The 121,896-nt window shown below is 39.9% G+C and overlaps 4 protein-coding genes and 1 pseudogene across 5 annotated transcripts in view; 3 read left to right on the plus strand and 2 right to left on the minus strand.

Annotated features, from left to right (window-relative positions):
* The window catches only part of qsox1 (quiescin Q6 sulfhydryl oxidase 1), a 24,409-nt gene extending 23,886 nt beyond the window's left edge, over positions 1-523 (plus strand). Inside the window, exon 13 of the mRNA XM_067513749.1 lies at positions 1-523. This exon is cut by the window's left edge and continues 1,105 nt beyond it. The gene's annotated coding sequence lies outside the window, so the exon portion shown is untranslated.
* Positions 524-7,677: 7,154 nt separating this feature from the next.
* On the plus strand, positions 7,678-18,430 carry lhx4 (LIM homeobox 4). Its single transcript, XM_067514587.1, has 6 exons — positions 7,678-7,992; positions 11,547-11,718; positions 13,302-13,504; positions 13,983-14,137; positions 14,551-14,722; positions 15,511-18,430. Exons 1-6 carry the CDS (start codon positions 7,914-7,916, stop codon positions 15,897-15,899), a joined length of 1,170 nt encoding a protein of 389 aa, XP_067370688.1. The 5' UTR covers positions 7,678-7,913; the 3' UTR covers positions 15,900-18,430.
* A 5,443-nt stretch (positions 18,431-23,873) lies between these two features.
* On the minus strand, positions 23,874-53,085 carry acbd6 (acyl-CoA binding domain containing 6). 2 transcript variants are annotated; one of them, XM_067513419.1, is made up of 9 exons: positions 52,926-53,085; positions 52,515-52,825; positions 52,235-52,299; positions 51,841-51,937; positions 48,863-48,939; positions 44,326-44,431; positions 41,468-41,557; positions 26,793-26,823; positions 23,874-24,928 (listed from the first exon to the last, which is right to left on the minus strand). In XM_067513419.1, the coding sequence occupies exons 1-9, from the start codon at positions 53,053-53,055 to the stop codon at positions 24,774-24,776; spliced, it is 1,062 nt and encodes a 353-aa protein (XP_067369520.1). In that variant the 5' UTR covers positions 53,056-53,085; the 3' UTR covers positions 23,874-24,773. The 2 variants fall into 2 exon arrangements, with proteins under 2 accessions (XP_067369520.1, XP_067369521.1); XM_067513420.1 differs by lacking the exons at positions 23,874-24,928; positions 26,793-26,823 and adding an exon at positions 39,073-39,216 and having other exon boundaries at positions 52,926-53,055.
* On the plus strand, positions 52,945-121,681 carry xpr1a (xenotropic and polytropic retrovirus receptor 1a). Its single transcript, XM_067513408.1, has 16 exons — positions 52,945-53,085; positions 54,324-54,895; positions 60,779-60,830; positions 98,108-98,203; positions 106,151-106,371; positions 106,522-106,671; positions 106,785-106,868; positions 107,723-107,804; positions 107,969-108,156; positions 108,615-108,794; positions 110,734-110,902; positions 111,358-111,558; positions 116,362-116,528; positions 116,607-116,746; positions 117,278-117,502; positions 117,935-121,681. The coding sequence occupies exons 2-16, from the start codon at positions 54,827-54,829 to the stop codon at positions 117,990-117,992; spliced, it is 2,082 nt and encodes a 693-aa protein (XP_067369509.1). The 5' UTR covers positions 52,945-53,085; positions 54,324-54,826; the 3' UTR covers positions 117,993-121,681.
* On the minus strand, positions 100,432-106,121 carry LOC137131828 (uncharacterized; annotated as a pseudogene).
* Positions 121,682-121,896: the final 215 nt, after the last annotated feature.

The raw sequence follows: 121,896 nt of genomic DNA on the forward strand, positions 1-121,896 counted from the left end.
GTTTGACCACTTAAGAATGAAAATCTTTATGAGATTAATTTTTTCAACTTGTTTAAAATGAATACATTTTACAAATTAATTTTTGGGGGCTATTATATTAATTTTAGTTACTTTACTTAAGTTATGGTCATTTATATAGCAGTGTGATTGCTTTTATTCAGTATCCTGAAAACACAAAGTCACCTTTGATTTGCTCATTTTTCCCTCTAACTTCTGATCGAGCCACAAATTTCTCTCCTCTCCAAGAGGAGAGGATTGCATTGTGGGATATTTAGCAGATTGTCTCCTCCGAATTGATTTGAACTATACTGAATGTTAAATCATGTCTTCTTCTACATCACAGTCCACATAACAGCTCATCTGGTTGTTTATGAAGGGTTGTAGAGTGACACATATGTTGACACTGGATGAGGTTTTGGAATAAACAGGATTTGCTTTTGGCTGTTGTCTACAATGTAAAGGAGAGAAAAGTTTTTCTTATTTTCTTCTGTCTGCTTCAATAAAATTATTTTTATAAAGACTCTTTCAATGCTTTGGTCTAGTGTTTAATCTTTGCTTTGGAAATGTAGGCCACATTAAACATATCTGTGTTGTCTCAGATTACAGAACTACACGTTTTTGATTGCACGTTTGGGAATAACACATTTTATGTTGTTTTTTTTGTTTTGACCAAGACTAACAGGACATGAGGTAAGTAGGAGCAGGGTGTTGCTCGTAGAAGTGGGAGTTTAAAGCATCCAAGGTTGAAGGAAAAAGCCTGTTGCCATCTGCTGTGCAGCGCAAGCTAAATCCTAACAATTTCATTGGGATTATAGCAAGTGAGTAATCCAGCTTTCCTTTAGTACTAGAGAGGGGAGATTACCCTTGAGGATTAGCTCCCTGCAGATAATAAACTTTATTAAAACGCAATCGGCTTTCATGGGGCGACTTCCCTCCTCACACAGTTGGAGGTGGACTCCACTGGGGAACTGCAGCAGGGGCAATATCATAGGAGAGAGGGTAGATGAAAGAGGAAGCAGAGGGTGCAATGCTTGAGAACAAGGGTTCACTGATGTCTGGGTTACAAGAAGCCCATCTGAACCGATGCTTGATCTTGAGCTTTGTGATTCCTGGAATATTGGCTTGAATTCCCTTGACTCTGTTCATTTCCACCCTCCAAGTCTCACCCTCACTCACATATATACACACTCTGATCTCATCCCAAATCCCACTGTGTCTTTATTCTAAAACACACTTTTAGCATCAGCAGTTTTGCCTCTTTTGATTGTGAAATAGTTGAGTTAAGGTAGTTTATTCCTTACACACACGCACAGACACACAAAACAGGACAACGGGCGGATTAATAGGCCAAACAGAGGAGCATCACAGCTGAGCAGCTGTGAATGTAGGTGTATGCCTTAAAGTCTCAGAAACTTTGAATGAGACCCTCAGTGAAACCATATGATTGCCAGTATGGACTGAGAACAGCACAGTGTCATGGGGAAGATTCAGAAGGTTATTTATTTCTTTAAAGATATTATCCAACATATTGTCTAACGGGCTTTATTATTAGGGTGGGCTGGTTTTTGTAGTTGTGAAAGTGTCCAACTAAAGAAGGCCTGTGTGTCTATAAACTTTTGGATTTAACTGTAGTTTTTGTATCTGGCATGTGATGTGCTGCAGATTCTTTCTGAATCTGAGTCAGGCAGCGTAGTGATAATGGGGAATACCTACTGGCGTTTATATATTTTTTTCTTAAATCAATAACGGCCTTTCAGTTGAAGTACTTTTCTCCCACACATCAGATCTTTTAATCTGTTTAAATGTTTACCTGTGTTTGTTATTGGATTGGAGTCAGTGATGATTCGTGCTGCTTACTCTACAGAAACCCTTTATCGGGTGCCTTGAGCCTTCGTGAGCTGTGTGTGTTATGGCTGGTTAGGACTAATGATGGTTAATGAGGAAGTTGGCAGCAATCTAATATCTGCCTGCAGCCTTGCCAAGGGTGAGGTGAGTGGTTCATACTGAGTACAGAGGCTTCACATCTAAATCTAGATGTGTCCAGAGCTGTTTATGTTCTTTATCTGTCAGAATGCAGAAGCCAAGGATCTTAGTGTGAGGGTTTTTCCGGCAGCTCAGAGGAATTGAACAACAGGACACTGGTCAGAATGTGAAACATTAGTTATTATGTATGACAACTTGTATTGTTTAATTAAAAGAAAACCAAAGGATCTCAGTAAAGCACTGGGTAATTCACAGTATGTGCATGCAAACTGACAACGGTTTTTAGTGGAAGCAATGACAAACCTATGAAAACAGTGAAGAAAGAGACAAGACATCGATTTACAGAAGTTTTCAGGAGACTAAAATACATAAACATATGATGGACAGTAGCAATGCATAGGTTTGAGAAAGCTGGCTTCATTAGTGTTAACGTACACATTTTGTTTGAAAGAATAAGATAAATAGAAAATCAAATTTCATGACCAAGTAAAGAAAAAAACAGGTAAATGGTTCACATACATTTCACTGCCACTGCACTGTCCACTTAATCTCCTGGAAAGTTTTCTGGGAAAACTCCAAAAGGGCTCATTAATTTTTTCTAAACTTGTGTGTGTGTGTGTGTGTGTGTGTGTGTGTGTGTGTGTGTGTGTGTGTGTGTGTGTGTGTGTGTGTGTGTGTGTGTGTGAAAATGTTACACTGAGGGACTGTTGTGTTATTAAAGCAAAGACTGAAGGGTAAAACCCTCACCTTGCTGCCCTGTTGTTGTCTTCCATAAATTAGACAATGTAGGGTTTTATAGTCACTCTTCTGCTGTGTGCTCTCTGCCTCCATGTTTATTACCTCTCCGGTATTGATATTAAAATGCAGGAGGGGCCTGATGCATTTTTCTGTCATCTCTCTTTGTGACTTTAATAATACTATAAACCTTCCCACTGTGGACAGAGGGAAAATGTGGGGGGAGGGGGACTAATTTATGAAAAATATGTAAATATATGATATTGGTATATCACATCCAAACTAAGTCAGATCTCCCTTTGGTTTTAAACGTTCAGCATTTTAAAGGCAGGAGTCAAGTAGGGTCACATCCACCTCGTTTTACAGCTGTGGTTCCTCCCTCTTTCATGTGGCTGCTCATCTACTGATCTCCCAAACATTTCCCCTCGCCATCAGTGCGTTTGTCTGCTCTTTGTATTGAGGAGAACAGGAGGATAATTCACTTTACTGAACTGCCAATTAGCAAGTGCCCAACTAAAAACCCAAGGAAGCCATGAGATAGTCTCTGTTGCACCAGTGGGAATAGTGTGAGTCGGATTGATTCTGTACAATCACTCTCTGTCTAGTATTGTAATTGCTTGCCCTCCCATGTTGGTTTGTGGTTACTCTGTAGTCCAAAGAGAAGTATCTTTGATTTTAGCCAATTGGAAGTCCTTGCAGTTCATCTGTGCCCAGCAGAGAGTGCAGAAGTGTGGACAGGAGGGAGGGGAAACTCAGAGAATCAATAACCTCCTACTATCAACTGCATTTAGGCCTTGATAATATGCTCAACTGCACTATTTTAATTTCAGCACAAACCTGACCTTTACTTTTTCTCTTTCTGATCTGCTTCAGGTCTCAACCCCTCCCCCATGCAGAATTTGAGTATATGGTTTACAGGAAGTGTTCAGGTAATGAAGCTGGACAGGACCCAACACTTGTCATTCACATTGCTGTAATTCACTGAGATGACATTGCTCCCAGCATTGAACTGAGAAGATTCACTCCTTGCTGTTTATAGAAATCCTGAGGTTATCCAAAGGGTTTTAGTAAGTTTTTATTTAATGCAGTTTGTTAATAATTAAATGGGTTTTGAGTTATTTACTAAAACACTCATCTCAAGGGCCCAGACACAAATAATAGTTGTGTTTAAGAGCAAATTACTCTCCAGAGTTTGGGTGTTGTGAATTTGGTCTCACATAAATATAAATGTAAACTGACAACTACCACCATGAGTGAATCATTATTATCACTTTTTAATAACGTTTTTGGTTCTAGACCTTTTCCGTGATTCATCTGCTTTTCCAAGGTCGTGAGGGTCTGCACTGAGCCCCAGCATGCACCCGTCATGCAGACTTGGCAACACCTCGAACAGGTGCCAGTGAATTATAAGACGTTAGATTAAACTGGATAATATGCCTGGATGGTATGATGATGATGTGTCTGGATTTTAGCACAAATATAGTCACATGGGTTTTGAATTGTGAAGCACTTTACACCTCACATGAGTATAGATGTGAAAATGTAAACGTCTAAATAATAATAATAATAATAATAATAATAATAATAATAATAATAATAATAATAATAATAATAATAATAATAATAACGTGTTTCTTCGGGGGCTCTTGCCTGACCTGCGTAATAGTTATTCGAGTGAAACGAGCCTATTACCGCCTCGTCTTAGTACGAACGGGTCAGGTTCACTCAGGGAATTGAAAAATATCATTTCTGACGGTAATAGATTTCGTTTGTTCAACCAATCTCTTCTACTAATTACCCAAATGGACAGGGGCTGTCAGGAGACAATAACTATTCCCTAATAGAATTTGCCCCACAAGTGCAATTTAATTTTCTCCTCCGTGCTCTCTCCTCAGGTTTCCCCCTGGCTTTCTGCCTCTCTCCCTTTCTCTCTTCCTCTCCCGGTTTCGGACCAAATGGTCACGGACACGGTGCCACTCTTACCCCGTGTTGTTTTGACGGTGGATGCCGAAGAAACTGTGGACTGACTGCTGCTGAGCTTCGCTTCCTCCTGGTGAGACAAACCTCCTGAAGAAGAAGAGGAGACCGCCGGTGATGAGGTGAGTCTGCACGGTGCTCATTTAGCATTGACAGAGGAGATGTGCAGTTCTTTGACACATGCATTTTCCCACAAGTTAAGTTGCTGATAGGCATTTTGTTTTTGTCACAAAGTGCAATACTTTCAGTCATTTGCATATAAACTGAATTAATTAAAGGTAGTTGTTTTTTTAACCATTAAATGCATTGTATGCACTTGACACACAGTTCTGTGTGGGTGTTATTGGCCTCTGTAAGCTTGCGCGAAAATGAAGGCGTAACGCAGAAACTTAGTATTGAAACACACAAATCATAAATCCATGCTTGACGTTTTGGCTTAGTAAAACCGGGCCTGCTGTCTGCACTGCAGTGTTTTGGTGTGTGTGTGTGTGTGTGTGTGTGTATATGTATGTATGTATGTATGTACATTGTGTTATAACTCAGCCCGTATCAGCCCGTTCAACCTGTGCAGATGGATGTGTTTCTGCATTCTGACTTCCTACTCAATAAGATGGATCTGGAAATCGCAGATGTCAATGAACTCGTCCACTGAAATATTAGATCTAATTAGAGGTTGCTGGGTCAACGGCGGTGGCAGCGGAGTCGCCCCCTGTTTGAGTTATAGCCAGAGAGCTGCTTCCTCTCTTGCTTTTTTTTGAAAAACTGTGGCATCTTAAAGATCAGTCATATCACATCTAGCAGAATATGCATTATTATTATTATTCACGCTGCCGTTTTGTTTTTCTTTCCCCGTTTACGTGTCTTGTGATGAATCAATAATAACGTGGAGTTATTAGTGCAATTTTTATTTTCTCATCCTGTGCAGTAAATTCCTTTCTTTTAAAGATATTTGGTTAAATCCAGATGTGAATTATTTTCCAAATTATCCTGACATTCCCACGCTTCTTTGTCTCCCATTTAATGATGAAAAAATGTGGTGTCCCACTAAACCACATGTGCGCGCTCACATCTTTTCCCCTTTTTGCATTTTGCATCCATCAATTATTCTAATTGTGCTGCACTTTGCTGACAGGTTAAGAGCATTTTTATCTGCATTGTTTTGTTTTTTTTCCGGGGCAGCTAAAGGGTCTCGATGCCAACAATCAGAGTAATTGCATAGTTGAGTAAATTGAATGATCTTGGGGGGAAAAGTGTATAATAAAAATAAAGTAAGACCAGAGGATTCCCATGCCACACATGCACGGCATGGATGGACGGATGGATGGATGAATGGATGGAGGGGACACATGGCCTGGAGACTGCAGCTTTGAGTCGGTTGGATAATATTCCTGTAATATCCCAGCCTGTTTTTTAATCAGCTTGATGTGCGTTTTCATTTTGCTAAATTACATTTGAAACAATAACCACACATGCCAGGGGTTTATAGGATTTTGGGTCCTCACCGTGAAGGGTGCGATACAATAAAAAACAGACCCTTGGTTAAAACAGGCAACATGGGGAAGATAAAATGAGAAATCCGCATAATAAAGCAGAAAAAACGTTGGCTTTGCCTCTTTTGAATTGGTAACACGTAAAATGTCGTTTAGAATCTCACCACGTTTATTTGTATAAATTCTGTCCACATTATCTGATTAAATTACACATTTGCTATGAATTGTGAACACATAATCTAGTGAAAATGTTTTGCTAAAACAAAAAAAAAAGTAATTTCCCAGTAAATCCACAGTCCTAATAATCTTAATAATAGTAACAATAATAATAATCTACTGGGTAATATTCGGAACATTTACCTGCTGAAAAACACTTGAATTATATTATGGTTGGGGGAAATGAAATTAAAGTGTGCCTTTAATTAGGCCCAGTGGTTTTCCTGTAGTCAAGGTGTTTCCAGATGTGTTTGAGCAGATGTGGTGTGTGTGCTGTAAAAGCTCCAGACATTCACCTGCAGCCGGACTCTGCTGATGGAATCAACCTGTGCTGGTTTGGAGGCGGACCGGCGGGAAAGCGCCACTGTGTGCTTCTCTTTCCACGCTTGAGGTAAATTGGAAGCGAAGATTGAGTTCATCTAGCTTGAACTAGCAGGCCCTCGGGGGGAATATCTTATCCGGGAGAGCAGTCTCAGACGACGGGCTTTGAAATGAACAGTGTCAGGAGGACTGCGCCCAGACTTCTAATCCTACCTGTCACTGACAGAGATGCGGCTGCATGGGCCGCAGCACGCGCAGCTCGTACAGGTAAAGGTGCTGTCAGTTTGCTAAGATATGACACCTCTTCTGTGGCTTCACGTGCGCTGTTTGTGACATCAAATTGATATGTGAGAATTTTAATTCAAAAGAAATGTAACCTTTTTGGCAACATATTGCATTTCTTCTCCGTGGATATCTTCCCCATACGTGCACCTTTTAAATTTTACTGCCAAATATTCTTCTAGCTCAGTGGTGGAAAAGTAGAAAAATACACTTGATGCAGTGAAACAGTTCAACATCCCAGCCGTTGATGATCCATAAAAAAATTCAGGCACACACATACACAGACACACAGAGTACAAATCAAACAGCACAACTCTTAGGTGCCTTATTGTGATATTTTAAAGAAGATAAACAAAACTGAAAGTTTATCTTGCTGGCTGGATTGGACGAGCAGGGGAGTCCCTGGCCCGGGGCCCCTCAGGGAGCCACTGCAGTGAGATATTTATGGTCTCCACAGGAACAAGGTCCCGCCTCTCCGGAGACATTTTCATATACCATGTTACAGACCCCTCTCCTCCTCTCCTTTCTCCTCCTCGCTTGTACACCTATGGAAGACGCCTTCCGCCCAGGGGGCCTCCTCTTCCTGCGCTCCTATTGGCCCCCAATGAGCCTCTGCCGCGGTGACGTCAGACCCCGCCGCCCCTGCAGCGCTGAATGGACAGAGCAGCTTGTCTGATTCACTCCAAAACACCTCAGCTCAGCACGGACATCATCTCGGGAATAGAGATATAACAGGGATAGATACTTGACGGGACAACGAGGGAGACCCCCTCCCCACACAAATACTGAGCGGAGAAAGGCCTCAGCATCAGCAGCATCATACTTTTTTCTCCATAAACCAGGACGGGGGAGTGCGCCCACCGTGTTGCGGGTGTATGTGTGTGCGTTTGTCTCCCGGTGTGGATCACAATGATGCAAAGTGCGGCGGTCCTCCCGACAGAGAGTCCTGTAAAGAGTTTACCGGAGATTCTCGGAGTGCCCCTGCAACGTAAGGCATTTCTTTACCTCTCTGCTTTTGTCCGTTATTACTCTGGAAACGATTGGCGAGCAAGCGGTACTGCAGGGTTTGGCTGTGGGGAGAAGGGTTTAATTACAGGAACTAGACGGAGGATGAGGATGAGGAAAAGCTCCCCGTCTTAGATTATCACGTACAGGCCATTGATGTATCATATTGCTTATTCCTCTACGTGCAAACAGACGCTTTAGATAACAGAGTTTCACAAAAGGAAAGCAAGAAATATCTCGCACAATCACTTCAACTTTGCAGCCTCGCGGGACAGGCTGGATTCTGCAATAGGATGCAACACCTTTCCACTGCAAAAACGGACACTTTGGTTTATTTACTCCACCTTTTGAGGTCATCGCTGTTTTTAAAGCAGCCGTATTTATTTCTCCAGCTTGGCCTCAAAGTTTGCTGCATCCTCCGCTGGGTTGCTGGCTCTGGGTCTGGAGCCCCCCCAGGCAGCTGTTAATTTGTAAACGAGCCTGGATGGTCAAGAGATCAGACGCAGTTGTCATCACCCATCAGACAAATACGCACGGACTTTGACTGACACACATAGAAGGGGTCAACAGTCTGATACACTTCCTATTTTCTGAAACCAGGCCCACATATTAGTTAATGTTTTATTTTACAACTAGAGGATATTTAAAGAAAAATTCGTTTAGGCCACTCGTTGTGTGGAGGAGACCAACTATTTATTTCTCACAATCTCGTCGCGTTTTCTATCTCCCAGCATCAAAGGAGAGAATTACCTTACATCTGTTCATCTCGGCGTGTTAATCTGAGCCAGGCCTTTTATAATCTGCTCCTGGAGTCAAAATAGAAGTGCAATGGGATATTTTTTTCTGCTCTGACCTAATTATTTGCAAGGCGAGTTAGTAAAATGTACAGATGGGACAATCTTACCTCACCCAAAAATAATCCACCAAAGAATTGCATGATACTATTAGGTAATTGCAAGACTGCACCTTTTTTAGAGGCTGAAAATGAAACATTTGGTCGTAATTGTTCGTTTCTGTTGCTCCAAATATTCAGGGTTACAGGTTTCTGACAATAAGTGTCCAAATAACCAAAACTATTCAATAATATTTGACGCATTTTCTTTGAACCCCATTATTGTCGCCTTTTTAATGTAATAAGATAAGTATATTATCTTGTGTTTTAACGCCCCTCGAGCGTCTCAGCTGTAAGAATTCAAAGTTGACTAAAGGAAACCAGCCTATGTGTGGTCGGCTTATGCTCTTTAATTTTATAAATCGGAGCAGATTAAAAGATTGGATAAAGATCCTGCCACTCAGCCTCAGTATGCAGTGCCAGCAGTCATTCTGTATTTAAACCCGGATTATTCCAGGAATAAAAGCAACAGAGAATTTATTTAAACGTTTTTATTTCACGGACAGAGAGCTCTGCTGACTCAGGGCAATTACACCAAACCTTGACCTTCAGACCATTAGTCTGAGGATGTAAAGTGTTTACTTCAGGTTTAGTTAACACAAATCATTTGACAATTGAAAATATGAGAGGCTGCCATTTTTTTTCCAAGGGGACAGAATCTTGCTAAGGCGGTTTGACTGTTGGACATCTTAAAAAATGCGTTTCATTACCTTTGTGAACAAATGGAGGTGGTGAGTCTGAATGTAGTGAAGAGTGGTGGAAACAGATACAAAGATATGAAGAAGAGTCCTGAGTACACGAGGTTTACTCCCTCTCTCTCTCTCTCTCTCTCTCTCTCTCTCTCTCTCTCACTCAGACACACACACACACACACACACTCACAAACACACACTCTGGGGCCTGACGCTCTGCCGGTGCCAAGAATCGTGCTGCTTTCCTTTCAGCACCACTCCTCTCTACAAACAGTCCCCCGCTCAGCTCCATCCACCACTTTATATCCAGATACTTAAAATGCTTCATTTTTTAAAAGCCCAGTCACATCCCCTTTAAATAAATCCACTACTTTCTTCTACCTCTGTCTCTGCAGGAATGCTGCACCGCATTTATTGTGTTCATAGCTTTCCTCTAGGAGGTTTTCATGCTGAAAACAGGCCAGATAAATGTTTTCTGCACATATTTGTCCTTCTTTTTCAGTAAACGAAAACGGATTAAAGCATTAATGTTATTTTTAGTAAGATAATTCATGTACACTGTACTAAATTAATAATGCAAAAAATGCAAATGTAATGCAAAAAACAAAAATATAACAAATTCACTTTTTATGCCAGGTTTGTAACCTGCTTGCATTTAAAACAAGGTATAAAATGGACGTGTCCACGTTGAGTGCCGTCTGCTTTGATATCCATTGTCTTGGAGACTGTATATTGTGACCAGACTAAAAAACACGTCGAGATTTTAGAGGTTGTCAAAGTGATTTCAGACAGAGCTGTTTTCTCTCGACAGTAAGCAGCTAAAAAACGGCGTGTGTGTGTGTGTGTGTGTGTGTGTGTGTGTGTGTGTGTGTGTGTTTATGCTGGTGTTTTCTGACGTTTGCTCTGGCCACTTTTCCTCGATATTGATTTTTCATTATCGGATATGATGTGGACGTTTGGCTTAAGAGAAGCCTAGAAAGGTTTTTAGGAGCCTACTGCTGCGGTATTTACAGAAAAAAATGATTAATGTCAAATCCTAATAGTAATAGAAACAATACATTTCATTGTTTATTTTAAAATTAATCTAAAATTTGGTATTTGCTTAAAGATCAAGCTTTGAACATAAAAATATGTCAGTATAATTATCAATAAATACGCGTTTGACGAACCCAGTGATTCATAAATGTAAATTTACTTTGTAAGAATTTGGTAATGTTGGGGGGGCTGAAGTTACAACCGTATGATCACTATTTCTCAGTAGGCACTTGTGAAATGCTACTGCTGCTGCAGACGTGTTTTCACAAGCACAAATACGAAATGTAATCTCGTCTTGACCCTGGTCTATACCCAACATCTGCCTCACCTACTAACACAGATTGCCACCAATAAAGGCATGAAGGCATTCCCCCTGAAATCATTGAGAGATTAATTGAGATCAAGATTCAGGTGAACAGAACTGGTTAATGAAATTAGGACAATTCAATATGATTGTCAAACCAGGTGTCTGTTGGTCCTCGCACATCATAACCTTGGACATCGACGAGCACTCAATTGCAAATTTATTATAGAATTTAAAATGATTTAAATTAGGTCACAAAATACAAAAACAAACCCCTTAAAACAAAGTGGACAAGGTTAAAATCCACACTGTTAGTGTTTGGCAACAAACCGATGAGTTTTTTTAAGAAACAAAACTTCGTACACTCGATCTATAAAGTGTATTACAGAAAATATCATGTAGAGAAAATGTTTTGTAACTTTCATCATGTATATTTGCACGAAACATTTTAGTGTTTGGTTTGTATTCAGCATCTTCAACTCTTTATCAAATTTACTGTCTAAAATAGGTGACAGATAAATGTTTTCCTGAACGTGTGAATATTACGCATTTCATTTCTTCTCTGCATCTCTGCTCGTTGACTGACCTTGTGGCCTCCTGTGCTGTCCCCGCAGAGATCCCTCAATGTGCGGGCTGTAGTCAGCACATCCTGGACAAGTTCATCCTGAAGGTGCTGGACAGACACTGGCACTCCAAGTGCCTAAAGTGCGCCGACTGTCAGACTCCGCTGGCGGACAAATGCTTCTCCCGGGCAGGAAGCGTCTACTGCAAGGAGGATTTCTTCAAGTCAGTACGCTCCTCACTTTGGTTCCTTACTGCCTTTGTGTTAGTGACAATCCTGTGCGCATTTAATATGTTTCCTGGTTGGCCAGGGTTTCTTTAAAAAACTAATTTCCTTTCATGAACTGTGTGGGAGAACACGAACTTATAGGTCATATTTTTCTTAAGAAACAATGCAAGTAACATTTTGGTCAGAAAGTAAAAGTGGCGGAAATATGGCGACGTATTTGAACATTTTCTCTGTATTGGTATGAATTGGTAAACTAACCACTGGTTACTAATTGATTAAAATGCTGTTAATAGTCGTCTAAATAATGCGCCTAGACTATTTATGCCCAGTGTTTGTTTTTCATATTTTATCGTTTTGAAAAATGTAAAGGTGCATTTTCATTTTTGTGAAGTATTGAGTTATTTAAAGACAACACCTGGTTCGAGTTTGATGCAACAAAATGTTTTGTTTTCAAAACATCAACTCCGGGACTGTTGGTGAAGATAATATTTAGATTTTAGAAAGTGAATTGAAGGATTATTTTTGTCTAATTGTTATTATACTTTTTTCATCTCTAGCTTACTCACAAATAGATGTCAATTTTTAGCTCATTTACATGTTTGGTTATGCACATTTGTTCCAAACTTTTAACTATATATTTTTGTGCTGACAGCATTTCTATTATTCATAATTTTACATTCTGGAAGAGAAATTTTCAAAATAAGTGCTCACAAAAAACCCTTACTTTAGCATTTTCTTTCTTTGTCTTTCTGGCTTGTTTCTTTCTGTGTTTTTCTTTCAACAATTGGATATCTGAGGCATTACAGAAGAAAATTGAGTTTGATTTTTATCCAAAACAGAATCATCAGATCCCAGCTTTTTACTAAATCAGGTTGGAAAGGTTTTAATGCTCAAAGCTTGAATGAGACCTAAAGAGCTCTGGAGTCTCATTGAGAGCTAACAGTGTTAGCCGACCCAGGGGACGGGACGGGCAGGGGGGGGGGTGTTTCATTTTCTAACTGTGAAAAACATACGCCTACATGAACAGAGAGTAACAGATGCCGATTCACTGGTGCATGTTTCCAAGTAGTGATTTGGAGGCTACACTTTGCTCTTTTTATTTCTGTGGGATGGTTGTATGATTTAAAGCCTCTCCTGAGTCAGTGTTTTATTGGTTCTCCTTCGGGTGTGTTTACTGTGAGCACCCCTCCTCCTCCTCTGTTCTTCCTCTTCCTCCTCCTCCTCTTTAGCTTACAGTACTTCATCTGCAAACACATAAACATGCAAACACACACACGCTGCACACAATGCATTGATCCTCTCCATCCATCAACCTGTGGACATGTCTATCGTTAACAGAAATACATTCCAGTGCTGATTTTCCCTCCACAACAGCTGGAGCTTCTATTAACACAGACACCATGTCATCATTCTTGGCTGCAGTTGAAGAAATAGCTGTCTAGAATGTAAAAATTTAATCTCAGTAGGTCTCACTGTCTCCATCAGAATGTTATAAATAGAAGAAGGATGTCAGTCTAACCTGCTGGTGTTTTGAATACAGTTTTCTAATTGCAGCTGCCTCCTTCATGTTTTCCGGCAGGCGTTTTGGAACAAAATGTGCATCATGCCAACAGGGGATCCCTCCAACGCAGGTTGTTCGGAAGGCACAGGACTTTGTGTATCACCTGCACTGCTTCGCCTGCATCATGTGCAGCCGACAACTGGCCACCGGGGACGAGTTTTACCTCATGGAGGATGGGAGGCTGGTGTGCAAGGTGGATTATGAGACTGCAAAACAAAACGGTAAGTGTGCAATATCCACGGTACTAACAGATAAAATATTCTCATACAGCGCTTGTGATTCAGTGTTAATCCACTGTAGTTTGACTGTAGTTTGAAATAGGATTTAACAGATAAGTTACAGTATATATGCACTGTGCAATGGAGTGAAAGCACCACCGACCGCAGATCTATGTTGTTTGTCATCTGGGTGAGTATAAGGTCTCTCTCGCCCCCCTCTTCTGAGATATCTATGCATCCCTGATTGATTATGTAAAGCGAAGCTCTTATATGGTAACTCTGTTCCACTGGCACTGAGTAGATTTATGTCCTCTGCTGTGGGAGTGGGACAGATGCACAAGGACAATAATACCCTTCCATACATGTCCATTCACTTTATTTAACACACATAGACTCCACGCAAAGGCCGAGGGGCACTGCCTGTTAAGGTGACATGACAAACGTAGGGAGAAGTCGCTCACATTCGTAATGCTGTTTCCAGATGATTCAGAGGCGGGGACCAAGCGACCAAGAACCACCATCACTGCCAAGCAGCTGGAGACCCTCAAAAGTGCCTACAAAAACTCGCCTAAGCCAGCACGCCACGTCAGAGAGCAGCTTTCCTCAGAGACAGGGCTGGACATGAGAGTAGTGCAGGTAGAGTGTTTGTCTTTGGTCATTGATCATTTTGGTGCAAAATGCAGATTATTAGTATATTTTATTATAAGAACATTAATGATTTTTTAAGCTTTTATGCATTTTGTTTTGCTTTAATATTTTTTTACTATAATTTAGTCATTTTATGTTGTTTTAGTGTTTGATTAAAAACATGATTTATGATCAGAATAAGTAATACTGGACTAAGACCATGACCATGATCATCATGTGAAGGTTCAAACCTTTACAACTATATAATAAGAAAACATATTATTAGTGTTTAAATACATAGTGTTAAAATATTGTCAAACCCAGAATGAAGTCAGTTTAAATGTTTCAGATAATGACTATGGCAATACTTAGTTAGAGCAGTATTTCGTACTGATATTTAATAACATTTTTATCTCTGTCAGGTTTGGTTCCAGAACCGGCGAGCGAAGGAAAAGCGCCTGAAGAAGGATGCAGGTCGCCATCGCTGGACTCAGTTTTATAAAAGTGTGAAACACAGCCGAGGAGGAACTAAAATGGAGAAGGAAAGCTCAGCTGATGACGTGGGACTCAGTGACAGTGAACTCAGCTTCAGAGGTACGCATCAACTGATGTATTGTTTCAAACAAAGATTATTGAAAGGGAATTGTCAGTCGTGCTGTGGCGCAAATGCAATTAAGGGAGACTACAAGTTGCTAAATGACACAAGCGAAGGATCAGTTGAATGCGTCTTTGTGGTAATTTGTTTGTTTCGTTGTGTTGTTCAATGCATGATGTTGTTCTCAGGCAAATTCAAAATGGCACTCTCATTTTACATTCCCATCACACCTTCCCATGGCTGCATCCTGCTGCCTCCATTTGTTGCCATGATGGAGCTTATTGGAAAAGAGAGAGGGTTCTTAGTGTGATGCAAATGACATTTTAGACATCCATATGTTATTTAATGTTCACAAACCCTGTTTTGGGTGGTCATAAAAGTCTTTAAGCCACTTTTAAAAAGAAGGCCATTTTTATGAGAAATGAAAACATGGTGACAGAAACTCTATAAAGCATGTGAGGCTTTTAGTCAATTAGAGAGAAAGCGCTCTAGGGCTTTGTTGTTATTGAAGCCACCCAGGGGGAGGACTGAGATGGAAACAAATATTTTGTACTGCAGTAATTACGCACTTATGGGCCTCCGTTGTAAGAGAAGGACAAAAAGCACATCTTTTCTCTTTCTGTACCTTTATGAAATCCACATAACACACAATCAATTGCACAAAGTAAACCACTTAACTTTAGTAAAATACTAACACTATATAATGTTCACGCACATAACAGCACTGTTTAAATGTGAGAGCCTTCACATTCCTCATGCTAACCAATAGTGTCTCCTCCCTTCACAGACGACCAGGTCCTGTCAGATCTCGGCCACACCAACGGGCTCTATGGGAGCGTCGGGGACGTGACGAACAGCACGGTCCTGAACGGTGGCTTCTCTGTTGACACAGCAGGACAACCCTACCATGATATCCGAGCAGCGAGCCCTTACGGCCTCCCTCAGTCGCCCTCCTCCATCACCTCTCTGCCTGGCCACACTCCTCTCCTCAACAACCTGGGCTTCAACATGGACAGTCTGGTGGCACAGGGGGGGCCAGGTGGGGTGGGACAGGCTCTAAGGGCCATGGCAGGGGGCCCCACCTCAGACCTCTCCACAGGCAGCAGTACGGGATACCCAGACTTCCCCACCAGTCCTGCCTCATGGCTGGACGAGATGGACCATTCCCAGTTTTGAATGTCAGAGACGGTAGAAGATCACTGTGGGGATACAGCAAAACAGACTCACAAGGCTTTTGCATTTTTTCTATCACCCTCCAAGGCTAGTAGGTTTTACGTTGTTGGGTGAAGTGCAGAAGGAAGAGAGGAAGTGTGACTCTCAGCCCCTCAGCAGACATAACAGTGAGGTAACAGCCGGGGGTGAGATGTGTAGTCTGGACGAGAGCAGTTCAAGAAAACCTCCCACCACTGAATATTCAATCAAACACTGTATCATATGATTTTTGTTATCACCTGACTTTATTTTGTTCTTTCAGTCTCTGAAAATTAGGCTGGATTTCTAATATGTCTGTGGATTATGCTCAAAGGGGAGGCAATATTGTCTCACCCCTCAAGATAAACCACCCCTGTCTAACACATTAGGGCTACAATCTAGATCCAAGTCCCTACGAGACCCAGGAGGCACCTGCATGCTTCTGATTCAAAATGAGTAGGACTGCTGTCTGGCCACATCAAAGCCTTTACATTGGCAATGCACTTTACTCTCCTTGTCTTTTTCCACACACACACACACACACACACACACACACACACACACACACACACACACACACACACACACACACACACACACACACACACACACACACACACAGACAAGAATGCTGAGGAAAAAGAAAGAAAAGGGAGAGAGACATATGCACAAGGCAAAAACACAGTGTTTCATTGGGTGAGAAATTTTCAAGAACAGTGGCACAAGTGTGACTTTTGAACCATGCTGATGTTTTTTAATGTATTGCTGAAGCTTAAAAGTAATTAGGAAGTAGATGGCTGTTGGTCTGTCTGTCTGTCCATCCGTCTGTCCGTAGAAGCTGATGTGTCCTCTCTTTGAATGAGGGCGAAACTGTTTGCTGCACAGCAGGTCTCTCTTCTATATTTATAGGTGCTTGACTTGTTCTTGTCTGTGTTAAACCTGTCTGAGAGCAGACGTCTGTCAGTGTTAAATTAACTGTTTGCAGACTTTCCAGAAATCAAAGCTAATGTGTTGGAGGACAGTTGAGATTTCAGGGTTTGGGGAAATTTTAGTAATATATCACGCAACAAAGTTATTAATTTATTATTTTAAATGCACAGGTGTATGACATGGAAATATCAATTTATTTAAGACGTGCAGGTTATTTTGCAGATATCCTTGAGAAATGACATGGTTACACAAATACAACATATTAATTTGATGTTCAAAACAACAACAAGTATTAGCAGGAAGGAGGACGAAAATTCCCTTTGTGTTGGTGCCTCTGTTTCCACGCTCTGATCCAGGCCTCTCTCGGTAATCCACTCATTCTAGCAGAGCTCTAGCTTTGCCTGCTATCCAACCTACTTACTGACCCCAGATGTGTTGTCAGCGCCTTCTCCCACTGCCTGGCCTCCATGTCACAGGGATTACCCCAGAGCCATGGAGCAAATAACAGTTTGATGAGAATGACCAGTAGCGATTGGGAAGGTTTGTTTAAAACACGTCACCAGGATGTGATCTGCCCTCCTATTTCTGTTTGTCTACTGAAGAAAAGAAAGCAAAAGTCTCATCAATATCACCATTTTGTGAAAAATTGCCAAGTAATTTTTTTTACTAGAGAATCGAGTTCAAGAGCCAGAAAGTAAATAAGTTACTAGTAACACAATTAAGAGAATAATGAAATCTCTAGATTACAGCCCACAAATGACTGTGTCGTAATTTACTGAATCAGTGAAATATTTCCTGTGTAACTACAGTGTGATTAATTTAAAAGTACAGGCAAAGAAGACAAGAGTAAAAGGGTAACAACTTCGTGTTTAAGGGGCAGTTGTATTGAAATACATTTCCTTGAAATACTGGGCATGATTTAATTTAATCTCGATATATTAATTTTATCACTGGAACAACTTGAAAAGCATTTTGATATTCCACATATTTGACATGAGGTTTAAGGTAGAGTACAAGTTTGTGTTAGTTTGTCATGAGTAGGCTGTTTTAAAGGGTCATATAGGCATAGCTTGTTGATCTTCTATAAGTGATCATTTAAAAAAACGAGTCTGACAGTATAATATATTTGTACGTCCCACCTAAACACTGATTTGTTACACTCTTATTCCCTGTATTTTCCCCTTGTTCATGCCACTTGATACACAGTACGTGTTTCATTGGTACCTCATATTTGTTGAGTAAATTGCAGGCTGTAATCTGTAGTGTTAAGTGGAAATCACATACAAACACACTACCACTACAGTTTTGTTAAGTCTGTGTTGCCTCAAAAGTTTGCATCTTAATTGTTGTAAATTTTGTACAGTTTGAAAAACGTGTTGTCTTGTTTCATGAGCGCTATTTATTATTGCCATGTGTCTTTGAAAAAGATGTAAAAGAGAGCTCTGAATTTATTCATTTATGCCTTCTGTGTAATGGTATGAACTGTGTACAGTCAAATCTATAAGAGGAAAATAAAGCTGAATTGTCTTTGGGTTAACCTCGCGTGCTTTTCTCTGTAACATACCAGGCCTGCAGTGATGAATGTGAGAGTTAAGATTTCCAGCTGAACTTTGTTTTCAATATATCAAAAGAAAAATATCTGGTGTAGGTGTTTTTATTATTTTGTCTTATCTAAACGCTCTTAGAGAGAGTTAACTCGCAAATTCATTTACCCATTGAGAGCATTTACCACACACTTAGGCCTCTATTCAATTGTGGAGATCCATTTAGTACCACCAACAGACAGTGGTCAGTCAGTTAACAGTGATTGATGCTGCTTTCCTCTCTCGCTCTAGGGTGGGGGTGACAAGAAAGATGCATGAAGAGAGAAAAGAAAAAGAGAAAGAATGAGGAGAGAGAAAAAAACAAGTGGAGAAACAGATGGGTGCTTGCTGTTTCTGTGATCCTCTCAATGCTGAAGAGACACAGCAGCAGATTGAAGTGCTGCACTGTCAAATCTATCCCTAATCCCTGTGCTGTTAACTAATTGTAGAGTGCTTTGTGAAATATGGGCAAATATGCTCTGTGGTCAGGCAAAATGGGAATATGGCCCATATGCAGGCCGTTAGCCTCTATGCCACTATGTCAGGCTGCTAAATAGACTGCATGCAGTGCTGTCAGCCAGGAACTTTGACCAGTGAGGTCATAAGAACCGAAACTCTAACACTCCCAGAAGATCTTTTGACTAGACTAGACTAAAAATTTGAAAATATTACCTTAAATAATGATAATAATGATTTTTAACATCTGCTCAAAGGATACTAAATCCTTTATCAGCTTTATCTGTTTTCAATTTTTAACTGGGAAAACAACACAACATTAAGTTAAACAAGACAAAGTTTGCAACTCTGTCCAGCACAGTGTTCCTATGATTGTAAAGTTCACCATCTAATCATGCTAGCAAACTAACTAGCATGATAATTCAAGCACCAAACCCAAAGTACAGCAGAGACTGATGAAAGTGTTAGTTGAGGCATTTGGTCAAAAGAAGTGCTGACAATGCAGACAAACACTTGTTGAGATATTTCAGTCTGACCAGTGACTGTGCAATCCCTAAAATCACACTGCTTGCAAACTGTATCTGAATCAGCCTTAGAAGACTGACCAATGGCCAGCGGGTGGCATACAAGTTCAGACATTAACCGTGAACCACATATGAGACGGGTTTTGCCTTGGGGAGGAGGCCTTTGTTGCTTATTACTCCAGATCTCTGTTTCCCATCACTTCATGTCATCTCTCTACTCTCAGTTTCCCAATTAGGCCATAAAATATGCAGTACAATTATACAGAAAACACACTATATGCCACACTATATGCCAAACATGTACAGGGTCCTCAGTCTCTCCCTGTGTGTGTGTGTAGTTGCTCAGGTGTTTGTAATTCTTTGATGCTGCCGTGCTAAAGCCTCTCAGGTTACCATGGATTTATTCCCTATGACTAAAGTGTTGGCTAACTATGTATAGGATTATAATGAAATTACATGTGTACATCTGTATGAAACTCATTTGTATGCAGCAATGTGCAGCATTTGTCTGAGAGCAGGCCAACCTAAACCAAATTTAAGTGTTATCGATTCCTTTGTGTTTTAGTTATTCCTGTTGCATTATATAAAGAGAAAGCAAAAAGTCAGCCTGGTTTGAGTTTGCACGTTTGCATAAAACACCACAAATTGAGCTGATTTTTATTTAAGCATTGATTGGCTGGACTATGGGCATTAATGGATAGGCTCTAATAGTAGTGCCTTACAAAGATAAAGAGCCACATAGACAGTTAGGATAATTTACACGCCACTTACAGCACTAGTATACAAATAAATCTGTGGAAACTCCACCACTGTTGCTTTTGCGAAGATGACAAACACAAGCACAAATGCCATTATCATCGATCGCAAGGCTTTTATTACAAACTTCCTGAAGGAAACAGTTTTTTTGTTTGAAGCAAAAGGGAATAAATTAACATGCAAAATAGATAGAATTTGTGTTGCCCAAAAGTCAATCTTGCAGCATTAAGACAGGGCATTTTTCTCCCCAAATGACTCCTTGCTGCCTGCAGTGAACAATGGCCCACAGGATGACGGAGTGGGTCTTGAAGAGGAGCTGGAGTCAAACAGAGGCCTCTCAATGACATCCTCAAGGTTGTGAGCTGAGTGCTGTTTTAGTGTGAAACTGGGCCGACTCAACTCAATAATTATCCTGCTTTAGATATTACATAGATGACAGGTAACCAAAGGAGTGGAGCTCATACGCTGAAGAAATCATGAAAAATGCTGAAGTGATGCAGTATTTGTGGTGCTGTATTCAAGATTTCAGACTCCATTGTAGTTCTCTCAGAGGTTCATACATATATTTAGCACATAAAGTACACGGGAGGCTGCCAACCCGGACTTTTTACTGTTCAAAGCTCAGGCCATCAGTGTTGTTGGATAGCAGAAACGCTTGTTCATCACCATAAACTACACACACACACAGGGTTGGATGCCAGTGAATGGGCTTCTCTGATATTAGTGGCAAGTGTTTGAGTAGAGGGATTTCTGCTTACTGCTGGTTTCCCTGGCCATGCTGTTCAGTGTGATTGTGTGTGGGGGGTGCCGCAGCCTAAAGAGCAGATGGAGGAGGAGAGGTGTGTATGTGGTGGTGGAGGGGGTGAAGGGCTGCATTAAGAGCTGGCCAAAGCAACAACATGGTAATGCTTTTATAGGAGATAGAAAGGGGAGAAGAGGTAAAACAAGAGAAAGTCAGTGCGTAGGACAGTAAGACAAAGATGAAAAGAGTAGTAAGCACACCACAAAGTGCTACACCTCACGGTTGTTGGGCAAAAAACAGGTCAAAATACTCTAAAATTTGTCCTCCAACTCTGCTGCTGGACATGATTTGTGCCATTTCTGATCTTTGAGTGAGTGTCACTATTTTGATCAATCAGAGGCCAATAACTTCTGCTAAATGTGTTAGCTTCTTGTGTATTTCATGCGACTGATACCTAGTCAGAGAGAGCAGAGTGGACTCACTGTGAGTCTCATGGGTGCTACTGCTAACTTTATTAACAAAAGCTGCATACTGAAGCTTTAAAGAAAACAGGAGAGGAAACATTAAATGCAGTTTTCCCATACTAATCATTAATTACATAAAAACTAAGACAATATATACGCAAGGTGGCATCCAGTAAGTTTAGTGTCTTTTTTATTTTTTATACTTTACCTAGTAATATTTTTATGTTTTAGCAAACCTGTTTTGTTACTTTCTAACTATTTCCAGTCTAATATTTAAAAACAAGAAACTGGAAATGTTTCATACTTTTTTTTTTACTTTTAAAAAATTTTAATTGAAGATGAATATTGAACATAACCAACCAATGTGATATTTACAAGGATAGTATTTTAAATCACCATGGTGGGTAGGGGGTCCCACTAAATTTCCATCAAAGTACAGTATAGTGCAGTAAAAATATAAAGTTGCACATTATATAATTACTCAAACAAAGTACTGGTGGCTCAAACTGTAATTAACTTCATTACTTCAGTAAATGTAGTTAATGTAATTACTTTTTACCTTTAAAATTTTTTTAGGGATCTGTTTGCATAGCATGCTTGAACCATATTGGGCATGGGCGGGGGTGTGAGTCTGCGGTTTGGAGAGGGGTAGGGTCTGGGGATGCAGTGTCAAAAGTGAAAAGCTCAGAGGAAAATTGAAGCCCCATAATGGAAGCATAATGGGCTTAGTGTCAGAGTCTTGCAGACGAGTTGGGGGGGAGAGCATGACTGCCGTCACCCTCTCTTACCTCAAGCCAGTGTAACGGGGTTTAAGAAGCAACGAAGAGACAACACCGGGGCCCAAACAGGCTTTAGAGATACACCAACAGCCTAATGGCTGGATGTGGATGGAATTCATAACAATGAGATGGTTGTTGGTTGTCTCTTTGTGGGATTGTAGCACATCATGTCTCAGACTCTGGTTGAATACTCAAAAGGCTCCTCTCAACTCATGTATGGTTCATCTTCAAAATTCATAAGGTGATTCAGAAAATTTCATTGAGAAAGGCCTCTGTGGCTGGAGTTTTTAAAAGTGAATAATCAGGCTTTGGAACAAATATGGCCCTCTTCTCTCGGGATTTGGGATGGAGGAAAGGACACGACATAGAATATACAGTCATGTAAAAGTTAAAACTAAGAATTTGTAAAAAGTTATATGTTTAATGAATTCATCATCATATTTTTTTTAACATATACACTTTTGATGTATACGTTACTTTTGATGATGACAGCAACAACATTTTGTACTAGCTGAATGTATGACATTATTATAATAAGTTTATGTGTCAAGCTTGCATTCCCTTACATCGAAACTGAATGGGGGGATACAACCCTAAATCTAGTACAATAAATATTGTATACAAATATTCTTTCATCTCAAAAGGTAACAAAAATGGTCAATTAGTGCTTAAAAAACAAAAGTGCAAAAGTTTGCATCCCCGTGGACAAATTCATTAAACATTGACTTTACTAACTTTCTGATAAAGAAGCATTTGTACTAGCTGATTGTATATTAAATGTAAAGTTGATATTTTGTTTTACTCTTTCTGCCATTTGAAAAAGGGGTACTAACTTTTGCAGATGTAGACATCATGTGGAAGGATTTTAAATCACTCTATGCATAGTACTGCTCACTTGAATCTAAAGTCACTACTGACACTATACAACAGCTGTTCGAGACAAAAATTGAATTTGAAGTGGTGCGCCCGGTGATGACTACCAATGCTGGGTAAACCATTTAAATGTGGCATAGATCTCTGAGTGACGGACAGGCTGAAACCAGACAAGTTGAAACTGTTATCTAAGGCCTTGTGTCACAGCAGATTTCCAGTTGGGGGGGGAGAAGCACAGGCATGGAGCAAGGCAGTGTAAGAGTCAAGGATTAAGCTTTGTCCTAACTGTTGTGTAGAAAATGTGCATCTTCATGAAACTGCAGCTAAGAAGCAAGATCCAGAATTAGTATATTCTCATTTGGTGTGTGTGTGTGTGTGTCAGAGCAGAGAGAATGGGCTGATCAGGAGGTTAGAGGATGAGTAAAGCAGATTTAGACTCCAACCATGGGTTGGTTATTTTTTTAATATCCAGACCCCTCCTATATATAACATAACAGTAGAGGCCAGAATAACATTGAAATAAGACTCAGTTAAGCACTGTGCACACATTTACATGTTGCATATAGGGAATACATTTACTTTAAAAATAAATAAAGTAACATTTAATATTAATGTTTGAGCTGCAGCCAAATGGTGACTGAAAGAACGAAGCCTGACTGTGTTTATTGAACTTCTACGTATACTGTGTAATGTAAGTGTCAGGTTTATTGTGGTGATCACTAATGAGACGGGCAGGGCAGATGTTATTCTAAAATCACTGCAGCAATATAAATACAAAGTCATAGTGACAGCTATGAATGTTAAAGTATGATGGATATCAATATTTAGAAACAGAAAGTCAGAGGAAACAGATTCATTAAAGACTTTAATGGTGATATGTCAAACGATTAAAGCATTCCTTGGAACGTAACAACTGAATCATGAACAAATCTCCAAAAATGGTCAGAGAGGGATGACCAGAAAAGGCCAGACTGATTGTCAGACCTGGGCAGTAAAAGTGGGCGACATGTATACATTTTATTTAACTGTACGTGTCATGGTATGTCTCTACAGCAATAATACCGTGATATCATGTCTTACTTAGAATTTTACCATTGGCCAATATACTGTTGATGGATAAAAGAAGGGGGGGGATGCTTCTTTTATCCAAAGGGGATAAATGGGGTGCTTGAAGACTTATCAGCCAAATACACACTCGGATGAGTATGTTTTTTCTAATACACTGTACATAGAAGTGGATGTTAATGGTTTAAATACCAAGACCAAATTCTGCATTACACTGATGCAGAAATCCGGTCATTCTATTACTTCCAGTATGTAGTCCTGCACGTTTTGCAATATTGCCAGCAAGGGTCACACTACAAGAGATATTTAAGATACAGCTACTTCAGTATATCAAAGTCCCAACAAGTTGACAGAAATCTATTGTCTCATATCACCCAACCCTACAGGGGAATAAAGTCAATTTATAATTTTAGATGAAATAAAATACATGTGATAAGGTTCATTTTGCATGTCTTATCCAGTGGAAGGGCTAATGTTTAAACCCTTAATGCCAACAAGCTCAGTCACTCTAATCAAACTTGCCTCAAGTATTTAGAAATTAAATCAAATACAACTTCTGCAATCCTGGTTTACTAACTTTTAGGAATGGACAGAGTCTCTTTGGGGATGAAGTAGGAATGGGTGAATGAGCAGTAATGGGATGAGACTAGGACTGGGGTGGCAACCAGGTGGTAGAGGTTGGTTTTTCTAGCCTTTGGGAGCAGTGTACTGACGCAGGAGAGACGAGATGGCACTGGATTCAGTGACCTCCTCAGGGAGAGAGCCTTCCATGTCTTTGATGGACGGGTCAGCCCCAGCGTTCAGCAGAAGCTCCACGATGTCTGCAAACTCACACGCCGATGCTACGGAAAGACAAGGGGAAAAAAAGAGTTTGAGGAAAAGGACTATAGCAAAGGGGAGAAATACGTAAAGGTTTAAGATCAAACAGGAAACATTTGTGCAGATTGTCTGCTAAGCAGTAGCTCTTTTGCTATTTTTTAAATTACTGTGTGGACATTTATTCACTTTAGTTATGCTTTGACTTTTCACCTATGAGACAAATGAGTCAGTATGAAAATTTCACTTATTTGGTAAAACTTCTCAGTATTAAATTAATCCGTACAAATATACAGCTCTGGTTCCTCTTATCTCTGTCATTGTGTTAGCCTTATGTACATCCTCACAGAGCTGCTAACATGTCTGCAAACTCAGTCATACTTTCCTAATAAGTTATAATTGACTGGACTGGAAAATGATCAAATTGGTATTATGGCGTTAAACATGGCTCTTTTTTTCATCTACATACATTACAGTACGTACAGTGCTGCAGTTAATGAAAAGCCCATCTGGAGACCCAGCACTGACACTGTCCTGGACCTGTGGTTCCTTAAAAGACTTCATTTCTGCCCCATTGGCAATTTGTGCCCCACTAAAAGAGTCTTCCCTCTCTGTGTAGGGGGAAGGAGAGGGGAGACTTGCACTTTCTTAACTCAGTTAGCGGGTCCCTCTGGCACCTCATCCTCCCACCGCCTCTCTCTTCCTCTCTCACCCTTAATGCTCCTCTCTGTCTGCGTCAATCGCTCACTGGTTTTAAAGAGCACACCGTGCTGCGCCTTGATCGCAGATGTCAGCAGCTGCAATGACTGACAGCCAGGCATCTTAACCCCTAGCCCAGAGGTGGCTGGTGGGCAGGCTGGCGGGAGCATGTGTGCATTATATATGATGATACATTGAAATGCATATGCGTGTTTAGGTGTGTGTGTGCGGTAAGTCAGTAGGTTGTGTATATGACTAGTATGATTCTAATAAGAATCATTTATCTTTCGGCCAAAGCAGACTAACAAGCCTTGGCTTATTTTTCCAACGATGCTAGCAGTCCACCTCTTGTTGCTCTAAAGTGTTTTATTTAGCCAGGGGTTTTGTGTGTGTGTGTGTGTGCATGTGGCTGGGGTGTCTCGCCTGGGCCTTGAGCTGTAAAAAGTGGCTGGCCCTCAGGGGAGCCGTGGAGGAGTAGAACAATTTATAGTGAGCAGTAAACCCTCAATTAATCATTTGCCAACCACTGTGGCCCTGTGCAAAGAGAGGTGGGAATGAATTTTCATTCTGTGCTATTTGTCTTGTGGAGTTCATTGCTTATGTTTATTAGTCATCTTTTTATGCCCCATCCTCGGGGCTTCTTTCTTACATATGTTTGTGTGTGTGTAGATCTCCGGTGGGTGATGCAACATGCCTACACCAACGCCAGGAAAGCTGGGGGTCAGATGGTGCAGTAACATGCACGTGCACACTCACACACATATATACAGAGGCTGAGAGGACAGGGGAACCGCCCTCATGGGACATGTGTGGTGGGGCATGAGAGGGTCAGGGGAGTCTAAGGACCCCTGCTGATTTCCTCTGGGAGGAGTACATACACACACACAGAAACTAGGTGAAAAACAACTGCAGAAAGTAAAGATGAAGAAGGGTGGGCGGATGAAAAATTCGAAACAAATGTGGGTAAACAGTGACTGTGTGCGTAAAAAAACAAGCTGCTGTGTATGAAGTGCGTGAGCATGCCAGCAACATAATGATTTCAGTGTATTATAAATGTGAGTTTTGTCCAAAATAAAAAACCCAGCAATTAAAAATCCTTTAGAGTAGGAAAAGTAAATTAGTATATTTCCATTTTGAAAATGAATATACAACATTTTAGACTGAAGAGATTAAAATGAGAGGCCTCCTTACCATAATGTAGTGCTGTCTGTCCTTCATTGTCCTGAAAAAAAAATCAAACAGAAGTCATTTTTTCAACAAACCTGTGATTGGAAGAATAAATATATAGTGTGCAATAATATTTGAAATAAAACCATATGCATCACCAGAATTTGAATAAACGTTCCAAGAGTCAACACTAGAACTTTCACCTTTCAGAAATTACCTGTTGTGTGTTAGCAGTGAACAAAGGGTCCCATGTTTTTATTGTACTGAAGGGGGATCATGAAAAGATGAGATATTGATTTGAGAAACATGTGACCTGCAAATGAAACCTTTCGATTTGCAGGTGAAACCTAAAAATCCACCTAAAACAACAAGCTAGTGAATTTGTACACACTGCAGTGGTGATACCCCCACTGTATTGGACTGACTAAAACTAGATGGGCATTAGCAGCAAACTGAAACCTGTTTATGTACTAAGCTGTTTTTACCATCTTATGTACTGTATTTGTAGCAGTTAACAACTGAAAACCGACAAAACATTCTTTTAAAGAGCCCATATTATGCTTTTTGGTTTTTGAATTTATAACTTCATTGTTATGAAGTTCTAAAACAAACAACTCATGTAGGTGAAATTGGTTAAGAAAAAGGAAAAATTCCAACCTGAATTCCAAAAAAGTTGGGAAGATGTGTAAAATTGTAAATACAAACATACATATCAGATGTTGAAACTGAGAAATCTTAACATTTCATTTAAATATGAGCTCATTTTGAGCAACACATCTCAAAAAAGTTGGAATGGGGTGACATTTACCATTGTGTAGCATCCCTTCTTGTCTGTAAACATCTGGGAAGTGAGACCAGTTGCTGGAGTTTAGGAAAGTAATGTTTGCATATAACAGCTTTAACTTAAATTTGTGGACTCCACAGCGAAATGTATTCACAGACAGTGATTTCTGGAAGTGTTCCTGAATCATGCCTGTTTTTAATGCAGTGCTGCCTGAAGATCAGGCACATCCATTTTTGACCTTCAGCCTTTTCCCTTGTACACTGGGATTCCTCCTGATTCTCTGAATCTTTTGATGATTTTATTTAATAATAGATGATTTAATAGATGGTGGGATTTTTAATGTCTTCACAATTTTAGGTTGAGGAACATTTTTGTGAAACTGTTCGACAATTCTTTACATTTGAGATGTGTTGCTGCCATCAAATTCAAAATGAGCTAATATTTTGAAAATGGTAACATTTCTCTGTTTCAACATCTGATATATTGTTTATGTTCTATTGTGAATAAAATATGGGTTGATGAGATTTGCAAATCTTTGTACTCTGTTTTATCTGTTATCATTTTGTTTCCTTGGCAGTTTGACTTACATTTAGTCTGAAAGTTTGTTTATGTCTAAATGTTTACGGATGATATCACAGATAAAAAGGTAACTTTAGGAAGCCTGGTTATCATGGGGTCATTAGCATTTATAGCAACAGACACAAAAGTGCTTATTTTGAGGAAGGCTCCTACAGGCAGAGGTAAAAGGAGGCTGGGATGTACAATCCTTGTGGACATTTTCAAGTATGCCAAGTCTTTGTTTGACTTTATTTTACTTGTTGAAAAGTGGTATATTATGGGACCTTTAAATTTGCGAAACTGTTGGAAAATATTTAGCTAGATTTGCCATCAATGGCAGCATTGGTTTGTTCCTATGTTTATTGCCTGTTCTTTTGCCATGTGAAGCAGCTGGTTGTAATGACAGTCTTAGCAATATGAAATAAATGCAGCACTAGTCTTTCTTTGGGGCTTTTTTTTTTAGAACAGAGGCAAAATCTACATCAGGGGGCAGATACATAGACAACACACTGGATTTTATCACAGTGAAAAGAATAGAAAAATGTCCACTCTCTTGCCCTTTAAATGATTTAACCAGGGAGGCTATGTGACCCTGACAGACAACAGCTCAGGGACAATGGAAAGAAGAATTAGTGTCAGAGGGTGGTCTCTAGCGTGCATGTGTGTGCAGACACATATGTAGATTTGTATCCTTTGAATAGTACAAAGAAATAATTCATATAAGAACTACTGAATTTGGGACAAGGGCAGAAATGTGTCTGTGTGTTGGTATGATAAGACACAATATATGACAGGCATCATTAACAAGAGATTCAATTTTTAATCACTGCTCCAGTCTGCCTTTGCACCTCATAATAATGATAAATGGTCAAACTGTTGCATTCTAGTTTCAGAACAAGAGCAGCCGTTGAGGAGAGTAAAATGGCTTCAAATGTTCTGAAGCAGATTAAAAGCCAGCGGGCACTGTGACATTTCCTCCTTTGCTGTAAAATGTCACTGCAGTAGAAAAACTTCTGAATTACCAAAGCTGTTACGGTAAAATTATTCATTACTCTTTCCACCTTTGCCCTTCTAACAACAGATCCTCTTATGCACTTTCCTGTTTTGGTTACTTCCCTTTCCTTCCTCTACTTTCTTCTAATCCTTCCTCTACTGCCTCTGACCTCTCTTCTTCTGACCACAACTTCCTCTTCTTTTTTCTTTACCTCACCCACCATCATCATCCCACATTTTTTCCCACTGACTCTTCTCTTTTCTCTTCTTTTGCCTTTCATTACCACATCCACCTTTCTTGACCATTTCTGTATAGTCTTTTCTTCAATCTGAATCCCTTTACTGAACCACCTTCTCTTTCCCCTCTCCTCCTGGGTTTCTTTCCTATCTTCCCTCTCTGGCTGGGCTCACAGTGCAGAGAGGTCCTATTGTTCTCGCACTCTCTCTCTCAGGGGCAGCACTTCAGGGACCTGCTGATTGGATTAGAGCTTTCTTTTCCCTCTGGGTGGGTCACAGAGCACAGATGCAAATCACTACCGGCATGGAAAGCGTGTCACAGTTAACCCAAGACAACAATGCTGACTTTTGAATCAATTTGCAACTGTGTTATACTGCAGACTCTTGCAGCGATGCTAAGTCCAGAAAAGTGTGGGAAGAACTGTAATAAAATCAACAAATTACAAACCCCTGCTGGAAGGTAAAATTTTAATAACAGAAAACAATATATAAGAATAATCTGACATATCCTAAATTTTTTGATTCTCAAAAAACTTCTAAATAGAAAGACTCAATGGCACAATGGGACAGTATCAGATGTTTACAACTGTGCCAAGTGACTGATCAACAAGAACTCACAGACAGTAGTTTAAGCCTTTCACTTTTCAGCTCTAAACTTCAACAATATTTTAATCTTTTTTTGTATGAAAGTAACCTCCAATTCCATTGAGTCTTGATTAGCTTTCCTCAGTGTCCTGGGTGTTCATAAATTAGCTATATAGTATTTATACAGGTATAGCATCTGAATTTGACGAAGCGATTGGGGGCAACCGGTTTCTGACTTGACTTGAATTTGTAAATTTGAATGGAACTTTTTTTAAATAGTGAAACTTAAATATAACATGTGAACATTTGTCAAGCAAGTTTGAGAACCACAAAATACATATATACTGAAAATAAAGTTTTTTTTAAATTGCAGTTTGGATTTGACTATTTAGAATTTTACACCATGAAATTCAGACCATATAAATTGAGAAAGATGGTTTAAAGTCAAGTATTTCATGAATAGAGATAAAGATAGAACAAAGAATAGAGAACAAGTTTCAGTGCAGTGGGACTAAAACAGTTAGTGGCTTAATTATTTAGTTTATGATCAAAACAAATCATAAGCAACAATTTGTGATTAATTTCAGTAATTTTTCATTTAAGCATACAAATGATGGTAATTGGTCAACAACTAACTGATAAACTTCATAAAAATACTGGGAGATGGAACCCAACAGTGAAAATAATCATTAGCTGCCAACAAAGCAAAAAAAAACAAAAAACTCTTATACGTTGTTTTGTCTATGAATGTTTGTGCGGAAGTACATCGTGCAGTGTTTAGGCTTCTTGCATGTTCATGTGAGGGGTCATCGGCCTCTCCTCTCAGCGTTCCCTAATGCCCCTAGATCTAGGATGGAGACTTGATGGAATCACAGGAAATTGGATTGTCTTCAATTTGCTTTGGAAGCAGTGAGGTACTCCTCTCTCCTCACCCCTCCCCACTTTCCTCCCCACCCACCTCAATACCTGTAGTTAGCTCCTCTAGTATCCCCCCCACCCCACCCCCCTCTTTCTCTAGTGCACCCCTGTTCCCATCCCATTATGGAAGCATGTCACACAGAACCCTGTGCTTTTACATGTCATCCAAAGTTTCCCCTTGCAGTGCAGAAATGCTGGGTTGGATGTCAGCGGAGTGCTCAATAAAGCTGCTGCTTGCACAATAGCAGCAGTAGAGATCCAGCAGTATCACCCTAATGGGGTGGAGCAATATGCTTAGGAGCAGTATGGCTAGGGATTGGTCTATTAGTACAATTGTAGTTTTGCTGAATTTAAGTCACACCAATCTATCATTTCTACCACACAGATGACCGTGAAGCAAGATGGATGAAAAAGAAACAGATGAATCAAGGATCAAGGAAATACGGCACACACACTATTTCTTTAGCTTTATGCTTTAACAGATAAAGCCAATAATCTAACTAGTCAAAAAATGATCCAAAGAAAGATAGAAATTATACATTTGTGTGCAAAATACTCGGCTGTATCACAAACTGAAAGACTCCCAGAGGCATTTTTAAGTCAGGTTATGCTAAAATAGAGTGCAGGATTATCCAGATGACTCAAAGTAATACTGAGCGCCAACCAGGAATGAATAAATTCCTTGTCTATATCTCTATTTTTCTGGAGTTGAACAAAGAGACAGTCACAGATGTTGTGCTGCTTTTTGGAAAGTGGTTTAACGTGCTTTCTCAATCACTCTGCCTTCACAGATCAGATAGTCCAAATATTCAACCCAAGCTCTTTACACTAGTATTACGTGGAAGGATCAAGGGCATATTAGAGACAGAAACTTCCCTCAGTCAGAGATGCAAATAAGATGCAGAGGTTTCTTGACTCCTCATGAAACTCCTCATTAAAGTCCATCTGTGTTTCATTCTGTGTGTCCGAGCCAAAGGAGAGACTGTGGGTAAGGGTTAAAAGTCTGTCTGGAGTCTGCAGCTGAGGGCACAGTGCATGTAGTTTATGTGTGGTTCTCAGTATATGATGGGTCATCTTGAGGCTACTGTGAGATTTTTTGTTTTTTTCTTATTGCTGCTAAATGTCTTCTAATTTTGACCTGTTTGCTCTTCATGTAATCTTATGCAGTCCTAATATCCATTAATATGAATGGGGCCTTTTTATAGAATAATAATGGTGATGGTGAAAGATGGGCACCTTTTACTGAAAGTAAAAAAGACTACTGGAGGTGCAACGTGCAAAGCCCCTAATAAATCATTACCACACTTATTCTGAAACATTAGTATAATTACTGCATCCAAACAAGACCTTGGCTAGGATGATTGGCATCTAGGCTCTAGCAAAAGAAAGTGAAGGGTTTCAGACTTCTAGTGTCAGCATAGATATTGCTTCAAGATGTAGTCATAAAGAAAAGACAATTAATTATTTAAAAAAGGAAAAAACAACAACAAAAACAAAAAATCAAACTATAAACAAGTGCTGAGGTGTCTTAAAGTACAGTTCCTCCAGTGGCCACTAGAACACTGACTGTAGTGATGTGCTTATGAAGACTTGAAATAATGTTTAACAATGCAGTCTTTTCTTCCTTTGAAAAAAAAATCTTGCTATCAATGCCATGCAAACTCATTTTTAAAAACACAAATGCACTTTTGTTTTACCTTATGCTGCTTCTATTTTGTTCTCATCATCAAATCTTATCTACTGTTCTAATTTCTTATTCCTTTACTTCTTCATTTCTCAGTCATCTCTCTTTTCATTTATCATCTTTCTGTGTCTCAGTAAACTTTCTTTGGGCTTTTATTTCTCTCTTTCTTAACCCGCCTCCCCCTTTCTCCCCCCTAGTGTCCCTGACAGCAACATTAAACAAGTGGGGAAAAATGGACAAGCAATTATGATTTATGATCAATGCATGCAGCAGCTGCTGACTTTTATAATGACAGTGGATGGGGGAGGGAGAGCAGGGGATAGAATGTGTGTGTGACTAGATCAGTCTCAAGGGTGTGTGTTGGGAAGATGAGCGGTGAATCAATAAGTGACTGGGATCATTGGCATGCAGATTCCAGCAGATAGCATTATGATGAGCAGGAGCCATCAATCAGAAAGCAGAACACAGATGTGAGCAAGATGGACGAGAGGAGGACTCCACGTCATTGGGTCCTGTATCTGTATCCAGAACAGCTCCTGTGGCACCAGTAACACCACAGAAATCTTTCAAAACACAAAGTTTTATTATGAATCACACATTTTATTGCTGACCGCTCTCTGAGACATAGTACGTGTTTTTAGAGTTTTCTGCAACCAGTCTTTGCCTTCCAGGCCAAGAAAATCAAATTGAAGAGAATGAAACCTTTGCTATAGGCAACATGTAGCAAGTATTTGTGCATTTCTTTAAAGATAGTTATATTATTGTCACATTGTATTGAAGTTTGAAGACTAATGGAAATTATATTGCAAATTTACATAATCATTGACACAACAGCTGCATCTCAAATCTACCATGTCAGATGTTTATTAGATTCTGATACTGTATGTATTTAGTTTTGATTTGGTAATCAAAACTAAATATATACAGTATCAGACAAAAAGCAAAGCAGAATAAGTGTTCATCAAGTTTTTAATTGATTTGGCAATATTTGAATCAATCTATTAGTCAAATTGCAAACAAATGCAAACTTTCCTACTGGGCTTCACCTAGTCAGTTGAGAAAACATTGGGAATTTGTTTCCTGGAAATCTTTGAAATGAAATACTATGTTGCATTCAAAAGCTGAAGTGTTATAGTACCACAGTACGTGGAACCTACAAAGGAATAGGTCTATAGACCTTAAAATGGAAACAATAAGTTGTAAACCAGCCTACACAATGTTTCATTGTTTGTTTTTAATACATGTGTCACAACAGTACTGAAGAAATAAAGTAATTTACAAACTAAAGTCTATATCATTCTGACATCAGGAGATACAAGTATCACATTTGGAATGCAGGAAATCAAACTTAAAATATGTATTTGGAAAAAAAGACAGAAATCTAAACTAAACACAGAATATATTAAATAAATCATTCGGAGCCATTACTGAAATCTGCATGGTAAGTGTTTGTGTTTTTGATGTTTTTGGAAGATTTTATATAAGCTTGCAGACAAGTTTGTCCTGTGTTTCCAGTGGTTCTATGGTTCTGTGAGTGTTTATCCTCTAATACGTGTGCGTGCATTGGGAAGGTCCCCAAGTTAACAGGATCAAAAGACTGGGGCCAGCCCTAATTAAACCTGGGTCTCTCCACTTCGAGCAGGGAGAGTTAACCTTGCCACTAAGCATGTGAGCACTGCCACACACGATCAAATTAGCCTGACGCCAAACACGCTGCCCTTCACGCCTCCTCCTGAAGTGTCCTTCAGGAGCCTGGGCGATCCCTTTTCTCCCTCACACCTGCCATCAGTAGTTTGGGAGGGAAGCCCTGATTGATTCAGGGGTCAAGAGCTGACAGGGACCTTGGACCATGCCCTGGGTTATAGATATTTATTGTCTTAGTAGAGGCTGAGTTGGAGGAGGCCCAAAATGTCAGCCGAGGAGGTAATGCATCTAAACACAACCCCTGTACAACAAAGATTAAGAATTGTGACAATTTTGCTCAATCTTAGCTCATTTAGGAAAATGTCTTCATCCCCTATGGTCACACCGGACAAAACAGGTCTCTTTTTGTCTCTCCAAGCTTCTCTTTTTCTCTAAATCTCCATTTCTCACCCTGTCCATTTCAGGCCCATTCTCGTCCCCTCCATACTTCCCTCCCTTCCCTATGTTGCCCAGCTTGTTTGTTCCCTTGGGACACCTTAGCCTCCATTAAAGCCATCAGAGAGGAGGATAAGGTTGAGCCTGAGAATTAACATCGCCAGAGGTCCTGTCTGTCCTGCCGTGGCTCATCGATGATGTTTAAAAAGAAATATATGAAATAAATAAATACATAAAAGAGTGTAATATGAAAATCAATGGTCCGGCAGTGAGAGCTGCAGCTGGGGCATTTGGAGTGAGTGACTCATAAAGCTGAGTACTGCGGGAGACTGATGGAAGGCAAAACACTTACTTTGTTTATTCTCTCTCCTCACCCCAGTCCACTCCCCCCCGCTGTCTGTATCCAGCTCTCACTCTCTCACTCTCTTCTACTCCCTCTTCTGTCTGAAGCGGTCGAGGACAGCTTTAATGCTCCTGACAATTTATGTGGACGGTTAAGAACGATGGAAATCAAATAGTTGAGTGTAGGCAAGGCCCAGTGAGTGGCCAATAAGAAAGAAACAACAGCTGATGATGGCAAAGAGGACTGTTACCTGCTGGAATGGCTCTTTAGGCAGCACTATTACTGTCAAGTCGCTGGCTCTATTCTGAGTGCTCATATTATAGATTCATAACTGTATCTGTATCCGATAGGCCCTTTTAACACAGTGACAACAGCTTTCTTTTCATCGAGTCCACCTAATGTGCAGCAAGTACCAAATATGAATCGTACAAGAACAGCTTACATTGTGGTGTATAAAATGTCAAGTGCCTATTATGTGTGTGTATTATAAGGTGCACTCTTACTCCTATTGGCTTGAAAATAGTAAACTTTTCTAACACATTCTCCTCTACCTATCTAACAAGTAATACAAGAGAGTAATACATATAACACCACAATGCTAGGAAAACAGGCAGAACCCTACATGCATACTGCATGCTATAGCATGAGACTCAAAGTCGATCAACTCTCCGATCAGCTCTCCCTTTACCTGCTCTGCCCAGCTCTTCATGTAAACATCATTATGAAATTATAGTTATTAAGAATTCTGCAAAACTTTCATAGCAAATCTTGAAAATCCTCAGAATCCTCAGATAGAAGGGAGATTGAATGTATAGTAATATAATTTCTGGACAAAAGTCAAAAAGTAGAGAAACTATAGGTGGAGAAAATTAACAGTAACACAAATTAATATTGTATTACAGTTTTATTGACACATGGCCCAACCTAAGATTAGTTTGCATCTTTGTTTACTCTACTAAAATATTTTTTTATTTTCCAATGCTATGCTTTGGATTTTTTATATATTTATTTTCTTTACTTAGCCACCTTGCTGCCTTTTCTTTCTTAAAGACCCTATATATTCTGGAGGATAGGTTACACACACACACACACACACACACACACACACACACACACACACACACACACACACACACACACACACACAATTATGACAAATCTTGTTGGATATTTGTTATGACTGGGCTGACTGACCCATTTGTTATAGGAGGCAGTGCTGGGAAAGGGGCGGGATACAAACGTGCAATAATGCCTCCACCATAGAATTTCAATCAGCCACCTTGATGTGTTTGTATTTACCACTTCTATCACACAAGTATTTGACACCACAGTAGAGGACATAGATGAGAGGGTTCAGTGTTTTGTGTTTGCTACTACAGCAGACCAGTCTTTACTGTAAAAGGCTCTAAAACAAGCATACAATAGAACAGCATAATTTCCACAAAAACTGCAATATTTAATTTTCACTGAATGTTGCAAACTTAGTTTCAAATGCAGGTTTTAGTTTTTTTCGTGAAAGACAACATAAAGAGATGCTAAGTACTTGTAATTTGTTCAGTTAGATTAAAGTGCAATATTTTCTCTAATGTGCTACATGATTTGGAGAGGTGGGGGTTGGGTGCTTCTGACTTTAGTATTGGCAGTGGCATACCAACACTTTTTTTAACTGTTTAGGAAAGTAATGTTTTTTGCAAAATGGGTACTCACATCTGTGCATTTCACTAAATACTTAACGCAATTAAAAACATTTTTTAAATCATTTAACGCCACTGATGGAAAACTTAGATGCTGATTAATTGTTGAGGTCATAATTATTTAGTTGTTTGAGTCAAAACATTTTACAGTGGGAACAAGCTGTGAGCAAAAAAGACAAAACATAAAACAAATTTTTGGATATATTTTTAGCATTAATTGACCAAGACAAGTACTGTGTGGTACTGTGGGGGATGCACACACTTAGATATATCAGACCTCGCCTGTGAACTAAATATGTGTTAAAGATACTGTCCCTAAATTACATTAAATATATCTTTGCCATTCTGTCCCACAATGTCTTGCTGACATTTATGCCAATACTGACATATTTGTAATTAGCCCATATCAGCAGATGCAGTAGACATCAGTATAGCTGCCTGGAAACATCTGTAACTTACATGTATATAAAATTTGAGGAAATATCTCTTCATATTAGCACGTATCTGTAATGTCTCACACAATTCACAATTTACTGTTTGGCTTCATCATATTGATAAATCAAAAGCCCAAGTCCACCCACACCACTTCCATCAATATCAAATCAATGGGCCCATACAAGCTGAGAGAGAATGACTGTGCCACTACAAATTAGCCATAAAGACATCTATCTAAAGAGCTTTAATTGACCCAAACACAAAGAGTTGAATAGGTCAAAAGATCAGCCACTCTGCCAGTCTTAAAAGTCATACTCTTCACACACAAAGGCTGCCCAGATTTCTCTGCAGGTTTCACATGCAGTCTATGTGCATGAGACTTGTTGTGTGCTCTCTAGCCACCAATTGTAGGCCGCCCAGTCAGATATTTATTACTATTGATCTAGCGGCTCCTGGCTGGAGACTTTTGTTCAGCCGGCTCGAGGCTCTGACCTCAATTAAGTTATGAATTTCTATCTGATAGACTGGGAGCGCTTGGGGCCTGCCGTGGCTGTGCTACCATGCTGGATTAATTAGAATTAGCGGTGCTACGAGTTGCCCTCCTCTCCTCATGGATCATGTTGTTTTAATACAAAGTAGAGGCTGAGGCGGGGAGGGATGGAGTAAAGGGGACCAGAGCTTGGGGGAAGGGGAGACTAATGAGGAGCGGAGGAATTGAGAGATGTGGAAGCAAAAAAATGCAGGAATTAGTCAAGTAAAAGCATGTGAGACAATAGTTCCTTCCTAGCATTGTGTTGTTGTTGTGTTAACCTACCTCTCACCTGTCCTTCTTTGTTTTCAGCCTAATCCTGCCTCAGTCACCTATACTCTCAGTAATCATGTCTAAGTCAGACATGGCACATCTGCTGTGGACCATTTCTGACCTTTGTTGTACTCTGCAGCACCTTGGCACAAAAGCCCTGCCTTTTTAATTCTAGTTGTCTACGAAAGAACGCATCCTTTCTATTAATGCATATTTCCATGGCAGCTGAAATCTCACTGGGAGGGTTGAGGGGGGATGTTTTGGATTTCTACCTGAAAAACAAAAGTTGTATGTGTGGGATGAGGCTTAGCTGATGGTGTGGGATTACAGTGTCTGCACAAAGAATGACCACAGGGTGCGCTGACACAGAAAACACAAACACCACTCTTTGTATCCTTCAGTTATATAAAAAGTATAATATTTTGAATATTGTTTATTGGCTTAATTTGACGTTTGATGTACAAGCACCAAAATGTCCCAAACCTCATCACTAACTAATCACTACTTACTGTCTTCTTTGCTTTGTGTGTTTTACTTTTATGTTTTTTCAAATTGTTAATGTTGCTGATAAAACCACATGTATTGCAAATGTAGGTATGTTTTGGTTTAACAACATTCTAATGACATGATAAAATACAAATTAACAGACTAAATTATGTATGGAAAAATGTCCTGAACTACTTTTTATTGCAACAATTTAATTCTGATTTATCTCATGTGGACACACATAAAATATGCTTTTCCTGCTTTTTTAATATCTCAAACTAAGAAGAACAAAATCGGCTTCTCAAATGCTTCACTTTTTGAATCTTAATACTGTAGAGTAACTGTGTTAAATCACAGTAGAGAATAAGCAATACTTAGACTGAAATTCATTCTTAAACTGTAAAAAGTTATCAGAAAGGTTTACAGGCCCTACATAATTTGATTAACATATTGTGAGATTATTTAATCAACTGCAAAATAATAATTCTAATCAGGACATATCTTATTATAGAAAAAGTAAACTCAACTAAGAATTTGACCAAGAATTTGATGCATCCTTTTACTAATCTGATCACAAAAAGTAAGTTTCATCCCCTGTCACATTGGTAAAATCTTGAGGTTATACGTCCTCTAATTAAAATAAATAACCAAACACATATTACCAAAAGGTTTTTACTTGTGTTGGTAGAAATTACATTTCTTAAACTTCAAAGTTACATTTCTAACAAGTTCCTCTTTCTCTGCATGTTATTACCAAAGGAAACAGCAAGAACAGGGAGTTGGGGGTGGGCAGGTTAACAGCATCAACACCACGGTCTGATCTACAGTTGCCAGGTGACAGCGCTGTGATCTGTGTATTCAAAACACGCACAGGATTAACTATCAAACGAGCCCCTACTGCAGGTTACCAGGGTTTGGGAACAATTTGCTAAAACAATCAGTTGATTAATTTCGATTTTCCTCCTCTTTCAAGCAAATAATAATACTTTTTGTTTTAACTCTCAATGCCCCCTCCCCTTTTAATCAACAAATTAAGCATAAATCATGTTTGATCTTTATTTACTGGTTGCTCAGCAGTTGGTAGAGGTCATGAGAGATTACTGGTCGCTCTAATAGGCTGCAAACCCAAACATTCCTCTGTTTCTCCTATGACCACACACACGCATGCACGCACACAAGAACACGCACACTCCCATTTTTTTGGTTTCATTTGACACAGGCTTTGGGCAAAAGCAACAGAAACATAAAACTATCCATCAGTTCTTTTATAGTTCTCCAAAGGAACAAAATTGCTATATTTCTCTCCTTTTGCTTCCCATCACAGAACTGCCCCCAAGGAGAAAAAAAAGCACAAAAGGATGTTCGAGCAAGTTTTAATGAGAAGCATATCGTTCTCTAAGCTTCACGTAGTTAGATAATTTGGCATTGAGACAGAGTGGCATGATTTAGCTGACTATATTTTTCTCTCAGCCACCTCATAAATCTGCTACCAGTAACTCTGCTGCAGAGGTCCACTTTCTTTAAAATTCAGACCCCCCCCTATAGCCAGCTTCCTCTGACACCTGCGAGACAGGCCTTTGTAAAGTTCCTGATGGCCTGAATGCATGAATTAAGGTGGCTGGCTAAAAAGTCCTGCCTTTCAAAAAACTAAAAATAAAAATGAGCCTAAATTAGGAGTCAAATTTTGCCATTCAATATTGCTACCTGAGAAAGGATTTATATTGTGTTCTTTGACTACTAAAAACTCTTGGCACCTAAAGATATCCATTTATATTTCAATGATAGAAGCTTTTGTTAGATGTAGCCTATTTACAGTCATGTATCCATCTATACATCATTCCTTCTCTACTGTCATTATCTTAATACGGCTCTAAATCAGTGGAGTGTTTCGTAGTCATCCCACCGTTAAGTCTTTTATGAATAATTCCACCAATCCACCCCTCCTCTCTGCATTCAAAACAAAAGGGGGCAATGCATGACCACAAAAGGGAAAGTCATTTGTGAAATGTCCTGATTATGTGGGTTGTGCAATGTAAAACAATTTGCCTGATTACTTCCAATTGATTCGGCCTTACAGTTAAAGCCTCAATTTGCAGCCCGGAGAACTGCACTGTGTCGTGCCACTGTGCTGTGAAAAGGAGTAATTTCTCCGATGTGCAGCTGAGCCAGCTTACCGCCAAAGCTAAAGCCTCCTGAATGCAGCTAAACCTTAGGCAGGCTAAACACTGGGCTAGCTACCAGCTAACTCTGTCTGCTAAAGCTCTGGGGGATTTGTCTGAGGCACAAAGTGAATTAAAGGTGACCTTCTGGGAGGGATAGAGAGGATGGAGAGAGTAAAGAGAAGGGCAATACGGATGCTGGAGAAGTCATTATTTGCCTTGGGTTTGCATGTGTGCATGTTGGAAAATAATAAGGGCCCTACCGCCTCGCTTCCCCTTTAATTTAATATGTCCATCCATAACCAAACACAGCTCAACACATTCTGTAGTGATTCTGACAAACAGCCCCAGGACTGCCATAAAAAATAATATTTAAAGGAGTGAATCTGCTGATAGGCTAAATAGAGAACAACAGGTTTCCCCGTCCCTCAGTCAAAGTTAATTAATTAATTAGGTACTTTCAATAAAGGTAGTGAAAGGTAAAATTGAATATAGACACGGATTGCTGCTCTAGTTCTGGGCCTCAGCTGCAAATCATACATTTGCATTGCATTTGCATGGTAAGATAAAGCTAATGCTGGGGTTTTCTATCCATGTACCATACATCATAACTTGTGGCAAACTAAAAAAAATTGTTATAACTCTATTAAAGATGTTAAATGAAATATAAAAACTAGCTAAAATGATAACCAGATATTGGGCTGGGACTGTCAATAGACATTACTTTTACTGTTACAGGCACATATAGTTGTCTTCAGACAAAACGGTGAAATGGGCTTCTAATTATTTACCAATTAATTTAAATGTTAGTAACAATCTGACAAATGGCACCAATTTCCATTCAACATCAAACTTTCAACAACAATCAACTGTCGACATCTGATTGATAAACGTGTTCTAGGTAAACCCGGCATAAGAGACAGAGAAAGACATGCAGCTCACCTGACTGTTGATGTCGGCTTTGTGCTGCAGTAATAAAGACACCAGCTCCTTGTGTCCTCTGTCACAGGCCCAGTGCAAGAGGGCACGGCCCTGTAAACAAAAACAAACAAAATTTAACAACACTGGTATGTTTGAAGTAGATTTATGGCATGCAAAATCATGTCTGTTTAGCATTTATGTAATCTGTTTGATACCATACACAAAACAACCATTCTGCTGCTTTCCCTTCTACATTTTAACTTCTTATGCCTCAAAGTTACCTGGACTCCAATCAGTTTCTTTGCTTTCAATTAAAACTAATTATGCACGGTCAATCAGAACTTGGAACCTTTAGACCTTAGATCCATAATGACCTGCAGACTGAGTGATGGGATATGTAGACTGCTCTGTGTGTCGTCTTGTGTGTGCCATGAAGAACAGTAGGTGGTTCAAACACAGATTGAGGACTTAACAAATTGCAAAAACCTGAACACAATCTGAAACAACCAATACTCTATCCACCCTTGCCAACACGCACACACTAACAGACACTCACACACAGAAACACACACACACACACCTTTCTCTTTAGGTCCAAGATCCTTGTTCTAATAAAATCACACAAGCTCATTTTTCAGTGAGGCCAATTAGGTAAAGCAAACTCTCCAAGTCCAATTCTGTTCCTTAAATCATATTGATCACTGTGGCTGCATGTTCAAATGGATACTTATGAGCCAGGCCAGAATACCAATAGGTTACTCTCTCTCTCTCTCTTTCCTGCCCTCTTGCAGGTGTGTTGCTGTGCCGGCCACATTTTCACTGGACACCAGAGTTACTACTATCACACTGCAAAAGCTATATAAAAGTGGGTTTTGCTGTGATTAATGAGCCTGAATGTGTCAAATGGGATAACTTTAACCTTTGAAGTTCCAAAGGCATCGTTTAGATAAACATTAACGTTTTTGGGAGAGAGGGCATTAAAGGAGTCTTTCCTCATTAGGAGAAAAGATGTCCTGATGAAGGTAAACCACAGGTCATAAAACTCAATGTAGAGGACAAAAACACTGTGGCTGTAACAAAAGACTAGTTACTATCAACTGTAAAAGAAGCCCCTTTCTACACAGACCCGATGTATATGTATGCTAGATAGTCTCACCAACCGCTTTATTAGCTATACCAAGAATTCAGTTAGAAATAATTTTAGCTTTGTAACAAGCCACATTAACCTGCTTGAGTTAACCCTAGAGATGGTTGTGTGCAGTAACCCCTTGGTAGATCTGTAGTTTCTGAAATACTCAGACCAGCCTATCTAACACCGACAACATACTTAATTAATTGTTCAACCCAATTCTTATCATCAATTTGAACTTGACCATATCTACATGCCAAAATTCATTGAGCTGTTGCCATGTGATTGGCTGATTAGAAATTCATGTTAACAAGAAGTTGAACAGGTGAACCTGATAAAGTGGCAGATGAGTTTAAACCTAGGGGTAAAAACCTCTCTGGCTTCTTTCCCTACTTTGGTCTCCCATATCTCATTCTCTCTCTCTGGCTTTGTTTCAACAAAACACTCATGATTTGCATGTTTGAATGTTCAACAATAGGTAAGCAGTTGGGACAAGTATAAAAAATGTATACAAATTTGATCAACACCTGAAAAACATTAACTTGCAAAATAAAACTTGAAGCAACTTGATGAAGACAACATTTGAAAACTTACAACTATTTTCTGTTGGCAATTTATTGATAGATTTTGTTTTCTGCTTTGGTTCATACAAACAAGACTGAGGCATTATACATGTGTCAATCAACGAATATGAAGTTGGAAGTCCTTAATTCACAGCAGTTGGGTTACTTTAATTGAGAGTTAAACAATGTGCTTAATTTCTTAACAATAAAAACACATTTATGTAAATAATTATAATAAATTGTACCTTAAAACTGTTTAGTAAAATGTTTTAATGGGCAACACCAGTGTTTGCATTGAGTTTCTTAACCAAGCATTCTCAAAGTCATGCACACATAAACTATTTCAGGCATTGGTGGGAACTTGTAGTATATGGAACAGAGTTGGATATTTGGTCATAGACCGCACAAAGTGTCTGTTGGGACAGAGGATCTTTATGCTTTGCTCTCTCCTGCCTGCAGAACCACATCGTGCTTTGGGCTGAACTTCACCACTGCCCTCTGCTGCTGAGCAAGGTGATCTGCAAGGGAGCATAACGCCAGTCGCAGTGGACTAAGATTAACTAAAATGTCTCTGTTGCTCAGGGCCCTTGACCATCTGGCCTTTGACTAGGAACTCACCAGCCAACTGTCTGCCTAGCTGAATGGCTGTTGTGAAACAGAGGCAGGGCCTGAGCCATTTGGCCTGGCTGATAATGAATCAAGGACAGATGAATTGATATCAGGGTCAGCCCAGAAAACATCTAGCGATGGTAATAACTGTTCACACAATTTATGCATCTCAGAGTGGGGAGTGGTTCCCCTGTGTTTGTGGCTTCAGATCATTGAAATCATTATGCAACAACTGCTAAAATAGCCAAGCAAAACATTTCCTGGTAACCTTGGTTTTTCACATTACTTCTCTGATCACCTGACTTGCCAAGAGGGCTCAGAGCAAAGCTCACCTTGCAGCTGGTATGACACTTCAGCCAACTAAATGCTTTCTGATGTAGGGCCAGAACATGTATTGTGTGGTCAAAGAAAGCAGATTTCCCTTTTATACTTCTGCCCCCTGTTGCCTAGATTACATAAATATAGTACAGCATTGTCATGGTAATAATCTGTTCAAGTAGTACTATAAATTTCAACTGCCACGTAGCACCAGTATGGTTTTAGTTTATTTATTTTCAGACACTGTATTTTGTAGTTACCTCTTCGTCTTTAGCATTGACATCCACTGTTTGGGAGCTGATGGCCTTGCTAATGTGGTTGATGTTATTTTCTCTGCAGTAGTCAAAGATGTTCTTATCCTCTTCCCTGAGAGTAATGCAGACATAGAAGCAAAGAGGAAAAAGGAAAAATATAGTCAGCTTTATTTTTGGAACATCAGACGAATTAAACAACTTTGCTTTGGTTTTATGAGGCAAGTTTTGAGATCTGGGAGACTCTTTCAAAACACAAAGAGTCTGAGTGGAATTTTGTTTGAGGTGCTCACACATTTGAAAAAAAAAAAAGCAAATAAATCTAAAAAATTAATGGCTTTCGGGTTGTCCCTTCGGGGGTCGACATGTTTTTACGCTGGATGCCCTTCCTGCCACAACCCTCCCATTTTTTTATCTGGGCTCGGGACAGGCACCAAGATGCGGTGGGATTCGAACCTGCTGCCTTCTGCATCCCAGCCCAATGGCCTGCCACTGAGTCACCAGGCCCCCCTCAAATCAATAAAAATAATAAATGCTCAAATAATAAATGAGCAGCAACATTTCTTTGCCCATTCCGTGATCTGGTGATGCTGAATAATCCACAGAGCCAATAGTATTCAACTCATATCAGAATTACAATCTTGAAGCAGAAATACTTTCTATGACAAACTATCAACAGCGAGTTTTGTCTATTATCCAGATATTTTAAAACATTTTTTTAAGAATGCTGCCATCATGAGCATTTTTCCATGAATCCCTAATGTCTGTGTTGGCCTACAGAGATGGTAAATGGTAAATAGTCTGCTTATATAGCGCTTTTATCCAAAATGCGTTATAACAATGCTTTTCTTTCACCTATTCACACACACACACACACACACACACACACACAAACCAATATTAGTGGCTGCCATACAAGGTGCTCACCTAACCCACTGGGGTCAGTGTCTTGCCCAAGGACACTTCGACATGTAGCCAGGAGGGACCGGGACTCAAAGCACTGACCCTCTTGTCTGTGCACGGTTGCCTTACCAACTGAGCTACAGCCGCCCCTACATCAGCTCTTCAAACCAGGGCAAGGACAACTTAAACTACTGTATCAGTAGTTTGTACTTGTACTTGTTATTGTCTTGGTTTGGTGGAAATTTTTGAAGTTGTTTGAATGTTGAATCTTGTGTCTACAGGCCTAGGCAGTTGGCTAAGCAGCAAAAATATGCTTTTTGTAATATGGGGTAAATAAACTCTAACCTATTTGTTTGCCCATTCAAAAGCTTCATGTTTTAAGTGTGTGCACACCTAGGGATCCAAACACCGTACTACAGTATATAGTCATCAAATATGGAGACATAACAGATAATTCAGACACATTACTACTATCTTTGTCTCACACCACACACAAGCAGCAGCCGCACGTGCCTCATCTCTTGGGAATACTGGTGTCCAACACACGTACTTACACACACAGAGTGGCACCATCCCACCTCTGATTATATCTCAGTGTGTCTAATCACCTCCTGGCACTGGGGACAGCAGGGGTGGGGGGTGGGGGTTGCAGTGGTGGTGGAGGATTGTTGGACGAGGTGGGGAGAAAGGGCGAAATCTCATTTTGAGCTTTACGCCTTTCCCTCCCTCTTACCAATGCCGGCCATTCAGATAATTGAATTTAGTGGTCTATTGTCTGACAGAATCCCTACATACCTGCTGCTTAACCACTCCCACACACTAAGTCAGTCATGACCAAGGCCAAATCCCCCAGTTCCTTTCTGTGGCACCTGCGACATCTGCTGCAGTGGACCTTAAACTCTGACGGCACACACTGTTCTCCATCTAAACAAGGAAGGGCTGCCATGGGCTGTTTGATTACAGTAGGGATGGCAATACTACTCTTTCATTTCTTTCTGTTTTTGTTATTTAGTTAACTAACTAAAACGTAGCATGTAAACTTCTTTCATCAATGATTTTGGGAAATACAGTCGTTGTCCTTTCCTTCGTTTATGTAAAATATTCCTGGAAGGCTCCATTTACTTAAACTACACATCAAGAACAGTTTACTCATCCCTGTGCTTACTGCCTGCTTGATTAACTGTTTAATGATGTCTTTCCTGGGGTAAAATATTTAATTTGGTAATCTAACTACTGTGTTCTTACAGTAGTAATAACAAGAACAATGGGGGGGGGCTTGGTGGCTCAATGGGTAGAGCTTCGGGTTGGGATGCTGAAGACCGCGGGATCGAATCCCACCCCACCACGTGTGTCCCCGCCCAGCCACCTTGATGCCGGTCCCGAGCCCAGATTAAATGGGAGAGTTGCAGCTGGAAGAGGGCGTAAAACCACATGCCAAAACAACATTTCGCTGTTGCGACCTCTGAAGGGACAAGCTGAAAGCAGTTGACAATTAAATCTTTAACACATAAGCCCTTGGACGGATATATCCATGCATCCATGGACTAAGTATGAGTTTCTTAGTCCAAATGAGAGCCAGTACCCTTCAATGTGAGGGCCTTAGTCCACATATTAGTGAATCAGCTACACCTACGGGGGGGGGACAAACATTTTCTGTCCTCTGTTACAAAATTGAAAATACCTGCAGATGAAGTTTTTTTTGCTCTTTATATCTTAATGAACCTCTGTACTTTTCTTTCTCTATTGTTTCATCTAAAAGCTTTCTCTTTTCTGGAGTTCTCTTGTTCCTTCCCCTCCCTTTCTGCGCTGTGTCCTCATCAGTCCATGATGAATTATGAATAACTCATTACAATTTTATCACAGCCAGGTTATGTATGAGCACATTCATTTACATAATCTTGATTACCAGCGGTATGTTTATTCATGAGTCTCACTGCTGGACCACACCCACTTCCTTGTCTGATGGCCATGGTGACCCCAAGTGTCCCTGATGTGTGGCTGCCATCCGTCTCCCTTGGCAACTAATCAATAGGCCAGCTCATCAGTCTTTCACCAATGGTCAGACAAGGTTGGCCTGATGGGTGCATGACACATGCTCACATATATAAAGTATAAGCACACACATACGCTTAAGTATCAACTGTAAGGTTATAAAATGTACGCTATTGCTACAATAAATTCACATATAAATATAAAAACATCTAACACCTGTATATAGTCTGTACCACAGGGAGAGTAGCCATGAATCTATACACACACACACTGGCTATAAACAAACACATGATTAATGTGGGTCCCATTAAGGACAAGCCATCAACAGCGCTGCAATGCATTCTGGGAAGGTCACAGCCTACTCAGTCATGGCAACAGCTGGGGTACCAAGGGTTTAATATGTGTGTGTTAGTTTGGGCTCTCACATGTGTGTCTGTGTCTAGTTTGACGTACTGGCATATAAGTCTTTCATCCATCAGACTGTCTGTCATCACATACCCTATAGAATCCTGGTCTAGAGTCTCTAGATGGCTGAGCTCCATGGAAGTACAACAAACAATGAGAAATCGTGTAACTCAGCAATGGTTTCCAGCAAAGTGTTTGAACAACAACACAATCTTTGTCTATCAGAATTCTTTCTCAAGGTGAGTGAGAGAATTACAAATGCAGCATTCAAACTGCCCTCAATCAAACACTGTTCAGCTCAGTAGCACAGGGATATTCCTAATTGATCCTGCTTTTATCGATACACACTCTGCAACTGAGATCAGCAGTGAGCAATGCAATTAACTCTCTATCTGGTTAACAGGTGCTTAGCTGTTTAATATGGAGTTGGGCTGTGTGTGTGGGTTCGTGTGCGTTTGTGTGAAAAGGAAATTGAAAATGCAGCAGAGCGGTGAGTGTGACAGTTCTGGCAGGTTATGCTTGGTGTTGGATGCAATCGCATCAACATATAGCTGCAAGTGTATGTTTATTTGGGCACACGTGCACAAGTGTGTGTATGAGCCATGTTAATGACTTCCACTTCCAGGTTTCCCTCAGGGTATCATTGCTACTGGATAACATCCAAGAGGAGCAACGTTCTGGGAAACTTGCAGTACCTGTCTCCCTCGGCTATCCCCAACTCATCTTCATCACCCCCTCCCAACTACCCCTTGAATCCTAACGTAATTAAAAAAGGGCAGACTCTTCCCAAGACTGTGCATACTAATCATATGCAGCCATTTAAGAGAAAAACCTGCAGGATTCACACTTCTCATTTTCATCTCCAAAAGAGCTCCTTTTTCATTGAAATGAAGATGAGCTTTTTAAGCTTCAGTAAGTCTGCCAGGCAGAAGTAAATGGAGAAAATATATCATTAACATAATCAGAACTGTATGACGTCTCCAACCCCTAGCTGCAGTTACCTACATTGTTGAGTATAATCAAATGCAGCTTCAACACCACTGGTTAATAATGCTAGACTCTGAGTTGACTTGAGCATAAAATAAATAGTGATTTACAACTAAAAGAAAAAGGTAAGTCTCATATTTTGGGTTATGCTTTTTAGGTGGTTGAGCATCTAAAAATACAGTATGTAAAACACTATATCATACTACATCACGCCAGTCTTTCACTGTGTGTGAGCTTATGTCACATCTGGTAAATATACCTTATAATCTCCACCTGATACAGAGAGCTGACGGCTGCCCCTCCAAAGGCTGTTCTCCTTTCTGCTCCTCGTCTTTCCTGTCAAATAAAAAAGTCACACATTAAATAAAACAATATCCAACTTATACACAATTTAAACCTATATATATATATATATATATATATATATATATATATATATATATAGCTAGTTTCAAATGCTACCTAGTTCTGCAGCTTGTGTTGCGTCACTATATAGAACTGACCACGCATTGTTTTGTGCTACCTATTCTATTCACGAGTGGGTGTACCTTTAGCCTCTCACCCACAAGGTAAATACATGTCAGAGATAAGAGTTCAAAGTGTGTCATTTCCAGACATGAGTCAAGTCTCTGGCTTTAGACATGACCTCACTGACAATAAATGACCAACCACATGCACAATAACAATATAAAATATACTGCATCTTAATTTGTGACTCGTTAATCTTCTGTGTTTTTATAGAATTCCATATTACATTCAGTGCAGCCAAGACTTTATTGCCCAGCCTTTTCTTCATGGGCCAACCTTGACTCACAAAAGAACCCACACAAATCCGATTTCAGAAAATGGGGAAAGTGGAGGAGAACATGACAAGCGAAGCAAAACAACTGTGCATGCACTTTTGAGACAACCTAATTCACTTCAGAAACTCAGAATATTCGCTGATGCATTGGCCCTGCTTCTTAGTAGTATAATGTAATAAAGAGCCAGTGTCTAGTCAACAATTGTGGTAGGAACAGAGGTTAAATTCTGGCTATTATTCTGGCCCCTGCTTCTCTATCTATGCACTCTGACTTACACCATTTTAACTGTGCTTACAAAAGAATAGCTGCTGCAATGATATTGCACTTTGTTAACACTAATACAATCAGCTTCTTTTCAGGGAGCATTTGTGTGTTTGTTTGGCTCTCTCCTGGCATTGTGCAGCTGGCGGGGGTGGGGAGGCATGGTCAGCGAGTATTGCCCTACAACCCAGTGCAAGAGAAAAGGATGTGTCAGGATTGTACATGTGGTTGACAGTGACACTATTAAAGTGACATAAATATGGAAGGAGAGCAAAGAAATGGGAAGAGGGTTATGGGCAATAAAAGGAAGATGGAGTTAAAAAAAGAAAATAAAAAAGCTGATAGTATAGATGTGGATAAACAAGGGAGATAAAGGAGGAGTAGTGAAGGAAACCAGAGGGAAAGTAGACAATGAAAAGACGAAAAGAAAAAGTTTGAACAATGAAACGCTAAGGTATAGTAGGTCACACAGGCCATATCGCAGGGCTTTGAATGCACATATAAAATGCATTCCTTTTTCAATTCAAGAACAAACAACCTAATTTCATCTCTCTGGAGCTGTGCTTGTACAGCATTATGAAACTGTGAATTTATCCCCCTGGTTGGAAAATATACTACACTATATACAAGAAATCTACACATCTGTTGAGATGTTTGCCTTAATGGCCGGCTTAACCATTTCGCACCTAGTTATTTTAAACATCAAAGTCATATACATTTTTGAAAGGCAACACATTTATGGGCTGCAACAAATAGAAGATATAAAACAAATATACAAAAATAAAATTTACTTTATTTGTGATACTATCACAATCTTTTAAATCAACCCTTCGACTTACATATGAAAGTCTGCCTGACAACTCTAACATATATAGTCATAAGCAGAGTATTTTTTTTTTCATATTAACAACTTTGTTGCCAAAATCCCCCCAAAATGTGTCACACTTATACTTTATTGCATTTAATTAATTATTCATATTATTTCTTAATGTAAAACACACAATGTATGAATAAACAGTTTTATATGGAGTTCTAGCAATACATAAAAAACGCTCAAGACCTTCATTATTACACTGCAATATGGGAACCCAGTTACTGCATTACTGCCAGCTGCTATAATTTTCATTTGTATTAGGTTCTGAGCAACCTTTGACAACACTGTTTTTAAAAACTGACATGTTTTAATGAGTAAGCAGCTTCTCCCTTATAAACATGCACAGTAGTCAATCTGATGTCCTCAGTACAAGCGTATTTATTGGCACACATTTTGGCATTAACATCATATAAATCCATAAATGAAAGATGTATTTTCATAATGTTCCCAAAATAATTATACTCATTACAAAAAAGCAGTCTATACAAACTTGTTGTTACTAAAAGTTTATTCTGTTGCCCCAAAGGACAAACTGTCTATGGCAACATGTCTCCTGACACTGTTGGATGACACGACACAGGAGTGTGTAGAGATGTAAACAGTCTCTCTTACATCACAGTAACCACAGACACATGTCAACTGCAACACAGTTTCTTCCATTAATCATTTCTCAAAAGTTTGTCAGGAGAACAATGTAAGTTTTTAATGTATTGTTTATACAACATGTAGAGAATAAAGGGTACCTCCAAGGCCTGAGACAAAATTACACTGTGACAGTGCTCTCTCCTGGCAAAAACATTTAACTGCATTGTAAAAGGGCAAAAATTATACTGGATGTATTTTTTGGTTTATGATCTTCATGCAGCAGAGGTTCTTCAAAAAATGTGTTAATTTGAAATTCCTGTAAAGTTTTTTTAACGCAAGGTACCAAGTTAATCAAATTGGCAATTTCTTTTAATTTTTTAAATTCCAACATGCAGGTATAATTTAAGAATTAAAAAATTTAAGAAGAATCAGAAGTCTGGAGCTTGCACACACTACTCTCTAAATAATCAATTCTTCAGCGAGCCCAGTATGACCACATGTGATAAACTAAGCCCAATATCAACCTTTAGGAAAACAAAATGAACACAATAAACAAGGTTTTTGTCATTCTGTTAAAAGGGGTTAGTTAAACTTCCCTTTTCCTACACTTATGAATTTTAGAATAAAGACTATGAAAAATATAGGATATTGTATGCTATATAAAGTACTATGCAATTCAAAGAAGACGTGAGAATGTTTGAGAATGTTTATTACCTTCGTGCTGCCTTCAGGGTCTAACACATTTACACAGGAAATGTACTCCTGCATTGCCTGTTCTGAACCCATGTCTCCAAGCTGCTTCCAGGCTTGCCTGTAATGTATATTAAATGTTATCACTGTAATCACCATAATCAATGGTTATATGTAATAGATATTGTAATGTTTTTAAAGTTGATAAAAAGCATTAAAGGAAATGCCTAGACATGAAATATGAACTACACATTTCAATCCAGGAGTTAATTTTTAGCGTGTGAAATAGTAGATAGTAGTAAATGTCTTTTTAATCTCTCTTTACACACCCCCACACACCTAGTCCCTTACTACTACAAGTTAATGCTCTTTATGTGACATTTACAAAAAGCTCAATTACCAAGCATATTCAACATACCATTTCCTCTGACCTTCAAAATCAAAGAAGCCCGGCTTTGGTATATTGCATTTTCCCACTTTGGCCTGTCGAGAGAACAAACGCAAATAATTTACTTCATCCAGTGTTAGCCGGGTCTTATAACACCAAGTGGCAACATATATCTATAGGGCTTACTCATTTTACTAAGAAAAAAAAATCAGTGATGATACATACATGATAAAAATTGTCTACGTGTGGTTTTCACTTAAAGGAACATTATTTTAGGGTTACGATTGGAATTACATTTCCCCATACTCACCTGTTTGTAACGCGCATACAGGTACAGCAGCTGGTCCTTGCTGGCTGTCTGAATCAGATCTCGAATGCGGTCGGCTGCGGAATCAAACTCCTGCTCTAGCTCCTCACCTTCCAGTCGGTCCCCCCTTTCCATGGCACTGCAATCAAATTTACTCAAACCCAGGTCCGAGTCGGAGTCTGAACCAGCTCCACCAAGTGGCTCCCCTGTGTCGGGCCGGGCTGGGTCCGTACCTGAGCCAGTCGCAGTGTCCGGAGAGGACGACGGTGACCCAGAAGCCATTCTTGTTATTGTTTGTAGCGTACCGTCAGAAACTACAAGGGGCGTAGATCGGAAGAATATGAAACGATGGGAAGCTGCCTGATAAACAATAGCTGCTTGGTTTATAATTGTACCCTATCTAGACGACTATACCTAATTTTAATCGGTTATCGTTTAGAATCGGTGACAGCTGGATTTTGTTTCTCTCTTCGGTCCGTCCCTGGTACTCTGAACTAAAATCACCGACACAAACTACTGTTGCCATCAAAGGTTCCGGTTGCATTTCCGCCTTGGGTTTCACGGTGCTCCTTCGGTAAGAACCACAACATATTAGAAACAATTCAGTAGCAAAAAACATAAAAAAAAATGGTTTATTCTTGTATGTCTGTGCTTTAACACTAGCTAAAGTGTTTTTAAAAAGTCATGTGATGCGAACCTCTTTTGGGCTGTTTTCGTCGTTTATGGTGTGCATGGTAACCAGTTGGTTCACTTTAATCTACGTTAAACTCCTTAAAGTTAGATGTGACGTTCGCGTCTATAGCTAATCTTAGCTAATTGCTAGGTGAGGTTGTAGTAGACCCCTCATACTTTAAATTGATCGACATTTGGTTATTTCTTTAGATACAGAGCATTCAAAGTTTATCACACATTTGCCAACATCTTTATTTTATCTAAATACTCAAAATTTACTGCCCAACTGTTTGGTCGTTGACTTACTGGTTAATTATTAGTTGACGCTAGCTTGATACATGGCCACTTGTCGGTGTCCCTAATCTAACATTACTGATGACTGACGGGTGAATGAAGTTAGAGCTTTAAGTAATTAAGGATTTTATTAAACTGTCAACTATGTACGTCTTTAGTGACTTACCAGCATACTTCCTCCTGCCAGTTTAAGCTATCCGGGCCATCTGTTCATTTGCTTTGTTTGCATTTGCACAACCTTTAACTAAATTAATGTGTGAAAGTTTTAGTTTAGAAGCAGGTGTAGTAAAATAACATACGCATTGGTGGAAAATGCATTAGCACAACTTGTCCAGGAGATGCTGCTGTTGGTATGTTTTTTTTGTGTGTGTGAATCTGCAACAGAAAAGGAGCGGTTGTGTTAAACTCAAACAAAGCTTAAAAACAAGGATTTCAGAGCAGAAGGTTTAACCAGACCCTTCCGTAAAGCTATTCTCAAAGCGTATTTATTTGTACTGTGGAGAAAACAGACTAGACTATCCAACGTGTTCAGTTTCACACTCATCACATACACTATTATCGAAGTTTCTTAAAGCTACCAATTTTACCTGAGCCCCAACAAAAGCCTCTGCAGTGTCTCTAAGTAAGTCTCTCTTTAAAAGGCTAATACACAGTCCTATTTCCAGAAAAAAAACTGAATCTTCCAGGAAATATGCACATAACGAACTGTCAGACAGAAGACAGACCAAGAGATAAGAACAGTTAATTGTAGCTTATGAAAATGCATATCTGCTTTTGATATTTGTGCAAGACAGTGATTGTAAAAGCATATTTAAATTTTTAACCGTATCCCCTCTAATTTTACAGGCGCAACAACTAAGCCTCTCAAACTAAACAAAAGCCTAGTGATAAAGGGTTGTGCGGTGTGAATAATCAGTGTGTCGACAGTGAGGAGATCCCGGGACACACTGCCAACTAGTTTTCACAAGAGGTCCAAACAACGCCCGTTGCCACTGCGCGTTCTGCTGACGCAACCACGTCGCTGTGGCTCAATACGATGGCGGACCGCAGTGTCCCCAGACCTGCCCAGGGAGGGACGGAGCAAAGTCACTGAGCGGCTCGGCCACCTGTTAAAGAGAGGCCGCTACCATTGACGTCCCTCCTGTGAAATACTATGTGGGACGGGGTCTGTGTTTTGCACTGACCGGGACGAGTCAGAAGTGGAGTGAAGTGAGCCGGGCTGACGAGCCGCACGTTGAGCCGCACGTTGAGCCAGCAAGTTGACTGAGATAACAAAAGTCGCGTCGACTGGGAAAGGAACAGCCGATCTTGGATTTAACGGAGGTTTGAGGGGACAGTTGTTCGGCAAAATGAAATTCGCGGAGCATCTTTCGTCCCACATCACTCCTGAGTGGAGGAAACAGTACCTTCAGTATGAGGTAAAGTGAAATTAACATTTTATTTCAAATAAAATCCTTTTGAATATGGATGTGGACAAAACCCTTATAAATAAGCTTTGTACATTTTCTTGAAAGCTGTTTAAGGAAACTAAAGGGAGGGTAGTCAATAACTGACAGAATGTAAAAGGTACAAAAAAAAAAATACAGTTTCAGAATAGCTTTCACCTGAGAGTAATAAACGACAGAAAAGACAAGGGATGTCCTTTTGTTTATGGAGGGTAAAACCACAGGGAGCATTTAGTGTTTATAATGGCTGATTGCTGAGTTTACAGCACATAAATACAAATTGAACAGTTTACTGAACAATTACAATTTTAAAACTGGAAAGAATTTATCAAAATAAAATAACAAAATACCGTGTTTCCCACTTTAACAATGCTTGCTATAAATTTTTCGGTATAGTCTATAAGTAATTGATTTCTAAACATTTTTTGCATGCTTTCCTTTGAAAAAAAAATGCGGATAGGTCTGATTTTATTTACATATCTTTTCGTTCAATGTCTTGATTTTTTTTTTGTGTGTTTGTTTAGTTTGTCAAAGGATATTAGGAAAAACGGTGAGAGGACATTGAGGCAAAAACAAAACTATTGTCCTATTATTCCTAATATGGACCAGCATTTTCAATAAAATGTGTATATAGTGTTGTAGTATGTCAAAGTATATGCTTTTTTAATGTCTGTATACTTAAAATATATTTAGGAGACATCTTTGTTTCTCACATATAGGCTTTGTTTAATGGTGTTCACTGCTTGAGGAATATTTTTATTTTTACACTCCATTTCTTGCTGACTTTAAGAGCTTTAGATCAGATATGCAGTGACAGGACAGGCTGCTCCATTCCATTTTGCTTTATAAATTATAGACAAAGACCCTGTTCTCAACAGACTACATACCAGACTCAACAGAAGGTCACTGCACTGTTTTTTTTTGGAAACATGCCTTGAATAATGTAATTAAGACATTCAGATTTTTCCAGTCTGAAATCAATGATATGCTGTCATCACCGTGTGATTAAAAAATCCTCAGGAAAGAGAATTTAAGTGGGAAAGCAAAAGAGATGTCAGAAATGTAGTGAGCACAGTCAGTAAAGGACAAATGACCAGTTTAACCTTATTTAATTTGAATATTAATTGATTAGATTATTACCAAACAAGCACAGCCTTTCTGGGGTCTCTGTATAAACGCACTGCTGCAGTGAGCCCAGGGACAGATGCATGGCCATACCAGCCATTTTACACCTCCAGTTTTTGCCTCAGCACTCACTGACCTGAGATGGATGGTGATAGATTTTTTTTCTGTCTTTTTCATTACATGTACATTTACATGTAATCATTCACCAGTCGCTTTTATCCAAAGCGACTTAAAAGTATTGTTTTTATGTAACAGTTTTTTAGATAGAATGATTCTAAATTTCATATTTTACTTTATAATATGACATTTATATATATATATATATATATATATATATATATATATAAAATTTTGTTTTTACTGGGATAGCTATATTGAATTCACTAGATCTATTAAGTTTTTGTTTTGTCAAGAAATAATGTCAATTTATATGTGAACTTAAAGAAAAAATAAATACATTATAAACATAACTATGATCAGTTGTTGATACTTAAATATGATCTTCAGCAGTTTATGCAAAGCTGCGTCTGCTGTTTTACCCTTCTAGGCATTCCCTAACACTGCGTACATTGTCATATATGTCATAGAACATGAGCAGATTGTAGATCTTGCAGCAATGGTGGGTTTGTGTGGGTTGTGCTATTGTAGGTGCCTTCAGTCTTTGTCTGACCTCTGTAAATACCATCTCCACCTGAGTGCAAGGGGCAGAAGAGTTCAAGGAGAGACCCCACACCTATAGATGATGGACATATTATGTACTCCGGAACATGTTAAGACACAAGGGCAAACATAAAGTGGAGTTTGATCAGTAAGGTCATTTGACTTCAGTGAATTGGGTCACCGAGATAAAATAGACTTTAAAAAATTAATTTACTGTCATAAAAACGCAATGTCTCGATGTACTGCAATGGTGTAACGGAAACCCCTCATATTTAATCTGCTTTAGGTGTTATAGTGACCACTGCAGTCAACACAACTGCTGTATTGTATGTAAGTTTTGTGTCTCTTAAATGCAGTTCTTTCACTGCACCCAACATTTTTGTGGTGTATGTAGTAAAATATGACATGCCCGTGGTGTAATCTATATGCATAAAGCAATATTCTTTCTTTCTGTGGTACTTGGATTAATTAACCTGCTTCCCAGTTTTCCATCTCCTCGTTTTTTAGAGCACATCATTGTGTGTATAAACTGTACAGATTGGTCAGCCAGTTTCTATGCAGATGAGGTATGCAGCAAAGTGCTGTTCCAGCACATGTGGGCTTTAGTTAGTAGGCACTTCACTTCATTTCAACATGGAGGCATTGACAAGGGGATTGAGCGATTGAGTAATTAGGCGTGTGCTTTATCCTGTTGGATTGTAGTTATAAACCTATATGCTAAATAGCAGTTTGGTATGGAGGTGTGCATGTCCAGCTGACATAGACCAAAGACCAGGAAATGTATGCTAATGGATGGGGACAGGATGTATAGAATCCGAAGCAATAAAAATAAATAAAACCCATTTCTTCCTGCTTAATCTGTCTATTACATCATATAAAACTATGTGTGGCAACAGTTGAATTTAGATGCGTATTGAATTACTCTGTATTTTTGAGGTTTAAAGAGAGAGATGGCAGGAATACAGGTGTGTGTGGGGGCGAGAGAACAGGGCATTTACCTGTGCATTTACCTCTGTAGTCTAATCACTCATGTAATCTTTCAGGAGGAGGAGGAGAAAAGTAGATGAGGAAACTCGCATATACACTTCAAAGCAGCAAAGTGATATTGTAGTATGTAGAGGAAGAACGGGTGCCTGTGTGATTTCAGTGAGTGATTTTTGCTTGTTCAAAGGTGAAACTTCTCTAATTAATTTGAGTGATGTATTGTAAATGTCTACACCAGCATTGTGAGCTTTGTATTTTGATAGAGATAAATGGCACACAAAACATCAATGTTCTGTATGAGATTAAATTGCAATTTATCAGCATGTTGTACAAGTAGAACATTATGTCTACAACAGGCATGGCATGGCAGCTGCTGAGAACCCTTTCTATACTTCCCTCCTTCCATCCATCCTCACCTCATCGTTCCTCCCCCACTGGGAAGACATCTGGTCCCCAACCAGACCTGCCCTTTGCTCCCCTCCTCCCCTCTCTTTAGCCTCTCCTTATATCCTCTCTCTTCTTTTTTTTACATGCAGGGATCCACTTACATACAGAGAGATTCGAGTGATCCACCATTAGCTTTCTATTTAAGGAAGACATCTCTTTAGATAAACAATGTAAACTGTGCAGCCTTTTCAAGCACGTTTACAACAATCTCAGTGGTCTAAGAGGAAGGATTTAAGTATTTATTTTTTTTGGTTAGTGTCCACTCAATATATCACAGCTATTAAAGGATTGAATTCCACCGACAACATTCAATCAACTGAACACTTTGCAGTGTAATCCTCTGTTGAACATAGTGACACAAATCTGGTACTCATGTTACGCATGTGAGTATGTGTCATCATCACATTAATGCAGGGTCATTTAAACTGATGGACCCATTAGACCTAGGTTAGGTGTCTACAGGTTTCACCACTGATTACTGACAAGCCTGCAGGTTTACCCCAATTCCCAAAAGACCACCTCTTTCCAATCACTGCCATTACCATGGCAATGCTTCCATCTTAATGAATGCCTTTGTGCCTGATAAGAATGCCTATTTCCTACCTATGTGTTGGGGTTGGGGGTGGGGTGCTTTTTTGCTCACCAGAGATTAGCCAGGGCTGATCCCTGCTACAATGCACTGTATAAACAGTTGGTCTCCTGTGATCTTTATCAGACAAGCTAGAGACAATGCTACATGCACGATAAATGTTTATCTCATGAATTAGATTCAATTGTCTGAGGTCATTGCATATGTAATTCACAAAGGAACTTAAAGATCAACAGGCTGCTACTAATGCACAGCAGTTTTTGAGTAGTATCTACCCACACACAGAATTACTCATATTCCTCTCTCACTGTTCTATAGAAAGCCAAGTAGAGAACAGTTTAAAATATGCAGATAATAGGGCAAAAACCAAAAACCTCTGGTTTGTCCAATTTAGATGAAATAATTATTTCCTAATATTAGCATGTTGAGAAATCTGAAAAATGCCATTTAATTTTGGCCCCACTGACTCAATTATTTTGTACTTTATGTTTAAATAAGCATTTTCCTATTTTGCTGGACAGCTGAGTTACAAAGACATCTTTATTGAGAAATGGGAATCAACTCTGGTCTTTTCTTTGATGTGTCCATATAAGCCGGCGTGCAATTAGCTGTCAGTTTCCATTATCTCCAAAATCAATCTTATTGCAGTGACAAAGCGTCATTTAACCACTGCCTCTTTCACTTGCTCTTTCTGTCTCTGTTGCACACATCAGTTTGTCTCACAGCATCTATTCCTTCCCCAATCTACTGTTTCATTAAAGGATGGGTAAAAGCTTTTTTATTTATTAAGCTCTACACCTTTAAAAAGACGTATTTCATTGTTAACTTAAGCACTTCCTGCTCCTTTTAGCAGTCCAGAAGACGGCCATTATTTGTCCTTATCTTATCCTGTTTAGGGTCTTATGGGGTGGGGCCTATCCCAGCTGTCGTTGTGCAAGAGGCAGGGTACACTCTAGACAGGTCGCCAGTTAATCTCAGGGTCAACACCAAGAGACATACACAGAGACGACTATTCATGCTCACATTCAATGCTATTAGAAATTTAGAGTCACTAACTAATATAACACTGATGTCTGATGCCCCCCCCCCGTGTCATCATATATCTTTCAGAAGTTTATAGCTACTTTGTGTGGTCCCTCATAGTGTAATTGTTTTTCTTGGGTGAACCAGTGTGTGTTAGTGCTCTAATTTTCTTTATTGAAAGTGAAACAAGCAAGAAAATATGATGTCTTGACCTTAAACATTGTAATAAACATAAAATAAAGTAATAAATATTACAAGCATTTGAATAGCAGGTTAGTGTAGAGATGAGATATCAAGATAAGAACTACAAACCTAATTCCATATTAACTACAGTTATCAATTTAACTACATGATCTATTCACTGCCCCTAAAATTTCTTGCTGCATACTGTATTTTTTACTCTAAAACACTTCTTGTTCCTTACAAGGTGTAGTACTTATTACATTCTTAGTTGTTCACAACAATCATGCTGTCTGCAACCAAACGATTGTGAGCCGTATTTTGCTATTTCTTTGAACTGTTGTTTTTCATTAATCTTTGTGCCTAGGCATTTCAGTGTAACTACTACCATTTCAACATGAGGAATGAAATAAATGCTAAAGTTTGTTCATTATGTTAGCAGCTTTGGTAGTTGTCTTATATGGAGAACAAGATTTTAGTTTATTGGCTATGAATGGTTTAAATACTACTTTCAAAGCGGGTGTCGCTAATAATTGTGTATTGACTTAAAGTCAATTAGTTTCTACTCATCTATTGTACATAATGTACTTTAAATACACTATATACTCTAATGTTTGAGTCTGATGGACCTGCCTAAGCTTGTTATGACACATTAACTTTGTAGATGCAAATGCATCTATAGTTTGTATGTGATTTATTTGCTGACTTGACATAAATTTAAAGCCATGCAAAATTAATGATAATACACACAAAAAGACTTTAAGGACCATTACTGCTTCAGATAATGTTTGCAGACTGTTCATTAACAAAATATATGACCTGTATCTTTTTCCTTATTCCCTCATCAGGCATTTAAGGAGATGCTGTATGCTGCCCAGGACCAAGCTCCATCCACTGAAGGTAAGGATACTTCTTGAATATGTGGATAAACAAACCCAGAAACACACACATTTATGTATGTACCCACTGCCCTTGGCCTGTTTGGGCATCCCCACAATAACAGCCTTTCATTTTCTAAAAATAGACCGCCATTCCAAACATGCTGCCACTCACTCCACAGACTCTGATTCAACTAGAAAAATACAAAATCCTTACCTTCTAAGTATAGCAGATATCCCTCTTCAATTAATTAACAGCTTATGGAAGGTGGAAAGTGCGGAGAAGTAAAGTTAAAAGTTTACTTGAATGAAAAAGCGACACTCCTCAGGTTCATTGTATACTTAATGTTGCTAAAAAAATATTTGCCTTATTGTAACTGTCCAAATGCAGTAAATGCTATGTGCTTTGAAACAATGTTGTAAAAATTAAACCGCATTGTCCCGATTATCTACGTAACAATTCCATCTTAAATGCAATGGAGTGCACTGCCAAGAGGAGCTACTCAACACAGCCAAGTTAAGGAAGGCCACTGACTATAATTAATCTTTAGAATTAGACTGCAATTGATGTGTCATGAGGGAAAGAATTTAAAACTATTTTTTATTTTAAATACCTGTTTTTGTAAACAACTTTCTTTAGTTGCGGGATTGAGCTGTGCTTTATGATGTGCTGAATTGCAGCTCTTTCGATGTAACTATGAAAGTATGCACAGAGTCTGTGGTGCAATAGCAAACCATGGGTTGTCCTTTAAATATGGCTGCAACTACTGATCTCCGCTGTTTGTGCTCATGCCCAAAATGTGGTAGAATTAGGAAGAGATGAGTTCAACATGCCCCTCACAGAGCTGCAAATCTACTGAGTTCAGTTTTGAGGGCTTGATAGGAATGGGAGATATTCTATTCATGACTGACTTAGATGTGACACACAATAACTCTGTGTGTGTGTGTTTGTTTGTCTGTTTGATATATATCGTTTAAGTGTGAACCATTGGCTTTTGCACATGAGACTGGCATGCTTGTTTGTTTTTACTGCTATTTCTCATTCCTAAATGGAACATTGAACGCAATGCCCTTTGTTCTGTGATTACATAGGAACACTGTCTGCAAAGGCTGTTAGTCCTACTAGGTTAGCTCAACATGGATAATAAATCATTTCCTGTCTCAGATCTGAGCTGTGCTCATGGGTCACTGCTTTGCCTCTATCAGCTTGTGGTAAGACAGGTGGGCATGTCTTATGAATAGAGACATGATCAATCAATCAGTAGAATATTGCACAAATCATTAATCTTGTGTCGTGTCATTTTAACATTGTACAGTCAATCCAATTGATTTGTGTACTTTTCACACTTTTTTTACACAGTACAGAATGTTTCCAAAACACTAAAGCAAGTAAAGAAAAGAGTATCAGCCATTGCATTTGTTGTGTTGCAAAGAAGAAATCTTTTAATGCATCAGGCAGCTGTTTGAGGGAGGACATAAAAAAAGCTGCAGAAGCAAAAAGCAGCATTTTTGAGGCCAGTGAAGTACTCTCTCTCTCTGGTTGTGATTTGTTGACTTTTCACAAAAGGAACAAGGTTAGCCAGTAATACAAATTCAAGATTACGGCAGCATTGTTTATACAAATCCAGTGAGCAAATCGTATTCATGGAGCACCGATGTGTTGTTTTTTAACCTTAGAGGATCAAGCTACCCATGCACATGAGACACACCCTTGCACACCTCTCTCAAATTAGTGAACCAAACAATAAATGCCAAGTAAGGGAGACTGCAATAACAATTTGGTGATGCCAGTAAATGACAAGCTTGATGCAATTATTGCAGAACAATATTAAGTCTTGTTTACTTATGGTAAATGGTAAATAGTCTGCACTTATATAGCGCTTTTCTACCTATTGGCACTCAAAGCGCTCTACATTGCTTCTCATTCAGCCATTTACACTCACAATCACACACACACTCACACAACAATGGGGGTTCAGTGTCTTGCTCAAGGACACTTTGACATGTGACCGGAGGAGCGGGGGATTGAACCACCAACTGCGGGATTGGTGGACGACTGCTCTCTCTTCCTACGCCACAGTCTTATCTGTTCCAGTAGTTTTGCTCACTTAAAATTTGGGTGATCTGATACAGTAGGTGTTATGTTCTGTGTTGTTTTACACATCTAAATGTAAATACCTAGAAATAAATCCTGAACTTTTCAACTTTTAAGTCATATACATCGTTTCAGCTTAAACCCACTTGTCAAAGTTTTCTTGTGGATAGACCAAATCACTTTGGATTAAAGCATCTATTAAATGACAAGTAATTATAGTAATTGTAAATCTCTTGAGTAAAAAAACCCACTAATGAATCTGCTTATAGTTACAGCATTTTTGGAACGAGATATTTCAATTCAATTCAATTCAACTTTATTTATATAGCGCCAATTCACAACAAAGTCATCTCAGGGCACTTTACAGAATAAAGTCAAGATTATAAAGATATATAAAGAGAACCCAACAATTCCCCCTGGAGCAAGCCATAGGCAACAGTGGAGAGGAAAAACTCCCTTTAACGGAAGAAACCTCCAGCAGAACCAGGCTCAGGGTGGACGGCCATCTGCCTCGACCGGTTGGGGTGAGTGGAAAGGGGAGAGAGAAAAGAACAGAGCAACAAAAAGCAACAACAAAACATCGGGCAGATTGGTAGGACCAGTAGCTGCACGCTGGAAGACACACAGCTTCAAAGCCGGGGGACACCTGCAGAAAGGGACAGAGAGAGGGGGACAGAGGAGGACAAAGACAACTACGGGAGAGAACACAAAGAGTTAATGACATACAGTGGTGAGAATTGCGGGGTGAGAGGAGAGGAGAGATGGTCAAGAGGAGGAAAGGAGCTCAGTGCATTGGGGGGTGGGTCCCCCAGCAGTCTAAGCCTATGGCAGCATAACTATAACTAACTATATGCTTTATTAAAGAGGAAGGTTTTAAGCTTAGACTTAAAAGTAGAGAGGGTGTCTGATATACAGCATTATAAGCATTTTATTTAAAATCTTAATTATTATTATTATTTACAATTACAATTATTATTTACTATAGTCCTGCAGTATCAACTAATTAAAAGGGTGCACTCTTTCTCCCTCTGTTTCCTGACTCATTCTATACCAGAAAAAGCATGTTTTTGGTATTCAGAAGATGCCTACCTAGCCTGAGGGAGACAGTTTACTGCATTATAACTACTTGCTCACTCACTCTGCTCTGTCATTGCACAACCTGCTATACCTGATAGAGCTGTGCAGTAGAAGACTGAGCAGACAGCACTTGAAAGCCTCTGTCAGGACCTCCACATACTGTATGTATTTTTGGACAGTCAGACTGTCACTACACATGAACTGTAAAAAAAGGTGTAATGTTTATGTTTGATCTTTCCTTATGTTGCTAATTGTCTTTCATGCTGTATTATGTGTGGCTTTTTTAAAAACACACATTAGCATAAACATAAAAGTTCCCTGGGAAGAGGGAACATACCACACAAAACGCACAATTTTTAGTCAAATATATAATACAGGTAAAAACAGATGGATGGACAGTGATTAAGAGAGTATGTTTTAAACAAATGTGTACATTCTGATGACTAGGCTGTTACACATGAACTTCAATCCTTGTTAAGAACGTTTGTTCTCATTCTCTATATTCCTCATGGGTTCATGTAAATCTATAATTTACATGCCTGTCCCTGTACTGTTGATAGCCTGGATAAGATAACAGACAGTTATGGCACAATTTAATTTAGTTACCTTGCTGGTAACAAAATTCAATAGAATTCTATTCTATAGAAACAGTGGCCCCAAATACTAAAATAATAAGTGTGTGTGTTTGCGTATAAAATTCCATTAATGTGCACGTGCTGTTTTGGCCGAACATGCCTGAATTGTATTTTATAACGCATTTTTGATGCGCAGGGGCAAGGGCTCACACTCAAATTCAACACCTTATTCAATAATTCATTCACTCATTCATTTATTGTTTACCTTCAGCTACTTTGTAAAATGCCAGTCTATTACTGTGATTTTATCTGCGGGGCTAAAGCACAAGGGAGTGCGGGGAGATTGCAGGGATGACTGTTGGACAAGGATGTGCAATGCCATGAACATAGACACTAGTGCATACTGACCGAGGAGCAGATTGGGTGCCATGGCACATTATTGACAAGGGACCAGAGAATTTCTTTACCTTTGAATCACTAGGTTTCAAAAATGGATTAATCATAAAAAACCAAGCGTGATGAATAGATGTTGTTAATTGGCTAATTTCCCTGTTCAGTAAGTGTCCATCTTATTTTCACTTTGGTCTTGTGGCTTGGCTTTCAGTTGCCATATCCCTTTAGGGCTTTTCATGTTTTATGCAGCCAGATCAATAATGGTAAAAACAGCAGTGTGAAAACAGGGTGCTTGCAGCACTTTTTGTGTTGCTATGCTATTGCTCCACTATATTTTATTTAAAAAAATAAATGTGACTGTATTAACCAGATGTTTATATAACCTCTTATATATCATCAAACATCTGCAGTAATGTGTTTTATAGTATTGAAATTAAGCATGTGATTATTATTTATCACCTAATATCCTATGACTCCTATAATCTTGTGTGAATTCAGTTTTGCTTCAGTTGACACACAGAATGACTGTTTATGTAGCAGATTTATCTGTATTTTGGATTTATGTTTTGGTATCATTGCACTGTGGTACAGTTGGTTGCATCTTTGTATGTATGTTTATGTGAGCGGTCTCTGTGATATGGGGTATTTGCACGTTCAGAATTGACATTTACAGTATGCAGACTAGGTTTAAACATCTCTTGATGTGTCTGACTTGAGGCCTAGTCCTTTGTCATATTTTGTTTAATGCTCTAGAATTGCTAAGCTGCTATCAAAATAAGGAGTGACAAAAATTTATTTCTTCAAAGGGCAATATGAAACCATTACTCAAGCTACTTCTCAGTTGGTGATACATCCAAAAGAATACAGTAAAATAAAATTAGTTGAATTTAGAACCAGATTGGAAGATAATCCACAAAACTCTTTCTTTTGGCTCTTCATAGCTTTTATTACGGGCAAATAAACATAACAGTGAACCTGGCACCTTTGTCCACTTTACCACTACTCCTTTTAGTTCCACCCACTTTCTGATAAATATTTTTGTGTCTTTGTGTGAGCCATCATATCTAATCACCTTAATGAAAGCACCAACGTGAACCACAGTCAAAAATTACCTCAGCTAAGCAGCTAAACAGCTTGTTCTGATATTTTCTATTGTTGTCTGTGCCACTTGCTCACCCGCCATTTTGTCGAGAGGTTTGATGGTAGGTTGAAGGCTGCTATCCTGTGTAATATACTGCTGATTGTTATTCTGCTGGTGTGTCCAAAGAGAAAGCAGCTGTTATTACTGTTGTTGTTGTTGTTGTTGTTCTCCATCTATCCTCACCCCGTGTGAAGAAGTATTCTGATTTCTGCTGATGATTTGTTTACAGATGCCTGCAAAGTATTGATTCATCAGTTTCCCCCCATTTTTTTTTTTTATTCTAAGTGAGACTGTTTGGTTTGTCATTTCGTGAATCCTGTCTTTGTTTTATCTGTGATTAAAAATGTTACATATTTTCTTCCCCACTTATCAAATTGAATGCAAAAGTAAATACAATAAATAAATGAGAAGAAACATCCACAACTTTATGTGTGATTAGGAAGACTGTGGCGTGAGGTCAGGCAGGCACTCAGAAGGTTAAATAAGCAGTGAGAAAGAAGGGAGACAGATGGACAGGCAGACAGACAGGTAGACAACCAAGAGGGTTGGTTTTGACAGTGGTATGGCAGCCAGGGTCTCCCTACAGCTTGCATTATTGATGTTTTTTTTAAAAAAAGCTGCTGCCCCTACTCATTGGTAACAGTGATTGTTGGGGGGTTGGTGCTTTTTTTTGTACCTTTTGCCATATAAAAAAAAGCAGATAAAGATGAAGTTAAAATCTAAGACAAACTAAACTAAGTAGAGCGGTATTAACATGAAACAACTATTAATGATAGGGGAGATCCATAATATGATACCATACTAATTAGTCCACAATAGACTGCTATAGCATAATCACTTACACCAGAAAATTTCTTGAGCTTGAGCAGTTGCATCCATGATGAAGGTTTTAGTTACTCTAGTTTTCTCCTCACCCAAGCAGGTTTACTAATGAAGTTAAACTAGCCTCAGTCTTCTAAAGCACTGGAGGCTGTAGATTGTGTCTTTGATGTGGCTTCTAAGGGTATTAGAGGAGAGAGAAGCACAAGGGTCAGGGTCAATACAAAGCTAGGATCACTATTCCAAGGTCAGGGACAAATCAAATATTTGTAATGAACAATGAAAAAGGTGAAAGCTAATTGAATGAACAGTGGAGAGGAGAATGATGCCCAGCACTCTTTGCTTTTATGCTTGATGTTATGATTATGAAAGAATGAAGAATGGTAAATAGGTTGGGAAACAGTGATTAGTGGATTAACTGAGGTTGTTAATGACCATTTTACAGAAAGGGAGACGGTGAAGGCGATCCTTCAGGCGGCAGACAAACAGACTGAGTGGGAGGTCCCTGGGCTCATCTCCAATGCATGTTGCCCTGCATTAGCACTGCAGCCATCCCACAACAGAAATATAGAGAGAGAAAGAGAACCTTGATAGATGGATGAAAGTCTTCAATCATCCATCCATTATTCATCTGTGAATTAGATCTTGCCTGAATGAAGTGGACAAGAAGGGGAAGGGGGTGGGAAGTTGGAGGAAACAGGGAGTGAAGGAGAGAGGGAAAAGTATGGGTTGGTTTAGAGGAGGAGGGGTCTAGACAGCAACTGTTGTGGTGTTAGGAAATGGTGAAGAGTTCAGATGACGATGTGGCTCCAGTGGAGGTGGTATTTTTAGATTTTGGGCATTTGACAGAAGCCTGGCAGGATAGGGTTTCCACTGATGTAAAATAGGATTTGAGATGTAGAAAAAAAGGGAGCATTGAAGGAGCATAGGTAGTAGGAACAGGCAGATGGAGAGGAGAGGAAACTTGTGTTTTTCAGGGAAAGAATAGAGCTGATAGATAGGATAGATGTGGGAGGAAAAGAGCATAGTGATGGTAAGATGATTTGAGGTTTCGAGGTACAGTATCTTATAAGTTTATAACTGATAAGTTACTGAACACTTAGTCCAAAGGGCACACGAAGGGCACAAAGGGCAGATTTCCTGATGTTAATGCCTAAGGAAAATTATCTGAATGAAGATGACTGGGGCAGACTGATCTCTACATCTTGTGTAGATAATGATTTAGACCCTTTTCTGTATATATAAATCATTTAATTTGTAAGCTTAAATAAACAAAAACCACTGATCAGATGATACGACTGTCTTCTAGGTGCACAAGCAGAGAACACCTCTTCAGTTGTGCATTCCCAGCAGTGACCTCAACAATCTTAAGTATGAGAATGTAACAGGATCTGTCTGTTGATTAGTCAACGGTTGGGGTCTAGGGGACTCGGTGTATTTGTTTAGGCAAACCATAAGCTAACCTCCATTATGAGCAAGTTATTGTATTTAATCAGCGACATGAAAGCTAATCAACAACTCTGGAAGTCTGCCAGCAGATCAGCCAGGCTCTGCTGAGTGTAACCAATCAGTTAAAGTTGACCGCATGCTGTTAATTTAGCATGGATTCACACAAGGCTGTCCTGATGGATTCAAGTGAATAGTTCTCTTTATTGACTGCATTTTGCTGCTGACATATAATAAAAACTTAGCAGTGAATTGCAGATGTAAATGACATGCACACACATGTGGCATCTGTTGTGGATGCAAAGATTTAAGATCAGAAATCTCAGTGTTAGAAAACAATAATACAAATCACAGAAGTGGTGATGTATGGATAGAGAAAAGAGAAGAGACATGTAACCTTGTCTCTATGTGTGTTTTGATGTTTTTATCTTCTCACACTGCCGCTCTCTGCTGCACGCACAATTTACTGCAGAAAGGTTGCCCACATACACATGCACTCAAAGGCACTCACACACAGGCACATACGGTACTATGTACTACAGGGATGTGGGTGTGATTGTAAGCTATAGGTGATGACCGCAGGTCCATATGTTGATGCTTAATTTTTTTTTTTAAGCCTGCAATTTTATTTTGTCCACTGTGCTGTGTATATGTACAAATATAAAGACCTACTCATCATTGTCACTTTCTGGTTTTAACGTTTTAATTTGTTTAAAAAAAATGTATGTGTGCTTTCTGAAGATTATGAAGCTGTTATTTGTGCTATTTTTAAAAGTCAATAGTGATATATTTGTCATGCGTGTGTGTGTCATCTTGATGAGTATTGGTCTTGTAATGCAATGTATGTCTGTATGTGGGTGTGTTTGCACTGTATGTGTTGGTGTGTGAGTAGGGCATTGCAGAAGACACGGTGTCCTTCACTGTACCAGGGCTGCATCCTCTCTCTGGAGAAATGCCCAGAACCTAATTCAGATTGGCTTTAAGGCTTGGAAAATTTGAGAAAATATACCAATCACATAATGCTTAAATTAGACCGTTTCTTCATCTTTGTATTGCTGTATTGACTCTCGGGTGATAGTCCAAACAATTAGACGCTTCTGCACTACACCTGGCAGCTGAGGGATCAATTTCAGAAATGATATTTGATAGAAACATTTCTCTAGCAGCAGAGACTTTAAATTGAGTCTGGCCTCTTGAGGGCCCATTCCAGTTTGTGTATGGATGGTGGGATACAGAGGTGGCATATATTTAAGATTGGTGTGGTTTCATATATATTTTTTCCTAGTTGCCCATGGACAAAATTAGAGAAACACATTCAAAGGAAAAAAAGATGAAGGAAACCATATTGAGGGGCACTGAGGGTTGAGAATAATGACCACTACATTTAATAGTTTTTATTTATATGTATTTATTTCAGGGACTATACATTGTCAAATACAAGCTAGTTGTGCATATATAGGGCAAAATGCAAATTGTGTTTTTCAGGCCTTGTCCCCAGTTAGTCTTGTAAATGAAATCAAAACATCTAAAACAAATAGCAGACAAAACAAAAAAGTAACAGCGAAAATCAGAGTGCATATACAAGTCTGTGTGTGAGAGAGAGGAAGCAAAAAAGAAAAAAGGAGAGGTGACATTGCTGGTAATTGGAGGAAAGGAATCTAATGCCTCAGGGGCCTCCTTTCCCAAGCATTGCTATTACTGACATAAAAAAGTGTGAAAAAAAAAAGAAAGACCTGGAGGAAAAAATAACATAAGAGCTCTTTCATTTGCTTATTCAGTGACTTATATTCAGTATACATTTTAACTGCTTAACTAAGATGGCAGAAATAACTAGCCTTAATTAAAGTTTAATACTTTTGAGTTAATGTAGGGGGCAGAAAAATATTGGTTCAGATATACGTTCTCCTCCCATTTGCACTATATTGCAATCTTCTAATCCAATGACAAGAGAAGAGAAAGAGATATCAATAATTCATATCAATTGTTCCCACCTGGAGTGCCTGTCGGTTTTTATATTAAAGGCTGAATTATTAACAGAATTGTGTATGAGATTGGAAATATTGCAAACCTCACTCTGATGCTGGCAGCTGAAAAGACAACAATAAAGGAATAGATTTAGAGCATTGTATTTTTTTATGTATATTGGTGTTGAAGCGGGATTATGTCACACTGTAAGATGACTGCCTATAGTGCCCATAGCCTCTCTCTCTCTCTCTCTCTCTCTCTCTCTCTCTCTCTCTCTCTCTCTCTCTCTCTCTCTCTCTCTCTCTCTCTCTCTCTCTCTCTCTCTCTCTCTCTCTCTCTCTCTCTCTCTCTCTCTCTCTCTCTCTCTCTCTCTCTCTCTCTCTCTCTCTCTCTCTCTCTCTCTCTTCTGTCAGGACCGTTAATGTTCATTATTCTTAATAATTCCTCTTAACCACCCCAGCTACCATATGCTGGCCTCGGGAAATATGCATATTTCATATCCTCTTCAACATTTGATTAAAATATTCATTTCATGATGTATGTTAATCATAACAATTACAATTGGTTATTAAGTCCTGGGTGTACATTACATTTTTACTACATTTTTGTGCCTGATTGCATGATCTCTAGCTTTCTGCCCAGCCAATTCAAGACATGGACTTTCAAACAGCTACAGTATATTATAAAGGAGAGATAATTCTCAGTTGCTTTTTCAGCACAAACAGTTTCTCCCTGTTTAGCATTTCATCCTCGGGGCAAACTACACTATGTCTTTTTGACAAGTGCCATCTGATAATTAGCTCTCATAATCACCCTATTAGTATGCAGCTCAACCGAGCAGAGAACAGTTTATTGTTCCCCTGGCCTAAGTAGCAGCCATTTATAAGAGGATCATTGTAATTTTTTCTTTGGGTTTTTATGAGAATGACTCAACTGTAATGACTTGTTGCATTTGTATCTCAGAAACATTTGTCTTGAATGTAGTCAGGAAGTCAGCAAAATAGTAGTAGGTGTAATAAATCCCTTATTAGACTTGTAATATTTTAAAAGCATTTTTGTAGCAGTGGGGGGAGTGTTTCTGTGTTTCAAAGATTGTATCACAGTAGGATTGAAACCTTATTTTCTTTACCTTTTTTAGCTAACACACAAAGCCGAGCTGAACTTTACCCATCATGGTTACCATGGTACCAAAGAAAGAGACCAGAATCACTTGAGCCTTGTTTTGTTCATGTGCTATTCAGTACCCAAACAAAAAAAACATAGACCATCTCAAACTAAAGGCCGAGTTGTTAGGTTGAATTTTAATACTGTCAAGCATGTGGATAAACTTGAAAACACTAACGGAGAGAAACTGATTCTTCCACACAATGCATCTATGTGACAACTTGTATTTAGTAAGATGAAAATCAAAGAGCCCAATCAAACACATACCAGAGAAGGAAAGTGGGGGGACCCTTTGGATGGCCTTTCAGGCTTCAGAGGAGAAGATGGCATGAGAGAAGACCTATTGTCAAAAACCCCTCCTGAGCAGAAGAGCCAAAATAAAGGCAGCCCACAGGTAAAGATAACAGAGCCCAGTCTACAATTAAAGACCCAAAACTGGTAACTGAATACCAGTTGCATGTCTCCAATACCAGAATTAACAACACAAGGGAAAAAGTGAGTAAAAAGGATAAAGAGGAGCAACCATGTGGGCCAGACAGAGGAGATGAAGGATAGACAGAAGGGTGATTTAAAACAAATGTGTATTAATCATTAATTATATTCATGTGTGATTACTATAGAGTGTATCATTATTAGAGTTGATACTGTGGAAGTAAAATGTATTATAGCACTGGGTTTAAAATCATAATCAAATTAAACAATTTATGTCAAGAATCAGTTGTTAATGGTCAAATCAAATTTATTTTGTCTTTTACCTAGTGCATGTATGTTAGTCATATGGAAGCTAATTTGATGTAAAATTATGACAATTATCTTATGTAACTGCACTAACTAGTACAGATAATGTTGATTAAGGTCTGTACAGACACATACAGACACAAACATCCATCAGAGAAATGTGGGGTTCTGATTTTGTGGTCTGTTTGTACTCTGGCAGATGAAAGGCATTATTGGGAATTTGGAGCTGCATTGCTTACTAATGGGTTACAGACAGCAGCTGCCTCTCCTCTACATGCTGCTATGCAAACTCCTCTTGCACAGTATCTACCCCATGCTGCTGAGTGACACACACAGGACTCTCACGCATACCCACACAGATGCCACTAGGAATGGATACCCCTGGATGAGAGTCTATGGGCACTTAAACATATTCTATACAGCATGCTTCCCAAACACCCTTCCGTAAATGCACAACCACGGGTTTGTATATCTGTACTTGAAAACCCCTTGCTGACATTATATACTTCATTGTTTTCATCAGAAACATATTTGTTAGTACAAATATTCTCTAATGGTTTGATGATACTAATTTAATTCTGTACTGGCAGAAATTCTCTAACTACCTGCCATAATAATTCCTCCAGTTAATACAAAATGACAATTATTTGCAGTATTCATATAATTTTTGTCCTACATGAATTTGCTTTGTCAGAAATTAGGGTACTTCCTGGTTATTTTAATCAGGTTAAAGATATGACTCCAAAGCACTGCAAGGTCACTGTGCTCCTAATCAGATTGAGTGAGGAAATTGCTCTTAATCCAATAACGGCAAGTATTCGATTCCTTCCTCCATGCCTGGATGGCAAAGGTAGTAGAATGGCCAGTGTGATGGCTCATTCATAAGTTAGAGTTATAGCATTACAATGAAGAATTTGAAACAGAAGATTCAAGGGGACTATTAAGCTTGAAAATTTAACGAAATGTTTTATATTCTATATGCTATAGCCTCAGCATATGTTTGTAGCTCAGGTGTAATAATGAAGTCAGTGTGGGACATAAAAGTCCAAAAAATAATAATTTTTATATATATAATTTACAGTTAAACAGGTGTTTCTTCTGTTTATTGTGTTCCACATTTCATTCTCATTCTTCTATTTCACCTGCTTTTTTTACACCCTTTGGAGCGTCAAATCCCTCTACTTTTTCCCTTTTTATTTGGTTTCTTTTAAAGTTTTACTACCTTTTATTGCATCTGCACCTTACTGATCCTCTTATGATTTATTCCTGCTCAATTTTGTTTCTATTTGTCCTTTTTACTCTGTTTGTTCATACAGTATATATTCATTCCAGATAGAATAAATACTGTCTGTCAAGTGGTGTTACAATTTAGAAGATTGCAGAATAATACTGCATACATCTAAACCTTAAATCTGTCCTTTGACTTAACATTGGGCTGTTGTGTATTTGAGATGCATTCAAAGTGTTCTTGGCTGCAATGTCAACTCTGATTGACTGAGGAGGTTCTAGACATTGAGGGAAAAAGCCTTGTTTCACTTTTGCTATTCTGATAGCTTCCCGGTAGTGTTTGTGGTTGTTGCATGTGTGTCAGTGTGTTTTTCGAAATGTTTTTCTCCTTACATTTGTCCTCAAAGTGAAGCTATTTAGTGTGACTCTTATCAAGAGGCTGCAGCTGCTGTTGTGAGAATACTGCAGCAGCCTAGAGGGACATACACACAACTTGTTTTGCCAGCATTAAGCTAAATGGCATATACCCCTAAACAAGTAGGAATAATATTATATAATATTAATAATATTAAATATATATGTGGGACCAGTTTTGGTTCCACTCTTCAGAGTAGAATTAACAGCAATGTACACTGACTGACGACTTTAAGTACACCTTGATGATACTGGGTTGGACTTCTCTGTGCCTTTATAGCTCCCTTAATTCTTTGTGGTTTAGATTCAGGTGCTGGAAACTTTCCTTTGAGATTTTTGTCCGCATGGACTTAATGGCATTATGCAGTTGGTGCGAATTTGTCAGGGTGCACATCCATGTTTTGACTCTGCTATTCCACCACATCACCCAAGGGTTATATTGGATTGAGATCTGATGACTTTGGAGGCTGTTTGAGAACAGTGAAGTCATTCTTATGTTTAAGAAACCATATGTTGTGACATAATGTGTTATCCTGCTAAGATTAGCCATCAGAACATGGGTACACTGTGGTCATTAAGGGATGGACATGGTCCGCAACAATACTTAGGTTACCTGCGGCATTTAAACAATACTCAGTTTGTACAAAGGGCCCCAAAATTTTACTAATGATAATAACGATCAATAGTGTTTCAGTACAGAATATGAATAATAATGAATTTGTGAGGTGGAATTGTAGTGTGTTGTACATAAATGGAATAGAATATATAATTATTGCTAGTCTTAACTTTTGGCAACAGATGCAGTCTGATGACGATGATGATGTATTAGAAGCAAAAGCAGCATTCATGCTGTCGGTGTGTGTTACCTCTGCCCTCCTCTGCTGGCTACACTGGAGGTTAATGGATAGTGAATTTCATCCACTGCTTCAGTGTGGCCTCACTGTGTCTGATATTAGTTACAGTTGTGGAGACTGGGCCCTTACTCTGCTTAGATTAATGGCTCCAGCTTGGACTATTGACACAACACTTATCTTGTTTTTATGAGTCCAGAGGCTTTTGTCTATAAACCTTAGAGACATATGTGTGCATAATCACACGTGGAGAATTGTACAACAAACCCACCTAAACTAAGTCTCCTACTCATACACTTCAGTTAAAGTTATATATGCCATTCAACCTCTCTAACTCAATTACTATTTCCAATCCAATCTAAATAGCCCTGACCTCAAGAAAAACTGAAGAATGTCAGCTTTTTCTTACACCATACGCCCACCACACCATCTGTGGGTTTTAAAATTTATGTAAACACTTATTTCTAATGTACCATATTCTTTCACACAACTCAATGGTTCAAATATACTTTATTCCTATTTTAAAACAACTATACAGTGACACTTGACAAGTATAGAAGAAGAATTAGGGACTTGAATTTTGTGACTTATTGGCACCTCAAATAGAGATAAGCCCCTTTCTGACATGCACTAGACATTTTCCTGACTTTGTCCAGAGGAGGTGTATGTGAGAACGAAAATGTCCGAGTGAGATACAGCTGACATTATCCAGACTAAATCCTGCGAGCCTCCTAGCACAATGTCTGTATTATGTGCATGAGCTTGTGCGTGCAGCATATTGGTCTGTCTCAAAATGTCGGTATTTAAAGTGAACAAGTGGTAATGTTGATGACTGAACCTTTATGTATTTAATTTTTTTAGATGCACGGCTCCAATGTGCTGTAAATAAAACAATTTTTCCTACAGCTTAAGTTTTCTATCATCTTGTGCCTCTTGTGCACACTGACCACACAGTGAGGACGCTCGCTGCGTGTGATAATAATATTTATGTCTGAAACGCATCTCCCTACAATGTCCAGCCTTAGAACTGTGGGCCTAAGACTTGACTTCTTGTCCTGCTTACCGACCTTGACCTCGGCTCAACCATGACCTGGAGTCCCTGTGTTGTGATCTGAAGTTTGATTGTCAGGTCATTGTGGAAGGATTTTTCCGTGTCAGGCATCTTGTTGCAGGACTTTTATCTTCATCTCCATTTTTAGTTGGATTGGATCCTTTTCAACCTTCATCCCCCAGATCTTGGTAGTCTGACACTGTTTCAGCATTAGATTCTTTTTGAGCCTGAAATTGCTGCTGAAGTGTGTTGCTGGCTCCAGAAAGACTGTTTGTTTTTTATTCACTTGAGACTCCAAGTTCATGAAGACACAGGTTTTCTCTGCCCCTTTAGCTCCTCAACATGTTTGAGTAGAACCTCATTTTCTGATGCACTGAAAATGTTGAAGATCAGTCTCTCTCTGAGAAAAAACAGAGTGGCACCAACTCTTTGCTGATCTAATACCAGGGACCCACTTTTATCCAGGGGCTCAGGGTGGGAATATTGTGACATACCACACCAAATAAAGATTTGTTGTAAAAATACTAGCGCAGTTGATAGCTAGTTAAAGGTCAAAGGTAATAAAGGCTAACGTTACCAATGTAACTTGAACAACTAAGTGTTAAGAATCTGCTTAGCTACTAACAAGATTGTCGACTTACAGTTGAAAGACTGGATTGATTGTTCAAAAAGAAACATATGTTGAGTAAAGTTACAGACAGGGTAAACCAAACTTTGTATATTGCTAATGTGTAGTTCAGTAGGTTTTCAGAAGATCAGTGAAAAACAATATGAGAATGGGCAGATGAGATGTCTCCGTAGACTCTGCTTCCTGTGTACGTAAGGATCAACAACAAAGGGAGAACCAAACATCACAGTAACTGTCAGCTACAGTTAGGTTAACAGATTGCCTTGCCCAAATTTATGTCTGTCAGCTTGAGGGTGTGTGTGTGTGTGTGTGTGTGTGTGTGTGTGTGTGAGAGAGGGAGAAAAGAAGAGAAGCAATATTGAAAAGATTAGTCCTAATACACCTTATGTAACCATTTGCAGCCTTTGTTGAGGTGCTGTCCTAACCAATACATACACACAGAGGTCTGACCAGTGAACATACTGTACATTTTAATAGAAATGTTTTCATCTCTCAGATTCAGAAAGATTTTGTTGCGAGACTCACACCTGCAGTATTCCAATTCCTCATTATGTTTTGTTAAAATTAAATGTGTTTGTTGTCATGGTCTGATTCTGATTCTCTACATGGGTAGGTTAGTTTAAATTATTTTTGTTTTGTTGAAGAAATGGTGACATAAGGAAAGAAACAAAAAGCATATCTAATCCTCGGGATACTTCAACGTCAATAAAATAGGTTTTGATACTTTAATATTAGGCTCAGTATACTGCATAAACAACAAAAATGTATTTAGAGGAAATTATGATAGCTAATGGAGATTAGAAAAAACAATGGTTGGCTCAGATCTGATATTCAACAACCTGCTTACTAATTACTTCTCTCAGTTCAGGTAGATGCCTGTATGCTGTTGTATTAGATCAGACTGGCTTCAACCTCTTTTACACTGATGGTTCCTTGACAATTGAATATACAATACCCTGAGCTGGTTGTCCGTCATAATAGCTACCTGCTGAACAGCAGCTGCTTGACATCAGTCATAATTGGCTAAAGTGGGAGTTGATTTTTGCAATTGGGTGAGGGTGGCTAGATACAGGCTGATGATGCTTGCCGTTCAGTTGCCTGGATACAGGCATTCCTCACTGTGTTAGTGGCCTTGGCAAAGTGACAGACATTATAAGTGCTCTGCAGAGGAATTTGCCAGTCTGTTGGTTCTTCTGAGAATCTCTTTATCTGTATATTGTATGTAATAGATCTATGTTGTTCAAATGTAAAATGTGTCAAACATACAAGCCTGAAAAAAAAAAATGTTTTATGATATTAATTTAAAAACTATGTCTTTCTCTTAATGCTTGAGCTTTTGAATAGTGATGTCTGAATGTCAAGCCCCCATGTCAGTTTATCACTTTTCTCCAGAACATCATCTTGTAGGATTGCTATTACGTTTTGTATGAATGGATGGTGCTGAGAGGATGATTCATAATGATTGTGGTCACCTAGTACACGTGGTCACCTCATGACCATCAGGGTAAATGCCACCATCAGATCACAATTTTTAGTTGAGAGACAGTTTGATCTATAACATAATCTAAAAGGACTTCCACTAGATTTGCTATAGAAATTCATGGTTTTCAAAGAAGAAACCCTGAATGTCTTCAAAATGTTTAGAGACTTATAGTATTGACCAACTAAACCCTGTATACACTTATGTGTAATGCAATATCATTTTGGTTCTTAAGGATGACATGAGCCATGTGGTTGGTTCTTTGGTGCTGCACGCTTTGGCTGCATTGCAGACTCTGAGCTCAGTAGATCGCTTACTAATTTGTTTCTCTTGGTGTAGAGACAGAGGACTATAGGATTGATATTCCTGGACATTTGTGGTCTGTGTATGTGACACAGAGGCTTAGACTGTTTGTCAGTGGGGGCTCATTTTCATCTCTCTGGGAGGTTGGCTACAGATTACTGTTAGCCCCTGAATGTATTCTGCTGCTGATTTGAATTTGGGGCTCAGTGTTAATTATGCACACACACAGGACACACACACACACGCGCACACACACACACACAATGTCTTTCTTTAATAGGCATAGATAACCTAACCTTTGCTGCCATGTCTACTACAATAATGGAAATTGTAGGGAACAGAATTTAACAGTGAGATAAAGAACAAAGTTATCAACTTTCTGTTAGTGGGATCAATCAATCAAGAAGTGAGATTTAGGTCTGAGCTCTGAGTGTAATAGCTGACATATATATATATATAGCATGTAGGTGAGGTTGGGCAGGCACAGGTAGGCATGTTTTTACAGGCTAAATTCAATGACTTTCTTTCAAGTCCTGGTGTTAACATCACCTTAGCAATGTCTGCCCATCCCTCTTAGTCCTCCAATGCCAGTGACAAGCTCCTATTGAACCCTTGGCTCAGTTGCCTTGACAACTGTTCTGTCATTGGGCGGGGCACCACTCACTTTCTCAGTGATTGTGCGATAAGTGCTACAATTATGTAAATTTTGCCAACCAAAGTGTTTTTGCACATTAAACATAGCTAGCTGAAAATCTCCTTGCATGATGCTTTCAGATTTTTAACGTCTGTAGCCGACAAACCTGCATTGTAGCATTACGGCCCCCCCTCTGATCCCATCCTTTGTTCATCCTTTTCACTTTATTCCATATGGGATTTCTGAAGCAAATGTGACTGGTGGAAAGAATCAAAATACCGTAAAAGATAAATGAATAGATACAGCATTAGAAATTGAAATAAATTGCGGTTTCATATAGCCAGTGTTAGTCATTAAATATTCCATATTACTGGTGCTTTTGATCTACAATTCTATTATTGAATACTGTCTTTTTAGTGCAAACGCAAATTGTAGGCCTGATTTTAGTACACTATATTAATAAACATCTAGACCTCTAATATTGTCAATATAATAATATAACAATTTTTATCATGGGGAGAAATCTTAATACAGCATCACAGATACTGTAAGTCACAGCCCTAGTTTAATCTGTTTAAAATCAAATTGTGGGGTTTACACAATCCTGTTAGTGACTTTTTAAGTACTGTCTGGTTGTCTGTACATGTGCTAGTTTACATTTCGAGAAGAATTTTTTTTTGCTATCAGGAATAAGCCTCTCCCAAAGAGACACACTCTCAGACCCAATAGAGTTATACCATCAGTGTTGCTACAGAGTTTGGCTTTGGCATGGTTTCTATGCTGCTACAAGGCTTAAGGCGTTTTGCTGGAGGGCTACGGCTTGGATCCTGTCCTGTCAGTGTGTAGCCATTCTTCTCCCTGTTGTCTCAGTAGCTTTAAATTTCATCAACACCAAATCTAACTGTATGTAATGTGTAACTTTTTACATATACTGAATTATAGTTAAATGGTAAGTTCCGTTAGAGAATTGCCACTTAGAGAATCCACTTGGTGAGTTCTGATCTAGACATTAGATTAACTATAGAAGGAAATCATCTGACTTGTGTAGATAAAAAGGATAGGCCCAGGTACATTGATAATGATTCTTCATAGGTGGTGGTGGTGATGCTATACTAAAGACCACACCTGTGGAGGTTTGTCCCTTCAGCCCTTGTGAGTTTAAGGAGAGTTAATGCTTTAATGTAGAAGTATAGAAATTACTTAATTTTACTCATTATTAATTTTACTCATTCAATTTTACTAGTCTTCATTTAAATTGTAATGCAGAACTTGGTTGAATGCACAACTAAACACCTCAATCAGCTGGTACAAGATGATATAGTTTACTGCTGTTTCATGTGTGTCTAAGTGCACACTGGTTGGTTGAAAGGGCTCTTTTGAACTTTGGGGCAGTACTGGTCTTTCAGTCGCCTACGCTCTCTACACCTGCTCTCACTCTCTCTTAGCATCCACCTGTCCTCCCATCAAATCCCTTTTCACCTCCTATACAACTACAGCTACAGGCTCTTTTATCTACTCTCCCTTGGATGAGGAATGGATGTTTGTGTGTGTGTTCATATGTTTGTCCCCACTGAAGTGAAGAATCACAGAAATACGAATAATTCATCAGCAGCATTTGACCTTTTACCTTATGTGCCTTAGTCATTCATCATGTCCAGATCAGCTGTCTAAAGTAGATGACTGCTGCTGATGCTTTTACGTGATAGATGTGCCCACACTCATACATGCACGCCCACACACACACGCACAAACATGGCAGCAGAGTAAGATCAGTTTGGACCCCTGGTGTCTCTTAATTGACATTAGAATACTAATAACGACAACAACGGCCGCAGAGGTCACTGTAGTTAGGAGCTCAAAGTGTGTCACAAAAAACACATTGTATTGTGTTGTAGGTGTATGAAGTTGAAGTCATAAGAAGTATAAATTGTTAAATTTTATCACTGAAATTATTAGTTTATAAGTTGATTAGCAGAGAAGTGATTTCTGACATAATTTCTTGTTTTAGAGTTAAAACAAGTTGCCAATTAATTATACTGTCGTTGATTAAGCCCGTCACTTTAGTTATTTGTTATTTTAATATTAAATAAGATTGTTGTGGAACGTACTAAATATTTATAATTCTGTTTAGATGAGCGAGACAAGCCTAAAAACCTTTTGCAGGAAACAAGCTGAACTCCTGGTTGTGGTGTTCAATAAGTCTGGGTCCCTGAAGGCTTCCACAGCTCATTACCACATCAAGATTTGTAGTTAAAAAAAAAAAAGAAAGTACGTAATCATACTAATCAATTAGTTAATATCAATCAATTAGTTGGGACTGGGGGTGGCAGTGGCTCTATTGGAAGAGTGGGTGCCCACCAACCATAGGGTCAGAGATTTGACTTGTGGTTCTTCCCGACCACATGTCGAAGTGTTTCCCTACACACTTACACTAAACATTTAACAGCCTATCCACATTCCCAGCCAGGGATAGAGCCAAAAGCACTAAAAATAAATAAATCTGTTATTTGGTAAAGTAAGCATGACATGATTTACAGCTAATTTTCCTGATTCAATTAATTATTTTAAGCCACTTTTAATATATTTTTAAATGTTTTGATTTGTTTTTGTACTCTTCTGTAATAGTAAAGTAAATAGCTTTGGGTCTTGGACTATGGACAAAAGAGATCTACTCTGAAAAACTGTGATCGACATTTTATAGACCATAAAATAAATATTATGTAAAAAAGTATGAAATATTACTATCATAACAGTAATTGTTAGTTGCTGCACTCAAATATTTGTCCTTTATCAAGCAAAAAAAAGAAACAAAGATTTAAAACACAGACTTGTTCAAGCTTCTGTGTGGAGCTTTTGCTGCATTTCTCAGTACCATGAATTAAATATGTCTGGATTTAAAGTGTTAAGTGAAAGAAGCAATTTGAAAACATTTTTTGTTGGTACTTCAGATTAAACCATTATAGTTTGGGATTCATATTTGAAAATGAACATGCAGAATAATTCATAATGAAAATAATTGTTTGTATCAATTCTAAAATGTTGGTTAGACTGGACAGTTACAGTTTACTAAAATTAATAAAAGTACTGAACGCCTTTTTCATCTTCTGTTTATGTGTATTAAGATGTGAAATCAGCTCAAGCGTTGCCTGGTTTGGAATTTTACAGAGGGACAAAAAGGGTCATAATAGAATTATTTAGATTGACATGTTGCTGTATCTATGGTACAGTAACCAACCATACGGATTACCAGGCCATTGGTGTACAACACACAGAAAAACACATGTGGGGCCTCACTAGAAATTGCAAAGAAGGGGCTATACCCTCCTTTACAAGCTGAACAGAAGAGAAACATGATAATTGGTGGATGGACAGAAAAAGAGAATGTTTTTGTACCTGAAAGAATTAAATTTAGTGGCGTATATGTGAAAGACCTTTGTGTAGATAATTATTTTCATAGTTTCTGATTTATCCTTTCATTTTAGAATGTCAGAGTTCATGGCAGGGACAAATGAATTTCGTCTACTAATTTAGTTTGTTGTTAAATTGTCTTAAATATCTTGCAGTATTCTCTGTTCTCAACATTGGGTCACCTTTTCCTAAAAGCAGACGCCTTGTTTGTCACTTGTTTGCTACCTTGTCTGGCATCTATCCATCTCCTGCTGGCCCCAAGGCCAGAGTCCACTCAGTTGTAATCACTCCTCTTTAGCTTGCCAGCCCACACAAGACCTTTCCACTGTCATTTATATTGTTGTTACTTACAGTGTGCACTGTAGCACTTTGAGTTTCTTTGGAGGATGGTTTATAAGAAGAGAGACAGCTTTCTGAACTGTTATGTAGCAGATTTAAATGTCTACTGGTGCGAAGACTAATATAATTCAGACTAAATCTGCTCTCAGATAAAGTTACGAGTGCTTATTGCCTGAACTCTGTGCTTGCCTGAAACATTATACAGGCAAACACTGAACTGGATGACTATGTCCTTTTAAATTCCTTTGCTGCAATGCTAGAACTGTTTGTGTAAACATTTGCCTAAGTAGACAATAATCTTGTGTATGTTATTCTGTTAGTATGTGTTTCTAAGTGCATGCTCACATAAGGATTACATGCCATTTCTCTGGAGGAGGCTTTTACACTGCTGCCTGTTTAAAACACACTCAGGACATAGTTGTCAAACAGACAACTGATGTTTGACAAAATATATTAAGCCCTAGCAGTCAGGTTGTGAGTTTGTAGTTTTAATGTTTAAAATATTAACAAACATTTGCCCTGAAGCAGACATATTTCTAGTGGTGTACAGACAAAAATAAAAGCACAGATTCAACAGCCGAAATTGTTTGTCAGGCTATCCTAAAAAAACGCTTTGTTTAGAAATAGGAAAAACATGTTTCTAGTAAATTGACATTGAATTTTATAATGGCTTGTTTTGTATTCAGTCAAACAATTTATGGAATGGATATTTGAGAAAGAAAATTCAGTGCATTTGTTGGTGCTGATTTCATATTATCATGAGAGATGAATCAAATATTGTATTAATGAAGGATGAAACCCATATTTATAATATTAAATACCCAAAAATACTGTGTCTAGGATGCTCAGACAGCAGTAGGTATGAATACTTGTGGAATCAGCAGGGCACCGGCTGTTGCTGTCACATCCCTCATAATAAAGGCGTTTATGTTGAGCACAGCTATGCTCTGTGGCATTTTAGGGCCCTTAAAGGACAGTTCCAGCCTGCTGTAATGAATAACCCATCAGCTATGCTTGGGACCCCAGCTGCCACAAGGGCCTTCCTGTCACATCTATCATCTGCTGTGGGGGACACTCAGAGGGTGGGCCGCTTAGCCAAAGGAGTGCTGTACAAGTGTGTCTTTACAAAAGGGGGTTGTTTGTTTAAAGGTCTTAGTTCGTGCTATCAGGGTCAGTGGCACTAATGAGCTGTGGTTACTGGAACAAAAACAACAGTAAGAACATTTAAAAATACAGTGTTTGCATATTTTTTTAATTTAAATGTAGAGACAAGGAGAGATGGGAAAATGCATAGGAAAAGGAATTAAAGTGGGGGGGTGGGAGCATGGTGGTGTGGAAGTGAGAGGAAGAGTCCTTGTCCATAGGGATTTGAGAGACACTAGGACTCCCAGAAAACCTGCCTCCATCAGTTCAATTTGCTTTTATTGCTGTCCTGATTAAACTCTCTCTCTCTCTCTCTCTCTCTGTCTCTCTCTCTCTCTCTCTCTCTCTCTCTCTCTCTCTCTCTCTCTCTCTCTCCTCTCTCTCTCTCTCTCTCCTCTCTCTCTCTCTCTCTCTCTCCTCTCTCTCTCTCTCTCTCTCTCTCTCTCTCTCTCTCTCTCTCTCTCTCTCTCTCTATTGCTCACTCACACACAGACACACACATATACACGCTCTTCCCACAGGTATTCTTAGATCCATATAGACTTACCTCTCTGATCTGTCACATGCCTAGCTCCCATGGTAACAGAGACAAAGAGACACAGAAACTTATTAGCATACTTAATTAGCACTGTATATTTGTCTCTATATCTATAGATATCTGCACTGAATAAATGTGCTTTACATTGGTGTATTTTTCTTCATTTATTCTGTGACATGAAACAAGAAATTAAATCACTATAACATACTGAACATACTATAACATACTGAAATAAATACTCAATGGCTTCATTCATTCTGTTTATGATGACACTTTACAAATAAAGCCAAAGTCATTTATCTGTCTCTCACAACTGTAATATTTCTTAAAATGCTGGCAGACATTTTAGACAGGAGGTGGAGGAGCTTTTTATACACATTCTTTCCCAATGGGGTTCTTAGTGTAAAAGCGTTTTCATGTTAGGACTCCAACAAGTGTTGGCTCTCCTATGTAAAGTGTTGATGTCAACCTAAAGGTTAAAAAATTGCCAAATCTGTTCTCTTTGGGTTAGTCTGAATAGGGGAAGGGAGTTCTTCTTTTTAGTTGTGTTTGAGGTGCCCTTGTAAAACCCTTTTTATTTCTGGCCTCTAATAATAAGCCAGGAGCTATGACTATATGTAACTTCCATATAAACACATGCCAAGTGCTGCTTTTCCTGGAAAGAATAAATGATGAAGTAATTCAGCTGTCTGTTTACTGAATTTCTCTTGTAGAAGTTGGAACTATATGTCCTTCTCCAACTAAAACAATCTCTTCTGATCTCTTTTAAGAGCATGCATTTAACTTAGTCTGTGTTCTGGGAAACTAGGCTAGTAATATTGTTTTATTTAAAGATTTATCATTCACTGGTGCCTATTCAATCTCATTCTGCAGTAAGTTGGTGTGCACCGCTCCTTTCCTCTGCTTTATGAGTGTGGTTTAATCTGAGATCAGAGTATTGATTTCCAGGCTCACAGAAAGGGGGCTTTTTCTTGCCAATGCAATACAAAAGTACTGAGTAGGCCTAATCAACACCTATTGATTATTTTATGCTGACCGCTTCCTTCTGTTTAGCAGTTTTCTATGCAGCATGTCTGATCTGAAGTGTGTGTGTGTGTTTTCCTATAAATAAAGAATAAATGAGTAACTGTAAATAATGCAGTAGTGTGCTGTATTTTTACAAATAACACCGTCACACTCAATCATGTTGCTATCATAGAGCCATATCCAGACATGAGCCCCCCCCCTCCACACACACACACACACACTATCAAAATAAGAACATCTGCTCATTCGCATGCATGCACACAGTCACACAGAGATGTGAAAGCAATTGGCTGCAGGAGAAGAGAGGCCAGCTCCCGGAGTTCGTTGCTAATGGCTACAGGATCCAGGGGAGCGGAGAAAGATGTCAATAATGACAATTTCACTCCCAGCCAACCAGCTTTCAAAGATGGGACAGGAGACCTATTCAAATACCAATGCAGGTCTTTTTGTGCATTTATAGTGTATAAAAGTGAGCGCTCGCGCACACACATTTAGATGCTGAAATGGAAAACACATTTTTTTCCCTGGCTGTCTGCTCCAGACAGCCATTTTGGCTTCAGGTTCAGTGTTTGAATAAAGGAGGATTTTAAACTACATCATTATCACTTGATGAGGCTCCCCTTTTCATTATGGCTGCCCTGGTTCTCTTCTGTATGGGGTGTGCTTTATTTGTGACAATAAATTTCCTTAGTCCTTCCATCATTAGTATTAACTGTTTCCAAGAAGCATTACCAATCATCAGGTGGAAATCAGCATTCAGATTTTCACAGTATATTGTTTCTTTCCACTTTAAATGCTGTGTGCTCTCTTATCATAACACATGTCACTCCATCTGAAGAGATCTCTCTCTCTCTCTCTCTCTCTCTCTCTCTCTCTCTCTCTCTCTCTCTCTCTCTCTCTCTCTCTCTCTCTCTCTCTCTCTCTCTCTCTCTCTCTCTCTCTCTCTCTCTCTCTGTCTCTCTCTGTCTCTCTCTCTCTCTCTCTCTCTGTCTCTCTCTCTCTCTCTCTCTCTCTGTCTCTCTCTCTCTCTCTCTCTCTGTCTCTCTCTCTCCCCCTTCTGAAAGTCTTCTCTCTCTCTCTCTCTCTCTCTCTCTCTGTCTCTCTCTCTCCCCCTTCTGAAAGTCTTCTCTCTCTCTCTCCTTCTCTCTCGCGCGCTCTCTCTCTCTATCTCTCTCTCTCGATGGGAAGAGATGATAATAGGGTGTTTGGAATGCTACTATACAAGTAACCCTAATGAGAGGGGTTACATGCAGAGGATGTAGGAACTATGGATACTTCGAAACATCTAGACTAACACAAAAACTACTAGTAGCTCAGTGTTCTAATATCTGCAAGAAATACCTGCTATCATAAATAGAGATTGATGAGGTACAACAGGTCGTGGTAGATTGGAGATTGGATTCCCAGCCCCAATAACAACACACAAGCTTAATGCAGGAGCAGCTGAACTGAGATTGAAGATCATGGCTAAAATGGACACTTGGAACCTCCACGGCAAGTTACCAAGAATAAGTAAAGTACCTTCTGAAAGTCTACTAACAATCCCAACTACAACCATCACTGAGACCAACAAGCTGATATACACCACGGTATATTGGCTATAAGATCAACATAAGACATAAGGTGCAGTATCCTCCATGGAAATGGAGGTTGGAGGATAAAAACAAGGCAACACAGAGAGATGTTAACCAACTATTGGAATTGCAGAAAAGGCATGATTTATCTTAAAAAAACAACAACAAAACAACCCCAAAAACTTCCTTTCTGGTCATCTCAGGACGTGTAAACACTTTTCTAATAGGACTTCGCTTTGATGTTTTCTCCTTGACTTAGATTTTTGCTTGCCTTGTACCTCACGTTTGCTTTGGATAAAAGCGTCTGCTAAATGCCCAGTAGCTGGTGGACTATACAGCGGACCACAGGAACATTCCTGAACAAGATCCAATAACCAGCAACATCAAGTGTGGCACATACCAAGGATACACTCTGTCCCTGCTGCTGTTCTGCATAGGGCTGAACTCCCTTACCATAAGGAACTTTCACTACATGGATAGACGAGACATTGACTCACTGATCCATACCACATGGATATACAGCCAGGACATCAGACCAGAAAATGTAGTAGTTAATTCATGGATCAGACAGGATCCTTTTTGCGGTTAATTACCTTGTTAGAAAACAGCATGTTATGCAATAATTTCTGGAACATTGAACTTTTGGAGATGTGAATTCAGAAGTTTAGAAAAGGTCAAGTTAAGTTCACCTGTAATGGTTATAGTGCATTTTAGGTACAGTCTGAAATTTCATCCGAAAGTTGAATATGCCTAATTTTTTGTAAGGGAGGAGGAAAAAAATAAAATAAAATCAATCAATCTATCAAAAAAATACAAATGTACACACACACACACACACACACACACACACACACACACACACACACACACACACACACACACACACACACACACACACACACACATCAAGTGTGGCACGTGATACCTCCTTATACCACATATATTCTTTCTCAAGACTGGAAGAAGTTCGAGCAAGAGCTTAGAGGGTCCAGTTTTTTTTTTCTCCCTAGCAAAATGGTAACATGAAACATTAGCTGCAATTCTCTTGCTCACTTTTCTTGACAGACTGGATGATGATTAATACCAATCATGGTTGTGCCACACTGAGAGCACAGCATAAAAGTTACTTTAATAAGCCGTGTCCATGTAGTGGAACCCCAATTAAGAGGGTTAAGCTGTCAGTTGGTGATCTTTTAACATTTAGAGTACTCTGCTTTTATCCCTCAGGAGACAAAAGGTGTTTGGCAGGACAGGATTAAGCAACCAATTACTATAGAGCATGGAAAAAAAACTGTAGTTCTTATTGTCAAACCTTGTATCTTCTTACCTGTTTGTGCCCCAAAGGTGTAATCTTTTACAGAGTAGAAAGTGGTCATGGAATTCCATTTAAGCATTGTCTGTATCTCCTTACACAAGAGAAAGGTTATCATTAATAGATTGTTTCACAGAATAAGGCAGTGCAGTAGTAAATATTGTATGTCCACACAAAAACATTCTTCAATACAAAGGCAAACAAATCCCCCTCAGGCTGTTGGCATGTGAGTTCACACTAGTTGGTGAATCCCCCAGGCCTGCCTTCTGTCTCCCTTCTTGGCACTCCTCTCCTATTTTTTTAAATTAGCTCAGTGACTCAGTGACATGTTTTCCAATAGTGGCTTTTGATGTTGCATCCTAGCAAGTCTGCCCTCATAAAGTTTCTTAATGTAGAAAAACACTTCAGAGGTTTCCTCCTCATTTTTAAACAGAAGAAACGGCACTGTAGGAAAACTTTGTGTATTAGTTTCTTTTGATTCAGTTGATCTTGGATAATGGTGCTTGTTGCAACCCTCTCAAGTTTGCTCTTGGTGGCTGGGCAGGGCCACACCTGGTGGGGAAGGACTCGAACCCGCGGCCTTCTGCATCCCAACCTTCTACCGCTGAACCACCAGACCCCCGTTGATGGTTATAAAAGAACTCTGATTTGTTTAGATGTGTTGTTTTTGGTTGTGTTACTGTGTTTACATGCACTTGGGTAACGTGGTTACGGGAAGTCCACGTATAACGTGATTTGTCCTCCACCTCAGACGTTTTAGAAGCCTGGCGCACAGAGTTTAACTGTCTAATGGTGGAAGATGCTTCTTTTTGACTTGCCTCTCTCTCTGCTTGTGGCTGTCTGTCCATGTGTGTTTGTGCCGCAGTAGAGTTATAGAGTAGGGGGAGAGATACATGAAGCTTGTTCAGAACTGAATTTTGAAAAATCCATGGACTAATCAATTAATTAGACTTCTACGAGACACTTTGTGTAAATTAATTTTCTGTCAGACCTTATGTGCACATTGTCTTAAAAATGAGGCTGCATCACCCTGTTAACTCGTTAACGATCTCTCCTTTCATTCATTCTTTCCCTAAGCTGCGTGCAACTTACCGTCTGCAGCCTTTGGTTACAGACGTGTAGTTGGAGAAAGCCGAATAGAAACCTGGTTACTACACATGGTAGCGTAATAATCGTTCTCTGACAGAAATCTACCTGGGGAAATCAAGTAACACTAATCCCCTACCCCAGTTTCGGAAACTGGCTTTCCCATATACTGGACACTAAAGAAATCGGCTTTCCTGAGAAAGCCGACTGTAACCCGGCTACTTAAACCTGGTCACAGAATGTCACCTTTATAAATTGCCAAAGGAATATGAGTCTGCGTTACTGGATATGTTACAGACTGTTTATAAGAACGTGATATTAACATAAAATATCACAATTAATCAAAAAATGTAACTCACTCCAATCACAACCAAGTTTGTTCAGCGTTAATGGCACAGCTCAGCTCATGGGCTTAATGTGTTGTTTTAATTTAATAATAATAATAATAATAATACAATTTTCCTCATAGCAGACATTGCTGACAAACCAATTTTGTTTTATATAGTGGATCTCAAAAGTCTTAAGATGTCTCACAAAGTTTGAGGGGCATGATTGAAGCTGCAAAGTCCAGGCGAACATTTCCCCCCAATTAGATGTATGAGACAGCTTTTATTTCACACTGTTATCAGCTTGCCTTTTCCCTTGGCCTGTATCTACGTTTGGAGAGATGCAGGAAGCCAGAGACACTCTCTGAGATCATCCTGATCTTCAAGGCCCTGTGTGTTCCTTGGAGGAGAGAGAAAGCGAGGTCTGGGCCAAACTTTCCCTTAGCTCTGTCAGAGATAACACTTCACAGCAGCAGCAGCTTAGTCAAATGAGAAAAGGCTGGGAAGACGGGGAAGAAAGAAAAAAGGGAACTGATAAAGTCAGACGATGAGGGAGAGAATTGCTCAGATACAGGGTGACATTTCTTTTTTTTTAATGCACTCTGAAAAATAAAACATAGGAATAATTTACTTTCCTGTCATTCAATTGTCATGAATACAACTTTTTGTGGACTTCCCGTATGTCTGATTGGAAGAATTTGTGGCCTGTTTCTTGTCCCTGGCCAGGGCCACCTCAACTAACTTATGCCCTTGTCTCCCTTATTCCCGCTTAACCTCCTCTGCTCTTCTGACCATACCTGTTTGGCCCCACCCTGAACTCAAAACATATTCACCACAGTGACTTGTTTGTTTCAGCTGTCCCAGATGTGTGTCTCTGTATATTTCGGTATTTACAGAATAAAGGAAACTTTCAAAACTCGATACATGCGAGTAGAGAAAGTCTGGGAATTATAGAGATTATTAGTCTGTAAAAATCATGACCTACTTAATGTGTGTCTTAGAAACTTTGCCTATTAGTATACTTCCAGTCAGCTGTCTCAACAACTCAAGTCTTGTTAAGGAGTTATTCAGGTAATTGCTACGCTGCGCAAGGCTTTCTGTTTCTTGTATACCTACTTAGTATTATGGTTACATTCCTTCAGATAGAACTAGCTTTCAAGCTGAAACTTTTGTCATTTACAATTTTATAAACATTTAGTATGCTTAATTTATATACAATAAGATTAAAATTTTCTTTTGGTCTTTGTGGGATCCAGAGAAATCTAAGTATCATTACATATTATTAATCGTGTCACTCATAACAAACCCAGTACATGTAACTCTTGATCACTTATAGTCACTGTATCTCTTCCTTTTCTCATACACCCATACAAAAAAGACATAATCTCAGAATGTGTTGAATATGCGATTCTCTCCAACATGTCATTTTCACTACACAACATTGGTTTAGTTTAATTTTTTTTAGAGATGCTTAGCTTGCAGTCTGGGAGTATAAATAGTTCAAAATGAATTGGGAGTTACAGTAGTTCGTCATCCTCCCTCTGGTTCTTCCAGGCTTGCAGTCTAGCCTAGTCAGTGTGCATTGTTAATGCTCCTCATGGCCTCGATGAGAGAGATGATTGGTAGAATTAATTGTGGCTGGAGGGTCGAATGGGAATAAGTGAGAAAAAAAAAGGCATGATGGAGGAATGGAGGCAGGGGGTGGATTGTCTGGCTGGTTTAGTGTTGCCTGGCCAGGCACTGGAGGATGTTGATGATGTTTTTGTTAGACATTTACTCTTTTTGTCTCTGTAGATTAATATTAGCCCAGAGTTAGGTCTAACCCATTCTTTGTTATAGCTCATCATCTTTCGTAATTTACACCTGTGTAGGGAAGAGAAAAGGAAAGCTAAAACAGTGCCAGTCATAATGGAATGGCCTCCTCAGCTCCCCTGACAGTAATGCTATCAGTACATACTGTAAATTCATATCCCACAGCGAGGTGTCATTAAATGGGATAAATGGTGTTTGAAAATAGTGACATACAATTTGTGTGTCTCTATTTGTGTGGGCTTGTTTCTACTTGTATGCATGATTGTGAAGAGAGAACTGCTGTGTCCCCTTTACATTTTGCTGGCTGCGGTGTAAAGATGGAAGATATCAGAGGAAACTATTTCTCATCATGTTCTTACTGCTGTCCCAACATTCTCTGTCTCTCCAAACTTAATAGCAACATATTTTTCGCATGAAACAAGTTGTATAACAGAACACAAAAAAGAAACTGAATGTTTTATAGAAAAATCAGTTAGCAAAACATTTCTAAACTGTCAAATATGTGATAAAGAGTGACATGTATGTGTTTGTGTTGGTTGTTGTTTTCCATAATTCCTTATCCCTGGGAGCAACGTAGAGGGTCTCCATGAAGGATTTATGTGCTGGTTTTATGGGGTCACATCACAGAAAGCTGGTATAGGAATATAAGAAGTTGGGGGTGGGGTGTTTGTGTGTGTGAAGAGGGTTTCAGGGGTGAGACTGGTAGGGTTCTGGGGAAGCTGTCTCATCATTTATTCATACAATCTACTGAAGACAGGGTTAGCGGAAAGAAGGGGCTGCCTTCTACAAGTCACCCTGGGAATACTGTAGGTCAAGAGATGTTTTTGTAGCTACCAGCATATTTCTTTGTCTGAGAAAGTGATAGAAGACAATGAATAAACGCAACATACTGCAGTGGATGAGATCACACTGTATCTACATTTCTAAAGACAAACCTAGGTTCTATGAATATCTACTGATTATTTTTTTTTGTTTTCACTGGTGTAAAAATGTCCAACAAAAAAACAAAGCATCCCATTTTATAAATTCAAAAATTGAATTGAATGAATTTTTACTTATATTCTTTAATAATAATATACTATAATTTACCAGCTAACCTGGGGAAAAACAAACTAATGTAGGCCTTACAGCAGCTGGCAGTTACTCACTTTATGGATTTGATTTATAGTAGATGAATATTCTTAAATCTAATTAAATAATGTATAGAATATTTTTGTAGCTGTACATAAATAAACACTCCAAAAACGCAGACCCATGTCCAGCCCCATCTAAATGGTATTTGTGACAACAGAAGAGGCTGAGGTAAAGTACTGTACCCAATACAAAGATTATATACAAAAAGTAAAATCACTGATGTTCATATAACTGCATTTGTGGGTACACTCATGTACTTAAAGCATTACCTAGAATATTTGCCTAACCTAAACCATGACAACTAAATGCCCAACCCTGACTATCACCTAAACCTAATTCTAACCTTAATACTTAACCGTCAAACAGCCCTTTGTTGTGATGACTGGCCAAACTGTCCTTCCTGTGATGATGATAGAACTAAAATTTGCCCATACAACAATGCTACACAGACGCTAAACAGAGCCCTATATCACCTCACAGCCCCTCAGGGACAGAATTATTATTCCCAACTGAGATGCTCTATCATCATCTCTTTGCATTGGCCTTACACACAAACACATGCACCATCCAATAACTACCAGGAGGAGACATTTTAACATGGCTAGATTAAAAAGGAGTGGGAGTGGAGTGAATCAAAAATATAGAACATTTAAAATTAACTTGCTCATTAAAAAGCAGAAAAAAGGGAAACATTGAAGAACTTGCACAAATTGGATTAGTTATGTGATTTCAGGACTTGGGATTATTCAGATCTGGGGGAATATTGGTAATACAGAACTCTTTAGTTCAGGATAATAGAAGCTTTTCTCTACATCCTGCAACTTTTTTAGGTACTCATTTGCCATCATATCCAAACTTTTATCTACTGTTGTCATGATCCCCGTCCTGGACCTAATTTTGTTTGTGTTCTCTGGACTCCTCTGCCTCCGGATCTACTCACCCTCACACGCTTTCGTGCTACATTTTTACACCTGTCTCGCTTTTTCTGAAGAACCCTGTCTTGCTGGCTCTGCCTGTTCTCTGGACTCTGTTGTTCTTGTTTTAGTCTGAGGTTTGGTCTATTTCTCATCCTAGTCATTTTTGTATGTGCACATTTTATGGTTTATATCTTTTCCTTGTCCTTCCTGCTCCTAGACTTTTTTCTTGTGTACAGTATCATTTGAATCTGCCCCTGGTTGCTTTCTGTAATGTGTATTTTGTTTCCTGATTTTCCCTGTACTTTCACATTCTATATCAGTAGTAATACTTGTACATACAACCCCAATTCAGTAAAAGTTGGGAGGATGTGTAAAACATAAATAAAATCTAATCAACCCATATTTTATTCACAATAGATAAACAATATATCAGATGTTGAAACTGAGACGTTTTATAATTTAATGGAAAATATTATTAATTAATAATCTGATGGCAGCAACACATCTAAAAAAAGTTGGAACAGGACGATGTTTACCGTTGTGTAGCGTCCCCTCTTCTTTTAACAACTGTCTGTAAACATCTTGTAAGTGAAGAGACTAGTTGCTGGAGTTTAGAAAAGGAATGTTGTCCCATTCTTCAATGCAATGCAGGATATTAGTTGGTCAACAGTCCTGGGCCTTTGTTGCCGGATTTTTCATTTTATGATGTGCCAAATGTTTTCCATTGGTGACAGGTCTGGACTGCAGGCACTGCAGATAAGCACCTGGACTCTTCTCATGCAAAGCCATGCTGTTGTGATGGGTGCAGTATGTTGTTTAGCATTGTCTTGCTGTAATATGCAAGCCCTTCCCTGAAAGAGACGTTTTCTGGATGGGAGCACATGTTGCTCTAAAACCTGTACTTGTACTTCTCAGCATTGATGGTGCCTTTCCAGATGTGTAAGCTGCCCACGCCTTAGGGACTAATGCATCCCACATAGCATCAGAGATGCAGGCTTTTGAACTATCCGTTGAGAACAAGATGAATGGTCCCTCTCCTCTTTAGTCCCCAGGAAATGATGTACATATTTTCCAAAAAGTATTTCAAATTTTCATTCAACTGATGACAGAACAGTTTTCCATTTTGCCTCAGACCATTTTACATGAGCTTTGGCCCAGAGAACATGGCAGCGTTTCTGGATCGTGTTCACATATGGCTTCTTTTTTATTTCTGGAAGACCTTCAGCCTTGTCCCATGCACACAGAGATTCCTCCTGATTCTCTGATTCATTTGATGATTTTATATATTGAAGATGGTGGTATCAAAGTATTCACAATTTTACGTTGAGCTAAATTTTCCTGAAATTGTTCCACAATTTTAGGCGCAGTTTATCACAGATTGGTGAACCCCTGTCCATCTGTCATGTTACTGACCTGTTGCCAATTACCTAATTAGTTGTCAAATGTGCCTCCATTTGTTTGCAGCAATTACTAATTGTTTTTGCCCCCCCTTTTTTTTAAGATGTGTTGCTTCCATCAAATTCAAAATCAGCTAACATTTTCCATGAAAAGGTAAAATGCTTTAGTTTCAACACCTGATCTATTTTGAACAAAATACGGGCTAATAAGATTTGCAAATTCTTGCACTCTGTTTTTACTTACGTTTTACACATCGTCACAACTGTTTTTGAATTGGTAGTTTCTATATTTACAATCATGTCATTTTTTGTTTCATTTTTTATTTATGTCTGTATTGTGCCCCTTTAGGTTACTTGCCATATCTCCTCTTTTATTTTACTAGCTTAGGTTTAGGTGTTAGGCTACCTGCGTCGTGTTTTTCCAATCCTCCTTTTAGGAGTGGTTTTCGGGTGGGCTCTTTAATTTCTGTCCTTAATGAAGCCCATTTCTATTAGCACACCCCTTCTCACTGTCTTTTCACTAGGATCCACCTTTATACAGAAGTTGACAACTGTACTATATTGTCAAATTCCTTTGGCGAACTTTGTTTGACTACAGGACGCCATCTATATTATCGTCCACATAGACTAGAGATAATGATAATACTCACTGTGTAGCTGAAAGAGTAGCTGTCAAATTTACATCATCCTAGATCAATTTAAATATTAAATTGCACAGAACTTGCATTTCTACAGTTTTTTGTAATTAAGTTCAGTATATTTATACTCAATTTTAGGAAAATATAATTATGAGAATTTAATCTTGCTAATGTTGGTTAAATGTAAAGTGTTACGGTGAGATAGAAGTTTGTTTATTTATTTATTTTTCCAAGCAGCAGGAGTCTGTTGGTGCTGTCTCAGTAATTCACTGTTGAGAAGATGAACCTCTGCTTTTGTTCCTACACCTCACACACAAATCTATGAGCAAAACCAGACGTGTGCATTTTCTGTGTCAATACATGCGCACAAGCACCTACTCTAGAGTGTTTAGTAGTCCAGGTTAGGAGGAAAAAAAGAAGCAGTGGTTCAGGGTCATTTCACAACCCCTCTTCTACCTGAAAATTGCCCTCACATCTACGCTTTCATCTAGCTCAACACCACCCACAGTATATCCAGGGTTTGAAATAAATATTCTTCCAAAAAAACCACTGTAAATGTAACTTACACATCCCTTACCTTCAGTAATTTGGAAGATGCTTTTATCTGAAGCAATGTAAAAATAAAGTGTTCAAAGCAAGCATATGTTTTTATGGGAAGACAGTAAAAGCAACATTCTATAAGAGGAATTGTTTCAGTTAATGAGTTGTGAGGGTCAAACAGGGAAGATATATATTTTTTTAACCTTTAATGATTTTGGAACCCTACAGATACAGACATTTTGACATGTATGTGTTTGTGTTGGTTTTTTTTCCATAATTTATATTAAGATTTATTTTAAATCCATCTTTTGGTGTTTATGAAACATACCATAGATGTTTAATAATCCAGACTTAAATTAGTCCTTCCTGTCTCTGTTCTTTAGTGGTTTTTCATACAAATTGTTTATTAGCAGTGTAACCTTTTACTTTGAATTACGCTGCAACTGTGTTGTTTGCCTGCTGAAAGGCTGGGCTGCTACATTAGTCATTCTATCATGAAATACTAGCAAGTACCCTCTCATGAAACTGACCGGGTAGCCAGCCGATCAGTTGACAGTTCAAGGATGCATCCCTCTATACATCCATCCGGTTAGCCAACCATCCATCTGCAGCATCTCAACCAGTGAGCCTGTCAGCTGACGTGTGCTGGCTGGGCTCTGCATGGTTGTGGGGCTGAAAGAGTTGTCACTGCAGCTCAGATGTACTCTTGGGCACATGTTAGATCTGAGATAATCTGTAGTATTATTCTGCTTCATTGGTCTACATTTCACTCATTCTTTTAGTGGAAATAACTTTTTCATCCTGCTCATTAGATGCTTTCTTTTACTTAGTTGCTTGTTCATCTTCAACCTTTATGCTTACCTCTTTTTCTTTCCCTCTCTTTTAGCTGGACTGACACATAGTGTCCTGTTGCAGCAGCTCCAGTAAAAGGTCCATACTGGACTAATCTCTCTTTATATGTACCTATTTTTCACATTCACTCTTCTTGTCTGCCGTTTCAGCTAATCAGTACCTCTGTGTACCTCCGTAGGACCTCTGTTCCTTGTTGGCTATCTTATTCAGCTTTTTTGTCTTTTTGTTTCTGTTGATCCTAATTGAAAGTTTATTGTTGTTTGCAAAATGGATCTAATTGAAGAGACATTTTGTGGTCCCATTTTTTTCTGCTGTCATTATCATAATGTTTTGGACATATAATTGGCACTACTTTCATATATACATCGACAGGTGTGGAACTGGTTCATCGTTTATTTTCCTTGTAAAGGTGTCTGACTTTAAAGCTGCCGATTTCTTTCATCTTTCCATTACAGGCTTACACACTTTGCTGTAAATGTTGGCTTGTGCGCATGTATATCATTGTGTGTGAATAGAGCTGTGATATTGACAGGCTCCTGCCCGGGGCATCGCTTTCTTATTACTGTTTCGAATAGAAAGCCTCTTCATCCAGTAGTTGCAGCCGGGGTTCACTTTATCAAATAGTTGATGTTTGCAAGTTGGTATCACTATTTAATCTGACACTATATCAAAGTTACTATCTAGCAAAACCCACATCTCTCTTTATTCTGCTTGGAATTAATCTTTTCATTTGACGTAGATGCAGTAAACACAGCAGATCTAGGTGGTGTAAGTGCCACATTTATTAATACCTTTCCTTTTTAATCAACCCTTGTGTGATATTTCGCATTATTATCACATTATTTTGTTGCTGCTATGACATTTTCCATATAGTTTATACAAGTAAAGGACAACTGTTGTGGACTGAACTGAACTAAGAGTTTGTGCATGGTTTAGAATAAGAAGAGATCCATCATGTTTGTGTGGGTATAAAGTGTGTGGGCTTGGCAGGTAACTGACCAGTAGCAGCAGGCTATCTGACACCTGACTGAGTTTAAATGAGGTAGAGGATGATTTGAGACAGAGCATCAATGCTGATTGAATTGGCTTTTCCTGAAAAAGACATGCAGGGTTTAGTCAGACAGAAGAGAGAGGGAAGAAAGTTGTTGATTTAATTGTCAGTCTGACTAGATGTCTGTAAATGTGCTTTATATATTTACACATAGAAATCAGCTAATTACCATTTCTGTGTTTCTCTGCTCTTTTTTCGTTCACAGATGAAGACACTGTAAAGAGGCACTATGCTAAGTTTGAGGAGATGTTCTTCCAGACCTGCGAGAAGGAGCTCCTGAAAATCAACACATTCTATTCTGGTATTTATTTACTTAGTTATACTTGCCGTAATAAAGACAAATCACATCATAGTCAAATAGAAATAGCAATTCAGATATAATAGCTACCACAGCTACAATATAATTGTCTGGCTACAACCAAAAGTTGTTGACTGTAATAATTATTTGTCTGTAACAGCTACAAGCCAAGACGTAAAAAAATATGCTTTGTGATTGATTATCTGAAGATTAAATCATGTCAAACAAACTTCTTTCTTCTTGGTTAGACATGTTTCGCTACTTTATCAAGCAGATTCTTCAGTTTAAATAAAGTGGCTAAGGAAGCCAGTTATATCCTCCAGTCCAGTGCTTTGAATAGTATTCAGTGCTCTACAACAGAGAAAACAAACAGCCTCTACACAAGAGGATGGCCCAGCACACGAGAAGCAACACCTCAGGACCAGAATCAGCAGTGTACCTACACTTGAAGGAAAAAGGGCACTCATCTGAGAATGACAATGTACACATTTTGGACAGAGAAGACAGATGGTATGAGAGAGGAGTTTGAGAAGCTATTTATGTTCACATGGAGAATCCTTCTCTAAACAGAGGAGGAGGTTTCAGGCAAAACCTGTATCCAATTTTTCATGCTGCAGTTTCACCCATCACCAGGAAGATTAAGACCACTTCGCATATCCGCCAAGAGAGCCACACCTAATGACCCCCATCTTAGGTTTAGGGAGTTAGGGTCGTAATCGTTACATCTTGATGGCTCCACCTTGTTCCCACCTCCCACCTTAATGAGCCTATTCAGGCCAGAGGGATCAAAGGCCTACTCTGGAGGATATAAGTGGGTTCCCCAGCCACTTTATTCAGACTGGAGAAGCTGCTTGGATAAGTAGCAAAACGTTTCTAACCAAGAAGAAAGAAGTCCGGTTGACATAATTTAGTCTTTGGATAACCAAACCTGGATGAATGAGAATCTTCACTGATATGTGATTGATTCTGCCCTGCAGTAATGCTTCCTTTATCTGCAAATAGGCTCTTATCCTCAACTTTCTGTATGAGGTAATAATATTACGGTACCTTGCATTAAACTCTGATTTCAAGTGTGTGCGTTGGGTTTTTGACCAGTGTGTTCCGCATAGTTAATTTACTTTTTACTGAGCTGCCTTTTTCAGTGCAAAAGGACATTGTGTAACTTGATTGAAGTAGCCATTGGTAATTCAGGCGAGCAGGCCTTCCTGTGTGTATTTCAGGGGGCAAAGGATTACTTGTGTGTCATGTAACATGAGAGGAAAGCTATAATATATTCTGGGATTCTGGTAACAGAAGGCAACCTTCACATCTAGTACTGCAGCCCTATTGGTACTCTGGGTTTTTAAAGACAATCAGTGCGTCCTCTAGGGGCTGTTTGTGAAACTGCAGCCTCTCTGTGTCAACAATGGGCCAAGGGAGTACTTCTAAGATTTTCCCAGCTTATAATCATGAGATATCACTGTCAGAGGAATGGCTAGAGGAGGAAGTACACAGCATATCAATCTCTGTGGGCGTTGTCATCAGGAGGAACTGTAAACCTAGTAGTAGTAGTCCACAACCTTTTTTTTTGTTATTTATTGCTATTGTTTGTTTTACTTATTATCGTCTTATTTCCTTCTTTATTAAACTAGACAATCACTTATTTTTTGATATTGTAGCAACCCACGGTTTATGGGAGCTAACTGTGGGAGGCGTTGAAGCTAAAGCTAAGGCTAACCCTAACTGACTTAGCTAACCTAATCGGCTAGCTTGGGTGCTAGCATGCTAACGTCAACAAACAGTTCAAAATGGCAGGCGGAAGGGAGAACACTTGCGCACCATACACCACACGACCCCAGGTGCCTCAAGCTGTTTGACATAAGCAATCACAACGCAACTCTTGCCTTTTTACAGCTACCTCTCACAACAAAGATAGCTGAGCTTTATTTTGAACACACCCACAAGTAGCCGATCACCGTGACGGCCATTCATACACCCATCACCTTCCCTCACGGTGCCGGCTAACACATACACTTTACATAACAAACCTAAACATGTGAACACACCTAATAACACTAACTGTAACGTAATCATTTAACAACATTTAACATTTAAGCAATTAAAGCACAGCACTATTCAGAACACATTTACCCATAATTCCCTCGGGGCAGATTGCATCCGCCCCCACACTAACCCACTTGCTGGGCCGTTACACTGCCCCCCCCCAAGAGGGTTCAGTGTCCCCACAACCCTCAGTCACTCAGTCCCACAACAAAGTCTCTTAACTGTCCCGGCAGACGTCGAGCACGCGCCGGTCTTTGTAGCGGCCCACTCACCGTACCAGGCTCAGCCCCAAGTCCACCATTGTTCATGCTGGCACTGGGAGTGGCCGACAAAAGACTGTCCTCCGGTTCTGTCACCGGATTCGGAGCCAGAGGATGATATGGCGCCAGCCGATCCCTGTGCAGCACCACCCTCCGCCCCCTTCCCGGCATGCGAACCCGATACACCACCTCAGAGATCCGGTCCAGGATCTCTCCGGGCCCCTGCCAGTGGCTGGTGAGTTTTGGCGAGAGCCCCCGCTTCCTCACAGGGCAGTACACCCAGACATTATCCCCAACTGAAAAAGGGTGTCCATGGCACCGTCCATCATATGCCGGCTTTTGTGGGGCCCCAGCATCCCCTTGGGATTCCCGAGTCAGCTGATGGACCACACTAAGGCGCTCCTTGAGCCGCCTGAGGTAATCCAACTCTGGGCCCCCCATAATTTCAGGCTTCGGGGGTGGCCCAAAAACCAAGTCCACTGGTGTCCGGAGCTCCCTCCCAAACATCAGTGTGGCTGGGGTACATTGGCTGGACTCCTGGACAGCAGTCCGGTAAGCCCACAGGACCAGGGGTAGGTGCTGGTCCCAGTCCTTCTGATGCCGGCTGGTTAGAATGGCAAGCTGAGTTGCGAGGGTGCGATTAAACCGCTCCACCAGTCCATCGCTCTGAGGGTGGAGTGGTGTGGTCCGAGTCTTTCTCACCCCGAGCCGCTGGCACACCTCAGCAAACAGCCGGCTCTCAAAGTTCCGCCCCTGGTCGCTGTGCAGTTCCTCCGGTACCCCAAACCGGGAGAACATGTCCTCCACCAGTCGCTGGGAAGCTGTGGTGGCAGTCTGGTCCGGAACTGCATATGCCTCAGGCCACTTGGTGAAGTAGTCCATTGCAACCAGGATGTAGCGATTGCCAGCCTCGGTAGTGGGAAAAGGCCCCAGGATATCCACGCCGACCCTCTCCATAGGTGCACCGACCAAGTACTGCTGCAGAGGCCCTCGGGAGCGTTGGGTGGGTCCTTTTTGAGCTGTACAGTCATCACAGCAGTGGACGTGAAGCTCCGCGTCCTGACGGCAGCCTGGCCAGTAGAAACGCTGTCGCAAACGGCGCACCATCTTGGAGTTTCCAAAGTGGCCAGCCCCAGCAGATCCATGGACCCACCGGAGTACCTCCGCCCGAAGAGCACTGGGGACAAAGAGTTGCAGGCGGTCAGCCCCCCCACCTGGTGCCCGGCACTGCCGGTAGAGGATACCGTCACAGAGCTCCAGGCTGCCCCACTGTGAGTGAAGCAGCTTGATCTCTGACCCTCTGGCTGAAATGGCCGGCCATTCCGGTCGTTGTTGAGTCTCCAGCCAGCTCCGAAACTCAGCCAGCACCGGATCCATCTCCTGATGCTGCTGCAGCTGTTCTCTGCTGAACGGCTCTCCCTCCCCGGTGGTGACTGCAGCTGCTGATGGCCCCAGCTCTCGTTCCTCATGGCGGCGACAGTAGCGGCACTCGTCCAGAAGACAGGGGCGTCGTGAGAGGGCATCAGCATTGCCATGCTGTCGCCCTGGCCGTTGCTGGATATCAAAGTCATACTCCTGGAGGATCTCCAGCCACCTTGCCACCTGGCCCTCGGGCTGCTTGAAGTTGAGCAGCCAGGTGAGAGAGGCGTGGTCGGTCCTCAAAGTGAACCTAGTGCCAAGGAGATATGGTCTAAAGTGTCTTACAGCCAGGACCACCGCCAACAGTTCTCGCCTAGTCACACAATAGTTGCGTTCAGGGCGGCTCAGACTGCAGCTGTAGTAGGCCACCACTCGTTCTCCTGTCTCCCCCCCTTGAGAGAGTACCGCTCCAATTCCCACTCCACTGGCATCTGTGTCCACAATGAACGGCTGCTGGGGGTCGGGGTACCCCAAGACATGAGCCTCCAAGAGGTCCACCTTCAAACCTTGGAAAGCCCTTGAGCAGGCCTCAGACCACTCAAACCGCCGGCCCTTCTCAGTCACTCAGTGGAGGGGACTGGCAATGGTGGCAAAGTCTTTTACAAACCTCCGGTAATAGGAGGCTAGGCCAAGGAAACTCCTCAGCTCACTGGTGGTGGTTGGCTGGGGCCACTCTTTAATTGCAGCCACCTTGGCCCAGTCCGTGGTCACCCCATGCTCGTTGACCACGTGACCCAGAAACTGAGTCTCTCTCGCCAGCAAGTGGCATTTCGCTGGGTTAAGCCGCAGTCCAGCCTGACGAATGGCCATGAACACGCCTGCAAGGTTATTGATGGCGTCCTCGAAGCCCTTGGCGTGCACCAGCAGGTCGTCCAGGTAGACAACACAGCGGCTCCATGGAATGTCCTTAAGAACACGCTCCATCAACCGTTCAAAGGTGGCAGGGGCATTGCAAAGTCCAAAAGGCATTACTTTAAACTGCCACAGTCCTTGCCCGATGGTGAAAGCAGTCTTTGAGCGGGCCTCTGGTGCCAGTTCTACTTGCCAGTACCCGCTACGCAAGTCCAAAGAGCTGAACCAACAGGATCCAGCAACATAGTCCAGGGCATCGTCGATGCGGGGCAGCTTGATCTCTGACCCTCTGGCTGAAATGGCCGGCCATTCCGGTCGTTGTTGAGTCTCCAGCCAGCTCCGAAACTCAGCCAGCACCGGATCCATCTCCTGATGCTGCTGCAGCTGTTCTCTGCTGAACGGCTCTCCCTCCCCGGTGGTGACTGCAGCTGCTGATGGCCCCAGCTCTCGTTCCTCATGGCGGCGACAGTAGCGGCACTCGTCCAGAAGACAGGGGCGTCGTGAGAGGGCATCAGCATTGCCATGCTGTCGCCCTGGCCGTTGCTGGATATCAAAGTCATACTCCTGGAGGATCTCCAGCCACCTTGCCACCTGGCCCTCGGGCTGCTTGAAGTTGAGCAGCCAGGTGAGAGAGGCGTGGTCGGTCCTCAAAGTGAACCTAGTGCCAAGGAGATATGGTCTAAAGTGTCTTACAGCCAGGACCACCGCCAACAGTTCTCGCCTAGTCACACAATAGTTGCGTTCAGGGCGGCTCAGACTGCAGCTGTAGTAGGCCACCACTCGTTCTCCTGTCTCCCCCCCTTGAGAGAGTACCGCTCCAATTCCCACTCCACTGGCATCTGTGTCCACAATGAACGGCTGCTGGGGGTCGGGGTACCCCAAGACATGAGCCTCCAAGAGGTCCACCTTCAAACCTTGGAAAGCCCTTGAGCAGGCCTCAGACCACTCAAACCGCCGGCCCTTCTCAGTCACTCAGTGGAGGGGACTGGCAATGGTGGCAAAGTCTTTTACAAACCTCCGGTAATAGGAGGCTAGGCCAAGGAAACTCCTCAGCTCACTGGTGGTGGTTGGCTGGGGCCACTCTTTAATTGCAGCCACCTTGGCCCAGTCCGTGGTCACCCCATGCTCGTTGACCACGTGACCCAGAAACTGAGTCTCTCTCGCCAGCAAGTGGCATTTCGCTGGGTTAAGCCGCAGTCCAGCCTGACGAATGGCCATGAACACGCCTGCAAGGTTATTGATGGCGTCCTCGAAGCCCTTGGCGTGCACCAGCAGGTCGTCCAGGTAGACAACACAGCGGCTCCATGGAATGTCCTTAAGAACACGCTCCATCAACCGTTCAAAGGTGGCAGGGGCATTGCAAAGTCCAAAAGGCATTACTTTAAACTGCCACAGTCCTTGCCCGATGGTGAAAGCAGTCTTTGAGCGGGCCTCTGGTGCCAGTTCTACTTGCCAGTACCCGCTACGCAAGTCCAAAGAGCTGAACCAACAGGATCCAGCAACATAGTCCAGGGCATCGTCGATGCGGGGCAGCGGGTAAGAGTCTTTCTTAGTTACTGCGTTTAAACCCTTATAATCCACACAGGGGCGCCATTTTCCCGTTTTTTTTCGCACCATCACCATTGGTGCAGCCCACGGGCTGTCCGAGGGCTCGATGATGTCATTGGCCACCATGCTCTCGATCAGTTCCTGTGCGGCTTGGCATTTCACCAACGGCAGTCTATGGGGCCGCAAGCGAATGGGAGGCGCATCGCCAGTGTCAATGTGGTGCTGCACCAGGCCCGTCCTAGTGCAGTCCTCGTCCCTGGCAGCAAAAATGTTTACGAAGCGAAATGCCCTGGCTCCCCACAGCGGTGGCAGTGATCGTCCCTCAGTCGTCGTCGTGTGACAGCTGGCTGGGCCCGGCAGGTTACCTCTCTCTCTAGGCACTCCCCGGCTGGCTGCCCTGACTGGCCTGTGCCAGGACGGGGATCGGCCCGGTGCTGAACCAGCCCCCAACACCTCCTCTGCACGCTCGGCTTCTCTCAGGGCCTCTTCCAGTGAGCGGGGTGTGGGCAGGCGGACATGTTGGCGAAGTCGCTCTGGTGCTAGCCCCCGCAGAAAGGAGTGGAGGCTCAGTTCCTCTTGGGCTGCAACCGGAAAGGTGGGGTAGCCGCGTTGGGTGTAGAGCTGTACATCAGCGGCGAAAGCCCCCAAGCTCTCTCCGTCACGTCTGTAGCGGCCAGCTAGCTGCTCTCTGCTCTGCTCGACGGAGGTTCTCTGCCCAAAGCGCCATTGGAGAGCGGCAGTGATGGCTTGGAGCTCCCGACGATCCTCTGGGAGTAGGTCAGCAAGCACCTGCAAGGCAGGACCTTCCAGGGCCAGGGCCAGGGCCAGGTGAGTAGCCGTTTCCTCACCGCTCCATCCCCCATGGAGGGCAGCCAACTCGACCTGGGCGAGGTAAGGTTCCAGTGGAGTCAGCCCACTGTAACGTGGTAGCTTTACTGGCGTTATGGGTAACGGTCCGCGTCTCCCGTGGTCAGGGTTGCAGTGTGTAGACCGGCCCACACTGGTGCCGTCGGGTCGGCGTGACTCGCTAGCCTTTCGCCGTGCCCCCAGCTTGAGGTGCTCCAGCAGCACGCTGCTCTCTAAGACTGCACGCTCTAACTCGCCTATGCTTCGCTCCATTATGGCGTCTACTAGACGATAAATCCCACTTGCTGACACCAATGTAGCAACCCACGGTTTATGGGAGCTAACTGTGGGAGGCGGTGAAGCTAAAGCTAAGGCTAACCCTAACTGACTTAGCTAACCTAATCGGCTAGGTTGGGTGCTACTACGCTAACGTCAACAAACAGTTCAAAATGGCAGGCGGAAGGGAGAACACTTGCGCCCCATACACCGCACGACCACAAGTGCCTCAAGCTGTTTGACATAAGCAATCACAACACAACTCTTGCCTTTTTACAGCTACCTCTCACAACAAAGATAGCTGAGCTTTATTTTGAACACACCCACAAGTAGCCGATCACCGTGACGGCCATTCATACACCCATCACCTTCCCTCACGGTGCCGGCTAACACATACACTTTACATAACAAACCTAAACATGTGAACACACCTAATAACACTAACTGTAATGTAATCATTTAACAACATTTAACATTTAAGCTATTAAAGCACAGAACTATTCAGAACACATTTACCCATGATTCCCTCGGGGCAGATTGCATCCGCCCCCACACTAACCCATTGCTGGGCCGTTACAATATATCAAATGCTATGTATTATGTGTTGTTGACAAGGGTCATATCACACATGGATAGATACTGTAAGGATAAGGGAAACTGTACAACAATTTCAACATTGTTTTACTTCTTATATTTCCTACTGTAGAAAAGCTTGCTGAAGCCCAGAGACGTTTTGCCACACTGCAGAATGAGTTGCAGTCGTCACTGGACGCGCAGCGGGAAAGCAATGCACCACCCAGCTTGCGAAAACGCAAATCAGTGTTCCACCTGTCACAGGAGGAGCGCTGCAAACACCACAACATCAAGGACCTGAAGCTAGCTTTCAGCGAGTTCTACCTCAGCATCATCCTGCTCCAGAACTACCAGGTTTCAGCCAACACACATAAACCTGCATGCAGTAATCGCCCACATAATCGTTAGATTGGTTTCCCGCAGCAGCATGTTTAGAATAAAAAAACTTCAGATATGTTATGTTGATGTTGATATGTTATGTTGTTTTGTTGTTGCCAACAACAGAATCTGAACTTCACTGGTTTCCGCAAAATCCTGAAGAAACATGACAAGGTTCTGGACACTTCTCGTGGGGCTGACTGGCGTGTGTCCCATGTGGAGGTGGCCCCTTTCTACACCTGCAAGAAGATTAATCAGCTCATCTCTGAGACTGAGGTGCATGCTTACATGTAAACAAACAAAAATGTTGGTGGAAAACAAATGATACACTTAAAACTATACAGCTATACATCTTACACTACTAAAAGTAATGCCATTTTTATGTCCAGACACTAGTGACCTCAGAGCTGGAGGGAGGAGATCGTCAGAAGGCCATGAAGAGGTTGAGAGTTCCCCCACTGGGGGCAGCTCAGGTCAGACATAACCGCTGCTCATACTGGAAATCTCTCAGTAATATGTGCTTCATGTCTTGTGACTTGCAACCTCTTAAAAAAGTAATACCTTGCAGCATGAAATCACAGGCTGCATATGCAGAAGAGTGATAAGTTTAAAGAGTTTACTTCAGTTTGTGTCATTTGATTTATTTTCAGAAGAAGCAGGGAGCCTGTAAATTGATATTAAATAACTCAAACAAATGGACACGTGTACAATATATAATAAAGAAGTAAAGAGTATGTGTCATACAAATAAATACTTTTCTGTCTGTTCATTTATCTACAGACTCCAAACAATATTTAGTAACCTTATTCAGAAAAAATTTTGCATCTATGCCTGAGAATATCCCAGAAAACATAATTGCTAGCATTCATCTTACTGTGATTGTGTTTTTTGATGGTGGTGAACATAAATTAAAAGCAAAGGGTTAGAAGCTTATCCTGAGTGGTACTGAGAGAGAAAGGAAGGACGGGAAGAGAAGGCAAAAGAAACCATGAGAGCCTTCAGTATTGATTTTATAAGTGCCGTTGAACAGACAGGGCATTTTTTCAGAAAATGATCATAGCTAGTGGCACTTTACCCTCCTCCCCATCCCTACCCCCATGTTATACCTACTGATATGTCTACATTACTGTCATGTCTGACTTGAATAGTGCTGTGTGACTATTTACTGTATCTCTTCCCCCCATAGTCATATGTGTATAACATATTGAAGGAGATTAAACGAGTCAAAGTGGCTTTATAAGCTGGAAAATGACACATACATTGTCTAATACAGTGATGGAGCATATGTAGTAATAATATCCCTCTGTTTTTTCCTCAATTGGCTCAGCCTGCTTTGGCCTGGACAACGTTTCGTGTTGGTCTCTACTTCGGCCTATTTATCATTCTTGCAGTCACTTTCATTCTCTCTGGTAAGTTCTACACAATTTAGAATCCGTGCAAGACAACTAGTAATTTTTGCTAGATTGTTTTCGTAGGATGCTATTGTATTTCTCTCACATTTGTAATACAGCAAGACAGTCAAATGTTTTACAATTTATACTTGAAAACCAAAAATGTGCTGTGGTTTTATCAGGTGCTGTGTTCATCAAGGACGAGAACTTGTGGCCTCTGGTGCGGATCTATCGAGGCGGATTCCTGTTAATCCAGTTCCTCTTCCTGTTGGGCATTAACACTTATGGATGGAGAAAGGCTGGGGTCAATCATGTCCTCATTTTTGAGATCAATCCCCGAAGCAATCTCTCACACCAGCACCTGTTTGAGGTCAGAATGAGAAAAGTTATTTCTCAATGAATTTGAGCACCAGAGCTTTAGAAAACAGAATATTTTTTCTAATCAAGACAGGCAACATTTTTTAAGATACAGTTGGGTGCAAAATTCTGGAATTGGAGATTTCTTTTTCAACAGAATATTTAATGCACATTGAGCTAGTACACATGTTCCTTTATCCAAAATTAATGAAGTTAGTTTTTATATAATTTATTAAGGCGGATGCAAACTTGTGCACCAATGTAATTTTATTAATTTTACTCTATTATAACTTTTTTACTATTTTAAACCTTTTGATACACTTCTTGACCATTTTGTTGCCTCTAGTGAATGATGAAAGAACATTTGTACTAGTTCAATATGCACCAATGTGCATAATCCCTATGTTATGGTTAGGGTTATGTTTGCATCCCTTATATGTTCTTTTCTTGTTTTTTCTTTGTGTCCTGTAGATTGCTGGTTTCCTGGGTGTGATGTGGTGTCTCAGCATCCTCTCCTGTCTTTACTCAAAGTACACTTACGTCCCCATGCAGATCAACCCTCTCATCCTGTATGGGTTTATGGTGCTTTTCCTCATCAACCCCTTTAAGACCTGCTACTACAAATCACGTTTCTGGCTCCTCAAGCTGCTGGTCAGTTCACTCATTTATTTATTGGAAGATTTTTATTAGAGAATGTTATATTGCTTTCAGGCTTCTGCAGCTGTACTTTGCTTCATTTAAAAGAATTATGTAGAATTATGATGATACCACGTATTGTCTATAAATGATACAAAGTGAGAACTTTAATCACACAAAAGGAAACATAATCACATGTATCTAACAATGCAAATTTAGTAAGTAGTTATTTCCCCCTTTTGGACTGCAATGTTCCTTATATGTGGGGTGACAGGTCACTAAACAAGCTTTTTCTGGCAATTTTGTTTTCATTCATAACTAACAGACCAAGAAATCAATTAGCTGTATATTTTGCTAGCGTACAGTGCTGCTGACAAAATTGTGATATGCCCTTTGTGCGTCTGAGTGTGTGTCTTTGTGTCCCTGACACAATGAATGCATGTTCTTTTTAAATATCTATCTTAATTCTCATGTTTACAAAGCCATCGTATCTTACTCTCTTCTTTGTTGAAGCCGTTCTACAGGGCTGCAGGAGGGAGGGTGTGTGTGTGTGTGTGTGTGTGTGTGTGTGTGTGTGTGTGTGTGTGTGTGTGTGTGTGTGTGTGTGTGTGTGTGGAGGAGGTATTGTGAGACTGAGTCCAGAGGGTTGAAGGGTAATATGATGCAGCCTTGTCTCATGGGAGGTGGAGGCTGTGACTGTGCAATCATTACAGGCACAGATCTATCAGTATGCTGATGCCCTGAGCTCTGTGGTCCCTCCTACTCTTATTCTTACACTTTAGCCTGCCTTCTTCCCTTTTCACGGTAGACCCCTCCTCATCATTTTGTCCTTTCCTTCAAAGCTCCTTGCAGTCCCACAGTCCCACAGCAACACTCCCTGGGCCTTCCTTCCTGGTGTGGCTCCAAAATCTGTTCCAGTCTTAATTTGTACTGCATAATTGGAACAACCTTCACAGATTAGAAGAGAATTTGAATAGAATTAGAACTAGCTCTTTTTCCATGATTGTCAGACATTAGCCTCATGGAATATGCATATGGACATTGTAGTTTTATTGGAGCTAACAACTTATTGTTTTCTTTTTAGCAGTGCTATACAATGTATCTGTGTCTAGTGTGCTAACTACCTACAACCATCAGGACGATGACGAAAATTTCATTATAGGACAAACTGCAGACCTGTAGGAACTGGATTTACTGCTGTTTGCTCAAGAAATGAAAATCTAACCACATGACTGCAGCAGACTTAACCTTGAGACATCCATACAGAGCATATATGAGCGACATGGCCAGTTGATCAATACTGACTTTGATTGGCAGAGAAATATGTAAATATTTGATATGTGTAAAAAACGAAAAAAAAGATCAATATTCTTAGATATTTACAGTGGAGGTAGAGTGCGTGGGTTTTTGCATCTGAGAGTGTACATGGAGAGAAGCATAGAGTGGCTTCTGAATGTCAGATGTGGCCCGGGGGGGTAAATGGAAAGCGTGAAGTTGGGTTTTGTTATTTTACAAAAAGTGGTCAATAACTGAGCTCCTGCCCAAAGTCTTATCCTTAAGAACACATCTATAGAAGCAGAAACATGACTCAAAACACTGCCAGGTGTTGCACATTCATGAGCTGTGACCAACAATACATGCACACAGTGGCACAATGCGTGGCTTATTAGAGCATCCTGCAATGCGCGGATAAGGAAGTCTGGAGGCTTACTTCTTCCTTGTGTTCAGATCACTAATAGAGGTTTGTCCCTGATTTGTACTTACTGAAGTATTAAACGGCTGTGCATTGCAAATTGACAGTGTTGAAAACAGTAACTCAGAATTCACAAATTTGTAGCAGTGAGGTCAGCCAAGATGTTTCTTGGATGCAATAAAAAAATGTTCTATTAATTGGTTTACACTTTTATATCCTCTTCCCTGTTTATGATAAAGAATGTCTTTCTTCTGGTTCAAGTTTCGTGTGTTCACTGCACCGTTTCACCGTGTGGAGTTTGCAGACTTCTGGCTCGCTGATCAGCTCAACTCTCTGGTATTTGTTCTCATGGACCTGGAGTATCTTATCTGTTTTTATGTCTTTGAGCTGCAGTGGAACAACAGCAAAGGTCTCCTGCCCACATTACAAGGTAAGACATTAATACATGATCCGATTGGCTTTAACTTCAACTTCATGTTCTCTGCACCTCAGAGGCAAAACTAAACTTCTGTGCTAATGGTAGGAAGGGAAATATTATTATCTTGAAACAGGAATATTGTTGTAAAAAATGCTATAATTGCAGTGTTTGCTTTCTATCAGCGGCATTTGATGATGATATAGTTGACAGTTGACTAAGTTGACAGTGAGGGTTCATGTCGGAAAATGTGGTGTCAATAAAGTTCTAATTTCTGTCTGTCCACTCGACCAAGAGTGACACCTCAGCCTCCATGAAGCCAATTAACAAGGAGCTAATGGAATTAGCAGTGTGACTCCCATAATGATGAGCTTTTCTGTGTATATGGGAATATAGGGTGGGCCATTATGGTGGGAAGAGAAAAAGAAGATGACCATGAGATGACCATAACGTATCCTTTTCTCTTCCAGACAGTGGTGACTTTGAATGCCACAGCTACTCCTATGGTCTGCGGGCCATCATTCAATGTTTGCCAGCCTGGTTGCGCTTTATTCAATGCCTAAGGCGTTACCGTGACACCAAGAGGGCTTTCCCACATCTTGTGAATGCTGGGAAATATTCCACCACCTTCTTTGTCGTCACATTTGCAGCACTTTATGCCACACACAACGGTAAGAAACAGGGGACAGAAACATATGTGCACTCAGATATCTATTTTATGTGTCATGTGTCTGAGGTATAAGGTTTATTTTAGCTTAGCAGACGTGGTAACACATTTCCACAGTTTTGACAGCAGTGAGCTGCTTTAAACCTGAAAATCTGCAAACTAAATTAAAAGTATGTCTGTTATGCCTTTTGTATTAAGTTGTGTGTTCAGAAAGCAGAGATGACCTTCAGTGGAAATGGTAGAAGTTGGCCTTCGTTTGCCTTCCAGTGCCTAGAGCTGTATAATAGAAATGAGAGGTTTGTCAAATGCAGGCATGCATAAACAAGTTTCTGCTCTTACAATATGACATTAAGTCTGAAGGCAGCAGAAGAGGAGAAGCAAAAGACAGAAAGAAAACGTTCCCATCCATTGGAGATCTATCTGAAACAAGAGCAGAGGAAAATAGAGAACGGTTACCCCAAAAATCAACTGACAGCTCCACAATTATCCTGCTATTATTCTGATTCAGATGCCAATTCACAAAGGCCTTCATGTTCAAAGACACAGCACCAAGGCAATAAAACATCCCTTTAGCTTTTGCAATTGCAGTGCATTCAGTTTTCCACGTGCTTATTCCAAAACTGTTTTTTCAGCCATTCATATATTGAATTCTTTTCAGATGTCAAATAATATATTTGCCAGCAGTGACACCTCTTCAACCAGTGAAACTGTTAAATGTTATTTCCCTGCTTGACTGTATTCTTTTCCAATATAAATTTAAATCACTATGCTTGCCTGATAAACTAACTGCCAGTGATCAAATATTGAATTGACCAAAAACAGAGACAAAAAGACACACAAACAGACGTTCAGCTGCCTTCTTTCCTCCAGTTCAGGAGGAAAGATGTCCATTAAACCATATCCTTCCTCCTCCTCTGGTCTGAAGCCCGTGTGCCCATAGACTAATGGCCTCTCTTTATGTGTTATTCTCTATGAAGCTGTCTTTCATCCCACTGATAATGGAGGCAGAGACTGATCGCTGGTTAAGTGAAGGAGGAGGGTGGGAGGACAGACACTTGCATACACACAAATATATGTGAATGAATGGTTAAGGAAACTGCCTGTTGTGAAGGTATTGGAATCCTCCTGCAGTAATTACTGTGCTGGTAAATTTAAAAGCCTCCGATAAATAATTACGGGCGCTGATGATCCAAAAACATCCTCTGAAGCAATACAAACACAAAGTGAAGATGTATTTTTTTTTTTAAAGTACATCTTGTAGTCTTAGTGTAGACAGGATAGCTGATACACAGTCTGCCTGAATTACCCAACATCTGCCAGAGAAGACACGCTTGTGTTGTTATGTTCACACAGCTGTTTCCGGTTGTAAAATGTGACTGGGGTGTCTGTTGGTATCTGGCAGAGCTCCTGATGTCATATCATGAGACCCTGATCACAGCTGTGTTGGCTACTGTGTGACCTCACCTATTCCTGGAATAGCCTACAGTTTAGCTCCAAGAAAGCAAACTACCTAAGAAATGAAACATAATGATTATTAGTTTCCTGTAGAGGTCTAAGTGGTTTTTAGTGTCCAGTTCTTCCAGTTAAATTACCAGCTCCAGTCTTCACTCTGGGATTTATGGCTCATACTATGGTGCAGTTTCAAGAAAGAAAGTTCTACATTTTGTTGGATCCATTTTAATGTGGCGCATCAAGCAGAGCAGATTTCTGCCCTCAGAGAAATGTTCAGTTCGGTGTTGTGAATAATAACTGATTGGATACTGTCATGAAACTGTAATCTCAGCAGATGCTCTGAGGCTGTAACCAGAGAGATGGTGGAGGATTTCCTGGTTTAGGCAACGTTCCTGAAATCTGTAAGACACAGTTTGAGGCCCCACAATAAAGCAGATAAGCAGGATCAATACAGTCTCTGTTTAATGTAGAGTAGCTTGAGATGTATTGCAGTTTTAGATGCAGAAGAGTTGCAGACCTAATGCTGATTAAAGCCCATGGGATTGATCTTATTCAAGGAGGATGTTTTATTGTAAGCAAGACGAGCACAAGCCTCTGACACAAAAAGAAATGTTGTTTCAAAGGGGAAATCACAGAATGCACCTGGTAATTCACAAATGAATGCATTGTGAAAGAGGAAAAATGCAGAGCTGTTTGTCAAGTTTGACTGTCTGAGGGTTTTAAAGATTCCCCTCCACCTCCCTCTGGCATTAATATAAAAAACTCCAGCTAAAACAACCCTGACCAAAGCAGACCATTAGTCCTGCTGGTCTCTGTGAGAGATTGACTGTGGTGCAAATGGGTGGATATGGAATTGTCAAACTGCAGTGAAGGATGGCTAAATTTAGAGCTGATTGATCAAAGGGGGGGGGGTTAAAAATAAAAGATTAGATGGAGAGAGGAAAGATGTAATGGAGAAATCAAAAAAAAAAATACAGGACAGGGGGGTTAGGAAGATAAACATGAAAGACACGGTGAAACTCAGCTCTTAGTAAGACCTCGCTGCCTGAACTCTAGTTCACCCTTGCTAAGGCCAGACAGACACCTGCTGCAGCTAATATATTCACATCTGGAGCCATTACTGAGAGTTAACCTTCAGTGATGAAGGGGCATTGTGCTTGCAAGTAAACAACGCAGTGGCTGGAGGACGTGTTTAGATCCTTTATTGTTCAGATAATATTGATGCACCAGTGCATATATGTGTTTTACTGCAGTAGCTGGTTTGGAGTTTTATTGACTTTATTACACAGAATTGGGCAGTTTACTCCAGGGTTTGGCGTGAGATAATTCTCAGGGTGATCTGAGATAAACAACACGTTCTGCTGCACATATTTATTTTATTACATTTTTAATACGTATTTTCTACTGTTGCCTTTTGGACCTCAGAGAGTCACTAAAATTAAACTGAAGTGTAAAGGGAAAAATATTCTTTGCATAGTTGCTGATGAGTGACATCCAAACATTTTTTTCAATGATGGATTGGGATATCATGACAATAGATGAGAAATATTTTGTAATACTAGGGACTGATTGTTCTTGCTTTAAACGTGTTCCCATCAGTAGAAATAGACATAAAATGAGCCTGCTGAAGTGCTCTATCTTTAATAGGGTTTAACCACTTGGGTGTCAGTGGAAAAAATAGCAACTGTGTGCGTGTGTGCTTGTTTGTTTGAATGACCTGTTATGAGTAATTGTCTGTGTGACAAGAGACAGTGACCATAGTTACCCTCTGCTGAACATCCATTTAATGTCCATCCCGCTATGCTTAACCTATTAATGACTCAGTGTGTAACCAACCATAGTAGACAAAACCAAATTACCCTTAACAGAAAGGGTAGGGTTAAATACTTCAGCTCCTCACAAGCTGAGGAAATCCCATCACTTGAAATCCTCCAGTAAAAAGTCAATTGTCCAGGACCAAGTAACTAATCTATGGCTGGGAAATCTCAGTGTGGCCATGGGGGCTGCTTCCATCCCATTGCTCAAATGAAGAAGCAATAGGTACAATGGACGTTAACATGGACGTGGCAGTTAACACAGCAGCTCAGCAGTTACTCTCTGTTACGTCCCTGTGTTGCTCCCCAGCGTCTCGTTGGCTTGTTGCAGGAAAGCAGTGACTATGACAAATGGCAGTAAGCCTGGTCTCTGTCTGGTAGCTGCTGTCTGTGTCTCTGAGTCACTGTTGGTCCACTGGGTGCTTATCACCCGCTGAGAAACAAGCACATCACAACCACTGTGATCCTGCATCGACACACAGACACTGCTCATCTTAACTATGTTGACAGCGAACACCTGTAACGAATTATCTGCAAATTATTGTCATCATTGCTGCCAACATTCATTTAGCACAGAATACAGTTGTGTTGTTGGATTTAAAAATTATAAAAGTGGATTTATTTACTTTAGGAAAGCATTACAATTTCCTTAGTCGACAAAGAATAGTCTTTTTATTTGGAGCTAAAAATTGCACACTTTCTTCTCTACTTCCTTCTGCAGCATTCAGACTCCAAGAGGATTAAATTTTTTATGAATTCTATGTAACTAAAGACCGAATCAGTCTGTCAAAACAAAATACAGTGATATATTTAGCTATTATTATGTCCATTGTTTTGGTATTTATCAGGAAGAAAAGACACATTCTGTTGGTCCATCTGCTCTGTTTATGTAATTTTTTTACATATTTGTGAATTTGATATCTTTGAGTTTTATATTGTTGGTCAGACAAAATAAGAGGTTTAAAGACATGAACTCTATTTAATCTATTTATTTAAAAGAGTGATAATTGATAGTTGGCAGATGATTACCAATATAAATGTTTTATATGTTATTAATAATGTGGTTTAGTTGCAGCCCAAGAGCCAGAAAACATGTCTACTGTACTGGACTGGACACCTATTGGATTAAAATCTGAAGAGATTTAATCTAAAATAAAATTCTGACTATGAGTTAGTGCTTTAACTGTTTCCCCAAGGCTCTTATTGCCGCTGCTCTCAAAGTGAACAAGCAACACCAATGTGTGTAGGTCTGATGTTTCACACAGTCTCTCACATTCATTTGGTGGGAGGCATTATGATGTGTGTGGGGGCCTGAGGGAAAGTGGGAATTGAGCTGTAATATCTGCCATGACACATCTTAAATCAAGCTTTATTGGTTGTTTCATGACTGGAGCGCTCCCTCTAGTGGCTAATGTGTTAACGGAACGCTGCACCGATGACTTCAGTGAGGTGGAGTTTTTTTTATCACTGAGTACTTGTTGGGTCACTTACGAACTTGACTCGGTCGCCTGGCATCAGCTGTGTTTATGTGCTTATCGCAGAACAAGGGCATACGGACGCCGACGTGTTCTTCTACCTTCTCATCGTGTTCTCGATCATCAGCTCCCTATATACACTGGTCTGGGATCTGCGCATGGACTGGGGTCTCTTTGACCGCGGAGCTGGAGAAAACATCTTCCTCAGAGAAGAAATTGTTTACCCACACAAGGTAGAGACTGATTTTATACACAAACACATCCACACACTCGCATACCATGGTTTCTAATCCTGTCTCCTCTGTGTCTAGGCCTACTACTACTGTGCCATTATAGAAGACGTAATCCTGCGTTTTGCCTGGACAATCCAGATTTCTCTGACTACAGTGACCAAGATCCACTCTGTGGGGGACATCATAGTCACTGTGCTGGCTCCTCTCGAGGTCTTCAGGTGGGACGCAACAACATGCCGACTTTTAGTTACATAATGAATTTCTATGAAGTAAATCCGTTTAAAAAGCTGCTTCATAAATGAACACATATCCGGCTTTCAAAGCTTAGTGGCTTAAAAAAAAGATTCAAGCACTTTCTGCAATTTTGTTCAGTTTAAATTAAACCTGTGTACAGAGATTTAAGACTGAGATAATCAGTTTCAAGACTTCTATATAAAATGCTATTAATGAACGACTAATTATAGTTGCTATAAACGTCAGGCTATGGTAGGTATGTTTTAAATAGTCTTTGAAAACATTCAGCTGTTTTCTGATCATAGTGTACAGTGCCTTGCCTCATGTCAGAGGATCTGAGAGGTCATAGACTGAAATCATGTTACACAAAGAAGCTGATAAGACCACGAAGTACTAAGTAAACAATGATGGACACATACTGTACACTTCTAGACACTACGCCGCACCCCAACCAATCCCATACATTGTGATTTCTATTCCAAATTTGCTCCATTTATCACTCCGGCTCTCTGCAGGCGTTTTGTGTGGAACTTCTTCCGTCTGGAGAATGAGCATCTGAACAACTGTGGTGAGTTCCGTGCGGTAAGAGACATCTCTGTGGCTCCGCTCAACGCTGATGACCAGACACTGCTGGAGCAGATGATGGATCAGGAGGATGGCGTCCGGAATCGCTCGGGCAAGAAGACCTGGAAGAGGTCCTACAGTCTGTCACTCCGACGCCCTCTGCTGTCCTCTTCACAGTAAGGAAAAAATCCCTCTCACAGCATCATTATAGTTTGGGTTAAAATGAGTAATGTTAACCTGAAGGAAATGTTATCGTCTCAATTCTCTTGAAAAAGTGGGTGCCTCTACTTTCTTTTGAATTGTCTAGATACGACTAGATAGAAGATATCAAGAATGCCAATATTTCGAGGCTTTTGTTTTTTGACAATAACTTTTTAATAAGGACTCAATGTCTGACTTTAATGGAAAGACCCTGAATGAAGGAAATATATTACAAACAACCTAAAAAGGCACGTCACTGATGTTGTTCATGATTTAATGCATTTAAATGATTTAATATTAATGTGGGTATATACTACTACTCTCCTTTAATGTGGGTATATAAAATTATCATATTACATATTTGTCCAGTTTTCTTGACGTGTCTGAACCCTTTTTTTTTTTTTTAGATTGAAAAAGGACACAAAGGTGCTAATTGAAGACACGGATGATGACGCCTTCAGCTGAGTCCACAACGAAAGCACATACACACATACTATACTTATAAAGACCCCCACCCCTTCCCACTTATAGTTGTATGTGTAGTATCTTTACCTTTAAATTAGTGAGGACTGTCAGTCTGATCTCACCTTGGAGAACTTACCTCATTTTAATTTTCTTATCAATACATTTGGTCTTTCTAAGTATAGAAGTACATGCTGTAACACACACACACACACACACACAGATACCTGCTGAAGCACAAACATAAAGTAAGACCACTACGGTTGAGGAGGAAGCTGATGCTACACAGATGGACAACATGACTGGAAACAGGCCCCACTGTCCTGGGATTATCCTCTTATGTTTTTAACAGGCTTTTCTAATATGTCTTGATTTCTTTAAGAGATTTCTTTAGACTTGTCTTTACTTATTCTGGATTTATTTAGAAGAAGCTGCATAGATCACAGGCTCCAGACGACTGTTTACTGTTTACACACATTTTTAAGTCTACTAGGATCAACAGGGAGAACAAGCCAATATAAAGACTAATATTAATCCGTAAAAGCCTGAGAAAGGACTCAACACACATCGCAGCATATCAGAACTAATCAACTGGTTTCAACTTGTTGATTGTTTTTATACTCAATCTTTACTTTTTTCTGTTTTTGTTCCAGTTGAGTTGTAACAAATGTCTGTGTGCAATCACAACCCTGGAGGCACTTGCAGGAAAAGTGCATTTAACATCAAATCAAGAAAAAAAAAAACGTGGATGTTTTGATTCAAACGTTTCTATTCTGTGAAGTTACTTTGTAATATATTTAATATATTTTGATGTGCATTATTACTCAGTTGTAGTTGCTCAGTATGTCTACATATGTTGTTTATACTAGTGAGGCTAGTGTGAGCATCCACACAATGATTGTTAATGTATTTTATAATATTTAAAATGTTTCTCCTGTTTAGACTTGTGCCACATTTTTAATAAGCTCATAGTTAGACTTCAATTTATCCCCAACCTCAAATTAGTGCAACAGTACATCACAATTTGTTTCATGTTATCATATAGTGACCTGTTAGCTACATTGTGCATGTTGCTATTAACGACCAAAATTTTGTTTTTATGAAGGTGTCTGTCAAACCTGCCCAAGAAAGTTGAAGGTAACCAAAAATTTATGGTAATTTCATGTTATTAGGTTTTATTTTATCAGGCAGCATCTGTCCTGCTTGAAATCCTGTAATAAATAGCATTATTGTCTGAGTGTATATGCCAATTATTGTCAAACGGGAAGCAAGACTGGGATTAACATGGAGCATTTTTTAAACCGATCGAATTTGATTCATGAAAGTACAATAAATTGAAGCCAAAATTCAAGATTCATGTCAGAAAGATTTATTGAGATAGCAGGACAATGTGATTTAAAGATTTGCAAGATTTTTGAGCATTTACTTTTTTTGTGCATAGAAGTTTCACCAGAAACTCAGGAGAAACATTTAAGAAGGGAAAATGCACTTTATTTAATAATAGATAATTTTACTGCAGTGAAATTCCAATTTTTTGTTTACATTTATTTGTATCATACATAAATTTATTTGTATCATAAATGTAGTTTTTTTAGGGAATGACAAACTGTTTGACAGTCACTGGCACAACCAGTGCATTTTAAACACATGGTCACGTGGTAACCAGGTAGACTCACTGCTACATGATTTGGGTCACGGAAAAGTTTAGTGTTGCCAGACTGGGCACTTTTCAAGCTGATCTATGTTTTGTGTAGGTAAACTGCTTTTGGGTGACCTGTGATAATTGGAGCTACTTATTTTTGTAGAACTTCATTGTTTTGTTTTTTGTTTTTGTTTTTTTTGATTCACCTAATTTCTAAGGAAAAGATGGATAAATAAAATTCCATCTATCATTAGCATGAAAAAGCCTATTCAACATTAAATATTTATTAAATATACCCCTGACATGTTCAACAGCTCCAGTCCAACTCCTGGCCCCCAAATGAGTTAAATTAGGTTTCACTGTCACTGGATTCATTGTTTTGATTACTTGACGCTAATTGTTTGGGAGGTCAAAATGTAAATCGATCAAGTAGGAGAAGTGTAATGTATATGTGACATCTATTGCTAGTCACTCTTACTCTGAAGCCACCAATTGATGCGTAATAAGTTGTTGGTTAAAAATGTAAGTGAGTTGCTGCTGCTGTTAAATGGCCCCTGGTTTTCAGAGAAATTATGGTAACTTTAATACTGGTGTGTGTTTCACTTTCTCTTCCTGTTTCACTGTTTCTTCTCTGCTGTTTCTCCCTGTGGCTACACTGTGTCTCCAGCAATCAGCTGTAAAGACAAAAACCCAGAGAGCTACTAGACAAAAGTTTTACAAAGTTTTAACAGTTGTTTCTTGTACTTTTTCCCCGTAGCAACACTGAAACGCTTCCGTCTGCAGTGAGCTAAATATTCACCTGTGTCAGTTTAGGTTTAAAAGTTGGGTTCCATTCAATACAAATGTTGGACACGTCATAACTGCTAGTGTGAAACATGACAGACACACACACACACACACACACACACACACACACACACAAACACACACTCGCACAGACCTGACACACAGCAAGTAGTTTTGTAAAAAGGCTCTGTTGTCTTGCCTGCATGTTTTACATTGTACATAGATCTTAATTTATTTGACATGATGTGTATATTAGCAATCATTGAATGCACTGTGACAATGATTGATTTCATACGTTGCCATTTTAGCTCCGAGACAGGCAGTATTCTGTAGGTGATGAGGAGCTTTCTCTTGATTGTTCACAATCCTGCACTTTTTTGTGTGTAAATTTGTTGGAAATGTGTTTGTATAAAAACAGGGAAAAAATCATGATTGGTTGTATCGTGTCAGTGATTCCTTCATATTTGAAAGCCCTGTCATCTCCTGGGGGTGGGGATTTACATTCAGGGCTTGTGGAGGAGGCTTAGGGCCTGTTCCTGTGTCTTGAAGCTGTGTAACCATTTGTACATTTGTTAATGTGCATGAAAATATAGTGGATGTTACATCTGTTGTTGTAAACTGCCCTGCAGACAGAAGTCACACTGTAGCAGGGCACAGGAACAACCTCAGTCCAGAGAGGACCCACACCATAACTGAGTCGACTTCAGAAGGAGATCTAGGATGTTTTTTGCTTGCCGAAAGCATTTAATGTGCCTCTCTGTGAGAAAACAAACGTTTTAGTGACCAGAGTCACAGATGTATCAAATGTGCAACTTGATGCAAAAAGCAAAAACAGGGTTATTTTGTATTGTGTGTTCGATGGTGATAAGCCCTGACATCCCATTTTAAAATTTAGCTTTCACTGCTCACCAAAACCCCCATAATGTTAAAGTGCTTGATATGTGTGCATCCTTCCTCTTGATGTTGTTTCTCTCTAGCTGAATGTGATAGCACCTGTAGTTTTGTAGATGGATGCTCTACTTTGATAAGATACAAAAAAAGTTAATAGAATAAATCTGTTGTGGCTTAATGTGATTCAAGACCTAAAGAAAGGAAAATGTCTTGCAGTCTGAACCATCGTTCCCAAATCCCTTTTACAGAGTAGTTTGTACATTGTGTATAACGCTGTTCTATGATGGTTTTCCTGATGGTATTTGTATTTCTGTATACAGTTGGTGATCCTGTCATATCTGGGTTTTATAAACCACTGTTATTTTTAAAACTCGCTCTGTCTCTTGACTCTTTTCTTATCAACATTTTAACTGTTGCCATCTGCACTGACCTGAAGCTTTGTCACAATCTGACCTGGTTTTAGTGGATGTTTCTGTCCTTCCTGTTGAGGTTTTGCTGAGTGTGAAACTTCCCCTTTAGTGTGGCTTTGATGCATTTCTGTGAATATTAGTACAGATGAACTTAAAAGCCTAGACCTATTTCTGCTGT

This window comes from Channa argus, chromosome 8 (assembly GCF_033026475.1).
Source record: "Channa argus isolate prfri chromosome 8, Channa argus male v1.0, whole genome shotgun sequence".
NCBI classification, from domain to species: Eukaryota; Metazoa; Chordata; class Actinopteri; order Anabantiformes; family Channidae; genus Channa; species Channa argus.

What these genes read in the sequence shown, in the direction of transcription:
- lhx4 (XM_067514587.1), top strand. Translation starts at nt 7,914, where the DNA reads ATGATGCAAAGTGCGGCGGTCCTCCCGACAGAGAGTCCTGTAAAGAGT. An exon ending in TCTCGGAGTGCCCCTGCAAC is followed by an intron (nt 7,993 to 11,546) that starts GTAAGGCATTTC and finishes CTGTCCCCGCAG; the next exon opens with AGATCCCTCAATGTGCGGGC. An exon ending in CAGTGAACTCAGCTTCAGAG is followed by an intron (nt 14,723 to 15,510) that starts GTACGCATCAAC and finishes CTCCCTTCACAG; the next exon opens with ACGACCAGGTCCTGTCAGAT.
- acbd6 (XM_067513419.1), bottom strand. Translation starts at nt 53,055, where the DNA reads ATGCAACCGGAACCTTTGATGGCAACAGTAGTTTGTGTCGGTGATTTT. An exon ending in ACCCTGAAGGCAGCACGAAG is followed by an intron (nt 48,940 to 51,840) that starts GTAATAAACATT and finishes TTTATTTGACAG; the next exon opens with GAAAGACGAGGAGCAGAAAG. An exon ending in TATCAGGTGGAGATTATAAG is followed by an intron (nt 44,432 to 48,862) that starts GTATATTTACCA and finishes CATTACTCTCAG; the next exon opens with GGAAGAGGATAAGAACATCT.
- xpr1a (XM_067513408.1), top strand. Translation starts at nt 54,827, where the DNA reads ATGAAATTCGCGGAGCATCTTTCGTCCCACATCACTCCTGAGTGGAGG. An exon ending in AGTCACTTTCATTCTCTCTG is followed by an intron (nt 107,805 to 107,968) that starts GTAAGTTCTACA and finishes TGGTTTTATCAG; the next exon opens with GTGCTGTGTTCATCAAGGAC. An exon ending in CACACCAGCACCTGTTTGAG is followed by an intron (nt 108,157 to 108,614) that starts GTCAGAATGAGA and finishes TGTGTCCTGTAG; the next exon opens with ATTGCTGGTTTCCTGGGTGT.